Source organism: Triturus cristatus, chromosome 8 (genome assembly GCF_964204655.1).
Source record: "Triturus cristatus chromosome 8, aTriCri1.1, whole genome shotgun sequence".
NCBI lineage: Eukaryota > Metazoa > Chordata > Amphibia > Caudata > Salamandridae > Triturus > Triturus cristatus.
Genome location: NC_140591.1, coordinates 678744646 through 678888824, shown reverse-complemented (window position 1 = coordinate 678888824; position 144179 = coordinate 678744646).

The window sequence follows — 144179 nt, the reverse complement described above, 5'->3', positions numbered from 1 at the left end:
CCTTGGTTCAGAAAGAGACCTTTTTTTAAAATGGTGTAAACCCATTCAGTAGTTCCTGAGAAATTAGAAAAAGAAAACGTTTTGATATCTATGGCCATGGTGGGTTCGCGAACCCTCCCGGGCACAAGCTTCACTCTGATTGGCTGGCAACACTCCAAACCAGGAACTGTTGGCAGCCGTTTTGTGACTAGGTAGAACCGAGTCACAAGAAAACAGTGAAATAAAGTGTAAAATGAAGAAAAGGGGGCAGGGTAGAAATACCCTGACCCCATAGGTCTGCTCAGGGGGTCCCACAAAGACCCCCAGGGCCAAAAAACCTGTGTTTTTTTTAAATGGCAGAAGTCGCATTGGGGTAGCGACTCCTGCCGAGAATTTTTTTTTTTTAAATGAAGCGTGGGCTCCCGCACTTTATTTTCAAAAAGCCCCCGGGTGGGCCAGGTCCTGGGGGTACTCGACAATTAATGTGCGGGGGCCTGTGGGGGCCCCCGCAGCCCCGGGGACAGCCACCTCCCCGAGGCTTATTCCATTGTATGCGGGGGGCACTACGCCCCCTGCATCCCCAGGGACTGCCATCTCCCCGGAGCATTGTTGAAAAGAGGCGGGGGCCTCACGCCCCCCAGGCCCCAGAGACCGCCACCTCCCTGGATCTATACAGAATAAGTAGGTTGGGGGGCTACACACTGCCCTGGGGACCACTACCTTCCCGGGGCACTTAATATTTAAATACTGGGATCTGTTGCGGACCCCCAGGCACCTAGGACCACCACCTCCCTGGGGCTTTGATATGGAGGGAGGGGGGCTGCATGGCCCCTCTCCAGAAGTCCTTGATGGCCCTGGGGACCACCACCCCAGAGCGGCTCCTGCAGTGTCCCGGGGTGCCCACCCCTAGGACACTGCTGTTTGCTATGGCAAACGCTGCTTTGCTTCCTTGAAGCAAGAGCAGGAAAACCTGCTCTTGCTTCAAGGAAGCAAAGCAGGATTGCTTTTGGGCAAGGGGAGATGCATATCAGCAGCTCCCCTTGCTCAAAAGCAATGCCGGGTCCCACAGGAGGCGGGGAGCCAGCAGGTCCGTGGGGTCATTGGGGTTCCCCCCACAGTCCCCAACTGTGAGGCCATTCCCTGGGGGATGGGGTCCCCGGGGCCAAAAATAGCCTGGGAGGGGGGCCACGCAGTCCCCCTCCCTTTAAAAACAATATATATATATAGATTTGGGCATGCCCTGGGGGATTTGGTCCCCGGGGCAAATATAAATTAATGGAAGTGGATGTTTTTTTTCTCGCCAAAGTTTGGAGTCGCGACCCTAGCGCGGCCCCCTAGTGTGAACGCGATGAGTGTGCGGCGCTCAGCGCGGTCCCCTAGTGTGAACACAATGGGTTTGTGGCTCCCAGCGCAGCTCCCAGTGTGAACCAACAGGGTGCCAACAATTTGGTGAACACCTGTGTGGCAGATGCCAGCCCAAAGGGCAGGACTCGAAATTGATAGTGATTGCCCAAAACAACGAACCAGAGGAAGTTCTGTTGAGATAGCTGCATCAGAACATGGAGGTAGGCATTCATGAGCTCAATTAGGGTCAGGAACTCGCCCTTCCATAATAGGTCCTGAATCAACTGGAGAGACATCATCCTGTAAGACACATGAGGGATATACTGATTTACCCCCTTGAGCACCAGCAATAGGCAGCACTCCCATGATTCATTCTGCACGAGAAAAAGAAGGGAATAATAGCCATGGAAAATTTTCCCAGGTGGAACCAGAAGCATAGGGGATGTCTAGAGTAGTAACTGAATCCCCTGGAGTAGTGCAGCCAACTTCTCCAGAGATGCGAGGAGCAGGAGTCTTGGTAAAATGTGAGGAATGACATTGAAATGTACCCTGTATCCATCTGAGACCACTTGGACGGCCCATGAATCTGAAATGGTACGAGTCCAAATGTCATGAAAGTCCTCCAGACAACCCCCACTCGACAAAATCTGGAGCAGTCATGCCTTAGGAGGGGTGGGAGAGGAACCTGCATAGGAAGTACTTGGATTTGTCATCATTAGAGGTGCCCAGGCAACATCCCCTGTCACGAAAGGGCTGGTGTTGCAGAGCCTTACTCTCAGCGGGAAAAGCCCAACTGTAGCCAAAATATCTCCTCGTGGTGACTGAATGAACAGGAGTAACCAGTTTCCTATCCTCTGCTGACTTCTTAATCATCTCCTCCAAATCGCTGCCAAAAACCTTGTAACCTGTCTCTGGAAGTTTCAAGAGGACTGCCTTCTAAGTAGCATCCGCCTTCCAAGAATGCATCCAGATGTAGCAATGGGCCGCAATGGCAACACTCGAAGCTGCCGCAGATGCACAGAGATTCTCAAACGTGACATGTGAAGGAAACTGCACCTGATGCTCCATCAAAGCCAACAGGGCAGCGAAAATTGCACCTTCCTTCACCTTTTCTGCCGATAAATGGAAGTACTTTAGGAGGGACTGAATAACATAAGTGGAGTAGGCATTTGCACGGACAGAAAAGTTAGAGGCCACATAAACCCTTTCATGGCCCCTTCCACCTTTTTCTGTACAGCGTCAGAGGGCAAAGGCTCCTCTAACACCACCGCCCTCTTGGAGTATAACCCAGCCATAATGTTATGAATTTTCACGGAGGATGGACAGTCCTCTCCAAATATATCCGAGGGTAACATTCCAACAAGAAACATGAGAATTACTGTTTTTCAACAGTCTTCCATTCCTTTGTAAGGAGACAGTGAATGGTAGGGTGCAAGAGCAATGATTCTAGCTCAGCCCGCTGATGCTGTGAAGAAAAGTAATCCTCAGCTGGAGCCTGAGAAGAAGCAGTGAAGCCCAAATTCTCCCATACATGTTGCATGATTTCAGCCAAATCTGCGCCTTGCACAAAATGGCAATTACAGTGATTCTCATCCCCCTCCTAGGCACCTTTGCATGAAGAGGAGACTCCTCCCGGGCGTGAAACAAAGCTTCCACAGCAATTGTATTAATGCACTGGAGATCTAAGGTCACAGATGCCCCAGCAGATGGCCCAGCCACCACTGGTACATCCTCCAAATAACTCATGGGGCAGGTCTATGCACAATCAAGCAATCAGCAAGCCTGCATCTTTTCCAAATGATAGCAATCAGGGAGGCAAGCAAAAAAGGTAACCAGACCGGCACAGGAACAGATTTCCTGCAAAACCTGGCTGGAAACCATAGTCCCCATCCTCGCAGTTGCACGCTCCCCACCCACAAGAGACAGGTGGCAGCTCAGAACACAGTGGCGGTGCTATTTTGAGATCAGGCAAAAGCCACACACCTTCCAACCTCAATAAATTTGCACTGGGCCGCCTAAAAATTACTGGGCAGCCCACGGTAGCCCTAGTAACAATTAATACAAATAAAAATGCAAAATAAGTGGTAAACCTCCCTGATGTTGACACAGGTTGCCCAGCAGGTAACAGACACCTCCTGTGGTCTCACTAGCTTCCCATGTGAGTGTGACCACAAAAAACAAAACAAAAATAAAACCACTAAAGCAGGTTTACATTAATAAAAGAAATAAAAAACATAATTACCTATAACCCAGATGGCAATTGGCTGGAGGGGTGGCGTTTCGCTAAGGCGTAGGTGTCAGGCCTGCCGTGTCTCAATACGAGCCACAGCAGGAGAGTATAGGTATCTTGCAACCTTACACTAGAATGCTTCACGTTCTAGTGTTTCCGTAGTTCCGCTCTACCTCCGGGTCTCTCACCTGCTTCCTGTGGTGGCGTCCTCCTTAGCACAGCTTAGGTGCTCCAGGCAACGGCATCCCCTCGGCGCAGCTTCGGTGGCCCAGGCAATGGCATCCTCCTCGGCGTGTCTGAGGTGTCCCGGCTCTCTCCTTCTGGAATTTGTTCGGTGACCGGGTCCCTGCTTCTTTGGTGGTCTCTGCTTCCCCAGCCTTCCTTCCAGTGTTCCCTGTGTTCGCAGTGTAGAGGTGGTGGTGTAGGGATTTCCGGGGCCCCAGTTCTTTTCAGCAATGGTCGTTTAGGTTACCTCTTTGTTTTCCCATTCTCCTCATTGGTGGTGGGTTGGAAGGTTTCCTTCCTGGTTGCGTGCTAGTCTGGCAATCCTGTAAAAGAGATTAGGGGCCTCATGTAGGAAGCCAAATACCGGTCGGTAACGGCCGATTTTCGGTAATTATACCGTTACCGACCGGTATTTTGGCTTTTGAGATGTAGGGGGAGAATTTCATGATTCGGTATTTACCGAATCGGTAAAATTACCGAATCGGTAATATTACCGATTCGGTAAATTTACCGATTCGGTAAATAGCGAATCATGAAATGAGATGTAGGGGGAGTGTGTGGTGGGTGTGGGGATTCATTATTTACCACCAACTAAAGGTTGGTGGTAAATGACAAATAGGTGAAAAAAAGCATTTTTGTGCACGTTTAAGTGTGCAATGTGGCAGACATACATGCCCTTAGGGCATGTATGTGCGCCACATGTGCACACATGGCCGAATCAGGGGTGCAACAGGGTGTCAATGTGACACCCTGCCACCCTTGCATGTGCTCCCCCATTACCGAATCGGTATTTACCGATTCGGTAATGAGGCATACCTTCCCATCAATGGGAAGGTATGCCTCATTACCGAATCGGTAAATACCGATTCGGTAATTACCGAATTTTTCCGAATCGGTAATATTTACCGACTCATTACCTACATTGCATTTACCACTTCATAAATACCGAATCGGTATGATTCAATATTTATGAAGTGGTAAATGCCAGCCCACCTACATAAGGCCCTAGATCTCTTAACTTGTTGATGTTACCGCATATGTTTAGTGCTCAACAATATTGTTTTTTTTACTACTTACCAAGACTGTTTCTTCCGCTTTTTGGAGATCTGCCTAATCCTATTCATTTATGGTGTTCCTGGAAACGATAAAGAAGTTCTGTTAATTACAAAATTTCTGAAGTAAGGAATACTCAAGGTATTTTACGAGCCTATGCTAGCAGCTAGCTGGCGTTTTCTTTTCAGTTATTTTTCCCTTTTCTTTGAGAGAGCTTTTACCCTAATAAGGTGGGTGTAACTAATGTATTTGAGCTTTTATCATATTTGAGTTGGAACAGAGAACAAGTTACTAACATACATCTCCCTTTATAGTGTCACCATATGCTACTCCAATAATTGGGTCACCCTACGGAAAGAGGGAATTACCAAGGTATTTACATAGCTTTTACTTACACTGTTTATTGGAGTATCAGTAGTAGTAGCTAGCTTATTCTATTTTTATTTAAGAAAATCATAAAAACACATAAAAAATATGCCATGCAAATTACAACATTATCATCACATTTTTCATAAGCTCTTATAAAAAACATTTAGATCATTTGCTTTCACCCCATTATAAAAGCAGGATTATTAAACCATGAGGTCATCATACAATTATCGATTTTCTGGATTTTACAATACTTTAAAAAAAAAACATTGATAAAATCCCTATCATAAACTCGTTTTCTAAAAATTGCAGTGCTAAAAACGCGGGTCAACATCTTATAACACCAAGCTTCTTTAAAAGAGGTAATAACCATTTTTTCCTTTGTGTATTATAAAATTTACAGAAGAAAACTGCATGGAGTGTCGTTTGCTCTGAACTATCATCATGGGGATATAATTGCATCACCCTGGCCCAATCATTCATGTTTGGGAAACTGATTATTCAGTGTAGTATAACCAATCTAAATTTTGTCAGCAATAGTCTGTCATACGTTCCACGAACTAAAATAAGGTATGGTTGGATAATATAGGTTGTTAATATCTGTTGGATGATGCAATACTGTAGGTTTGGAAATTTCCTCTGCTAGCCTGAGCGATTCAAGTAGGGCAATACCTTTGGCTTTCAGCTCTTTTTTTGAAATGGTGCTCATTGTGCTTGGTTCATTGTAAAACTCCAGATAACCTAAGTCATACAGGAAATGCCAGACATACTTTAACTATTTCATTCTTAAAACACCAGCCATACTAAAAACATCCATTAAAATATCCCAATTTAGATTAGCTTCTAGACATAACTATATCCTATACCAGAGCATGATTGGCTCCATTTTAATTAAATCTGTAATGAAAGCGACCCCCAATTCGGATTTTCAACAGTTTGAAACAATTGAACATTACAATGTCCCCAAACTCCTGCACCATACATGGCCGTCGTGACACACTTAGACTTATAGATTTGTAATAGTAATTGCGGGGTTCTCCTACCTAATTTTTTGAGAAGTTAAATAGAGCTGCGGTAGTTTTCATAAAAGCAAGTTTTCTTGCTCGCACCGCTTGAACCCATGTAGCTTTGTGGTCAAACAAAAATTCCCAGATAACTAAAACTGTTAATAAAATCAATTTTTTGTTCATCAATATACATATCTCTACATTTATTGCTGCCTGAGCCGCACCTCATAATGAAGGTTTTTGTTGTATTCACCCTAATCCTAAATCATGCATAAAAGCTGCAAAACAATCCAAAGGTCTATGTAGACCCAATTGGGTGCAGTACATCAGGACGGTGTCATCTGCATACAATAATGCCGGTATGGCCTGACCTCTTATCGTAGGGAAATCTTGGCCGGCATTCCTCATAGCTTGACCTAGCCCATTTATAAAGAGATTAAAAAGGAAGGGAGCCAACACGCATCCTTGCCTAACCCCAGTCTAAATTTGGAATGGGGCTGTACATTCTCCAATTGGACCGTGACGAATTCTGGCCTTGGCATTCTCATAAAGTTGTTTTTAAAAGTGTATGATGGTATGATCTACCACTAAATCCTGGAACACTCTCCAAAGCCTGTCATGCCTTACACAGTCAAAGGCTGAGGTGAGGTCAACAAATGCTAAAAACAGCCTTCCTTTTTTTTTAAATAGTATATTTACCAATTAAAATGCTCAGATTTAAACTTTGTTCGGTGGTTCCAAATACCTTGCGAAATCCGAATTGCAGGTCTGAGAGTATCTTGTTCTCCTCGGCCCACTCTTGTAGTCTCTTTAATACGATACGTCCAACTATTTTTGCCAAGGAGTCTAACAAAAATATTGGGCGATAACAGGTGGGATCTTGTCTATTGCCTTTTTCAAAAATGGGCACTAAAAGAGATTTCAACCACGACTCTATAAGCTTGGAGGAGCAGCTAGCCGTGATTACTTGTGTAAGTAGCGGGCCCCATAATGCTATATTATTTTTAAATAAATCGACGGGGATCCCGTCTGGTCCAGGAGCCTTCCCTCCCTTGCTGGCCAAAATCGTCCTTTTTACTTCATCCAGAGCAACCTGGAGGTCAGTTGATTTTGTTGGATGTAGAGATGTCATTTCATCATCATCCTTCAAGTGGGTTTCCGTGACATTGGCGCAGTCAACATTATTGAATATTTTTGAGAAATGCTTCACCCATTGCACTTCCGTAATCGCAATTTCAATGGAAGGAGCATCCCATAACTCCAGGAAGGGCACCCCCACTGCCCTCCAAAAGCCCGCCCCAACCTTGGATATTGTGGTCTCCTGCAGGGTTTCCAAGAGCTCTTCTCTTCGTTTCTCTGTAAGTACTTTAGTCGCATTTTTATAATCCGTCCTTAGTGCTATTGGTTTTCTGGGTATTTTATGGGTCAGATTTTTCATGGTTGCATATGCCGGCGTGCACTTTGTATTAAAGCATCCTTTAGCCTTTCTAGATGATTTTGTCTTTTGTACCCAAAACGTTTCTTTAATGGCCCTTGTAATATGCCAAAAGGTGATTAGAACCGTTTTGTGTGTTGCATTCTCATCTAAGATGGCCACCATCGCCGAATTACTGTTTGCTGCAATCATCTTCGTGGTTTCTAGTGGATCCACCATCAACCACTTCAAGGCATAGCCATTAACTCTATTCATTTCTAAATTTTGTTGGTCGTAAATAGGTTTATGCTCATGGTTTGTTTGTTGTGTTAGTTGTGCCAGGGACATGCTCTGTGGAAATTGATCACTCAAAATAATATCATGAGTTTCAAATGACTTCACTCTAGTCGCATATCTATTTGATATGAGGATATAATCTATTATAGTAGAGCATCCTCTTCCATTAAAAGTACTTTTAAAGGGAGCAGGTTTGGTGCTTATCTCATTTGCAAAACCCAGATCGTGACCACACAACATTGCATTTAGAACTTCCCTGTACTGTAAATGTGGGATGTGGGTTTCACTTTTCCCCTCTTCATTCATAATACCACATACATCCTTACCATTAGTTGTGCACAATACTGTATGAAAATCGCCCCCCAAATTATAAACATATCCCCTATCCCTTCACTTTGAACTGTTTTTAAAATGTTATCTAGTTTTTCCAAGATGCTCCCAATCTGATCCAATTGGGCATTATTATAAACATTTACCAGAGCGACTCTATGCTTATTATCAGTATACAATAGCAACACTTCATAATGTATTTCCTCGTATTTCAATTCTATTTTTCTAACATTTATCATGTTAGATATATAGATAGCTAGACCCCCCTTTGCCCTCCCCAGTGCTTAATTTGTAAAATATTAGGTGCCGGGGCTCTGACCAGGAGACCACTGCAGCTTGCACCACCCATCACCCTTGTCATTGCTACCAAAACAACTACATACCTTCTCTCTCGCATGTAAATGCGACAGTTCGCATTATTCCAGGTCCCCACAGCTAAAGGAATGGCTGGGAAGGCAGATATTAGCAATGTTTTAATGTATATTGTTTCCTTAAACAACTGTTATACTGCTCATCTCTGAATTACATGAGCAGCGCCACCTTGTGGCAGACTGCCCTAAGTTTGGTGTTGACAATTAGGTGCCGGTGCCGAGCACCGGAAACCAATTAAGTGCCGGTGCTCATCACCGGAAAGCACCGGCTCAAATTAAGCACTGGCCCTCCTGTGTTTCGCTGCCACGGCTGCTGTGTGATAAGGTTGATATCCATTTATGTGAATAGCCACCTTTAGCCACGTCTCTTGGAAACACATAATGGAGAACTCTAAGATGAAATCACACCACAATGGATAACCCAGCTTTGTTCGTAATCCCGCTATGTTCCAATAAACCAATATTGTTACATTGTCAGCTTTTCTACATACTCCATTTGACGTAATTACATCTACAGTTTGTACAATAGGGACAGTAGATGGTATCTGTAGTATTCACATTGCCCACATAAATATGTAATTTCTGGAATGTTGCTTGTGTTCTTTTCACTTCTGTGTTCTACTCCAGACGGTTGGCAGATCCTTTCTGACATCCGACTGGAGTGGTTGTTGAAGCTGTCTTCTCCTTATGAATAAATGTACCTGCAAACCTATTTTCATCCACGCGTGATTACTTCACGTTTTGGCGATGGACGGGATTAGTGGAGAAGACAGCGCTCACTCTTGTTGAGCAATTTCAAGGTACTGTTCGTGCATGAATGCACCAGCGGGCGTATGAGACTAGAGTGCTCATGATTGCACCTGCGGGATTTTTGGTTATCAAAAAAAAAAATCGGCAGCTTTAAAAGTAAGACGTGATCGGGGATCGCTCGACATGGCGCTGATGCAGATTGAGTGCAGCTGCGTATGAGTACAGGATTAAGTGTAACTGCGGCAGTGTTGAAGATTTGGCGTTTTGATCACACCTGCGGCTGGTTTCTGGACAGCGCGGGATATATATAATTTTTTTTTACACTGATTTTGTGCATATTTGGTATTTCAACGCGACGAGGAATTAAAAAAACAATACCTTCGTTCCATTCCACATCTGTGTCTCGGCGTTCTAAACTTCCTCTTTCGTTCTACGGAGGATGATGGGAAGACTGTATTGCCTCCTGGGAGCGTGATGATGTCACACGCACCCGGCGGCCATCTAAACAACATTCCCGACTGCAAAGGTTGTTTCCCTTTTTTATTTTGATTCGTTTTTTTGGGGGGTTTTTCCAACGCAAACGTGCGAACATAGCAGCGGTGATTCGCACACCTTTTCAAGTAAGGCTAATTTACATTGGGAATTTGAACATTTTGAAAAAAAAAGAGAAATATAAAAGCATTCATCAGTTATTCAAAGAGTCTATGGTATATGTATTAATAGCACAATATCTACAACAATAATGGGGCACATGCATCAACAATGCCATTTGCGATTCCTTATTAGCGAAAAATAAGGAATCGCTAATAAGGAATAGCAAAAGGCTATGCATGTAGGAATCGCTATTCAAATAGTGATTCCTTAACTTTCCTTAATTGCTACTAGAAAATTGCGAGTAGCAATTAAGGAATGCCATCCCAATCATTCCTATGGGCCTCCAGGCCCATAGGAATGAATTGGAGATTGCATGAGCAAATAGCGAGTACCAGTAGGTTCTCGCAAATTGCTCATGCAATTTCAAGGGTGCAAGGGTGTCAAAATGACACCCTATTGCACCCCTGCAATTGATATGTGCACATATGTTGCACACACACATGCTCTAAGGGCATGTGTGTGCGCAACATGAAACTTTGAAAAATGCACAAAAGTGCATTTTTCAAACTTTTAGCAAATTACCATGCAGTTCATCTTCATGGTAATTTGCTCCCCCTATTAGCGAATTCGCTAATTTTTTAACTTTCATGCATTGCATTTAAGGAATCCCAAATTGAGATTCCTTAAATTAAGGAATCTCAATTTGGGATTCCTTAAATGCTATCGCTATTTAAGGAATCGCTATTTAAGGATTCCTTAAATAGCGATTTTTGCTTTTGGGTTGATGCACTGGGATTGGGTATTTTGAACTCAATACCGGGAGCTATTAGCGAATCGGTACTTTACCGACTGGATTTTGGCTTGATGCATGAGGCTGAATATTACTACATCATTAAAATTACCATGTCCAATATTTCAGCACCCCCACATTTTTTACCTTCTGCTGGCGAACCCAAAATGGAATGGGACTTATGGTATCCCATGTTTCTAGCATATGTGGAAGTGTTCGAGGAGGACGGCTGTTCCCCAAAAAGAAAACTTGACTTGTTAAGACATTGCTTGGGGGGTCAAGGCATTAAAGAGTTCAACAACCTACCCCCTCTGGAGTCTACGGAGGGAATAAATGTATTTGAGGTTGCTGTCAAACAAATGAGCGTTAGATTTGGGACAAAAATAAATATAGTAATGGAAAGATTCAAATTCTATTCCCGTGCTCAGAAAGAAGATGAATCTATTGAGAACTATGTATCTGCTTTACGTTCTCTAGCTGGTTCTTGCGCATTTGACACCATTAACTACGAACAAGTCCTCAGAGACCAAATAATGATGAAAACTAAGAGCAAAAAAATACAAGAAAGACTGTGGTTGGGCACTGAATCATCACTTAGTGCTGTAGTCAACATTGCAAAGGGGATTGAACAGTCAGAAAGGTTTGTCAGTGAAATTAGAGGCCAAACACAAACCCAAAATGTGAAAATACCAGACTCTGTACCAGAGGTATCATTAGTAAAGAACCAGTTCACCTCTAAAACATTACCATACGTCAATAGAAAAGACCCTGGACCGAAGGACAATAAATTTGGTAACTAGAAAAATCTTATAATTTGCTACAGATGTGGTAGCAATGATCACGTGGGAAATTACAAAGGGTGTCCTGCATGGAATAAAATTTGTGTCAAATGTAAGAAAACAGGTCACTTTGGGAAAATGTATAGATCTTCGCAAAAGGTTAATTGTGTCACATGTGAAGATGATGACATTTCCACGGAATTTAGTGAATTCAACTGTATTTCTTGTGTGTGTGAGAACAATTGCAATGGTTTTCCAATAATTGGGTCACCCTACGGAAAGAGGGAATTACCAAGGTATTTACATAGCTTTTACTTACACTGTTTATTGGAGTATCAGTAGTAGTAGCTAGCTTATTCTATTTTTATTTAAGAAAATCACAAAAGCACATAAAAAATATGCCATGCAAATTACAACATCATCATCACATTTTTCATAAGCTCTTATAAAAAACATTTAGATCATTTGCTTTCACCCCATTATAAAAGCAGGATTATTAAACCATGAGGTCATCATACAATTATCGATTTTCTGGATTTTACAATACTTTAAAAAAAAAACATTGATAAAATCCCTATCATAAACTCGTTTTCTAAAAATTGCAGTGCTAAAAACGCGGGTCAACATCTTATAACACCAAGCTTCTTTAAAAGAGGTAATAACCATTTTTTCCTTCGTGTATTATAAAATTTACAGAAGAAAACTGCATGGAGTGTCGTTTGCTCTGAACTATCATCATAGGGATATAATTGCATCACCCTGGCCCAATCATTCATGTTTGGGAAACTGATTATTCAGTGTAGTATAACCAATCTAAATTTTGTCAGCAATAGTCTGTCATAGGTTCCACGAACTAAAATAAGGTATGGTTGGATAATATAGGTTGTTAATATCTGTTGGATGATGCAATACTGTAGGTTTGGAAATTTCCTCTGCTAGCCTGAGCAATTCAAGTAGGGCAATACCTTTGGCTTTCAGCTCTTTTTTTGAAATGGTGCTCATTGTGCTTGGTTCATTGTAAAACTCCAGATAACCTAAGTCATACAGGAAATGCCAGACATACTTTAACTATTTCATTCTTAAAACACCAGCCATACTAAAAACATCCATTAAAATATCCCAATTTAGATTAGCTTCTGGACATAACTATATCCTATACCAGAGCATGATTGGCTCCATTTTAATTAGATCTGTAATGAAAGCGACCCCCAATTCGGATTTTCAACAGTTTGTAAAAATTGAACATTACAATGTCCCCAAACTCCTGCACCATACATGGCCGTCGTGACACACTTAGACTTATAGATTTGTAATAGTAATTGCGGGGCTCTCCTACCTAATTTTTTGAGAAGTTAAATAGAGCTGCGGTAGTTTTCTTAAAAGCAAGTTTTCTCGCTCGCACCGCTTGAAGTCATGTAGCTTTGTGGTCAAACAAAAATTCCCAGATAACCAAAACTGTTAATAAAATCAATTGTTTGTTCATCAATATACATATCTCTACATTTATTGCTGCCTGAGCCGCACCTCATAATGAAGGTTTTTGTTGTATTCACCCTAATCCTAAATCATGCATAAAAGCTGCAAAACAATCCAAAGGTCTATGTATACCCAATTGGGTGCAGTACATCAGGACGGTGTCATCTGCATACAATAATGCCGGTATGGCCTGACCTCTTATCGTAGGGAAATCTTGGCCGGCATTCCTCATAGCTTGACCTAGCCCATTTATAAAGAGATTAAAAAGGAAGGGAGCCAACACGCATCCTTGCCTAACCCCAGTCTAAATTTGGAATGGGGCTGTACATTCTCCAATTGGACCGTGACGAACTCTGGCCTTGGCATTCTCATAAAGTTGTTTTTAAAAGTGTATGATGGTATGATCTACCACTAAATCCTGGAACACTCTCCAAAGCCTGTAATGCCTTACACAGTCAAAGGCTGAGGTGAGGTCAACAAATGCTAAAAACAGCCTTCCTTTTTTTTTAAATAGTATATTCACCAATTAAATTGCTCAGATTTAAACTTTGTTCGGTGGTTCCAAATACCTTGCGAAATCCGAATTGCAGGTCTGAGAGTATCTTGTTCTCCTCGGCCCACTCTTGTAGTCTCTTTAATACGATACGTCCAACTATTTTTGCCAAGGAGTCTAACAAAAATATTGGGCGATAACAGGTGGGATCTTGTCTATTGCCTTTTTCAAAAATGGGCACTAAAAGAGATTCCAACCACAACTCTATAAGCTTGGAGGAGCAGCTAGCCTTGATTACTTGTGTAAGTAGCGGGCCCCATAATGCTATATTATTTTTAAATAAATCGACGGGGATCCCGTCTGGTCCAGGAGCCTTCCCTCCCTTGCTGGCCAAAATCATCCTTTTTACTTCATCCAGAGCAACCTGGAGGTCAGTTGATTTTGTTGGATGTAGAGATGTCATTTCATCATCATCCTTCAAGTGGGTTTCCGTGGCATTGGCGCAGTCAACATTATTGAATATTTTTGAGAAATGCTTCACCCATTGCACTTCCGTAATCGCAATTTCAATGGAAGGAGCATCCCATAACTCCAGGAAGGGCGCCCCCACTGCCCTCCAAAAGCCCACCCCAACCTTGGATATTGTGGTCTCCTGCAGGGTTTCCAAGAGCTCTTCTCTTCGTTTCTCTGTAAGTACTTTAGTGGCATTTTTATAATCCCTCCTTAGTGCTATTGGGTTTCTGGGTATTTTATGGGTCAGATTTTTCAAGGTTGCATATGCCGGCGTGCACTTTGTATTAAACCATCCTTTAGCCTTTCTAGATGATTTTGTCTTTTGTACCCAAAGAGTTTCTTTAATGGCCCTTGTAATATGCCAAAAGGTGATTAGAACCGTTTTGTGTGTTGCATTCTCATCTAAGATGGCCACCATCGCCGAATTACTGTTTGCTGCAATCATCTTCGTGGTTTCTAGTGGATCCACCATCAACCACTTCAAGGCATAGCCATTAACTCTATTCATTTCTCAATTTTGTTGGTCGTAAATAGGTTTATGCTCATGGTTTGTTTGTTGTGTTAGTTGTGTCAGGGACATGCTCTCTGGAAATTGATCACTCAAAATAATATCATGAGTTTCAAATGACTTCACTCTAGTCGCATATCTATTTGATATGAGGATATAATCTATTATAGTAGAGCATCCTCTTCCATTAAAAGTACTTTTAAAGGGAGCAGGTTTGGTGCTTATCTCATTTGCAAAACCCAGATCGTGACCACACAACATTGCATTTAGAACTTCCCTCTACTGTAAATGTGGGATGTGGGTTTCACTTTTCCCCTCTTCATTCATAATACCACATACATCCTTACCATTAGTTGTGCACAATACTGTATGAAAATCGCCCCCCAAATTATAAACATATCCCCTATCCCTTCGCTTTGAACTGTTTTTAAAACGTTATCTAGTTTTTTGAAGATGCTCCCAATCTGATCCAATTGGGCATTATTATAAACATTTACCAGAGCGACTCTATGCTTATTATCAGTATACAATAGCAACACTTCATAATGTATTTCCTCGTATTTCAATTCTATTTTTCTAACATTTATCATGTTAGATATATAGATAGCTAGACCCCCCTTTGCCCTCCCCAGTGCTTAATTTGTAAAATATTAGGTGCCGGGGCTCTGACCAGGAGACCTCTGCAGCTTGCACCACCCATCACCCTTGTCATTGCTGCCAAAACAACTACATACCTTCTCTCTCACATGTAAATGCGACAGTTCGCATTATTCCCCACAGCTAAAGGAATGGCTGGGAAGGCAGATATTAGCAATGTTTTAATGTATATTGTTTCCTTAAACAACTGTGATACTGCTCATCTCTAAATTACATGAGCAGCGCCACCCTTGTGGCAGACTGCCCTAAGTTTGGTGTTGACAATTAGGTGCCGGTGCCGAGCACCGGAAACCAATTAAGTGCCGGTGCTCATCACCGGAAAGCACCGGCTCAAATTAAGCACTGGCCCTCCCGTGTTTCGCTGCCACGCTGCTGTGTGATAAGGTTGATATCCATTTATGTGAATAGCCACCTTTAGCCACGTCTCTTGGAAACACATAATGGAGAACTCTAAGATGAAATCACACCACAATGGATAACCCAGCTTTGTTCGTAATCCCGCTATGTTCCAATAAACCAATATTGTTACATTGTCAGCTTTTCTACATACTCCATTTGACGTAATTACATCTACAGTTTGTACAATAGGGACAGTAGATGGTATCTGTAGTATTCACATTGCCCACATAAATATGTAATTTCTGGAATGTTGCTTGTGTTCTTTTCACTTCTGTGTTCTACTCCAGACGGTTGGCAGATCCTTTCTGACATCCGACTGGAGTGGTTGTTGAAGCTGTCTTCTCCTTATGAATAAATGTACCTGCAAACCTATTTTCATCCACGCGTGATTACTTCACGTTTTGGCGATGGACGGGATTAGTGGAGAAGACAGCGCTCACTCTTGTTGAGCAATTTCAAGGTACTGTTCGTGCATGAATGCACCAGCGGGCGTATGAGACTAGAGTGCTCATGATTGCACCTGCGGGATTTTTGGTTATCAAAAAAAAAAATCGGCAGCTTTAAAAGTAAGACGTGATCGGGGATCGCTCGACATGGCGCTGATGCAGATTGAGTGCAGCTGCGTATGAGTACAGGATTAAGTGTAACTGCGGCAGTGTTGAAGATTTGGCGTTTTGATCACACCTGCGGCTGGTTTCTGGACAGCGCGGGATATATATAATTTTTTTTTACACTGATTTTGTGCATATTTGGTATTTCAACGCGACGAGGAATTAAAAAAACAATACCTTCGTTCCATTCCACATCTGTGTCTCGGCGTTCTAAACTTCCTCTTTCGTTCTACGGAGGATGATGGGAAGACTGTATTGCCTCCTGGGAGCGTGATGATGTCACACGCACCCGGCGGCCATCTAAACAACATTCCCGACTGCAAAGGTTGTTTCCCTTTTTTATTTTGATTCGTTTTTTTGGGGGGTTTTTCCAACGCAAACGTGCGAACATAGCAGCGGTGATTCGCACACCTTTTCAAGTAAGGCTAATTTACATTGGGAATTTGAACATTTTGAAAAAAAAAGAGAAATATAAAAGCATTCATCAGTTATTCAAAGAGTCTATGGTATATGTATTAATAGCACAATATCTACAACAATAATGGGGCACATGCATCAACAATGCCATTTGCGATTCCTTATTAGCGAAAAATAAGGAATCGCTAATAAGGAATAGCAAAAGGCTATGCATGTAGGAATCGCTATTCAAATAGTGATTCCTTAACTTTCCTTAATTGCTACTAGAAAATTGCGAGTAGCAATTAAGGAATGCCATCCCAATCATTCCTATGGGCCTCCAGGCCCATAGGAATGAATTGGAGATTGCATGAGCAAATAGCGAGTACCAGTAGGTTCTCGCAAATTGCTCATGCAATTTCAAGGGTGCAAGGGTGTCAAAATGACACCCTATTGCACCCCTGCAATTGATATGTGCACATATGTTGCACACACACATGCTCTAAGGGCATGTGTGTGCGCAACATGAAACTTTGAAAAATGCACAAAAGTGCATTTTTCAAACTTTTAGCAAATTACCATGCAGTTCATCTTCATGGTAATTTGCTCCCCCTATTAGCGAATTCGCTAATTTTTTAACTTTCATGCATTGCATTTAAGGAATCCCAAATTGAGATTCCTTAAATTAAGGAATCTCAATTTGGGATTCCTTAAATGCTATCGCTATTTAAGGAATCGCTATTTAAGGATTCCTTAAATAGCGATTTTTGCTTTTGGGTTGATGCACTGGGATTGGGTATTTTGAACTCAATACCGGGAGCTATTAGCGAATCGGTACTTTACCGACTGGATTTTGGCTTGATGCATGAGGCTGAATATTACTACATCATTAAAATTACCATGTCCAATATTTCAGCACCCCCACATTTTTTACCTTCTGCTGGCGAACCCAAAATGGAATGGGACTTATGGTATCCCATGTTTCTAGCATATGTGGAAGTGTTCGAGGAGGACGGCTGTTCCCCAAAAAGAAAACTTGACTTGTTAAGACATTGCTTGGGGGGTCAAGGCATTAAAGAGTTCAACAACCTACCCCCTCTGGAGTCTACGGAGGGAATAAATGTATTTGAGGTTGCTGTCAAACAAATGAGCGTTAGATTTGGGACAAAAATAAATATAGTAATGGAAAGATTCAAATTCTATTCCCGTGCTCAGAAAGAAGATGAATCTATTGAGAACTATGTATCTGCTTTACGTTCTCTAGCTGGTTCTTGCGCATTTGACACCATTAACTACGAACAAGTCCTCAGAGACCAAATAATGATGAAAACTAAGAGCAAAAAAATACAAGAAAGACTGTGGTTGGGCACTGAATCATCACTTAGTGCTGTAGTCAACATTGCAAAGGGGATTGAACAGTCAGAAAGGTTTGTCAGTGAAATTAGAGGCCAAACACAAACCCAAAATGTGAAAATACCAGACTCTGTACCAGAGGTATCATTAGTAAAGAACCAGTTCACCTCTAAAACATTACCATACGTCAATAGAAAAGACCCTGGACCGAAGGACAATAAATTTGGTAACTAGAAAAATCTTATAATTTGCTACAGATGTGGTAGCAATGATCACGTGGGAAATTACAAAGGGTGTCCTGCATGGAATAAAATTTGTGTCAAATGTAAGAAAACAGGTCACTTTGGGAAAATGTATAGATCTTCGCAAAAGGTTAATTGTGTCACATGTGAAGATGATGACATTTCCACGGAATTTAGTGAATTCAACTGTATTTCTTGTGTGTGTGAGAACAATTGCAATGGTTTTCCAATAATTGGGTCACCCTACGGAAAGAGGGAATTACCAAGGTATTTACATAGCTTTTACTTACACTGTTTATTGGAGTATCAGTAGTAGTAGCTAGCTTATTCTATTTTTATTTAAGAAAATCACAAAAGCACATAAAAAATATGCCATGCAAATTACAACATCATCATCACATTTTTCATAAGCTCTTATAAAAAACATTTAGATCATTTGCTTTCACCCCATTATAAAAGCAGGATTATTAAACCATGAGGTCATCATACAATTATCGATTTTCTGGATTTTACAATACTTTAAAAAAAAAACATTGATAAAATCCCTATCATAAACTCGTTTTCTAAAAATTGCAGTGCTAAAAACGCGGGTCAACATCTTATAACACCAAGCTTCTTTAAAAGAGGTAATAACCATTTTTTCCTTCGTGTATTATAAAATTTACAGAAGAAAACTGCATGGAGTGTCGTTTGCTCTGAACTATCATCATAGGGATATAATTGCATCACCCTGGCCCAATCATTCATGTTTGGGAAACTGATTATTCAGTGTAGTATAACCAATCTAAATTTTGTCAGCAATAGTCTGTCATAGGTTCCACGAACTAAAATAAGGTATGGTTGGATAATATAGGTTGTTAATATCTGTTGGATGATGCAATACTGTAGGTTTGGAAATTTCCTCTGCTAGCCTGAGCAATTCAAGTAGGGCAATACCTTTGGCTTTCAGCTCTTTTTTTGAAATGGTGCTCATTGTGCTTGGTTCATTGTAAAACTCCAGATAACCTAAGTCATACAGGAAATGCCAGACATACTTTAACTATTTCATTCTTAAAACACCAGCCATACTAAAAACATCCATTAAAATATCCCAATTTAGATTAGCTTCTGGACATAACTATATCCTATACCAGAGCATGATTGGCTCCATTTTAATTAGATCTGTAATGAAAGCGACCCCCAATTCGGATTTTCAACAGTTTGTAAAAATTGAACATTACAATGTCCCCAAACTCCTGCACCATACATGGCCGTCGTGACACACTTAGACTTATAGATTTGTAATAGTAATTGCGGGGCTCTCCTACCTAATTTTTTGAGAAGTTAAATAGAGCTGCGGTAGTTTTCTTAAAAGCAAGTTTTCTCGCTCGCACCGCTTGAAGTCATGTAGCTTTGTGGTCAAACAAAAATTCCCAGATAACCAAAACTGTTAATAAAATCAATTGTTTGTTCATCAATATACATATCTCTACATTTATTGCTGCCTGAGCCGCACCTCATAATGAAGGTTTTTGTTGTATTCACCCTAATCCTAAATCATGCATAAAAGCTGCAAAACAATCCAAAGGTCTATGTATACCCAATTGGGTGCAGTACATCAGGACGGTGTCATCTGCATACAATAATGCCGGTATGGCCTGACCTCTTATCGTAGGGAAATCTTGGCCGGCATTCCTCATAGCTTGACCTAGCCCATTTATAAAGAGATTAAAAAGGAAGGGAGCCAACACGCATCCTTGCCTAACCCCAGTCTAAATTTGGAATGGGGCTGTACATTCTCCAATTGGACCGTGACGAACTCTGGCCTTGGCATTCTCATAAAGTTGTTTTTAAAAGTGTATGATGGTATGATCTACCACTAAATCCTGGAACACTCTCCAAAGCCTGTAATGCCTTACACAGTCAAAGGCTGAGGTGAGGTCAACAAATGCTAAAAACAGCCTTCCTTTTTTTTTAAATAGTATATTCACCAATTAAATTGCTCAGATTTAAACTTTGTTCGGTGGTTCCAAATACCTTGCGAAATCCGAATTGCAGGTCTGAGAGTATCTTGTTCTCCTCGGCCCACTCTTGTAGTCTCTTTAATACGATACGTCCAACTATTTTTGCCAAGGAGTCTAACAAAAATATTGGGCGATAACAGGTGGGATCTTGTCTATTGCCTTTTTCAAAAATGGGCACTAAAAGAGATTCCAACCACAACTCTATAAGCTTGGAGGAGCAGCTAGCCTTGATTACTTGTGTAAGTAGCGGGCCCCATAATGCTATATTATTTTTAAATAAATCGACGGGGATCCCGTCTGGTCCAGGAGCCTTCCCTCCCTTGCTGGCCAAAATCATCCTTTTTACTTCATCCAGAGCAACCTGGAGGTCAGTTGATTTTGTTGGATGTAGAGATGTCATTTCATCATCATCCTTCAAGTGGGTTTCCGTGGCATTGGCGCAGTCAACATTATTGAATATTTTTGAGAAATGCTTCACCCATTGCACTTCCGTAATCGCAATTTCAATGGAAGGAGCATCCCATAACTCCAGGAAGGGCGCCCCCACTGCCCTCCAAAAGCCCACCCCAACCTTGGATATTGTGGTCTCCTGCAGGGTTTCCAAGAGCTCTTCTCTTCGTTTCTCTGTAAGTACTTTAGTGGCATTTTTATAATCCCTCCTTAGTGCTATTGGGTTTCTGGGTATTTTATGGGTCAGATTTTTCAAGGTTGCATATGCCGGCGTGCACTTTGTATTAAACCATCCTTTAGCCTTTCTAGATGATTTTGTCTTTTGTACCCAAAGAGTTTCTTTAATGGCCCTTGTAATATGCCAAAAGGTGATTAGAACCGTTTTGTGTGTTGCATTCTCATCTAAGATGGCCACCATCGCCGAATTACTGTTTGCTGCAATCATCTTCGTGGTTTCTAGTGGATCCACCATCAACCACTTCAAGGCATAGCCATTAACTCTATTCATTTCTCAATTTTGTTGGTCGTAAATAGGTTTATGCTCATGGTTTGTTTGTTGTGTTAGTTGTGTCAGGGACATGCTCTCTGGAAATTGATCACTCAAAATAATATCATGAGTTTCAAATGACTTCACTCTAGTCGCATATCTATTTGATATGAGGATATAATCTATTATAGTAGAGCATCCTCTTCCATTAAAAGTACTTTTAAAGGGAGCAGGTTTGGTGCTTATCTCATTTGCAAAACCCAGATCGTGACCACACAACATTGCATTTAGAACTTCCCTCTACTGTAAATGTGGGATGTGGGTTTCACTTTTCCCCTCTTCATTCATAATACCACATACATCCTTACCATTAGTTGTGCACAATACTGTATGAAAATCGCCCCCCAAATTATAAACATATCCCCTATCCCTTCGCTTTGAACTGTTTTTAAAACGTTATCTAGTTTTTTGAAGATGCTCCCAATCTGATCCAATTGGGCATTATTATAAACATTTACCAGAGCGACTCTATGCTTATTATCAGTATACAATAGCAACACTTCATAATGTATTTCCTCGTATTTCAATTCTATTTTTCTAACATTTATCATGTTAGATATATAGATAGCTAGACCCCCCTTTGCCCTCCCCAGTGCTTAATTTGTAAAATATTAGGTGCCGGGGCTCTGACCAGGAGACCTCTGCAGCTTGCACCACCCATCACCCTTGTCATTGCTGCCAAAACAACTACATACCTTCTCTCTCACATGTAAATGCGACAGTTCGCATTATTCCCCACAGCTAAAGGAATGGCTGGGAAGGCAGATATTAGCAATGTTTTAATGTATATTGTTTCCTTAAACAACTGTGATACTGCTCATCTCTAAATTACATGAGCAGCGCCACCCTTGTGGCAGACTGCCCTAAGTTTGGTGTTGACAATTAGGTGCCGGTGCCGAGCACCGGAAACCAATTAAGTGCCGGTGCTCATCACCGGAAAGCACCGGCTCAAATTAAGCACTGGCCCTCCCGTGTTTCGCTGCCACGCTGCTGTGTGATAAGGTTGATATCCATTTATGTGAATAGCCACCTTTAGCCACGTCTCTTGGAAACACATAATGGAGAACTCTAAGATGAAATCACACCACAATGGATAACCCAGCTTTGTTTGTAATCCCGCTATGTTCCAATAAACCAATCTTGTTACATTGTCAGCTTTTCTACATACTCCATTTGACGTAATTACATCTACAGTTTGTACAACAGGGACAGTAGATGGTATCTGTAGTATTCACATTGCCCACATAAATATGTAATTTCTGGAATGTTGCTTGGGTTCTTTTCACTTCTGTGTTCTACTCCAGACGGTTGGCAGATCCTTTCTGACATCCGACTGGAGTGGTTGTTGAAGCTGTCTTCTCCTTATGAATAAATGTACCTGCAAACCTATTTTCATCCACGCGTGATTACTTCACGTTTTGGCGACGGACGGGATTAGTGGAGAAGACAGCACTCACTCTTGTTGAGCAATTTCAAGGTACTGTTCGTGCATGAATGCACCAGCGGGCGTATGAGACTAGAGTGCTCATGATTGCACCTTCGGGATTTTTGGTTATCAAAAAAAAAAAAATCAGCAGCTTTAAAAGTAAGACGTGATCGGGGATCGCCCGACATGGCGCTGATGCAGATTGAGTGCAGCTGTGTATGAGTACACGATTAAGTGTAACTGCGGCAGTGTTGAAGATTTGGCGTTTTGATCACGCCTGCGGCTGGTTTCTGGACAGCGCGGGATATATATATTTTTTTTTTACACTGATTTTGTGCATATTTGGTATTTCAACGCGACGAGGAATTAAAAAAACAATACCTTCGTTCCATTCCACATCTGTGTCTCGGCGTTCTAAACTTCCTCTTTCGTTCTACGGAGGATGATGGGAAGACTGTATTGCCTCCTGGGAGCGTGATGATGTCACACGCACCCGGCGGCCATCTAAACAACATTCCCGACTGCAAAGGTTGTTTCCCTTTTTTATTTTGATTCGTTTTTTTGGGGGGGTTTTTCAACGCAAACGTGCGAACATAGCAGCGGTGATTCACACACCTTTTCAAGTCAGGCTAATTTACATTGGGAATTTGAACATTTTGAAAAAAAAAGAGAAATATAAAAGCATTCATCAGTTATTCAAAGAGTCTATGGTATATGTATTAATAGCACAATATCTACAACAATAATATTACTACATCATTAAAATTACCATGTCCAATATTTCAGCACCCCCACATTTTTTACCTTCTGCTGGCGAACGCAAAATGGAATGGGACTTATGGTATCCCATGTTTCTAGCATATGTGGAAGTGTTAGAGGAGGACGGCTGTTCCCCAAAAAGAAAACTTGACTTGTTAAGACATTGCTTGGGGGGTTAAGGCATTAAAGAGTTTGACAACCTACCCCCTCTGGAGTCTACGGAGGGAAGAAATGTATTTGAGGTTGCTGTCAAACAAATGAGCGTTAGATTTGGGACGAAAATAAATATAGTAATGGAAAGATTCAAATTATATTCCCGTGCTCAGAAAGAAGATGAATCTATTGAGAACTATGTATCTGCTTTACGTTCTCTAGCCGGTTCTTGCGCATTTGACACCATTAACTATGAACAAGTCCTCAGAGACCAAATAATGATGAAAACTAAGAGTAAAAAAATACAAGAAAGACTGTGGTTGGGCACTGAATCATCACTCAGTGCTGTAGTCAACATTGCAAAGGGGATTGAACAGTCAGAAAGGTTTGTCAGTGAAATTAGAGGCCAAACACAAACCCAAAATGTGAAAATAACAGACTCTGTACCAGAGGTATCATTAGTAAAGAACCAGTTCACCTCTAAAACATTACCATACGTCAATAGAAAAGACCCTGGACCGAAGGACAATAAATTTGGTAACAAGAAAAATCTTATAATTTGCTACAGATGTGGTAGCTTTGATCACGTGGGAAATTACAAAGGGTGTCCTGCATGGAATAAAATTTGTGTCAAATGTAAGAAAACAGGTCACTTTGGGAAAATGTGTAGATCTTCGCAAAAGGTTAATTGTGTCACATGTGAAGATGATTAAATTTCCACGGAATTTAGTGAATTCAACTGTATTTCTTGTGTGTGTGAGAACAATTGCAATGGTTTTCCAATAATTGGGTCACCCTACGGAAAGAGGGAATTACCAAGGTATTTACATAGCTTTTACTTACACTGTTTATTGGAGTATCAGTAGTAGTAGGTAGCTTATTCTATTTTTATTTAAGAAAATCATAAAATCACATAAAAAATATGCCATGCAAATTACAACATCATCATCACATTTTTCATAAGCTCTTATAAAAAACATTTAGATCATTTGCTTTCACCCCATTATAAAAGCAGGATTATTAAACCATGAGGTCATCATACAATTAACGATTTTCTGGATTTTACAATACTTAAAAAAAAACATTGATAAAATCCCTATCATAAACTCGTTTTCTAAAAATTGCAGTGCTAAAAACGCGGGTCAACATCTTATAACACCAAGCTTCTTTAAAAGAGGTAATAACCATTTTTTCCTTTCTGTATTATAAAATTTACAGAAGAAAACTGCATGGAGTGTCGTTTGCTCTGAACTATCATCATAGGGATATAATTGCATCACCCTGGCCCAATCATTCATGTTTGGGAAACTGATTATTCAGTGTAGTATAACCTATATAAATTTTGTCAGCAATAGTCTGTCATAGGTTCCACGAACTAAAATAGGTATGGTTGGATAATATAGGTTGTTAATATCTGTTGGATGATGCAATACTGTAGGTTTGGAAATTTCCTCTGCTAGCCTGAGCGATTCAAGTAGGGCAATACCTTTGGCTTTCAGCTCTTTTTTTGAAATGGTGCTCATTGTGCTTGGTTCATTGTAAAACTCCAGATAACCTAAGTCATACAGGAAATGCCAGACATACTTTAACTATTTCATTCTTAAAACACCAGCCATACTAAAAATATCCATTAAAATATCCCAATTTAGATTAGCTTCTGGACATAACTATATCCTATACCAGAGCATGATTGGCTCCATTTTAATGAAATCTGTAATGAAAGCGACCCCAAATTCGGATTTTCAACAGTTTGTAAAAATTGAACATTACAATGTCCCCAAACTCCTGCACCATACATGGCCGTCGTGACACACTTAGACTTATAGATTTGTAATAGTAATTGCGGGGTTCTCCTACCTAATTTTTTGAGAAGTTAAATAGAGCTGCGGTAGTTTTCATAAAAACAAGTTTTCTCGCTCGCACCGCTTGAACCCATGTAGCTTTGTGGTCATACAAAAATTCCCAGATAACTAAAACTGTTAATAAAATCAATTTTTTGTTCATCAATATACATATCTCTACATTTATTGCTGCCTGAGCCGCACCTCATAATGAAGGTTTTTGTTGTATTCACCCTAATCCTAAATCATGCATAAAAGCTGCAAAACAATCCAAAGGTCTATGTAGACCCAATTGGGTGCAGTACATCAGGACGGTGTCATCTGCATACAATAATGCCGGTATGGCCTGACCTCTTATCGTAGGGAAATCTTGGCCGACATTCCTCATAGCTTGACCTAGCCCATTTATAAAGAGATTAAAAAGGAAGGGAGCCAACACGCATCCTTGCCTAACCCCAGTCTAAATTTGGAATGGGGCTGTACATTCTCCAATTGGACCATGACGAACTCTGGCCTTGGCATTCTCATAAAGTTGTTTTTAAAAGTGTATGATGGTATGATCTACCACTAAATCCTGGAACACTCTCCCAAGCCTGTCATGCCTTACACAGTCAAAGGCTGAGGTGAGGTCAACAAATGCTAAAAACAGCCTTCCTTTTTTTTTAAATAGTATATTTACCAATTAAAATGCTCAGATTTAAACTTTGTTCGGTGGTTCCAAATACCTTGCGAAATCCGAATTGCAGGTCTGAGAGTATCTTGTTCTCCTCGGCCCACTCTTGTAGTCTCTTTAATACGATACGTCCAACTATTTTTGCCACGGAGTCTAACAAAAATATTGGGCGATAACAGGTGGGATCTTGTCTATTGCCTTTTTCAAAAATGGGCACTAAAAGAGATTCCAACCACGACTCTATAAGCTTGGAGGAGCAGCTAGCTTTGATTACTTGTGTAAGTAGCGGGCCCCATAATGCTATATTATTTTTAAATAAATCGACGGGGATCCCGTCTGGTCCAGGAGCCTTCCCTCCCTTGCTGGCCAAAATCATCCTTTTTACTTCATCCAGAGCAACCTGGAGGTCAGTTGATTTTGTTGGATGTAGAGATGTCATTTCATCATCATCCTTCAAGTGGGTTTCCGTGGCATTGGCGCAGTCAACATTATTGAATATTTTTGAGAAATGCTTCACCCATTGCACTTCCGTAATCGCAATTTCAATGGAAGGAGCATCCCATAACTCCAGGAAGGGCGCCCCCACTGCCCTCCAAAAGCCCGCCCCAACCTTGGATATTGTGGTTTCCTGCAGGGTTTCCAAGAGCTCCTCTCTTCGTTTCTCTGTAAGTACTTTAGTCACATTTTTATAATCCCTCCTTAGTGCTATTGGGTTTCTGGGTATTTTATGGGTCAGATTTTTCAAGGTTGCATATGCCGGCGTGCACTTTGTATTAAACCATCCTTTAGCCTTTCTAGATGATTTTGTCTTTTGTACCCAAAGAGTTTCTTTAATGGCCCTTGTAATATGCCAAAAGGTGATTAGAACCGTTTTGTGTGTTGCATTCTCATCTAAGATGGCCACCATCGCCGAATTACTGTTTGCTGCAATCATCTTCGTGGTTTCTAGTGGATCCACCATCAACCACTTCAAGGCATAGCCATTAACTCTATTCATTTCTAAATTTTGTTGGTCGTAAATAGGTTTATGCTAATGGTTTGTTTGTTGTGTTAGTTGTGTCAGGGACATGCTCTGTGGAAATTGATCACTCAAAATAATATCATGAGTTTCAAATGACTTCACTCTAGTTGCATATCTATTTGATATGAGGATATCATCTACTGTAGTAGAGCATCCTCTTCCATTAAAAGTACTTTTAAAGGGAGCAGGTTTGGTGCTTATCTCATTTGCAAAACCCAGATCGTAACCACACAACATTGCATTTAGAACTTCCCTGTACTGTAAATGTGGGATGTGGGTTTCACTTTTCCCCTCTTCATTCATAATACCACATACATCCTTACCATTAGTTGTGCACAATACTGTATGGAAATCGCCCCCCAAATTATAAACATATCCCCTATCCCTTCACTTTGAACTGTTTTTAAAACGTTATCTAGTTTTTCCAAGATGCTCCCAATCTGATCCAATTGGGCATTATTAGAAACATTTACCAGAGCGACTCTATGCTTTTTATCAGTATACAATAGCAACACTTCATAATGTATTTCCTCGTATTTCAATTCTATTTTTCTAACATTTATCATGTTAGATATATAGATAGCTAGACCCCCCTTTGCCCTCCCCAGTGCTTAATTTGTAAAATATTAGGTGCCGGGGCTCTGACCAGGAGACCACTGCAGCTTGCACCACCCATCACCCTTGTCATTGCTATCAAAACAACTACATACCTTCTCTCTCGCATGTAAATGTGACAGTTTGCATTATTCCAGGTCCCCACAGCTAAAGGAATGGCTGGGAAGGCAGATATTAGCAATGTTTTAATGTATATTGTTTCCTTAAACAACTGTTATACTGCTCATCTCTAAATTACATGAGCAGCGCCACCTTGTGGCAGACTGCCCTAAGTTTGGTGTTGACAATTAGGTGCCGGTGCCGAGCACCGGAAACCAGTTAAGTGCCGGTGCTCATCACCGGAAAGCACCGGCTCAAATTAAGCACTGGCCCTCCCGTGTTTCGCTGCCACGGCTGCTGTGTGATAAGGTTGATATCCATTTATGTGAATAGACACCTTTAGCCACGTCTCTTGGAAACACATAATGGAGAACTCTAAGATGAAATCAAACCACAATGGATAACCCAGCTTTGTTCGTAATCCCGCTATGTTCCAATAAACCAATCTTGTTACATTGTCAGCTTTTCTACATACTCCATTTGACGTAATTACATCTACAGTTTGTACAATAGGGACAGTAGATGGTATCTGTAGTATTCACATTGCCCACATAAATATGTAATTTCTGGAATGTTGCTTGTGTTCTTTTCACTTCTGTGTTCTACTCCAGACGGTTGGCAGATCCTTTCTGACATCCGACTGGAGTGGTTGTTGAAGCTGTCTTCTCCTTATGAATAAATGTACCTGCAAACCTATTTTCATCCACGCGTGATTACTTCACGTTTTGGCGACGGACGGGATTAGTGGAGAAGACAGCGCTCACTCTTGTTGAGCAATTTCAAGGTACTGTTCGTGCATGAATGCACCAGCGGGCGTATGAGACTAGAGTGCTCATGATTGCACCTGCGGGATTTTTGGTTATCAAAAAAAAAGATCGGCAGCTTTAAAAGTAAGACGTGATCGGGGATCGCCCGACATGGCGCTGATGTAGATTGAGTGCAACTGCGTATGAGTACAGGATTAAGTGTAACTGCGGCAGTGTTGAAGATTTGGCGTTTTGATCACGCCTGCGGCTGGTTTCTGGACAGCGCGGGATATAAATATTTTTTTTTTACACTGATTTTGTGCATATTTGCTATTTAAACGCGACGAGGAATTAAAAAAACAATACCTTCGTTCCATTCCACATCTGTGTCTCGGCGTTCTAAACTTCCTCTTTCGTTCTACGGAGGATGATGGGAAGACTGTATTGCCTCCTGGGAGCGTGATGATGTCACACGCACCCGGCGGCCATCTAAACAACATTCCCGACTGCAAAGGTTGTTTCCCTTTTTTATTTTGATTCGTTTTTTGTTTGTTTTTTTTTCAACACAAACGTGCGAACATAGCAGCGGTGATTCACACACCTTTTCAAGTAAGGCTAATTTACATTGGGAATTTGAACATTTTGAAAAAAAAAAGAGAAATATAAAAGCATTCATCAGTTATTCAAAGAGTCTATGGTATATGTATTAATAGCACAATATCTACAACAATAATATTACTACATCATTAAAATTACCATATCCAATATTTCAGCACCCCCACATTTTTTACCTTCTGCTGGAGAACCCAAAATGGAATGGGACTTATGGTATCCCATGTTTCTAGCATATGTGGAAGTGTTAGAGGAGGACGGCTGTTCCCCAAAAAGAAAACTTGACTTGTTAAGACATTGCTTGGGGGGTCAAGGCATTAAAGAGTTTGACAACCTACCCCCTCTGGAGTCTACGGAGGGAATAAATGTATTTGAGGTTGCTGTCAAACAAATAAGCGTTAGATTTGGGACGAAAATAAATATAGTAATGGAAAGATTCAAATTCTATTCCCGTGCTCAGAAAGAAGATGAATCTATTGAGAACTATGTATCTGCTTTACGTTCTCTAGCCGGTTCTTGCGCATTTGACACCATTAACTACGAACAAGTCCTCAGAGACCAAATAATGATGAAAACTAAGAGTAAAAAAATACAAGAAAGACTGTGGTTGGGCACTGAATCATCACTTAGTGCTGTAGTCAACATTGCAAAGGGGATTGAACAGTCGGAAAGGTTTGTCAGTGAAATTAGAGGCCAAACACAAACTCAAAATGTGAAAATAACAAACTCTGTACCAGAGGTATCATGAGTAAAGAACCAGTTCACCTCTAAAACATTACCATAGGTCAATAGAAAAGACCCTGGACCGAAGGACAATAAATTTGGTAACAAGAAAAATCTTATAATTTGCTACAGATGTGGTAGCTTTGGTCACGTGGGAAATTACAAAGGGTGTCCTGCATGGAATAAAATTTGTGTCAAATGTAAGAAAACAGGTCACTTTGGGAAAATGTGTAGATCTTCGCAAAAGGTTAATTGTGTCACATGTGAAGATGATGAAATTTCCACGGAATTTAGTGAATTCAACTGTATTTCTTGTGTGTGTGAGAACAATTGCAATGGTTTTACCCTCGGGTATAATATCAATAGATGGTAAAGAAGTGTCAATGATGATAGACTCTTGTGCTTGGTATTCTATTATTGGGAAAAAGATTTTTGAAGAATTGTGGAAAACCAGGGAATTATTTCCTCCTGATATCAGACAGGGTAGTTACTCGGGGCACAAGATTGATTTGGAAGGATTCATTTGGGCAGTTTGGGATTTTAAAGGAAAAAAAATCAAGGGTAAAGTGTACGTAGCTACCAAGGGAGTATCCATTCTAGGATGGCCTCACCAACAAGAGTTGGGTATAGAGTTAGACCCTAATGCTTCACCACCTGTGTATAGTATTTCCATAGATAATGAAACATATGTATTGTACATAAAAAGTATGTTTCCCAGTGTATTTAATGATACCCTTGGAAAATACGTTGCTTTTAAACATAAAATAATTCTCAAAGATTCTGCTATTCCGGTTAGACATAAGGTTCGTAATGTACCTTTAGCATACCGAAACAAGTTGAAAGAAATGCTAACAGACCTAGTTGCACGGAATATTATTGAACCCATAGAATCCTCTCCATGGCTTTCTCCAGTGGTCCTTTCACTTAAGAGCAACGGGGATCTTCGTTTGTGTGTGGATCTCCGCAATCTGAATAAAGAGATCTGGATAGATAGACATCCTTTACCAAACATACACGAAATGATTTCGACCTTGTCTGGAGCCTGTGTGTTTTCCACGGTAGATTTAGCCAGTGCGTACCACCAGATAATGTTACATGAGGATTCTAAATGTTTAACAGAATTTATTACACCGGAAGGCATGTTTCATTTCTTGTGTATGCCATTTGGCTTAGCCAGTGCTGCTTCTGTCTTTCAAAGACTTATGAAAGAAGTTTTGGAAGGATGTTCTGGTGCCATTGCTTTTCAAGATGACATTCTGATTTTTGGAAAAGACTTTGAGGAGCACGATTCAAACTTAAAAACAGTTTTAGACAGTATACAAAAGAAGGGTTTAAGACTCAAATTTTCAAAATGTAAGTTTAGAAGGAATAAAGTGGAATACCTGGGACATGAAATATCCAGTGAAGGCATTAAACCAAAATTAGATCACGTAGTTAGCATTTCCAAAGCTCCTGCACCAACATCAAAAGAACAATTGTTTTCTTTTTTGGGTCTCACTGAGTTTTATAGCAAATTTGTACAAAATTATTCATCAAAGGTATTTCCTTTACGGATGTTGTTAAAAAAATGCAAAATATGTCTGGGGTGATGATCAAAAGTTAGCTTTTGAAACATTAAAAAGGGAAATAAGTACTGCCCTATTTTTTAGACCTTTTACTGTTGGGAAGGAATGCATTGTAGCAGTTGATGCTAGCAGTACTGGTTTAGGCGCGGTGCTTAGACAAAAGAATTTTGGAGAAGAGTATATAGTGTCCTACACTTCCAGATCTTTGCGTGGTGCAGAATATAATTACTCCACGATTGAGAGGGAATTATTAGCTTGCACTTGGGCTGCTCAGCATTTTAGACAATTTTTATGGGGCACAAAGTTCCAACTAAGGACAGATCACAAACCTTTAATTAACATGTTAGCAGCTGGAGGTGGCAGAACTCTTACAGCACGTTTAGCAAGATTAGCTGCCAAATTGCAAGAGTACCAATGCTGTGTTGTGTATATTCCTGGCCGTCTGAATGTACATGCCGATTGTATGTCTCGGTTACCTTTACCTAATATTCCCGATTTGGACAAGGACATGGTAGAGTGCGATGTAGCCTACACTATTGAAGATGTTAATTATGGTACTAATTCTGAAGCTATTTCGGAGGCAAGTTGGGTGAAGGCTATGTCGGAAGACAATGTTCTAAATAATGTTGTAAAATATCTGCAAAATGGTTGGCCTGAAAAAAGGAAGTTGTGCGGAGAATTAGGTTCATTTTTTAAAATCAAAGATGAACTTATGTATTTACATGGGATTGTGACAAGAGGTGACAAAATTGTTCCTCCTCAAAAAATCAGACAAAAATGTATTGACTTGTCCCATGAAGGACATATGGGCATGTCTTGCACTAAGCGTCGCTTGAGGGAATTCTATTGGTGGCCCAGTATTGATGGTATGGTAGATAAATGGGTTAGAGAATATTTACAGTGTTCTAGAAGTTACAAGTCAGTCAAACCTTTGTCAGTAGATATTTCCCCCATTGAATACTCGCAAGGACCATGGAGGAAACTGGGCATTGACATAATTGGTCCTTTGTGTCTTCCTTCGGCTAAACAGGTGATTGCTCTAGTGTTGGTAGACTATTTTTCGAAGTGGCCAGAAGTCAAGGTTGTAGACAAAATCACTTCTACTCAATTCTTAGACAACATTTTTAGTCGTGAAGGTCTACCCGCTGAGCTTGTTTCTGACAATGGTCCACAATTCATAAGTAAAGAACTTGAAATGTTTTTAACTAATCAGGGGATTGTTCATAAAAGAGTTTCAAATTATAATCCTCAGGCCAATGGTCAAGTTGAGCGCTTCAATAGAGAATCTATATAGCTTGCTGTTAAGAGTAGTATTGACTGGAGAAAAGCTTTACGTGCCACTTTACTTACATATCGTGCAGCTCCTAACTCAGTTACTGGTTGCTCCCCTTTTGAAATGTTAAGAGGTAGGAAACCAAGTTCGAGGCTTATGCCTTGGTGGTTGAAAAGAAGTAATTCTCATGATCCCATTTTGGATTTTTCACGAGTCAGAGAGCGTGTTCTGAGGTACCAAGAAAAAATGATGAAAAATAAACATAAAAGTAATTCTGTGAACTACAAGGTTAGAGTAGGAGATCTTGTGCGTGTCAAATTTGCTGGTCTTGATAGGAGATGGTCTAAATGGTCTGATCCTGTTAAGGTAACTGAAGTTTTTAGCAAAGCTGTCAGGGTGCAAGGCGGGAAAATTTGGAATTTCAGACGGGTATCTATGTACAAGACCAAAGATCTGGTAGAAAAACCTATTGTTCTTCCACAAAAAGAAAGTGAATATACTAATGGAAAAGAGGATTTTCAAAATGTTCTAGATACAATCGGTTGTTTTGATTCTAAATCTGATTCTCCCATTTCATCTTCTAATAATTTTAATACTTCTGAGTCTAGTTCTAATGATACTAATATGGAATCAACCTTAGCTTCGGATGCCAGCATGGAATTAGCTACTGTTCCTATTGTGAAACAAAATGTTGTTCCTGTAGAATGTATACCTGTTCAGGACAAAGAGTTGGTTGTTCCAAGGAAGAGTTCTCGCATAAGGAGACTCCCTGTGAAAATGAACGATTTTGTAAGATACTAATTACTTTATTTAAGAGTTTATCTTGTGATTTCTTTATTATTATTATTATTATTATTATTTTTTATTTTATTTTTCTTCAAAAGGGGGAAGGTGTGTAGTATTTACATTGCCCACATAAATATGTCATTTCTGGAATGTTGCTTGTGTTCTTTTCACTTCTGTGTTCTACTCCAGACGGTTGGCAGATCCTTTCTGACATCCGACTGGAGTGGGTGTTGAAGCTGTCTTCTCCTTATGAATAAATGTACCTGCAAACCTATTTTCATCCACGCGTGATTACTTCAGTATCTGTGACTGACTTATTCCTGGATTCGGTACACTGACCTCTACCATTTGACTGGTTATGGGGAACACCTTGGTCATCTTGGGTAATGCTGGAAATTCGACCACTATGGGCAGTAATTGCTGGGAGCTATTTAACTCTATATAGTGTTTAGAAAGGCAATTGGTATTTAATTTAGTCTGCTTATATTTAGCTTCAACCTTCTTATTTCCGTAATGTGGTGTTATCTCCTTTTCCAGTCAATCTAACTCTTCTAAATTATTCAGACTTTGGAATCGATTTGGTATTTGAACATTGTACCTAGGGTAGCTCTCACCTACATAATTCCTGTCCTATTTATATTTCCCAGTAAGTTTGGGGGTTTGTAGAAGTGACCTAATGGCACAACATTAACGTTTTGGAGACTAATAAAAATCACCCCTTAATCGCTCTAAAAGGGTTCTCACCAAATAAGGGGAACCAAAAGTCAAGACCACGCAGTCCCCTGCAAGGGCTTTGTGGGTTTTACCTACACAAGCCGTTCTCCTGACCATTTTGAATTCAGAGAAAAGAGCCCAATTTAATCCAGTCCTGGTACTCAACCAGTGTAGGGATTTGTTTCTTAGTGCCAAACAGGATTCGTTTTCATAGGTAGTGAGCTGCCGGACATTTGCCAAAATTACAGTATAGTGAGTTGCTTCAGGAGGGAGGTCTAAGGCTGAAACAGTGGATTCAATGTTGGTTTTTGGGATGCATGTGATATTAGAATTATGTTGGCTACTATGTGGGGGATATCACTTACTTCCCTTCCCTGATAGTTTCCCTGTGCTTCCCTCCATACACTTTAATTTTGATAAGGTTTTGCAATACAAAACCTGGTTTTCGCCCCCTTTATTCCTGTCTGGTTAGCCTGATTTATTTGTTTTAATTCTCCTTGCTCCCCCTCCCTTATGGTTTGCATATTTACTGCTTCCAATGGCATCGCATTTAATACTCTAGTCGTCCTACATCTTATGGAGTCCCTGCTTTCACTCTTGTCATTATTACTGTGTGCAATGTTGTTCCCGAGGAGTTTCTCCAAGGCTACCTCTATACTCATCCATCTTACGTAGTGACTCTTTAAGAGTGCTCTCTAACTCTCCAATTTGGTTAGAAACTATTCTTAAATCATCCCTTGAGCAATCCCTTGAGCAATACGGCTCCTTCAATGTTGGTTGTCTCACACTCTAACCTACTTGTGTTGAGTTTAATGCCTTTTTTTTGCTTTTTTACCCTTTTTTGCTGTTTAATGCTCAGAGTTTTTTGACATAGAAAATCCCCTTGTGATTGAGCCCTATATTCATCCTCCGGTTTTCTTGGACACTTTAACGGGGGTTGGGATTTACTATCCTCTTCACTAATCCACAAATGACCTGAAACATTTTGTACACAACCATTTTTAAGGAAAACACTTTCAGTTCCCTTTAATGTTTGTGTTCTCTCAGCTGAGGTTTTCTCAGCATTTAAGATTTCTCCTCTAGCTTCGGCATTTACAGTCTCCTCAACAGGGCATATTTGTTTTTTGATTGCCCCCATCGCATCAGTCAGATAATTCAGTAGAGATGAGCGTGAACTTGTAACCTTCTTAATCTCCGCCTTCCTAGAAGGTCCTTTGCTGGATTCTGCCTTTCTTTTCCCCATTTTAAAGTTTATTAAGAGTACAGTAGAGGTACAGTCCAGTGTTCATTGTGAGCTGTTATGTCTACTGATGTGCTGAGAAAATGCAAGGAGCTAGTAAGCAAAGCAGCGTAGATCAGTCAGAAAATTATCTGTTCAAACTTGACGAAAGTTGTGAGATACCCGCTATAAATGGATGCTACAAGTACTCATCAAAACAGCAGACATCTGCTCACCGAGAACCAAGGGGGGGGGGGGCAGCCTGACCTCCTCCGGTCTATGACGGGCTAAGGCGGGCCTGTCTTGGCCCGGTCTTCAGCTGGGCCGTGCCCAGGCACGCCCCGTGATGCGGGACACCTCCGGGTCTGTTAAAGCACTCCTGTGCTGGTTCACCGGCCTCCTGGCTGGGTCATGGGCTCGTGGTGAAAGTGCCAAGTGCTGTGCTGCTGGATGAGGGTCTGGTAAAGCACTCCAGCCCTGGTTCACCCACCGCCTGGCTGGATCAAGGGCTCGTGGTGAAAGTGCCAATTGCTGTGCTGCTGGATGAGGGTCCCACGCTGCGGGACGCCTCCGGGTCTGTTAAAGCGCTCCCACGCTGGTTTACCCGCCTCCTGGCTGGGTCCAGGGCTCGTGGTGAAAGTGTACAGAAAATTAATTACAAAGCTGTTCCTTTACAAAGGGGATGAGACAAACCATGTAGTGTGCAAAGGATTTTGATTGTTGGACCACCCAGACCTGGTAGAGCGGGGTAGGTGAACTGGAGACACGGACTGATTTATTTGTTTTAATTCTCCTTGCTCCCCCTCCCTTATGGTTTGCATATTTACTGCTTCCAATGGCATCGCATTTAATACTCTAGTCGTCCTAGATCTAATGGAGTCCCTGCTTTCACTCTTGTCATTATTACTGTGTGCAATGTTGTTCCCGAGGAGTTTCTCCAAGGCTACCTCTATACTCATCCATCTTACGTAGTGACTCTTTAAGAGTGCTCTCTAACTCTCCAATTTGGTTAGAAACTATTCTTAAATCATCCCTTGAGCAATCCCTTGAGCAATACGGCTCCTTCAATGTTGGTTGTCTCACACTCTAACCTACTTGTGTTGAGTTTAATGCCTTTTTTTTGCTTTTTTACCCTTTTTTGCTGTTTAATGCTCAGAGTTTTTTGACATAGAAAATCCCCTTGTGATTGAGCCCTATTTTCATCCTCCGGTTTTCTTGGACACTTTAACGGGGGTTGGGATTCACTATCCTCTTCACTAATCCACAAATGACCTGAAACATTTTGTACACAACCATTTTTAAGGAAAACACTTTCAGTTCCCTTTAATGTTTGTGTTCTCTCAGTTGAGGTTTTCTCAGCATTTAAGCTTCCTCCTCTAGCTTCGGCATTTACAGTCTCCTCAACAGGGCATATTTGTTTTTTGATTGCCCCCATCGCATCAGTCAGATAATTCAGTAGAGATGAGCGTGAACTTGTAACCCTCTTAATCTCCGCCTTCCTAGAAGGTCCTTTGCTGGATTCTGCCTTTCTTTTCCCCATTTTAAAGTTTATTAAGAGTACAGTAGAGGTACAGTCCAGTGTTCATTGTGAGCTGTTATGTCTACTGATGTGCTGAGAAAATGCAAGGAGCTAGTAAGCAAAGCAGCGTAGATCAGTCAGAAAATTATCTGTTCAAACTTGACGAAAGTTGTGAGATACCCGCTATAAATGGATGCTACAAGTACTCATCAAAACAGCAGACATCTGCTCACCGAGAACCAAGGGGGGGGGGGGGCAGCCTGACCTCCTCCGGCCTATGACGGGCTAAGGCGGGCCTGTCTTGGCCCGGTCTTCAGCTGGGCCGCGCCCAGGCACGCCCCGTGATGCGGGACACCTCCGGGTCTGTTAAAGCACTCCTGTGCTGGTTCACCGGCCTCCTGGCTGGATCAAGGGCTCGTGGTGAAAGTGCCAAGTGCTGTGCTGCTGGATGAGGGTCTGGTAAAGCACTCCAGCCCTGGTTCACCCACCGCCTGGCTGGATCAAGGGCTCGTGGTGAAAGTGCCAATTGCTGTGCTGCTGGATGAGGGTCCCACGCTGCGGGACGCCTCCGGGTCTGTTAAAGCGCTCCCACGCTGGTTTACCCGCCTCCTGGCTGGGTCCAGGGCTCGTGGTGAAAGTGTACAGAAAATTAATTACAAAGCTGTTCCTTTACAAAGGGGATGAGACAAACCATGTAGTGTGCAAAGGATTTTGATTGTTGGACCACTCAGACCTGGTAGAGCGGGGTAGGTGAACTGGAGACACAGACTCGGCGTGTCTAACGCAAGGAACTCCTTGCGTAGCCTACCAGGAACTGCAGAGGATTATCCTATGGAAATCTTAGGGTAGACCGAGCTGCATGTAAACTACTGGTTAAATATTAATATTGAGAATGCTCACTGTCATTTAGGATTATCAGTGTAAATTCACATGTAGATAGAACAACTCTTGGTCCTGAAGAATCGCCAGAGAATTTCTCTATTTGAGCGAGAAACATGTCGACCCCAATGAGGCAGTGTATATAACCTAGTTCATTATTCTAAGTTACCAACACTCCACCTCACAGTTTTAATTAGGCAAGGAGGCTTCCTAAATAAATGTTTTGAGACAAGCACTCCGAACCCTATTTTAATTATTGTCTTTCATCTACATTACAAAAAAACTAGCCCCACACTCCCACCTCACCCAACGGCTGTACCGGATAAAAAGATCTCCACAAGAGTGCTCCCTAAAAAGAGCCCGTCGGGTATTGCACCAGCCGACTCGACGCAGGAGCAGCCCGATGATGACACGATACATCCTGAAGGGTACGTGATTCACGACATCCTGATGGTTGTGTGAGGGACACAATATCCAACAATCAAAATCCTTTGCACACTACATGGTTTGTCTCATCCCCTTTGTAAAGTAACAGCTTTGTAATTAATTTTCTGTACACTTTAGGGCATACTTAGCTGGACCTCCTTTAAAAAGCCCGTTACGCCCCCCCCTTTCGTTCTTGATATATTCTCGTGGTGAAAGTGCCATGTGCTGTGCTACTGGATGAGGGTCCCCACTGTTTGTTGTATTCACTGAAGATTAGTTTTGCATATATCTTACCCTTGACCTTGCTGTCTTCTTTAGGAACACTCCTGCCTTTCTGAATCACCACCATTTGACGAGGAAAACAGCGTTGGACCTGTTCTTTCTATCATATTCCATTTCCACTCTTCCCCCCAATCTACCATTGTTGCTGTGACAACATTGGGCACAATAGGCGGTTAGGGGAACTTGGGATCTTCTCTTTTTGCTTGCTGTTTCCGCAGAAAACTTGGTAAGAGCTTGACAGGAGGATCGCGCCCCACTGTTTTAAAGGAATGGAAAGTAAAAATAAAATGCTAATAACAGCAGTCCGTTATTATTATTATTTTTTACGATTGCAGTTGCACTGCAGAGCAGCCCCGTTGAAAGGACGTGGTGGGCCCGGCCTCCCCTAACATCGAGGCTGGAGGAGGAGTTGTGGCTGCACCTAAAGTGCGCATGAAGGTTTGGCTGGCTGTCTCGGCCAGCCAAACCGTCATGCGCACTGTACATGTTCTCCACAAGCTGCATTAAACAATCTTAGTGGAGAACAAACCCAGCCTCCAAGACCCTGTCTGAGTTCCGAACCACGGCACTCAGACCAATCACAATGCTGCTTAAGGCAGCATTGTGATTGTTCATCGGATTCTGGAAGGCTGGGTGCTTCCTTCTGACGGAGCGGCTGCAACGGCGACCATGACTTCCAGGTAAGTTTTCTTTTCTATTTTCTTATTTATTAATTTTATTCCCCCCCCCTACGCTCCCCAGCACGCTCCCTGCCCCTCACCCCCCACGCCTTTTTGGTAGCAGCCGCTATTGATTGGCTGTAGAAAAAACAGGAAGTCCTTCCCATGAATAGAGGTAATGGTACTTCTAAGGATGGAGGCTATCTTGGATTGAGAAAGACAATTACGTTTTATAGTTAGGTTCTGTATGAACGGAAACAAACGCATAAAGAAGGACTGGAAGAAGTAGATGGAAGAGGAGGTAACGCGTTTTGTGAATTTGTGGCCTTGACACAGCAACGTTACCTCTATTTATATATATGCCTGACTAACAGTGATGAGGTCAAATATTTAAAACAACAATTATTGGCACTTTGAAATATGCCTATATCTCTTGTGTAGCAGGTTCTACAAATGGGTATATAGCACAAGTAGTGATCTTTGTTTTTTAGAAATAGACAATTATATTGCAGAAATATAGGCTCTACTGCTTTTTTCATCTGTTCGTAGTTCTCACCGGGTTAACCTGTACCAATGGTTATATTAACAGCATTAGGGAAAACAGTGATTATCATACGTTTTTAAAATCTGTACTTTTGCTCACCAGTATTTGAATTTAATGTATAATTAGTTCTTTACATTTAGCGTTTTAATAAAGGTACATAGTAGTGTTAGCAATACAGTATTCCCACATATGTCGCTGGAAGCATACCTATCCACATGCTGACCAAGCAGCACCCCTAAAATTAGGTACTGTTTCAGTTACTCATTAACCATTCCACCCATATGATATTATTTTGTACAAATAGCCTCCCCTACCCCTGCTCTCTTCCATTTGTTACCCAGATAGCTTGTAATTGCTCCGGTATCTGCACTTTTGTTCTAGAGCCTGTAACTAACAAATATTTAGGAGTGAAATTTCATGGCGGTAAAATGATTGCCACATGATGAATAACTAAAAAGGGCGGGGCAAAAGGCGGTTGTCACAGACTGTCATGCACTGCACATGTTCTCCGTGGTTCTGCTAAACCTATGGCTCGTGCATGTGTAGACAAAGCACATGAACAAAAAGAAAACCCTGAAAAACCACACCATGAACATGATCCCCACCAACAAAAAAGGCTTTGACGAGATGAGCAATTCATGCTGCTTAAATTAGCTATCTGTTTACATTGGATACTTATGAAAGGGCCAGTCGGCAACTCTAATAATGTAATTATATACTTGTGTAGAAGCAGATCATCAATTAAAACATTGTCTAAAATTTCAGACCTTAAATAGATGCATAATTAGTATTTCTGAGAATACAAATTCAACAACCATGGTTACAACAAGACAAGAGCCATATTCGTCATTATTTATAATGAGACCACATTTTCTATATCCATATGTAATTAATCATTTCGTGGGGATGCTCTAATTAACAGAATGAGGTCCACACGATGGATCAAAGTACATCCGACCTTTCAAAAAGAGACAGGTCACACACACCATTGAGTCATCCGCCATAGGCAAGTCCTGAAGTGATCATATTTAAGGAAAAGTATATGCTATATTACTAGTGGCACTTCACACTAATTATTGTAAGTTTGTAAATATTTTGAGTTCATCAGTAAAAGCTAATAGAATGTGCGCGAAAGCTAGCTTCCCAAGACCTTGCTAAATCATGAAGACGTAGCAAAAGCATTTATAAACAAGTCAAGTCAAGGACAGGGTGGGCCCGGCCTCCCCTGACGTCGAGGCCGGAGGAGGAGTTGTGGCTGCACCTAAAGTGCACATGAAGGTTTGGCTGGCTGTCTCGGCCAGCCAAACCATCATGCGCACTGTACATGTTCTCCACAAGCTGCATTAAACAATCTTAGTGGAGAACAAACCCAGCCTCCAAGGCCCTGTCTGAGCTCCGAACCACGGCGCTCAGACCAATCAAAATGCTGCTTAAGGCAGCATTGTGATTGTTCAGGGGATTCTGGAAGGCTGGGTGCTTCCTTCTGACGGAGCGGCTGCAACGGCGACCATGACTTCCAGGTAAATTTTCTTTTCTTTTTTCTTATTTATTAATTTTAGTTCCCCCCCTACGCTCCCCAGCACGCTCCCTGCCCCTCACCCCCCACGCCTTTTTGGTAGCAGCCGCTACTGATTGGCTGTAGAAAAAACAGGAAGTCCTTCCCATGAATAGAGGTAATGGTACTTCTAAGGATGGAGGCTATCTTGGATTGAGAAAGACAATTACATTTTATAGTTAGGTTCTGTATGAACGGAAACAAACACATAAAGAAGGACTGGAAGAAGTAGATGGAAGAGGAGGTAACGCGTTTTGTGAATTTGTGGCCTTGACACAGCAGCGTTACCTCTATTTATATATATGCCTGACTAACAGTGATGAGGTCAAATATTTAAAACAACAATTATTGGCACTTTAAAATATGCCTATATCTCTTGTGTAGCAGGTTCTACAAATGGGTATATAGCACAAGTAGTGACCTTTGTTTTTTAGAAATAGACAATTATATTGCAGAAATATAGGCTCTACTGCTTTTTTCATCTGTTCGTAGTTCTCACCGGGTTAACCTGTACCAATGGTTATATTAACAGCATTAGGGAAAACAGTGATTATCATACGTTTTTAAAATCTGTACTTTTGCTCACCAGTATTTGAATTTAATGTATAATTAGTTCTTTACATTTAGCGTTTTAATAAAGGTACATAGTAGTGTTAGCAATACAGTATTCCCACATATGTCGCTGGAAGCATACCTATCCACATGCTGACCAAGCAGCACCCCTAAAATTAAGTACTATTTCAGTTACTCATTAACCATTCCACCCATATGATATTATTTTGTACAAAGAGCCCCCCCTACCCCTGCTCTCTTCCATTTGTTACCCAGATAGCTTGTAATTGCTCCGGTATCTGCACTTTTGTTCTAGAGCCTGTAACTAACAAATATTTAGGAGTGAAATTTAATGGCGGTAAAATGATTGCCACATGATGAATAACTAAAAAGGGCAGGGCATAAGGCGGTTGTCACAGACTGTCATGCACTGCACATGTTCTCCTTGGTTCTGCTAAACCTATGGCTCGTGCTTGTGTAGACAAAGCACATGAACAAAAAGAAAACCCTGAAAAACCACACCATGAACATGATCCCCACCAACAAAAAAGGCTTTGACGAGATGAGCAATTCATGCTGCTTAAATTAGCTATCTGTTTACATTGGATACTTATGAAAGGGCCAGTCGGCAACTCTAATAATGTAATTATATACTTGTGTAGAAGCAGATCATCAATTAAAACATTGTCTAAAATTTCAGACCTTAAATAGATGCATAATTAGTATTTCTGAGAATACAAATTCAACAACCATGGTTACAACAAGACAAGAGCCATATTCGTCATTATTTATAATGAGACCACATTTTCTATATCCATATGTAATTAATCATTTCGTGGGGATGCTCTAATTAACAGAATGAGGTCCACACGATGGATCAAAGTACATCCGACCTTTCAAAAAGAGACAGGTCACACACACCATTGAGTCATCCGCCATAGGCAAGTCCTGAAGTGATCATATTTAAGGAAAAGTATATGCTATATTACTAGTGGCACTTCACACTAATTATTGTAAGTTTGTAAATATTTTGAGTTCATCAGTAAAAGCTAATAGAATGTGCGCGAAAGCTAGCTTCCCAAGACCTTGCTAAATCATGAAGACGTAGCAAAAGCATTTATAAACAAGTCAAGTCAAGGACAGGGTGGGCCCGGCCTCCCCTGACGTCGAGGCCGGAGGAGGAGTTGTGGCTGCACCTAAAGTGCACATGAAGGTTTGGCTGGCTGTCTCGGCCAGCCAAACCATCATGCGCACTGTACATGTTCTCCACAAGCTGCATTAAACAATCTTAGTGGAGAACAAACCCAGCCTCCAAGGCCCTGTCTGAGCTCCGAACCACGGCGCTCAGACCAATCAAAATGCTGCTTAAGGCAGCATTGTGATTGTTCAGGGGATTCTGGAAGGCTGGGTGCTTCCTTCTGACGGAGCGGCTGCAACGGCGACCATGACTTCCAGGTAAATTTTCTTTTCTTTTTTCTTATTTATTAATTTTAGTTCCCCCCCTACGCTCCCCAGCACGCTCCCTGCCCCTCACCCCCCACGCCTTTTTGGTAGCAGCCGCTACTGATTGGCTGTAGAAAAAACAGGAAGTCCTTCCCATGAATAGAGGTAATGGTACTTCTAAGGATGGAGGCTATCTTGGATTGAGAAAGACAATTACATTTTATAGTTAGGTTCTGTATGAACGGAAACAAACACATAAAGAAGGACTGGAAGAAGTAGATGGAAGAGGAGGTAACGCGTTTTGTGAATTTGTGGCCTTGACACAGCAGCGTTACCTCTATTTATATATATGCCTGACTAACAGTGATGAGGTCAAATATTTAAAACAACAATTATTGGCACTTTAAAATATGCCTATATCTCTTGTGTAGCAGGTTCTACAAATGGGTATATAGCACAAGTAGTGACCTTTGTTTTTTAGAAATAGACAATTATATTGCAGAAATATAGGCTCTACTGCTTTTTTCATCTGTTCGTAGTTCTCACCGGGTTAACCTGTACCAATGGTTATATTAACAGCATTAGGGAAAACAGTGATTATCATACGTTTTTAAAATCTGTACTTTTGCTCACCAGTATTTGAATTTAATGTATAATTAGTTCTTTACATTTAGCGTTTTAATAAAGGTACATAGTAGTGTTAGCAATACAGTATTCCCACATATGTCGCTGGAAGCATACCTATCCACATGCTGACCAAGCAGCACCCCTAAAATTAAGTACTATTTCAGTTACTCATTAACCATTCCACCCATATGATATTATTTTGTACAAAGAGCCTCCCCTACCCCTGCTCTCTTCCATTTGTTACCCAGATAGCTTGTAATTGCTCCGGTATCTGCACTTTTGTTCTAGAGCCTGTAACTAACAAATATTTAGGAGTGAAATTTAATGGCGGTAAAATGATTGCCACATGATGAATAACTAAAAAGGGCAGGGCATAAGGCGGTTGTCACAGACTGTCATGCACTGCACATGTTCTCCTTGGTTCTGCTAAACCTATGGCTCGTGCATGTGTAGACAAAGCACATGAACAAAAAGAAAACCCTGAAAAACCACACCATGAACATGATCCCCACCAACAAAAAAGGCTTTGACGAGATGAGCAATTCATGCTGCTTAAATTAGCTATCTGTTTACATTGGATACTTATGAAAGGGCCAGTCGGCAACTCTAATAATGTAATTATATACTTGTGTAGAAGCAGATCATCAATTAAAACATTGTCTAAAATTTCAGACCTTAAATAGATGCATAATTAGTATTTCTGAGAATACAAATTCAACAACCATGGTTACAACAAGACAAGAGCCATATTCGTCATTATTTATAATGAGACCACATTTTCTATATCCATATGTAATTAATCATTTCGTGGGGATGCTCTAATTAACAGAATGAGGTCCACACGATGGATCAAAGTACATCCGACCTTTCAAAAAGAGACAGGTCACACACACCATTGAGTCATCCGCCATAGGCAAGTCCTGAAGTGATCATATTTAAGGAAAAGTATATGCTATATTACTAGTGGCACTTCACACTAATTATTGTAAGTTTGTAAATATTTTGAGTTCATCAGTAAAAGCTAATAGAATGTGCGCGAAAGCTAGCTTCCCAAGACCTTGCTAAATCATGAAGACGTAGCAAAAGCATTTATAAACAAGTCAAGTCAAGGACAGGGTGGGCCCGGCCTCCCCTGACGTCGAGGCCGGAGGAGGAGTTGTGGCTGCACCTAAAGTGCACATGAAGGTTTGGCTGGCTGTCTCGGCCAGCCAAACCATCATGCGCACTGTACATGTTCTCCACAAGCTGCATTAAACAATCTTAGTGGAGAACAAACCCAGCCTCCAAGGCCCTGTCTGAGCTCCGAACCACGGCGCTCAGACCAATCAAAATGCTGCTTAAGGGAGCATTGTGATTGTTCAGGGGATTCTGGAAGGCTGGGTGCTTCCTTCTGACGGAGCGGCTGCAACGGCGACCATGACTTCCAGGTAAATTTTCTTTTCTTTTTTCTTATTTATTAATTTTAGTTCCCCCCCTACGCTCCCCAGCACGCTCCCTGCCCCTCACCCCCCACGCCTTTTTGGTAGCAGCCGCTACTGATTGGCTGTAGAAAAAACAGGAAGTCCTTCCCATGAATAGAGGTAATGGTACTTCTAAGGATGGAGGCTATCTTGGATTGAGAAAGACAATTACATTTTATAGTTTTTTATAGTTAGGTTCTGTATGAACGGAAACAAACACATAAAGAAGGACTGGAAGAAGTAGATGGAAGAGGAGGTAACGCGTTTTGTGAATTTGTGGCCTTGACACAGCAGCGTTACCTCTATTTATATATATGCCTGACTAACAGTGATGAGGTCAAATATTTAAAACAACAATTATTGGCACTTTAAAATATGCCTATATCTCTTGTGTAGCAGGTTCTACAAATGGGTATATAGCACAAGTAGTGACCTTTGTTTTTTAGAAATAGACAATTATATTGCAGAAATATAGGCTCTACTGCTTTTTTCATCTGTTCGTAGTTCTCACCGGGTTAACCTGTACCAATGGTTATATTAACAGCATTAGGGAAAACAGTGATTATCATACGTTTTTAAAATCTGTACTTTTGCTCACCAGTATTTGAATTTAATGTATAATTAGTTCTTTACATTTAGCGTTTTAATAAAGGTACATAGTAGTGTTAGCAATACAGTATTCCCACATATGTCGCTGGAAGCATACCTATCCACATGCTGACCAAGCAGCACCCCTAAAATTAAGTACTATTTCAGTTACTCATTAACCATTCCACCCATATGATATTATTTTGTACAAAGAGCCTCCCCTACCCCTGCTCTCTTCCATTTGTTACCCAGATAGCTTGTAATTGCTCCGGTATCTGCACTTTTGTTCTAGAGCCTGTAACTAACAAATATTTAGGAGTGAAATTTAATGGCGGTAAAATGATTGCCACATGATGAATAACTAAAAAGGGCGGGGCATAAGGCGGTTGTCACAGACTGTCATGCACTGCACATGTTCTCCTTGGTTCTGCTAAACCTATGGCTCGTGCATGTGTAGACAAAGCACATGAACAAAAAGAAAACCCTGAAAAACCACACCATGAACATGATCCCCACCAACAAAAAAAGGCTTTGACGAGATGAGCAATTCATGCTGCTTAAATTAGCTATCTGTTTACATTGGATATTTATGAAAGGGCCAGTCGGCAACTCTAATAATGTAATTATATACTTGTGTAGAAGCAGATCATCAATTAAAACATTGTCTAAAATTTCAGACCTTAAATAGATGCATAATTAGTATTTCTGAGAATACAAATTCAACAACCATGGTTACAACAAGACAAGAGCAATATTCGTCATTATTTATAATGAGACCACATTTTCTATATCCATATGTAATTAATAATTTCGTGGGGATGCTCTAATTAACAGAATGAGGTCCACACGATGGATCAAAGTACATCCGACCTTTCGAAAAGAGACAGGTCACACACATCATTGAGTCATCCGCCATAAGCAAGTCCTGAAGTGATCAAATTTAAGGAAAAGTATATGCTATATTACTAGTGGCACTTCACACTAATTATTGTAAGTTTGTAAATATTTTGAGTTCATCAGTAAAAGCTAATAGAATGTGCGCAAAAGCTAGCTTCCCAAGACCTTGCTAAATCATGGAGACGTAGCAAAAGCATTTATAAACAAGTCAAGTCAAGGACAGGGTGGGCCCGGCCTCCCCTGACGTCGAGGCCGGAGGAGGAGTTGTGGCTGCACCTAAAGTGCGCATGAAGGTTTGGCTGGCTGTCTCGGCCAGCCAAACCGTCATGCGCACTGTACATGTTCTCCACAAGCTGCATTAAACAATCTTAGTGGAGAACAAACCCAGCCTCCAAGGCCCTGTCTGAGCTCCGAACCACGGCGCTCAGACCAATCACAATGCTGCTTAAGGCAGCATTGTGATTGTTCAGGGGATTCTGGAAGGCTGGGTGCTTCCTTCTGACGGAGCGGCTGCAACGGCGACCATGACTTCCAGGTAAGTTTTCTTTTCTTTTTTCTTATTTATTAATTTTAGTTCCCCCCCCCTACGCTCCCCAGCACGCTCCCTGCCCCTCACCCCCCACGCCTTTTTGGTAGCAGCCGCTACTGATTGGCTGTAGAAAAAACAGGAAGTCCTTCCCATGAATAGAGGTAATGGTACTTCTAAGGATGGAGGCTATCTTGGATTGAGAAAGACAATTACGTTTTATAGTTAGGTTCTGTATGAACGGAAACAAACGCATAAAGAAGGACTGGAAGAAGTAGATGGAAGAGGAGGTAACGCGTTTTGTGAATTTGTGGCCTTGACACAGCAACGTTACCTCTATTTATATATATGCCTGACTAACAGTGATGAGGTCAAATATTTAAAACAACAATTATTGGCACTTTAAAATATGCCTATATCTCTTGTGTAGCAGGTTCTACAAATGGGTATATAGCACAAGTAGTGACCTTTGTTTTTTAGAAATAGACAATTATATTGCAGAAATATAGGCTCTACTGCTTTTTTCATCTGTTCGTAGTTCTCACCGGGTTAACCTGTACCAATGGTTATATTAACAGCATTAGGGAAAACAGTGATTATCATACATTTTTAAAATCTGTACTTTTGCTCACCAGTATTTGAATTCAATGTATAATTAGTTCTTTACATTTAGCGTTTTAATAAAGGTACATAGTAGTGTTAGCAATACAGTATTCCCACATATGTCGCTGGAAGCATACCTATCCACATGCTGACCAAGCAGCACCCCTAAAATTAAGTACTATTTCAGTTACTCATTAACCATTCCACCCATATGATATTATTTTGTACAAAGAGCCTCCCCTACCCCAGCTCTCTTCCATTTGTTACCCAGATAGCTTGTAATTGCTCCGGTATCTGCCCTTTTGTTCTAGAGCCTGTAACTAACAAGTATTTAGGAGTGAAATTTCATGGCGGTAAAATGATTGCCACATGATGAATAACTAAAAAGGGCGGGGCATAAGGCGGTTGTCACAGACTGTCATGCAGTGCATATGTGTCCGTGGTTCTGCTAAACCTATGGCTCGTGCATCTGTAGACAAAGCACATGAACAAAAAGAAAACCCTGAAAAACCACACCATAAACATGATCCCCACCAACAAAAAACGAGATGAGCAATTCATGCTGCTTAAATTAGCTATCTGTTTACATTGGATACTTATGAAAGGGCCAGTCGGCAACTCTAATAATGTAATTATATACTTGTGTAGAAGCAGATCATCAATTAAAACATTGTCTAAAATTTCAGACCTTAAATAGATGCATAATTAGTATTTCTGAGAATACAAATTCAACAACCATGGTTACAACAAGACAAGAGCCATACTCGTCATTATTTATAATGAGACCACATTTTCTATATCCATATGTAATTAATCATTTCGTGAGGGTGCTCTAATTAACAGAATGAGGTCCATACGATGGATCAAAGTACATCCGACCTTTCAAAAAGAGACAGGTCACACACATCATTGAGTCATCCGCCATAGGCAAGTCCGGAAGTGATCATATTTAAGGAAAAGTATATGCTATATTACTAGTGGCACTTCACACTAATTATTGTAAGTTTGTAAATATTTTGAGTTCATCAGTAAAAGCTAATAGAATGTGCTTTCCAAGACCTTGCTAAATCATGGAGACGTAGCAAAAGCATTTTTATAAACAAGTCAAGTCATTATTTTTTTGGCCATTCAATGATCATAAAAGATACAATACAGTACAATCTTACATAAAGGAACAAAATACATAGCAGCATATACAAACATATACATTAAAAAAAATAATAAATGCTTGCTGATTAAATAAAGAAAGAAGATAAAGAAAGTGACTGAAAAAAATCATATGACATTCTGTGCTCTCAGATATATGGCACGTTGCATAAAGGTTGCAACTGAAACGCATACATTCGGTGTTGTCAATGATGGCAGAAACACGATGGCAATCCTGCATTGCCTAAAAATCGCTAGTTTGAAAAAAAAGGTAAAATGAGACTCTACCTAAGTACAAAATAAAACTTAAAGAATAATATAAAGTGCAACGTGCTTTGTGCAGAGCTAGCATTAAATGGACAAGGTGGTAAACTACTAAAATATGTAACTTGAGCCAGGTAGGCCACGAGAAAATATACAGTCCTTAGCCTCAATCTAGTTAATAGGAACCTGTAATATGGAACACTGACCCTTAACTAAATAGGGCTCAATGCTGGGCTGGTACAAATCATAGAGTGAGATAGAACAGCAGGCTTCCCACATTTTTTAAATGACCTTCCATTGGAGCATTTGGTCAAAAGCATTTTCCTCTAGGATTTGGAAAAGGCAACCAAGCACCTGGATTTTTAAATAGACCAAGTAAGTTCAGTTTAATGCAAGTATAGTATGTGTATGCAAACTATGGTATTTTTAAACCTTGGTTAGGCTTAAGACAATCAGCAAGGACTGTCCGGTTGAACGAAGTCTCCTCCTTAGTCTAAATCCTCAGCCATAATAACAACAGCTGAACCTTCACAAGGTAATTTATATAGCCCGGCTCTACTTCAGTATGACAAATGTCAGTACAGGTACTTTTCGGTATGGCCAGAAGTCTTTTAATAAAGCCATTCTCAACCTTCCCCAGCCCTGGTTGATCACTGTTTCCCATAGACCAGCCCCATATTTGGAATTTGATCAGCATATAGCGTTATAGATTGTCGTCAATTCTCTGAAAGGATTATTGTCTATCCTGGTCACAAAACTAAGCACCGCCTCAGAGCTTCTTTCTAGTGCAGCTATTCTAGCAGTTTTCAGAGGATCCCAGGTAAGTATATCTTTGACCAAGATTCCCAAAATCAGAGGTGATGGATCCGTTCTGACTTTCATATTATTCACTGTAAAGGCTATATCTTTCTTTTTATTTGACACATAGGCCATCCCATGTGCTTTTTCTCAATCGCAGTTCTAGCTAATAGCAGTGTGTCATCAGCACATATCAGTGAAGGAACACTGTGATTTCCTTTCCTGGGACAATCAACATTAATATCTATTCATAAACATGAATACATCATATAAAAGAACACACACCTCTCTGACAGCATAAAGTTTTTGAATAGACTGAAAAAGTAGACCCTTTTTTACAATTTCCTCATTAAATCCATAGGAAGACACTGCAGGAAGAGTTAATAATCATGGTGAGCATCTATCAATAAGTTAACCAGAATTACAAGTTATTTCCTCTGGAATGGGTTTTAACATATAAAACCTGGACTACTCTGTACAATTTCTCATTTCCCCCCTTCCATGGTAAATAATAAACCCAAATGTACATACATTTATCACCTGATTGGAGCTGGTGTGGGCATACATTTATCACCTGTTTGTAGTTGGTGGGGGCATACATTTATCACCTGCTTGGCCCTGGCAGGAGCTTCTCATTCTGTCCTGGTGAGTGCAGGACTGCAGAGTTTCTTTAACTTTAGCTGCGGGGAACCTTCATGGCTCCTTAAACCTCTCAGAATCCTGTGCCTCTCAATAATTAGCCAAAGTTAGAGAAAACTTGCAGTTGCACCCCCCAACCCCACCCAAACACACACTTCAAAGGATACCATTCCAGGCAACTCATAATGAGGGGCATAATGGAGCAAAGGTCAGTAAGAATTAGAATCCTGACCTCAGACAGTTCACTGAGTCACACCTCATATCCCTGCCTTCCAGGAGCTTTTGGCTATCTTGTTAACTGTTGCAGTTTAGTAGATCTTGGACTGCAAGGCTTATAACTGTTGAACGACCAGCAATCATACTACAAATGTTGCTCTTCACTCCACTAGTGCATGTCTCATCGGAACACTTTTTGGGTAACAGCTCCACCCATCCCAGTCGTTATAAGGGAGTTATACTTCAGTAGCGACAGTCATGTTAAAAGAACCCAAGGAGCGATCTCAAAAACAAGAACTAAAATTAAATATTCAAAATTATGTTAGTTTCCAATGCCATGTTGCCACTATTTCGACCGCTCAGTGAATTGTTTCTTGCACCGACTTTCTTCTGAATGATACTAACCCATAAGAAAATGTCCATGTCTGATATTTACCCCATGATGATTACATTATCTCTGATACCATTATCTGCTCCTCACAACCAAGTTCTAAAACAAAACACATTTGATATTAATCGCAAAATGTCAATAAATTCTTGACATCTTCCTTCCAAACATACTGTAATGATGTAGTTGATAAACAATTCACTATTGGCATTTTGTTTGCTATGAAACCTATTAATAATCTTAGTTTTTGTTTACTATGTAGATAGGTCAAAGCTTTCTACAGAAGCATGACATTGCATATTATAAATGAACTAGTAATTTTAAACCCAACAATTTGTTGGTCTACCAAACTAGCTCGCAGCCCAGTGGCATAGCATTAGCTCCCACATCCCCTGCGGTGTGGGAGGGGCCCCTGAGCTACTAGGGGCTCCCTCCAGCGCTGGGCAAGCGTGACAGGCCTCTGACCAGAGATCTCCTTACTGGGTCCAGATCGTGGAGGACCCCACAAGGTTCAAGTTTTGAAATGCAAAGATAGGCATTGTGGTCTATTGTCCCTTGCAAGACAATGTCACTGTCTTTCTAGCAAATCTGAGGTAGTAGCAATTTTTGACCTGCTAAATCAATATTCATTAGGCAAATTGTTCTGCTACCTTGTTTTAAGGCCAACCTACTAGTACATAGGTTGGTTCAAAAAAATAAAACATCGATTTCAAAATGTCGGGGATCAATTTCATACAACTTTGTGCAACCAGTTTGCACAATTATCTAGCCATGCATGTGTGTCCAATTCTGTTTCCCATATTTTTAGTTCTGGTTATAAAATGTGATTTCAATGTTGACACAATTACATCTGATCCCAATGAACAGGCAGCCTCATTGGGATTTCCAGTACAAGAGCACTGTCGTTTAATTGTCACCATTCAAAACATAACTCCTCCATAGAACTGCAATTGACTTGTAATCTACAAGCCATATTTCTTTCCAGTACAATTATGAGACTTTCAGTAGATGACATCGCCCTCCAAATACCAGGTTTAAATTCTGACAGCCACTGATAATTATATAGGAAAGAGGGATCAATATTAGACATCACTCATTAAACCTCCCCTGTCAAAAAGAGAGGGGATAAATGAAACCATTAGCTCTGTATTATATGAAGCAATGGGTATACAATTGTATCACCCTGGTCACTACCTCTGATTCCACAGATTCCACAGTGTCCACAGTGTCAGGGTTCACTCAAATACGAGCCCAAATGCAAAACACACTAAGCTTTCACTGACTGCCCTTTGTCTATTCTCTCATTGCATGAAAGAGTTCCCTTGTGTATCTCAGTTATCCCAACTTGAAATTTCTTCTATGTTCTCGGTCTCATCTGTGTGCCACAAATGTTTTGCACCACCATCAAGCATGCTAATCCTTGAATGTCTTCTGTATTTCTTAAATCAGTGTCCTTATTCTGCCACCTCTTCATTTGTGCTGCCTCGGCCAATTGCCCTACCTAGGTGCCGAAGTTACTGTGCTCATCTACTATTTGCAATATTCTATACATGTAAGCATTGATCACCTGATCTACCTTTCTGCCGTGTTCCTTTACCACAAGTACCCCTTTCTATCCTTTAGGTTCTGATTCCAAGATTGGGACAAATTCAAATTCATTTAGAACAGTGTTTCCGGCTGAATAAGGGCTTATAATTATGCATGAACATCATATCCCGAATTTCACCCGCTAATTCCACCCCTGAGCCTCAGTGACCTCAGGCTGCTCCTCACCCTATTTTGTCAATTATCACTAATGTAATGTTCTCACTCGCTTCACCACTCATTTTGCTGAACCCCTGCTTACCCTACCATTTGCTATCAGGAGTCCCTTTCTATGTTCCCCAAAAGCCACATTCCCATACCCCAGAATTCCCCAAGTTTCACTAATTAAATTTCTCCTATCAACAATGCACCCTCTCCGTGACTTCTTTCAGTCAGAGTCCAATTCTCAACCCTTTGTGTTCCCCAGTTATTCCTAATGCTATTCTCCCCTTCATGCCAAAGCCAAAATTGCCTTGTTGAACCTCTGAAAGATTTAAACTCCTGGCATCAATTTCTCCCTCAAAGGGCCCTCAGATTCTTCTCCCTAGGTGACTTCAGTTTGCTGAATGTATCCCTTTCCCTGTACTCCAGCTGACCATACAATGTGTCCAACCAATAGTAGACATCCTCTAAGTGCCTCTATAGTATATTTGTCTTATGCTAATAATAACCTATCTTTGTGCCCAAACACCTACCTGCTATTTTCAAGTGTCTGCACATGCTTACTTTTCTTGTTTCTGAAATCATCTCTCCATACCCAAAGCCTCAAAATTCCTTTCTTTGAGTGTCTTTCGGTGTCCCCTTCTTGTGAGCTGCAATACCTCCTCTTCACGCCCACAGGGTTTGTCAACCCCTTTATCACAATGCATTGTTGGCTATGCTCAGCCCAACATTTTACTAGGGCTATACCCCCTAAACTACTTGCTCAAGGAACCCCCCCTCATTCTGTGCATTGGATGACTCTAGTCTGTGTCCTTATTGCAATTAGTCCAGGGTATGCTCACCACCACCATCTCAATGTATCCCAAATGTTTACTCTTGATGCCCTTAAGCAAGCTGCTCAAATCGGAAGCCTAAAGGCAATAACTGTTCCTGTTCTCCTGATTCTGATACTGCTCCTCATGGTAACAAAGTGTATATATGTCCTAAACATGTCTTCTCTATACTCTCAAGTGCTGACAACTCCATAGTTGCCCCCTCTTGCTGCCTTATGACTAATCTTTCCTAGTCACCCCTTACTCGGTGGTTAAATCACCCTATACTCAAGTTTCTTTTAAGCGCCCCTAAAGATCCCTGTCTCTGTGCCCAAGGCCCTATCTGCATAACCATACTATCAACCTCTCTGTGTGCCCCAGGTGAGTTGTCTTTGTGTTCCAGATGCCTCTTTTGCATGCCCCCACCAGCAGAGTATTTCAAGGACCCTTTGCCAATAGAGCTCTGCTTTTATTTCCCATCACAATAGAAGTCCCTCAGTATACACATGCTACCTCTTTTTTACCTTCCAGTAACTTACTATTTGCCCTTCAGCCCATCTTCTTCGTCTGTCTAAATCTGGCCAATGTGCTGCTTCAAATGTTTGATCCCGACACAGTCTTTACTTTCTTGTGTCCGAAGCTGCTCCAGTACCCTGTTTCTCTCGCCTGAATTTGGTCCAGTTTTCTGCATCTTCTGCCTGCAATTGGTGCAATCTCCTCTATTTCAAGTCTAATCCTGGTCCTGTCTCCTAAGTGTCTGTTTCATTCATAAAAATACTCCTGCTTCTCCCATTTGAACCTGGTATCTCTAGTTTAAGCTTGATCCAGTCTTCGTCTCTACAGCAGGTCTAGTCTCCTAGGGGCCGATTCACAGAACTAATCTGAGATAAAATCCTAAACTTACTACTTTTGGTATCAACAGAAGGCATTTAGAAGTAGTAAAGTTAGGACTCCTAACTTTACTTCTACTAAATGCCTTTTGTGACTACCGAAAGTCGTAAATTTAGGATTTTGTCTCAGTTTAGTAGTAGTAAATTTAGGAGTCCTAACTTTACTACTACTAAATGCCTTCTGTGAATACCAAAAGTAGTAAGTTTAGGATTTTCTCTCAGATTAGTTATGTGAATCGGCCCCAAACTTCTCATGTCTGAAAAATGGTGTAGGTTTTTCCTTCTCTTATCTAAACATACTCCAGTCTACTGTTTCTAATGTCATGCTATACTTCTTTCTCTTGCACGAATAATGGACTGGGAGCTGTGCTAATCCCTTTAAAGTACTTTTGGCACTGTTTGCCAGAGCGGTGTCTCATTAAAGCATTCTAAAAGGCAATTTCAATTTGGACACATAGAACCCATTTGGTCCTACAAGAATGACAGACAGGGAAGGCTTAAGGCTTACATGTTTATTTTCAGATGATAAGTCTTGTGGAAATCGAGTAATGTCACCAAAATCAAATAATCAATGAATCAGAGTTCAAAGCTCAGTTCAGATATAGAATCAATCAAAGAAATCAGTAAAGTTCAGGTCAGCAAAATATGAAGTATAAAATTGAAGACAATCCAGTATGGGTTCACCTGCTAAAGTCCATAAGAAAGAGGTCAAACACATCCTAAAAGAGCAATTTTTATAAGCTTTTGAACAATGGATATCATTCAGTCAATACAGTTGTGCACAATTCCCACAAAGTAGACTGATCAGAATTTACTAGAGCGAAACAGCTGAAAGTTAATACATTTTGAAAGTCTCTCACAATTCTATAGCATGAAGATTCTCATAAACTCCACCTGTGTTATGACAAATATTATTACATTCATGTACGATTCTGCTAAGACAGTTCGGTAAGACTTTGGACATGTGAAGGTCAATGTTTTTGCTTGTGAAAACATGTTCAAGCATTTTTGTTGTGAGACATGAAAATTCAAGCTTATCTACGTGGCGCAAAACCCGGCAGAAAACATCAAAAACAAAATGGAGTATGAGACCTAAAATGTTTGTTTGCTAGGGTTCAACTTTCATTAGTGTAGGAAGCTGGCTCTGTCTATACTATACCAAAGTAAGGTATTGTGTGCACAGAGTCTAGTTGATACCCAAAGACTTACAGAGGTAAAAGTAGATAATACCTTACTCTCTATTTGTAGTAGTGTGGGCGAGCAGTAAGGCTTTATCGGAGGGTAGTGTTAAGCATTTATTGTACACACTCAGAGGAAAACAGTCATTGCAATCCTATGGAGAAAAACTAGGTTATCGGTTTGCAGGCAAGTCAATGTTTTTTAGGGTCGAGTTTCTAGGGTTAGAATAAGGGTTCCACCAGGGTCAAGGAGGTACTCCAAAAGCACCCTCAGCGACACCAGGGCAGCCAGGTGCAGAGTGCTGAGGCCCAATGTTAGCCTATGGGACTAGGGGACCGTCAGTAGACAGCTGCTCTCGGGCAAGCCACAGGGCTGGGGAAGCAAGGCTTTTAGGGTCAAGCTCAGGGCAATGGGCGATCCGTGGTAGTGCACAAGGTGCACCCACAGCAGCACAGGGGCTGCCGGGTGCAGACTGTGGATTTGGCATTGGCCACCCCTATTTTTTCAATGGGAGTTGTTGTTTTGGCTTTTGGCTGCAGGCTTGGTCCAGGAAGACTTCAATAAGGAATCAACAGCTGGGCAGGTATGTTCGAGGGCCTGGGATGCAGGTGCACCTCAGGCCCTCTTCTCCAGGGCAAAAAGCGGCTGGTGGCAGGGATGCCTTTTGAGGTCGGATTTCACCTTACCAGGCCACTCGCTGTTAGGTGGGGTCTCTGTGCAGAGGCTGCAGGCGATGTTGGGGAATCCTTGAGGGGTCAACCGACGGTGGAATCAGACCCTGGAGCACTGAGGGACCTCGCTGGAACTAGTGGACCATTCGGACTCGGGCCATGTGCGATGGGTGCAGTGGTGGTTCCAGGCGTTCATCAGGATTGGAGTCTTTCTTAGAGATTCTTTTGAACAGAGCTTCTGTTCACAGGAGATCCAGTCTTTGTTGAAAGCAGTCAGTCCTCCCAGGTGTTCTGGAGGTCACTAGCTACAGAACAAGGTAACTTTTAGCGCAGAATCTCTGGAAACTGCAGACAGGCCGGTAGGGCTGGGGCCAAATCAATTCTTCTCTGCAGTCTCCTTTGCTGTGCAGCTTATTTCGTCCTTCTTCATAGGTTGCAGGAATCTGCCTTCTAAGTTCAGGGCTGCACCCTAAATACTATATTTAGGGGCGTTTTAGGGGTCTCGCAATAGTAGCCAATGGGCTACTGACCTAAGGATGACTACACCCTTGGTGTGCTCACACCATGTGGGGGAGTGGGCACAATCCTTTATCCTGATTGAAGAGTGCCTGCCATCTGCAAGATGGTGGGCACTGAAGAGTGGGCTTCACCTTGACTCCCCACCTGAGGGGTGGGGTTGTCAGAGGTCAGCACACCTTCTGACCTGCCCTACATTTTCCCAACTATCCTTTGCCAAAAAGGGGGTGAGACAGAGAGGGGGCCTACTCCTGATAGCAGGAGAGACTGGGGTCATGTTACAAAGGTGGCAAGACCTTTAAAGCTTCACTGCCACAGATGGCTCTTCTTGATGTGGGGGCGGTGTGAACACCTCCGCCCAGGAAAGGCTTTGTTTCTGGGATCAGGGAGCAAATAATCCCACCCCAGGGGTCCAGAAACATGTCTCGTAGTGGCAGGCTAGTGTTTACCAGTCAGGGAACACAACAGAGTCTGGTCGGTTTTCAGGGGTATCACTAAGATGCCCTCTGAGTGCATTGTGTTCTAAATCTCACACTGACATCAGTGTGGGTTTATTATGCTGAGATGTTTGCTACCAAAGAGTGCATTGTGTAATAAATCTCACACTGACATCAGTGTGGGTTTATTATGCTGAGAAGTTTGCTACCAAAATTCCCAGAATTCAGTAAAGCCATCATGGTGCTGTGGCATAAGTAATGACAAACTCCCTTACCCTATACTCTTTTATGGTTTTACTGCACTGACAATGTCTAAGAATGGACTTAGACACTGTGCGGGTACAGTGATCATGCAACAATACCCTCACCAGTGGTATAGTGCACCCAGCTAGAAGGGTTTCTTACCTATACACCAGGAAGTGTAGACACGTATGTGTGCCATGCCGACTCTTCACTTTTCTCTGCACCAAAACACGCAGCCTGAAATGGCAGTGCATGTGTGTCACGGTAAAAGACCTATAAGGGTGGCACAATATGCGCAGCAGCACTTAGAAGCCTTCCCTGGTCGCAGTGCCCTTGGTGCCCTTGGTACCTTTTACAAGGGACTTCCATGCGGCCAGAGATGTGCCAATTGGGGGTACAAAGGTACAGTTTTGAGAAAGAACACAGGCCCTGGGAATCTGATTGGCAGGAACCTAGAGCACATAAAGTCAAAGTGCATCAGAAATCTGGAAAAAAGTGGGGGGTTACTGAAACAGAAACCCCCTTTCCTACAATTAGTGTGCTGCAATTTTCAAATCTAACAACCCCTTCTGATGATTCACTAGAATCATCATATCTGGAGCTTCTTAACAGAACATGCCCAAAACCGAAATCATTAGCCTTGGATTCTTGCCCCTGGGTTCCTCCAATTCCTCAATAAAGTTATAGATTTCCCTTTGCAACTCTTCAAATTCGAAAGCATTCCATTTCCTTTTTCTTACTCTCATTGCTGACAAATTCCTATCTCCACCGTTTGTCCCACCCCTTGATGAAATATATCCAAAGCCTTTAATAAAGAGAAAATGCACACTACTGCAATTAAGATTATTAGAATGGGCAATAGTATGAGCTTGATGTTTTCTATTTTGGCAACCCCTCTTTTACTGGATCTAGGAAGATTTTCCCTCCCATGCTCCAGTTTCCTTTAACTCCTTATAATCATGGGTGATGTTAGAATATTAAACTAAAAATGATTAAACTGGTTATTAACTTTGTGGATATAAATGCAACATTGTCATAAATGAAGCATGAGCCTCACTCAGCTCTCTTTTGCTAGTAACATGTCTAATGCAAGTTATTTTGTACTATCATACCTCCATAGCAACTCATTTTGTGTTAATGACTGTTAGAGCAGCTGCATTTTCAGTGCTAAGTCTATCTACTAAGGTAGACAATTTTCTCATCTTCATATCGTTTAAAGCTGTTCCAGCAGAAAACATTAAAGCACTAACTATATCTCCAAAACCTGTTCAAAGCTATGCCTACTTCTCCTCTAACAAGTATTGTCATCTTTTTTTAAATCATCTGTATGGTATAGCCTTGAAAAGACAAATGCTGCATAACTCGTCCCATCCCAATTAAATAGTAAGTGAAAATATGGAGATTCACCACAAACACAATATATATTTCCCTTGTGCTAACTTTCTGTCCTGTAAATGCTTGTCCCTCATCAGATAATTGTGGTAACCATCACTCTAACCTACCATTATTGCAGTTTTGTTCCATTCTCTCAGACAGATGATACATTGTTCCCTCTCTTTGCCACATCCAAATTTAATCTTGGATGAGTTTCTGTCTCTTCAGCTTTTTCTTTCCCCTGACTTGACTTAACGTGTGTTCTTGCATCTGAAATATCCTTTTCCTTCCTTATCATTCAAGTAACTGTGTCTGCAAAAGTCCTTTCAGCAAGGTTCATTTTACACATAAGTTAACATGAACTTTTAGTAATAGAATTAGGTTTATAATAAGGCCAGAAATATTCCACCATATATTCCATTTTATTCACCCTTCCAATTCTTTTGAAAATTCAGAAATAGCTTTAGTCACCCAGATGTACAGATTTGAAGTATTTGTGATAGGTACTTTCTCTACAGGAGATTAGTAGTCAAAATATAAAAGGTTTTTGTTGTCTTGGTGATAAAGCAGTTTCCAAAACACTATACAGTAGAACAGGTAGTACTAGGAAAGATGAGAATAAGTAGATCCCTCAGCTCCAGAGGCAGGCAACTTAGAGCAAACATTACAGTTGTCTACCTTCATCCATTGTATGTGCTCTGCTAATATTTGATTGTAAACATGGTAACGAAAGATTCTTTCAGATATAGCTTTAGGTGAGGCATATCCATCCAGAAGGTAGAAGTCTAGCACCAAGCCAACTAAAGGAATTACTGCGGCAATCAACAAGAATTCTAAGACAATTTTATAGAACACTAATGGCTGAATTCCATGTCAACCACTTTACAGCTCAATGGAGGAAAAAAGAAAGCCTGCACTGGAGTCTTGTTGATGTTCAGTACCAGTTCATTTCTTTGTTTCGCGAGTTCTGTCCACACTCTACCTATCTTGATATTTAAAGAGACCACTGCCTTCTTCAACTTGATACCTGTATGCTCTAGAGTCCTTTAACCGTTGGCCTAAAGTACATCAGTAAACATTTGTCCTCCCTTTAGTGAGGATTTGCAGCTTCTAAAAGATGTTTGAAAAAATTATTTCACCTTTTCTATAGTCTCTGCATTCAATAGGGGTTGATCAATGTCACTCTAATTGTCTTCTAAGTCAGTGTCACCTCTCACAAAATAAGTCCATTCCGGACTTTATTGCTCAGTTTTGGTAACTTCCCTCTGCAGTTTTGGAGCTCCTTTAGGCCTGACAATTTTCCCCTGCCTTCACCCCACGGGGGGTGGTTCTGCAAAGAACGTGGGTACCTCGTTCAATGAACAATTGTGCTTTGGCCCTCAAATCAAAAAATTATCAGAAACATGCTTTGGTATCCTGAAGGCACTGAAAATATTCTTACTGCTGCTCCCCATTTCATCAAGGAAAACTGTCACCAAACCTTGATCACCCTGGTCTGCCTGGTTACCACTTAAAAAAACTTCAGGTTATTCAGAATGCTGCAGCCAGACTACTATTGAACCCCCATTAAGAGGGTAAGCATTAGGCAACACCTTGGTTGCCGGTGAAAGAGAGGGTGAAGTTTAAATCTCTGGTAATTGTTCACTCTGCTCTCTATGGTCATGGTATGACCTATCTGAGATCAAGATTCAGGTTTTATGTCAGATCTCACTAGCATCCATCACACAACCTGCCCTTTCCAATTTTTCTTTCTCAATCTTTTGACCCTTGTTTTGTAGCTCTCGGTGCTCATTAAAGTTTTGAACAGTGATCAATAACATATTTGGAACCTTTTCATTTTCGTCATTCCATGGTTTATCCAAGTAAAATTTGCTCGAGACAATAGCACAGTAGCTGGTAATCTTGTATGTACATTAATTTCCAGTGGTGACAACATCATCATCATTCTTGTGGAGAACAGATTTCATCATTTATTTTGTGTGAGAGAATCAGAAGAGGCCGAGGAACCTCTCTGTGTCAAAGTCAAAGGTAATGTTTATTTAGACTTTCGGTCCTTAAACATAAAATAAAGAGAACATTTCTGATTTCCATAATACAATGTCATTAATCATTTCTATACAATAAAATTACAGTAAGGTAATAAATAGTTATTTCATTTCCTAATTTAATTCTTGTTATCCTAAAATGAAAATCATAAAATCCCAGTTTTATATACACTAAAAACGTTTTTAACCTCAAGCATAAATCTCCCCAGTGCACATGCTATGTTCAAATAAGTGATTTCCTTTAGCAATTCTTCTGCCTGTGCATGGTTCTTTATACCATATTTTACAAATATTGGTCGTAAAAAATATTTCCGTGTATCAAGGACCTTAAGACAATTAAATAAAATGTGCAAAATATTGCATTTCGTGCCTAAGTTGTAGGTGCAATTTTCTTCGGTATCCATCATAGCCTCTTTTATCTCGTCATTCATATAGCAAGGGTTAATTCCTATTCATAATCTTAAAACTTCATTTCTAAAGTAGTGGTTGGGTAGGATATCTCTATAGGGGAACTGCTGATCAGATTTCCATGATTTAATCACAAAATCCACAGATGTTTCCCCCTCCAGGTACTAGCAATCCTGATCTCGAGACACTTCCTTCCCCAAAACCCTCAATTCTCATGTTGCAACATCAGTTTGTAAGTCCTGAGGGTTCAGTTTAACTCCTAGTTCCCTGCATACTGTCTCCAACATGTTCCTAATCCCTGATGACCATTTCAAATCACTCTGCAAAATTCTGCTATTTTTTGCACCTCCCCATTTTCCAGGCATTGCCAACATCTTATTAATGCCATACATGCCATTACCTCCCAAGATACCATGCCTGTTTTTATTCTTACTGCCTGTATCATAGATGTTCTAGGTAGGGATAGTAATTTTTTTAATACATTTTCCCTCTTCAATATCCCACCTAATGTTGTCACTCATATACAATATTTCGGCTCCATATTGGAACTGAGGCGGTATCATAGCCATATAAGGCCTGCGCTCGTATTCTTAATGTATTCAGATGAGTTTCCCATTTTAGGGATCTTTTAAACCATATCCCTAAATATTTATACTCATTCACTTCATCCCCTTTGGTGGAGCCCAGAAACCAACTGAATTTCTTTCTTTTCTCACCAAAGCACAAGACCTTGGATTTGTCTAAGTTTAAAACAAGTTTTTCTCATTGCAATATTCATTGAACACAATTAGCTTCCTCTGCAGACCTATCTCTGTTTGATCTAAAATTACCAGGCCGTCTACGTAGAGTAGGCAAGCAATGGGTTTCCCATCTAATTTATGGCTAGCACCCTGTACCTTCTTTAACCCCTTCTATGCTGCGCAGATTCCGCCGCTGTGCTGACGGAATCTTGCGCGGGCGTGGTCATGACGGAACGGTTCCGTCATGAGCACAGCTCAACCGTGGCTCATGACGGAACCGTTCCGTCATGAGCACCGAAGGGGTTAATATAACTGGTAAATGGGCTGTAAACAAAGAGAAGAGCAAGGGGGCCAAGACACACCCTTGTCTTAACCTGTTTAAATTGGTATTTTCTTTGATAGTGTCCCATCTGTGTTCAGGATAACCTGTGCCCAATTGTTCCTATGGAGCTCTTGTATAATGACCAAAATGTCCTTAGGGATGTCAATGTTTATCAACATCTCCCAAAACCGGTTCTGGTCAACCAGATCAAAAGCTGCCTGAAAATTGATGAAGCAGCTGAACAGTGTACTCCCCTGCTCCACCAACGTTCGCATGATGCACCAAAGGGAGAAACAGTGGTCTATTGTAGAATGCCCCTTCTTGAAACTCCCCTGTTCTGGGGGTATCACTTGGTTAACCTCTGCCCAATATTTCAGTTTTTCTGAGATTACTTTAGAAAATACCTTCTCTCCCATATCAAAAAGGTTAATTAACCTATAGTTTTTGGGGATCTTTACATCTCCTCATTTATGGATGAGTCTAATGATCACTCCTTCCCAAGTCTGGGGCAATTTCCCTGAATCCAGAATGGCAGAAAACATTTGTGTAACGTTTTGCCCACCAGTCTGATTGGGTCTTTTTAATTACTGCCAGGAGAGTATCAGGGCCAGATGCTCTAGTCAATGTTAAATTTGCTATAATGGGTTTAACATTACTTTCTGAGACAACCTGGTATACTCCCCCACCACTGGCCATGTTGCATGTTCTGTAGTTACTTGCCATTCTCCTATGCTATATGTTTCACCCAATAATCGTTTCCAATCATCTTCGATCACTACACAATTCATAATTGCCTGTGTCTTACCAGATCTCTCCTCTTTCCAAAACGTTCTTACATCCTTAGTTTCTATTGCCTCTAAAAGGTTCCACCAGCATTTCTCTTTAAATGTTCTTTTATGATCTCTTATGACCTTTTTATATGTTTTCTTTAATTTATGTAGGCTAGTCACCATATCTGTATCATATTTGTATCATACTTCAGTTTCAATCTTATATTTACTTTTGATTTCCTACATTCCTCACTAAACCATTTTTTTCTCTTTATGTCCTTTCTTATACCTATCTAACAGTTTTCCCCTTTTAACTTAACTCTTAGACCTTGGACATTGTGGATAATATAATTTTCTAACCAACCTATGTTATCAATCCATGGAATGTCATCTAATATTTGATACTGCTGAAATGACCTCAATTTCTCCAGGCCCTCCTCAGTCATACGAGTAGTCAAACTTTTGGTATACTCCATTTGGAGCGGGATAATTGTATCTCTTGGTCTTTTATTTCCTTCAACTATCTTAGAGCTAAGTGGAAAGTGATCACTTCCTTCAACCCATATCACCTCAAAATCTCTTAACAGTACAAAACTCCATTCATGGATAAAAATGTAATCTATTGGGCACAGTTAGTTGCTTATCTTAAATGTGCGGCTAGCTGGCCGATCTGACTCCATCCTTCTGTTAGCACAGACTAGGCACATTGAGCCCATAAAATTACATAAGGCGTATCTCATGCAGTAAATCCCCCCCTCTAGGCAAACTGGTGACATTCCATTGTAGGCCATCAATATCTCATTATATCCTAGATCAACTCTACAGGGGTCTAATTTGTGATTAGAGTCACCTGAGTACGAAAACCAAGTCCTTCTGATAGGCATCTGTGATCTCCTCAATATCCTCTTTAAACCTGCTCAGATCTGCTTTATATTCCTCATATCCGCCTCCCTGTATATAAACATTTATGAGGATTATACCATCAAAATCGGGACTAGGGTCTAGAAGGTGCACCCTCCCAGCCACCAACCATTTGTGTTTGACTTTCAGAGGGACCACTTGTTTGGCTATTTTAGTTAATATCATATTTTTTTGTCTGCCCGCCGGACTGCCAAACTGGCTTCTACTAGCTGGTGAATTCAATTGTACGTACCCTTCCTGCAAAGGGGTTTCGTCGCACAGCCACGTTTCTTGTAGGCATACAATTTCAAAACATTTGATTGTTTTTTAAACTCATCTATGTTAGATAATCTATTTTACCCATTAATATTCCAAGTAAGTACGCCCAGGCTGTGCGATGACACTGCCTCCTAATCGATTTCACCTAACCAGCTGTTTCCGTCATTCTCCAATGATGTTAAAGGCCTATATCTATTTATTAATTTTACTCCTTCTCGGTGCGCCTCCATTTCCTCAGTATGCAGCATAATTTTTAGATCTTTCTTATTTCCATATGTTTTCTCAATCAATCTAATCTGCCTCGTTCTCCGGAACCTCTCTGTGACCATAGCTGTCCAAAGTACTGCACCACAGAAAAGCAATACTGCATGTCACTGTAAGTGGTAACACTTAACCCACCAGGCAAACAACATGCCCTTGTTAATGTTATTACCTCAACTACCTGTCTAGAAGTTACACAACACAAGTAGAATGCTTCCACAACACCATTTGTGGTGAAAACAGCATAAGCTGCTCTTAAGATATTGCATCTCTTTCTCAAAAAAGAGCCATTTACAAACAGTGTTTGATCAGACTCTTTGAGTGGTATATCCAGAATGTCTTGTTTCTCCTTTGTGCACACCTCATTCAAATCAACACAACTATGGTCAAACTCAACTTCTTCAGAAAGGCCAGCAGGAGTAGCACATTGGAATGTCTTGATGACACATAATATGCTGCTAAAATCACCTGTTCATATTGGTAAGGTCAATGCTCATCATGGGTTGAGTTTTAGTGAGGGTTAAGAGGTACAAAAATGAATACAAACCTTCACCACTAGGGCAAAGTTGAGAATCCACTTGTGACAGCAACCGTACATTTCCAAAAACATTCTCACCTCCCTCTGTGTGGAAAGGCACTTCATCTTCCAGACTAAAGATATTTGCTCATGCTACACTCTCCTTTCTCAATTTGGTGCTGTCAGTGGATTTCTTGTTGACAGTGCTGCAATTTGTCAGGGATACCTTGTACCCATTCATGGCAAGGTGATTGAGCAGTACAATTGTGTTCTGTCTACAGGCTTCCTTGGTCACAGATGCCCAGAGCAGATCATCAGTGTTCTGCACCAATGTCGAAGCTGAAATGAAACTGTAAGATCTCTAGCTCTTTCTAATAACGGGCTTTTGGTATACACCTGAGGATCTTAACGCCACACTGGAGTTTTATCTAAGAATCTGAATACAAAAATGTATTAGATGTCCAAATGTAGAGTAATGGGAAAGAATGCTTGACACAAATCAATGACTGTGGGAAGGAATTACAGCAGGACCACTGGACAGCATTGATCAACAATTCAATAATTGTTTCTCAGGTCTTGCACTTTTCATTTAATTTCTGAATGTTCATTATCGAAGAGTTACACAGACTTCCAAAGACTTCTTTCAGAATGCCCAGCTCTGTTATACATTCTATAATGTGCATTAAACTAACTATTGCTTTTGGTGAAAGCTTGTACTGAGGCAGTGATTTGTAAGGGTTTTGTGTTTTTAATCAGCCAAATATATTTACATGTAAAATGCCACACTTCGTCCTTCACTATTTCCTTTAAATCACAGGGTAAATCTTGCTTCCTGAAGATTGGGTAAACCTTGAATGCTGATCTGTGGGACTCTAGTTTGAATTCCCCTTCATCTGCCTAAATCTCCATATTCACACATTAAAGTGTGCAGTGTGCAGTGGATTACGTAATGGAGCTTACAGCACCAATGCATTCCCAGAAGGTTCACAGAACTTGAATCACATATCACAAACTGATGATAGTATCCAATCTAACCTATTCTCACTGGAACTGGGGTTGAGACTTTGTTTATGTACTGCTTGTTTGTGATGACCAAACGTTGGTTCTCTTTTCCGAAAGGGGAAGGTATGGGACCTCGACCATGCTAATGGTCGAGTAGGTAGCTTCAGTATCAATTAGGAAGGATACAGGGTGGCTATTCATCTCACCATCTACATAATTGACACTATGGTCTACCTCTAGAAGTGCATCAAACAAACAATCCTCCTTCCCCCAAAGCACTGTCACTGTGACTGATTGTGGCTTTTGAATATACCATGAGGGCATGGGAAGTACGATCGTTAATCAGGAATAGATTTTTCTGAACCCTAGGAGAGGGCATCAAAGTATTCTCTCTTCCAGTGGCCAACCTTATTGCAGATGGGGTAATGGGTTACCTTTCTCAAAGCACTAATTTTCATATCACCAATGGATCCTCCTCCTCTCTCCTGCAGGACAGCATTGCCCCCTTGTTTGTACTGAATAGCACTCCTTGCATGCTGGCATTCACACTAAGTGCTAGTTAAGCCCTGAATCTATTATCACTGAACCTCTTGGACCCCCATTCTGAGCCAACATTGTCTACACTATCATATAATTCTGCTTCAATTTCCTCCTCTTTACATCTTGTGTATCACTGCATTTTTTTCCACATTGAAGGGTCTCATCAAGAGACTTTGCCCACAAATCACATTCTGCTGTATCTGGGTGCTAATATCCCGGAACACACCAAGAGCAAAGGTCTAGACAAAACCATTCAAATTCCACAAAGTTTGGTCTTCAATTCCATACTTTTCCCCTTAAACTTGCATTAATCTCCCAAAGAAAGTGTCTACCAAATCTTTGGTTCCTGTGTCGTTCTAAAACGTTTTGACAAATTTAATTGCTCTATGGCATCCAAGTTTTTAAACGCCCTATTAAATCATCATATTTACCCTTGACCAATGAAGTTAGTATTCTCTATCCTCTTAGGCTAAAGGGTAGGCCAATCAGCACCTCTATTACACTCATCCCATAGATCTCTGGAATCACCATATGAAAGAACATGTCTAGATGCTTTCACAAAACTTTCAAGATTGTCACAGTTATAGCCACCTGGGTGTACCATTTGTTTGGGTTCGCTTTCAACTTCGGAAGATGGTTCATCAAATGGAAAAGGTATTCTTGAGTCCACAAACATGACATGTTCTTCTTGCAAGAAACTGGGTTATTAGTTGAGAAGGGTGGAAATCCCAGTCAAATAATAAACACAATCCTTGTCATGGTGAACCATGAAATTCAATAAATGCACCTGTATTTAACCCTCTGGTAGCTTGGCACAAAAGCAGTCAGGCTTAATATAGAGCCAATGTGTAAAGTATTTATGCAGCAGTCAAACAGTAATAATGTAAAGCACAACACAAGTAACATCAAAAAATCCATTTAGAAAAACAGTATATATATATTTTTATAAAATGACAACAGGAATATTTTCAGCAGAACCGGAGTTACAAATTATTAAATATCTAGGTGACAATAATGCCAAAATGTGGCACTCGCAGGTATGTGGTTGCGCTGCACCTTGTCCAAGACACATATTCCGGCTGACCACAATGGAGCACCGTCCCGATACATGGACCAAGCTTGCTGTGGTGAGGAGTTTACCTTTTCAAAGTCCATATCCAAGCAGAAAGCTTAGCTGAAGTTTTTCATTGGCAGGGGTCACGATTAGTCCATTGGCGTGAGGAGCAGGTAACCACTGGATCTTCATGTTGGTGGCTCACACAGGAGGCAGCTATTTGATGTGAAGAGCAGGTAAGCTCTGCAGATTCTCCTTGGGAGATGAGGCTGCATGTTGTTGACACCGGTGGTCATAGCTGGCACAAACAGCACAACATTGCTTTAGCTACACACTGGCAGGCTTTGTATCTTATCATTTCTTGATGGGAAAAGTGCAATTGCTGTCATGAGGAGCCCAAAACGTCTGGATTTTCACTATGTTTACTTGTTTGAAATATACTCTGATGTCAGCTAACGGTTCAGGATATTGAGGGCACCTCTTTGGTATCATGACACACTCCAGCAGAGGCCAGCTGCAGGCCTCAGGCAGGTCCAGTTGTTCCTGGTCAACTGGGCATTCATTAGGAATGCCTCTGGAATCTAATTTTGCCCCCTGGGTGTAAGTTCTGGGGATCTTGGGTTCAAGGCAGGCAGGTTTAGTCTTCCTTCTTCAGACAGCAGGTCAGTCCTTCTTCCAAATCTTCCACAGGTCAAGGAGTGTTCTGATGAGAGGTACTGAGAGTGCTATTTTATACCCAGTGCCAGCCTATGGGTGGGGGATGGCCCTTTTCTTAACCTCCCTCCTTTCTTGGGTTTGGTCCCTGTCTGTCTAGAGGAGCAAAGCCATGTAGGCTTATGTGCAAGCTGTCTTTATTTGTCAGAGTCAGTGTAGGCAGCTCTTAGACATCAGGAAGAAGTAGGGCATAGCTCTGCAGGTACCCTTTGAAGCCCAGGAAGGGCTGAGTACCACCCTAGGACATCCTGCTAAGGAGAGGAACATTTCTTGAAGGAATATACCACAGGAGAGCCATTCAAAGTCATGTGGCCCTGGAAACTGGCAGAAAGGCAAATTTGATATAGGCTGAAAAATGTCAACTTTGAAAAAGTATTAACTTAAAATCCTATGTTACCATTAAATAAGATTTTAAATTACAATTCAAATGAATGAAATAAGCTTTTCTCTATCTGTTCCCATACAGAAGATACCTCTTATTAAGTTTAGTAAGATAAACCAGTTTTACAGTACAAGAGGAATTGCTTTTCTACTATGAAAAATGACACAGGAGTTTTTCACTGTCAGGACATGTAAAACTAAAACATGCATATCCTACTTTTTAAATTTCATGCACCCTGCCCTATTGTCATGTGGTCACAATTAAGCCAGAGTTGGTTCACCACCATTATACATGCTCAAATTTGCATTCTTTTCTTAAACACTGACATTTGACACACATTTGCTTGCATGCTTGTTCAAGTTGGTATTGTCAGAAATGGATTTGCTTACATTTACACTTTTTCGTAGGCATAATATAGAGTGCCTTGAGTATTCTGAATAAGGGCTAAGTTCACTACGCAAAATGTTATTTGTTATTGTCCGCTCATTGACTGAGTTATCACGAAAAGATGAAAAATAGTGGCCTGACTGGGGCTTCGGAATTATTACAATAGTGCAGTATGTATATAAACAGCAATACTCCTTTTTAGGAGAGAGGAGCAATATGCTGACACTGCTAAGATCACCCCATACCAGAATTTCAGCTCAGCTGATTCCTGTTTAGCTCCTGCTAGGGATGATGCCCAGCTCTCCACCACCATGGGCTCCCTGATGACAAATCCCACTGGTAATGGGGGAGTTAGATCACACTACAGGGATTCTAGTAGGTTCATGCACCCTAGACACCCTAGGAAAGGTAGCGCTAGGTAGGAGCTCAGAATATAACAGTACTCATATGCAAGCATATATCCTATGTAACAGCACAATAGTTGAATTGTTTATTTTCTTTAACATTTTAGTAATGCTCATTACACCATTCTCTTTTCTTCTATTTATAGTTTCATCACACATATTTTACACAAGAACCATAATGCTTCAATAAATATTAAAATGCTACATTGTGTAATTCTTTTGGGTCTCTTTTGGTATGCATGAGTTACCAAATGAAAGAGTTCTAGATCTGCTTCCAGGGTTGTCATGTTCTGAGGTTGCACATTCCACCTGTTACCTTGTTAGGTTAGGGGTACAGGTGGTGCACTGTAGGCTAGCAGGACTGAGAACAACATGTCCTAATTATGTGCGTACAATCAGTCTTGCACAATATTGATGTTTATGTTGCCTAACTAATGCACAGTTTTACGAAGAAAGTATGAACCGTACAACACTATTGACCTTTCAGTGCATTCCTTAGAGGTGACTAAAAAGTAGTAAAAAGGATGGTTTAGGCATGGAAAAATATTTATTTTCCAGGTTGAAATTGCAGATTAAAATTGCACTACAGGCTGCAGTGACAGGTCTGAGACAAGTTTTACAAAACTACTTTAGTGCCGACCACTATGAGTGCTGTCGCCCACTTGTAGCATTTAATTTAAAGGCCCTATGTACAAGTAGGTGTGTGCCCTTTTTAAGGGAGATCGCAATTACTTTTACCACTTCTTCATATGGGTAAAGTGCACAGAGGTCTCCCGAACTACAAGTCTCAATAAGCACCACTTTGCTTTTTGTTCACTCTCGCACAAGCACACACCTAATGCCTTTCCCTGTTGATACTCACAAGAACTGCTTCAGCAGCCCCAGGACAACTATAATTCTCTTTCATTACTGATGGACTGGAAGCACTGTTAATCCCTTAACAGAAATTGGTGCTCATTGCTTGGCCTGTGTCACATTAAAACATTCTAAATTACAATTTCAATATGGACACATAGACCCCATTTGGTCCTACAAGAACGACAGACAGGGAAGGCTCAAACTTTGAGGGTTATTTTCAGATAATAAGTCATTAAAAAAATCATGAAATATAGTAAAAAAAAAAAAAAAATTAGAGTGCAAGGCGCAGTTAAGATACAGAATCAATCAAGCAACTCCGTAAAGTTCAGGTCTATAAAATACAAAGTATAACATTTTAAAGCAAACCTGCATGGATTTGCCTTCCATAGTGCATAAGAAAGAGGCCCATTAAACATGAAAAATACTTTTCTAGAGTTCTGAACAATGTATTTTATACTTTGAATACAGTTGAACACAATTCCCACTAAACAGACCAATCAGAATTTACTACATCGAAACAGGTGGAGGTAAAAACATTTCACAAGTCTCTCACAATTCTACAACATGGAACTTCTGGCAACACCACCTACACTATAGCAAATATTGCTCCATTTATATCAAATTATGCTAAGACGGCTAGGTGAGACATTGGACATGCATAGTTCTACTGAAATACCATTTCAATATTTTATGAAGACTGACATTTTTGAGAAAATGCGGCAAGTATTATTTCATTGAGGCACGAAAATACAAGTTTATCCACGTGGTGCAAAACAAATGTAGCAAAAGTCACAAACAAAATGGAGTGTGAAGTCTAAACTTTCTGTGAGTTTGACTTTCATTGGTATAATGCACTTATGTTCCGAAAAACAAATCTGGCACTTGTAATTGCTGAATATAATCCAGACTCCTGCTTCAACTGTCTCAATTGTCTACAATCACTTGAATCTGTGACTTCTGTATCACCCCCAAGGGTTCCATTCTCAATGTACCCTCACTCTGTGCCCAACTAAGTCTCCTCATATCAATAAGCCAGTTGCTTGCATTACCTGTCCCCGTGTCTGCCCCCTCATCACCCAAGAGACGCTCTCTTAGTGCCCTCACCCACCACGCAAATGATCTTTTATAGGTGCCCTCTCTATCACCTATCACTCTGTGCAGGGCCGGCTCTAGGGCGGTGCGACCGGTGCCACCGCACCGAGTGCTGGCTTCCTGGGGGTGCCGGGTTTGCAAGCTTATTATGTTTATAAAGCCCCTGCTCTCGCATTCCTTTCCACCGGCAATTACCAGGCCTCACAAAAATGTCTAGCTAACTTCTGTGATTAATGTTCTTCCTGGAGAGAGATTGGAGTTTTGTATAGTTGATATTTTGACTTATGTGAAGGTAGTGCAGAGGGTTAATATGCCTGCTGCAAACAATGTGTACAATGTAGATTACAGAGTGCATATAATGTAAATAGATCAGCAGGTTACTGTTATTAAAAGAGACATCCTTGTATTACTTGCAATTTATAACTTAAAGGCCTAATATAGAACAGTGAGGTATTAACTTTCATCATAGCCCTGCATACTGATAGAGCTAGATTTCATCAAAATTATGCATTGCTCTGTTTTGTGTTTCAGACAGACTGCATTTAAAATAGCACGCAGATTTTGGTGCAAGTGAAAACACATGGCACATGAAACATGAAATGAGGCCTAGTCAAATGCTTTTTAAAGTGGCACTTTTGGTGCATGCAAAGTGAAATACATGAAATGGGGCTTGGTCAAAATGCTTTCAGTCTGAAATGCTTGTGCTGAATTAACATGTGTTTTTGCAGTGTAGAGAAACTTGTGATTGCCGTTTCTTTTTTTTGCTTTGAAGATAAGCATGGAATGTGTTCTCTCCTCCCAGCTTCCTTTCCCTGTAAGCTACACCCCCTGTTCCTGTCTCAAGAAACTTTGGCTTAGTTGCATATTTAGACAATAAATATTCAGTTCATAACACATCTTTCTTATAATGTGTATTAATTAATCAACCATGCACCAACACTACACGTGGGGCGAAAGCATTTTGCATGAAAAGCTATCTAAAACATTAGGGCATGTTGCTATGAGTATGTATTAACGGTTTGCGCTTTGAAAATTTGCACTTGTGCATGTTTATGCTACGTTTTACATTGCACATTTTTGCAAGTTGTGCACAAATGATAGAAAAGCTGCTTTAAACTAATAGCTTTTTCTAGGTAATAACTAATACAGGGTACTAGTATGGGGGAGGTAAACATAATGGGTTTTATTTCATAAATTAATACTCTCTTGTGTTTGTTTTGTTTTTGGGCCTACCATAAAATAGCTGCCTGGGATTCCAGCATGGCTGAAAATTGTGCTGAATGTGAGACGCATGCGGAGAACCAGCTACATGAACTGCAAAGTGCCTCAAGTGAAGACACATGGGTCAAGGCCACAGTGAACTGTACATTCTTGTCATCGTGCCAATGTATCAGTGTTTGTGGGAAAGTGTCATTCCTGCGCGCGATGTGAAAGCAAGGAGGAAATGGACTGATACATTTTTTCCTATTAAATGTTGCCATATTTTTATATTTATTGATAGTGAAACATATGACTGTATTAAGCATTGAGTTGGATTTGCAATGAGAACAGGATGGTGAGACCCTCATGTCATCTATGCTAACCAATCACAGTGCGAGTTGCTACTGAAACTGCAACATTATTAGTGTAGTCAGTCAAGAATTAGAGTATGAATAATGACCCCTTAGGGGGCGTGTCAGCCTTAGAGCTTTAGAAGTCTTAGAGGGAGTAGAGGAGAAGAAGCAGATCTGACACAGACATCATATGGGTTAGGTACGTGAATGTCGCAGGTGCAGCCTGGGAGGAGATTGCGTCCGAGGAGAGACAGAGGGAGGTGGGGGTCTTGCTCATATTATTTTCAGAGAGTCCTTGCACGTCATATTTTTGGCAAGGCAGATCACATTCCTCTGTGGTCTTGTGAAGGGAGGGCAGCCTTTCTATGTGAGAGACAGATGAACAGACCAGGGCAGAGTGAACAGCTGATGTAACAGGTTTATATTTAGATGCTAAAACTCTAAGTTTATGCTTTCACTAATTAACTAGTTTTGAAAAGATTTATTTGTCTTTTGCATTTATTTCTCTTTATGGGAGATTTTTGCCAATTATTAATTATTGATTAGCCTTGAAAAACTCACTCTTGAATTATATTTTCCTGAACTCTTTAAAGAATTCTGAATGACATTTGATGCCTCATTCCCTTCCTTTATGGAATGCCTTGTATTCAGTTTGTCATACGTTCTGTATTAATTCTATTTTTCCTATTTTCAATTCTGTAACCTGTTTGATATTTGACTAATGAATAAAGGGTCAGAGAACTTTAACTTTTAACTACAAAATAAAACCCTTTAAAAATACTCACAATTATCTTCATTGGCTTAAATATTAATTACATTTTGATTTTTCATGTTTATGTAAAGTCTCCTGGAAGTGATACACTGTGGAAAAGGTCCATCACCTTTACAGCGGTAAACTAGAGGTAAATGAGGTTTTGCATTGAGAAATTACTGTGAAATTACCACTGGATCAATACACACTGCAAAGTATTCATGAAAGCATATATTAATGTTGCAAAAAGGGTTAATTTGGGTAGAAATCGATTCTTATTATTAAATTAAACTCCCAACTATGCTGTTTCTTTTTCAACTCTGAGTTTGTGCTTCTCCACACCAAGCACTCCTAAACTATACGCCCTACCAGTATGGATGACATGTGAATCCAACACTTTTAGTCCTTTGCTTATGTAACATTTCCTATAAGCTGATTTACAAAGGTATGTTTGATTGTCTCTGTGTAATGTGTTTGTGATGCAAAGTGCTCTGACATCCTTTACTGGTATAAGTGGCGCTATATAACTAATTCAATGCATTAGAGAGAGAGTGGCTATGGAGCCTTGGTCACTGTTAAAGGGTGCTAGCGAGAGAATCCGTGGTGGGGGTGGTCAATGGGTGTGCCAACTAACATTGTCACACTGGGCGTAAACCTGACTCTGTGCTCCCTGCTTCTGCTTGTCTACTGACGGGTTGTCCATAATGGAATCCAAAACAAGCACTATCCACCTTGAAATGAAGATCAAAACAAGCACATGTTAGTTTACAAGCTCAAAACAAGTCCAGCCCTCCAACATCAAGAACATCTTTAAAATCATTACACTTGGCAGATACAACTTTTCTGAGTGTATACAGACATCCACAAGCACCTAGGGGCTTATTTACAAGCACCTTCCGTCACTTTTCCCATGTTAAAAATTACGTAAAAGTGGCGCAAGGGGCATGAAAATAAACCCCCTAGACTGCAGCACAAAATATGTGAATGACACAGAAGTTCGTTCTCGGGCTCCTGGAACAGCAATTTGCAGCTATTTACTTCTGCATTTCTGTTTTTTTCTTTTAATACGGTTATAAATGCATTCATCCCGAATTGATATACTTGTGCTCTTATCTATAAATACATTCGATACATGCCCTTATTTTTAGTAGAAACCTTTGCATATGTACTTCCTTTCAAACATTTCACATCATTTCCTGAGACCCATTCAAAGATGGCCCCTTGCCATTGCCACGTGACCCTTTTTGCTTTGGTGATGGTCATAGCGAAAGCTCGTCCGGGTAAATCAAGATCTCCTTCACATTTGATCAGCGCCCATATAAATATTCACTCTTAGAAACTGACAAAATACAAATGATGCACATGAACGGGAAGGGCCCCTATTAACGTAATGTCTTCTGTACACAATTATAATGGTAAGGACAACACATGGGAAGATATATTTGAAAAACCCTAAATCGCCAAAGCAATAATCCATTAGGGTTTATTATGTAGATAAAACAAAACCCAATAGTTACAGCAATTCATTGACAATGAAAACATTCTGAAGTATGAAGGGGGGTTATTCAAACAATGTTTACATCTTCCTGTAATTCTAAGTTTCTTTGTGATAATAACTGCATGGAAAAAAGTCCTGTTATTTTCCACTCTCTATGAGCTCAGTTTGCATGTCTTTTGTTTTTGCTTAAAAATGCATTTTCTGGCCTTCACATATAAGAGATGAATCATTGATAATTGCTTTGAAGCCACATGCCAGTCGTCCTGGAAATGTGTTGGAAGTAACAAACATCACTGGAAAATGTAAGCAAATTGCCTAATGTGTAAGGCCTTCAATTAGCATTCCAAGTTTAAGCCTTTCAGAATATTTTGAAATAAATCCCCTGATATTTATGGTCTCTAATCTTTTTCAAAGCAGAGAAGTTCTTAAAGAATGGAACGAACAATGGAGATTTTAGACTCTAGTTAGTTTAAGCGGATTGAATTACATTATCTCGCGAAAGGATTGACAGATAAAGTGTGCCCATGTACCTTTCTTTTTATGTATGTTATTTATGTATGTTAAATCTATAATCACGAGATAGATCAGTAATAAACCTTTGACCATTGTAACTAAGCTGCAATGTTCTTTTGTTGGATTATGTTCATGGCAGGGCTCAATCGTGCTTCTCTAGTATTCAACTGTGATTAATTTGATACATTTACAGAATTCATTTTGCATGTTTTACAATCACATTTATCCTGACTCATGGCTGCTTGAATTTTTGAAGTGCAAAGCAAGGGATCAGGGTAACATGGAGCAGAAGTGCCCAACTTGATTTGCAGACGTCGGGGATGTTCTTCTAAGTTGTCTAAACGTGTGGAAAAGACTGTCTTTCATTACTTTCTTGGGATTACAGGCACAGCAATATATGAAACATGGCAGTTACAGAACTGAGCATCATTTTGGAGCAGGTTGTATGCAGAAGGGGAAATGGAAGTCATGGATGATCATCAATGATTGGGACCACTATTGGACAGAATATTAATACAACAGAGAAAATTATTTATTACAAGGAGAAGAGATACTTCTGCATTTGATTTTCAAACGTAACAGGTCCACAAAAGAGCTGAAAGTAGAAAATTATATTTAATTCATTCAGGACTGTTGAGAAGGCAAGAAGGAAGAGTTCTTGAAAACTTTTTTGCACATTCGCCAATGCAGCTGACAGTCCGTTAGTCACATAAAAGGATATTATGTTTCAGTAATGTGCGGATGTGTGCTTTAATTGGACATCAATGTACCTGAGCGGCAGCGTGCAGTTCAAGAAAGGCGCTAAAATGGCTCAAAGTTGTGCCATGAGTTTGTTCAGTGGCTTAGCTAGACTTACTAAGTTTGCTGCCCGGTGAAGGTAAGAGCGTGGGGGAGTGATGGAATACTTGTTCTGGTGGGCTGGGGGGTGGCAGGCAACTGATGACTTGTTCCGGAGGGAGGGGGTGGCAGCTGACAGACTACTTGTTCTCAGGCATGGTTGGAATGGTGGTAGTCACCAGACACAACTTTCTCACCTCTGCCACCCCAAAAAGAGTACCCCCGCACCTGCTAGCTACGCCACTGATTGTCTTCAGGCCAAATGTCATCATTTTTCCAAACTGATGTCCTTTAGTGAGGAGGACGGTCTCTAGATCTCCTAATCTTAAGAAGTTTAGTTTCTGAGATGGAAAAAAACAGTTGTCTTGTTGTGATAGTGCTCTTGCCAAAGTAATAGGTAGCCATAGGGTTTAAATCTTCATCGGTAATATCAGACTTTCCAACTAAAACCAGTTTGTTTACCTAGGCAACTTCAGGGTCCCAAAGATCCTTATCACCTTTCGAGTCCCCCAGGGTTCCATAATATCTTTTGTCATCTTCAACCTCTACATTGAGCTGCTTGGTGCTCTACTCACAGATAACAATGTCAAGATTCACCAATATGCAGATGATATACAACTTTACTTGAAAGTCTTCCCTGCGTCAGATATCGAATTCCTCAACTACTGTCTATACATCAACCAGAACAGTGTTCACTGCCTACCTGAAGTTTAAAGATTTCAAGACAGAATTTATGTTATCTGCTAAGAAAAACAAACAAGAAACAATAAAAAACTGGCTCAATGACATCAACCTTAACAGCTTTGGAACCCAAAGGACTAGTCACTTGGATTCATCCCTTGACAACAACTAAAGTAAATGAAGCTGTTTCCTCCCAGGAGAGAATTCAGGACTGCTATACAAGCCCACATACCCTCACATTTGAATGGTTACAATGCCATGACCATGGCCTCCCAGACTCCACAAGGGTATCTTATACATTTTAGTATGTCTCATTCGGGTTCTGAAGAAATATGATCACCTGACCCCACTCTGATGGAACTCCATTAACTCCCCTTGCTTGCTGGCTTGCAACATATTCAAAGTCATCTGCCTCATTTACAAAACCATCATGACCATCACTCCTGTTTATATCATGGGCAAGCTAGCAATTTATGGTGGTTTTCGCCACATCCAAAGCCATGGCACCATTGTACTAGAGAATAAGAAGTGTACAAAAGTAAAAACAAAACTGCAGGATTTTCCATCTATGCAGCCAGGATCTGTGATAATATCCCGGTATCCAACAGGACTGCCCCAAAGCTGCTTCAATTTAGACTCACCTAATTTAAGAACAGTACATCACAATGCTTTAACCATTCACAACCCAGCTACCATTCCTATTGATGTTATGCTTCTCTTTGACCCTGTTCAGTGATCTGCTGCTTTTGCTTAGTTTCATGCTACAGAAACACCATATATTTATAGATACATTCATACATACATAAAGACATACACGCATTAGATTGGTGACTATGGATGGGCCTAATGGTTGCAGGCCATCTATCAGTTTTTTGATAATATGGAATTGTTCTTTAGAAAAGCTCTGGATGCTGAGTTGTTTAGTTTGCTGAGAGTAAAACCCACTCATAGCCCAAGTCGTATTCCTGACACTATGTTAGATGATCAAATAAGAGACAAGATGGCAGTGGTAATAGCAACGATGCTAGCACCTCTGCTATGTTTACAAGTGTAATATCAGGACAAATATAGTGTGCTCAAATGAATAGACCCTATGCCATCAAAGTAGTGTACCCTAATATACGGAGACAATACTCCATATATATACAGAAAGTTTCGAACAATTCAGAGCAAAGCAACAAAGTAGTTTTGATCCGTCACTATTGTGGATCAATTTTAATTTGAAAAACACTCCAAAAGCGCACAAGTTTAAAAAAAAATCCACATGTATACGTCTTCCTACGGATGTCGCAACTGAACCTATTGTTTGACTCACTCAAGAATCTTAATCTCGCAGGGGCTTTTTACCATTTATTCCCCCCATATATTAAGGGGCCTCTGGAGGTCATCTCGCCCAGACCAAATTAGGGTCAAAATGTTCTCAAGCCTTGAAAAAGTTGTCAACTAAACAAAACACGTGTCGGCTGTGTGCGCCTTCTACATATCTACGTGTCAACGGATCATCAGGCTTTAAGTTACTGCATACATGTGGATTCTAGTTGAAACCTTTGCGCTTTTGGAGTGTTTTTCAAATTAAAATTGATCCACAATAGTGACGGATCAAAACTACTTTGTTGTTGTGCTCTGAAATGTTTAAAACTATGTTAGATGATATTATGCATTTCTATCTGGCCCCTTTACAAGTATCTATCCCAAGTCCCAAAAAGACTGCAGTTCGATTTTAAAGCATTTACTTTTTCCAGTTTTGATTTACCTGAATAATTAAAGGAGACATTTTTCCTATGAACGAAATGCTAATTTTTGCAAAAGACTGTTTTAGAGACAACAGTATTTGTGATACAGAGCTGTTTTCAGTATGAATACATTTAGAAACAAAGCTGATTGTTTGTGAAAGTTTGTAGAGGATGAGGAGCTGGGGTTTTCAGAATCGAAAGACTGTGACTATTTTTACAAGCATCTATATTCACCCATTGAATGGATACCATATTAACAATATCTTTTTTTCACTGTTTATAAAAATGTCTCCATTAGGCAATGCACCATGAGCAGCAGTAGAGAGGTTCAAAGGATTGGTGCACATCATGTAACTCTGGGACAATTTATACTTAGAATGTTAAAGTTCAGAAAGCAATTGTGCATGCACTTGAGAGGAATCGATGGTGATGCAGATCAGGTGGCCGATAGTAAACGGTAATTCAACCAGGATGCATTGAGGAAAATAGGTCACAATCACAATGTTAAATATGACTCAGATTTAACACTGCATTATTACATCGATTACCAATCAATCAAGCTTTATTCGACAATTGAGTCATAAAAGCACATTACAATCATGGTATAAAACAGTTAATAAATTATCTAAAAAATTTAAAATTACAATTAAATCTCTAAACAACCATCGAATACAGTACTTAAGAAGCAATAAGCCAATCTAAAACAAATTCATTTTAATTTTATGACAACTTGGCACAATTCACGCGGCATACTATTTTGATTACCAGCCGAGGTTAACTACATCTGATAAATGCTACTGAATATGAGTATATTAAGAGCGGTTTGCTTCATAACTCAGGGCTTTTAACCGAATGCACCAAGCCCACCCCAAAAACTTGGCCACAGCTATACAAATCGGGGGAGCAGAATCTGTGCACAAGATACGCAGAGCTATAGCGTAACTCCTAATGCCCAAGAGTCTACAAATGGGCTTTATCCAGATTTTTCGAGGTACTACATACATGGGACAAAAAAATAGTACATGTCCTACTGTTTTACATACATCTACACATCTATAGCACTTATCGTTATTACTGTGTCGACCCCCCCATCTGGAGGTAAATTCAGCAACGGGTAGAGTACCCACCCTTAATTGGAAATACAATTTACGATCGAAGGTTTTTTCAATTATATCTCAATACCTCTCTAAAGATGGACAAACTTTTAGGTCGAGGAAACGACATGTTAGATGGGTGGAAAGGCCTTGTGTAGTTTCTACCTTGAATACCCATTCCCAATATATTATTTTCAACTTTTCCTTTGTAGGGAAAACCACATTTGATGGGTCATTCCAAAGATCGACCAGGCCTATGTTACCAAGAAGGGATTTGATCCCCCGCAACCAATGTATTTTGTGAAACAAATCAGATTTTATAACATCCATGAAGCCACTCCTATAGTGGTTAAGTTCTCCTGTGCACCAGAGCCGACGCCAATAAAGTATTGGGCGAAGCTTCACAAGATATTCGAGTGGCTTTTTGCCAAGATCCAATAATAGGGGTTGCAACGGCGTGCTTGAAGGAAGATTTGTAATTTTGCGTAAAAAGGCATTCTCAAGCACTATCAGGCTGCTCAAATTTCCGAATCCCCAGAGCTCAGCCCCATATAAGCATGAGCTCAAAACCTTCATCCCATAAACTTCTAATACTGGGGAGATCGGTTTTGTAAAAGAGGTTTTAAATCTGGAGAGGAGAGCACCTGATTTTTGTTTGTGTATTAATGCGGCACGATCTAATTGGCAGCCCCAGCGCATATCTTTCTGTAATGTAATACCCAAATATGTAAATGACGTGACCTGCTCGAGGGGTAAGTTATTCAAGTAAATCCTCCCCTTATATGATTTATATTCGTTAAAGGACATGAACTTAGTTTTTTCGGTATTAACTTCCAGACCCCTTGCTTTGCAGAACTCTTCAAAACACCCAAGTGCCTTTTGTAAACCGCTTGGGGTCTTGGAGATAATCAGCGTGTCATCCGCGAACATGAGGATAGGGACACGTGACCCTGCCAATACCGGTGCGTCGGTGGGGGTCAGCGAGAGGAAGTCGGCCACCCCGTTGACAAAGAGCGAGAACAGGGTCGGCGCCAAGACGCATCCCTGCCGCACGCCCCTGCCAATATCTTTTTTTCACTGTTTATAAAAATGTCTCCATTAGGCAATGCACCATGAGCAGCAGTAGAGAGGTTCCAAGGATTGGTGCACATCATGTAACTCTGGGACAATTTATACTTAGAATGTTAAAGTTCAGAAAGCAATTGTGCATGCACATGAGAGGAATCGATGGTGATGCAGATCAGGTGGCCGATAGTAAACGGTAATTCAACCAGGATGCATTGAGGAAAATAGGTCACAATCACAATGTTAAATATGACTCAGATTTAACACTGCATTATTACACATATTCACACATGAAGTATGGCTAGTGAGTTGGCTTCACTGTGTACAGAGGTGGACAAGGTATTGTGCATTTCAACACAGGGCACAAATTATAACTCTAAACTATAACTATAAAAGCAAAACGTCTAATGTTGGTGTAGTTTAAGTTGGTTTGGTATGCAAAAACTTAATATAGTTTTCTCCCACCTGCTTATATTCTTCTTCACCTTTGTTTTTTCCTTGAATGTCATTTTTTTTAAAAAAACAAATATGTTTCAGATCATAGACTGAAATGTTGTTGAGTGGAGTATCAGTGTGTTCAATTTTGTTGAGTGCAGCGTCATTGAATGAAGTGTCATGGAGTAGAGTGTCATACAGTGCCATAGAGTGGAGAGGAGTATTATAGAGTGAAGCAGCAAAGAGTGGGGTAGAATGGAGTAGATTGTTGTAGAGTGGAATGCCATCGAGTAGAATGGAGGAGAGTGTTGTAGAGTATGGTTGAGTGTCTTAAAGTGGCCTGTCGTAGAGTGAAGTACAATAGATTAGAGTGGCATAGAGTTGAGGGGTATACAGTTGACTAGAGTGTTCTAGAGTACAGTGTCATAGAGTGGAGTGGTGTGTCGCAGAGTGCAGTACAGTGGTAATAAAATGGAGTGAAGTTTCATAGAGTGGAGTATCATAGAGAGGGGTGTTGTTAGTGCAGTGTCATGAACTGGAATGTTGTGTAGTGGAGTTTCATTGAGATTGAGTGTCATTGCATAGAGTGTGGTAGAGTGGCATAGAGTGGAGAAGAAGGTGGTTGAGTGGAGTGTCATATAGTCTAGTACAGTAGAGTAGAGTATCGTAGAGTTGAGTGCTGTCAAGTGGAGTGTCATATAGTGAGTGTAGGAGAGTGTCGTACAGTATAGTGTAAGTGTGGAAGAGAGTGTTGTACAGTGTAGTGTAGTAGAGTGGAGTGGCACTGAGTGACATGTTGCACAGTGGAGTGTGATAACGTCTCGTAGAGTGGCATAGAGTGGAGTAGAGTGGAGGGGCATACAGTGGAGTAAAGTATTTGAGAGGGGAGTGTTATATAGTGGAGTGGAGTCCTGTAGGGAGGAGTTTCAGAGTGGAGTAGAGTCTTGTAGAGAGGAGTGGCATAGGGCCCAGCAGAGTGGAGTAGAGTGTTGTGCAGTGTCATAGAGCAGAGTGTCGACACACGTTGTCCCTCTGCCCTGTCCCAGTTACACAGCACAATGTCTAATCCCTCACATTACATCTCACAAACACAACATTGTGAATTATGCATAGAGAGATTGCAGAATAGACAAAGGCTTCATGTATGCGCCATTCACCCCCTTATAGGGTAGTAAGCCGACTGCACATACACCTATATCATGTAATTAAAAGATGCCGCCGACAATAATAATTACTTGGAATGTCAGGGGTATGCATATACCAGTGCGCCGGTATAACACCTATGCGTACTTCAAGAGACATGCAGCCCATAAAGCATTTTTACAGGAAACACATATATCGCAACCCGAGATACACAGACTACAGCGAAAGTGGAGAGGACAGATATTTACCACAGGATACTCCTCATACGCGAGAGGAGCACTAGTGTCGGTAAGACCAGGCACACAATATGTGTCAGAAATGGAAATAGATTCTCATGTCCAATTTGCATTGACGAAAGGCAGGGTGAATGGCAGGCAGATAGTGCTGGGATCCATATGCCCCAAGCACCGACCAGGCTCCATTCTGGCACGCACTATCAGCAAAGCTGTCCCGATGGTGCAATATCACTTGGTTATTGGGTGGGGACTACAACACGGTATTAGACACAAATCTGGACAGATCCTTCTCGCCACTGCAACAGACAACTGCTGCATCCAACGTTAAAGGCTTGAGTGAGTGGTTGCATAGATGGGGACTTGTAGATCTATGGAGGACGTTAAACCCTCACACTCACATAGCCTGAATGTGCGCATAGACAGGTTCATAGGGAGCATGACGCTGTTTCGGACTGTACCATTGCGGACTACCTTGGCTGCCCATATTCTGACCACAATCCACATATGTTACAGTTAGTTGGTGACGATTTGATGCATATCACTAAAATATGGAGACTGCAGACAGCGGCGCTGGAGGACCCCGCTTTAGAGATTCGGTGGGCATGACCATAACAACATATTTTTACACAAATGAAGGATCAGTGACAGACCATGGGGTATTATGGGATGCATGCGAAGAGGTGATAATGGGACAGTGCCTGAGTCTGACCTGGAGCATACGTCGGCAGCTGGATCGTGAAGCTAAACAAATTAACAACGCCCTTCTCAAAATTGAAACAGACTTAGCAGAGAGCGCTGGCCCGCAGCAAGCTCTTGACGACCAGTGGCAAAAACATGCCAAGGTAATGGAGAGACTGCGCTGTCTGAATTATGCGGTGCACTTAGCCCATACTCACACCTCAGCTGATAAAGCCGGACGGCTGCTGGCGTGACTCATCCATCAGGACCGTGTGCAACAACTGATGCTGCACTTGAGGTCCAGAACCGGTCAATTACTAACGCAACATACATAATGAATTAGCCACCCACTATACCGCCATATATAAACCAGTGGTGCAGGCGATTCAGGAGGAACTGGAAGCATATCTGTCCCAGCTACCCATACCGAAGGTGGCTGACTCTCAGCGGGCTGCTTAAAAAGAGCCAATGACACTATTAGAGGAGCAGCTAGCGATTCGGGCACTGGCAACGGGCAAGGCATCAGGCCCAGAGTGGCTGCCCGCAGAATTTTACAAGGCCTCTATCCTACCTCGGTCGGTACGCAAGTCCCTTCTTAACTCTTAAAAATACTTACATTCACTTGATGATGTAATCAGTGATGGAATTTGAGATGTCATCAGTGATGTCTCTGACCATGTCATGATTGATATAATATGTGAGGTCATAAGCAGTTAACGGTGGGGGCCTACATTATAGTTAGCTCAGGTAAGCATAACTGCTGAATTTCAATGGCTTTGCATGAGAGAAATCTTAGCCTAACTATATGTCCCTGTAACCTTTAAGTAGTATAAGTAGAGAATTACAGGACCAAAGGAGGCACATTGCTGGGAAAGCACACATGCAACCAAGGCTCAGAAATGGAGGGGCTCGGATCTAGAAGCATCAATATTTTTTTTTCAAAAGACATAAGACAAAAGACATAAGACTGGGGAAGGCTTCAGAATCATAGGCCACTAAATAAATGAGACACTGAACTTGCATAAATTATATGATGATTAAGAAAGTGCAGAGAGTCGCTGGTACATTACATTGTTGGTCATTTGAATTTCAAGTTTGGGATCATGTGAGCCTGATTATGTCCCTGGATATAATTTCAGGGTCCTGTTTCCAAATACTTGTCAAGGTCTGTATACACTGGTGGCTAGGGAAGATAGTGTACACCTGTCGCTGCATAACTGATTGTTCCAGTTGATCTCCAGTAGGTGCTCCAATGTTAACAGAGAATAATTGAATTAGCTTGTACCTCTCAAGACTAGTTGATCCATCAAAGAGCAGAGGTTCCAACTGGTAGAGCAAATCCAGTCTGAAGGCAACAGCAATAGCATAACCTTTGCCTCCAATGAGTGGCATAAAGATGGTTCAACAAGATGAAATACAAAGCCATGGGATTTCCATTTGTAATGAATTACCATCCTACTAATTTGTTTGGGGACTGCGCTATATGGCTGTGTGGTCCATTATTTTTGCATCTCTGCCATTGCTAAATGCTGGCATCTAAAGATTATGAATGTACTCTAGTTGTAGAGAGTGGCAAAGTGATGACAGTCACTCTGTTCATCATCAGATGTTTTCATAACATTGTGGCGCACAGAGAAAAACATAGCAGATGTTTGTCAAGATTGGTAGAAATTGTTCACTTAGGTTAGGTGTAATGAAATACATACATTTCGGTCTCTTACATGGACAACGTGTTGAGCAGGAAAACAATGGTAAAGTTAAAAGGTAAAATTAATTTTCAGCTTCAGCATCCCAGATCTGGTCTTAGGTCAAAATAAAACTATTGTACCAATCATTTGTACTCATCAGATGGGGTGAGAGCTCAAGGTGTTTTCTTGCACTAAAACATTTTCATGAGCCCCAAATACTTTTATAACCCTAGGAAGAATGTTTACCTCAAGGGTGGTCCTCTTGGAAGATCAGGACATTGCCAACTTTCTATTGTTCCTGTATAAAGGAATTTAAAGGTTGAATGCACTCCTGTCGTTTTGACTAGTTATACTTTCAATTGCATGCGTTTTGACTCCCCAGTTGCTTGGATCAGATTTTCATGGAATGTTTGCAGATAACTGTGTGAGTCACTCCTGGCAACTGAGCTTGTGGGATCTTTCTCCAGTGATTTTACAACTGAGCAGTCTGTGTAAGGTTACTGAGGATACAGCAGTCATTTTCTCAGTGCCCTCTTTATCAGCGAGACACTCATTGTTGAAGGGACTGGGCTTCAACAAGTAAAGGCAGTGAGGGTTCTGGTGTGTATTCAGACAGCCCCAGTCCCTGCATGATAACTGGCTCAGGTATCTGATTGAAATTAATTAATCCAGATTTAAAGCTAACTTTCTACAGGATGCCTTGAACATGGTTTGGTTAAGACCTTCAGCGAGTATTACTTTCATTGAGGTTCTGGATTTTTTACATGTGTTTGGGCATTGGCCATTCTTAGACAACTGGTACTGTGGTTTTTTTGCACCACTGTGGTTTTCTGGGACCACTTATTAAATATCTTTCTGAGTTTGATATCTCTGTGGTAAGAGGGAAGCGTAGGAAGATATTAAGGTTCACAGGACTCTTTCCAAATACAGCCCATAATAAAAACCCTTGAGTACTGTGCCCTGGAATGACTAGGGCTTACTATCCTCTCTGTAAGAGTGGAGGCCTTGAGTGATAATGCTGTTCATAATGAAATTTTTTTAAAAAGAACTTTGTACACTCATCCACACACTGTGGCATGATTAGTCATAGGGCTCTGCTCCTTATCAAGGACAAGTGATCAAGATTGGCTCACTATGAGTTATTCATGGTTTTTAAAAGGTGAAGTGAGCTGACTGTCTTACAGGAATCTGGCTAGCCTGAAAGAGCAATTGCCATGTTATATTTTAGGCTAACAGTTAAAACTGTGAATATAAGGTGGTATATGAGGTGGTATATAGAATCACATCTCCTTATAGAACACAATTTAGTGGATAAGTCGGTCTTGTAGAAAATGAATGTGGTTAGTGCTATAACTTGATATCTGTACACCCTACTATCAAAGTGTCAATGGCATTGGATCAACGAGCCACTGCACAGTAATGTTACACAAGAAATATCATAGCACTCATAACGCAGTTCGATGAACAATCTATTAGTCCATCAACTAAGGATTCCGGTGAGTTCAATACAATTTAGTTTATTGTATACAAAATAAGATCTTCAACAAAACAAGGTAAGTGATGTCAGAAAGCACAGCCAACACGTGTTTCATCACACAAGTGACTTCTTCAAGGCTGCAAAACTTCACAGTGAAAACAAAAAATCAAAAACCATGTATTCTAAATCCTAGTACATTTACCAATATCAAGAAGTGGTAAAAACCTTAGAGAAAGGCAACACGACTACAGATATGTCCCGATTCTAGTAAATGAAAGCGCATTGGAAGATGATCATCCAAATGTGTCCTGGTGATAGACCAAAGATAATAGAAGAGGAAGATGAAAGACAAGAATAGATACATTTAAGTGCTGCTTGGCACTATAAACAGAAATGGCAACCTGTCACAGAGAGGTAATTCATGGATTCTGTAAACATGAACTTATGACGAATGCCTATCATCAAAGTATAGTGAATACTGAAATAAATGTACACAAACCTCTCACTATGATCCAAATCACGGAAAGTAAAAAAGGTCAGCCAGTCTATTAATTCACTGTTCCAATTGGTCTCTCAGAAGATGGAGGTTTCCAAGAAAATATAAGTGGACTGATAGTAACCAACATTTTACACGTTTTAATAAACTAAATTATATTCTAAGATGAGGTTGAGTGAAGCTTACGCTGGTAAAGAACAGCGACCAGTCGATGGTTATCTTTTTATAAGGATATGTCAATGACCATCTGTCTCCAATGATAGTACAAATATTTTGCAGTATAAACAGGTAGGATGCTGAAATAGGTAAGTTGAGTAAATAGAAACATACCGATAAACTCCATGTAAAATCCATACATGTGCAAAAAACTCCATGTGGAACGGATGAACCCACCGAATAATGTGTAATGGTAAGTATTAGCAGAATTTTATTGAGATCTCCCTAACACAAGTTTAAACATCACAAGCGTTGTTAGATTAGAACACACCTATGTCAATGCTGATATGTTTCTGCTAGTCACCTTTCCGCTAAGGTTCAAGGGCATTCAGCAGGACTAAGCCTCCTAAGAAGGAGAGCTCTATTCTATCCCCTATAAAGTTAGAATGTCTTTGTGGGTATGTTGTGTAGGGAAGAAGAAACAGTAGTGGTGCACCTGTTGGCAGTAAAATGTAGTCATAGTTGTTATTGCTGAAAGATTAAAAAGAAGTACAGAGAAATCAAGTGCTGTGCCTAGAAAGAAGCACACCATGGGAGATATGTACAAGGAAGTGGCGGAGCATGCCGTTGGCCCCCTTGGATAACGACATGCTCCGCCACTTCAGAAACGCAAGGCTGCACTATATTTACAAGAATGTGGTGCAGTCTTGCATTTCCCTCTGTGATGGCGCTAAGTTTAGCAACTTAGCGTCAATGCAGGCACCCTTGCACCAGAGTGGAAGTGTGTCTGCATGCAGGGGAGGATTGTTCATGTGTAGGAAGGTGTCCCTTCCTGCACATAAACAATCCTAAAATGTCATTCTGTCACTTTCATGTGTGCTGTTTCATGTAGCACACATGAAAGTGACAAAATGGCATTTTGTTTTAAAGGTTTGTTTATGTACAGAAAGGGAGACCTTCCTGTACATAAACAAACCATGGCTTTTAGCTTTTTCCATGTGTACTGCACAAGGCAGCACTAATGGAAAAAGCAAAAACAAGGAGAAATAATGCGTTTCTCCTCGTTTCGCCAACCTAAGATCAGGGTTTTCCTGGTCTTAATTTTGGCACTACCCTTGTACATAGGGGGCAGCGTCAAATACAATGGGTGTTGAGGTGGAACACCCACCACAACACCCACTGCACGTCCTTTTCACGCTAACCGTAGCGTGAAAGGGGGCCTTAGGTACAAGGCAGCGTTGAGCCACTTTAAGTGGCTCAACGCTGCCTTGTACATAAGGCGCAGCCCCTATTGCCACCACAACGTAAGTAAAAGTGACGTTGTGGTGGCGATAGGGGCTTGTACATCTGCCACCTATTGTCATGTTTCCATCTCTGTCATTAAGTACAGACTCTATTGAAAGATAATAGAACGTCTAAGGGTCTAGCATCAAAGTCCCACAGGCACCCTACACATTGAGCATTGGTTGTATATCAGAATACATCATGAAGAGGAAACCAAATTTGTAGTTCTACACCCGGCATTACCAATACAGAGTATTCCGAAATTTTAGGAAGCACAATTACTGTTGTATTATCAGGGGCTATCTGATAAATGAGGAATAACTCTGGGAATCAGTGGTTTCCACAGTATTCCTCCATCCTTTATCACATTGGGACTCATGTACCAATACATTTCACCAGGTTTTTCCTGCTGAAATGTGAGTTGGTAAATACTCACAAGTGTCTGTTTCCAAAACATCTACAACTTGTAACCTGACTGGGGAAGTCATTTCTGTTATTGGTAAAATCAGAAATCACAAGACTCCGAATTCAAGGCCTTACTGGAGGAGGCAGAATGATGCTTGGCTGGTGTTACTCAGGTTCCATCAATTCCAACATCAGGCCTAGCAACTTAGCTAGTAGTATGTGAATTATTGATATTCCTATATATGTCAGAAGGCTGGGGATTGATGGACAAATGAATTCTAGTTGGGTTACAAACAGGGCCATTATGAAATTATTTACTTAAATATGGATTCTCTGCACTTGTCATATTATCCATCATCATCTGTAAAGTTTGCAGATGTTAACAAAAACATTGGGTCATATTCTCAAGAAGCTATCACCGAGTTATCGGCACTTTATCGCAGGCAAAGTCGCGATAAAATTACCGCCCCATTAACAAGCTGGTGCAAACAGCCACTGTCACCAGATTTCCGGCAATAGAATCCTTAAAAAACATCGCCACAGATGACCACGGCAACTATCGCTAATGAGATGCAGAGTAGGCGCTCCCGAGCAAAAAGCTGCAGCAACACCACTCCACAACATTCTCAACGACCAACCACATCGGCGATAAGACCACAAAACATGCAAAAAGGTGCGTTAGCAGCAGGAATCTAACAACTGCTATGACCTGGTGCAAAGTCGGACGACAACCGGCAACAGAAAAGGGAGCCCAGACCACAGCCACACCTGAAGACCAACAGACGCCATGGAGCCACTGATCATGCAGCTCAGAGCCCCAACAGGGCCACAACACCCACCGCCACAACTCCCAGGACCGCCACCCCCCTTGATCCCTACCCAGACCATCACAGAGGTAGTGCGGACAAAGACAGCGGGCCCCCAGGAAACCCACCAGCCTCACAGACCTAACACCAGACAATGTCATTGCCCACTACAGGCTCAAAAGGACAACCATCCTAAGCATCCTGACCATCATCTCCCAAAAGGCTGACGGCACCAACACAGCAGACAACCAACATCCCACACCAGACAAAGCTGCTGGCTGTACTGCACCTGTTGGCCTCTGGTACCTCCCAACCAACAACCGCCAGGGTTGGAGGAGTCTCACAGCCAGCCAAATCCAAGTCCATCACACCTGTCCTGGATGCCATCATCAGCCAGGTTCCCCAGTACCTATACGTCCACCACAATGCGCAGGAACAGCCGGAGACCAAGCAAGGACTATACGCCATAGCTGGCTGCACGCACGTGTTGGGGGCAATCAACAGCACACATGTCCTACTTGTGCCCCCTTGTGACACAGCACACAATTACCTCAACAGAAAGGACACGCCTCCCATCAATGTGCAGGCAACATTCGAACACTGTGGAATCGCCACCAACATCGTTGCCAATTACCCAGGCAGTGTGCATGATACCTTCATCTTCCGACAGTCCTACATCAACCAGCGCTGTCAGGATGGCACCACTGGAAATGCACAGCCCGTTGGCAAGTACCAAATGAACACCCCACACATCTCAACTCCACAACCATGCAACCAACAACTCTGGCAATGCACACGTCACAAAATCACAGACAACATGGAAAACAACATACCCACCCACCAGATACGACAGCACAACTTACTGTGGTAACCTGGGCTAGCCATGTACATGATCGATCAATGTCATGGCACCTCAGCCACACAATAGCAGAATGTGGGGAGAGTTGGGAACCAGGCATGCGTGAAGGAGGCAAGTGACCAATGAATGTGAAAGTACACAATGCCAAGTGTGGAGGAGATGTGCTGGATAGACTGCAGTATGCAGAACACACCCAAATCCATGTCGGCATACACCGCTGGTGTATGGGGTGTAGTGGACAGTGGATGCAACCATATCACCCCAGCCAGTGGGGAAGATCACGGAAATGTAGCCTGTTACATCCTCCCCTGTAAGTATGAGCGGAGTGGGCTGGCCCAGCGTACGCCAGGCCAGCGTAGGGGTGTGAATAAAAAGCACAAAGCCCTGTCCATGGTTCTCTTCCTAAATGCCCAATGGCTCTGCCAGGGCAGCGCCTCTCACCCCGCCACGAGGCCGACACGTCGTCGTGAGCGTAGTTGCCTGCGATCCTGTGTGCCTGCTGTACCCCAGGCCTCTGGACCCCAAACCCGTCAGGCCCGCCCCTGCACAGCCAGGCCACACTGCTCACCTGCCGACACCGGCGTGTGTCAAAGAGGGCCCAGCACATGCCGGCACAAGCTCCAAGGCCCTTGATCTTGGCAGCCTCCTCAGACCATCACTGTCTCCGCGAGACACAGGCCCGCTTTACTCCGTTCTCGTTGACGTACTCTACCGCTGCATCCAGCCTACACTACGGTCAAGTAGGTCACACATTTGGAACTGAGTCTTGATTATGCAATGGCAGAGTACACAATTTATGGCTGAGTCATATCTGTTTACTCCCTTCTATGTTGGGCCACCAACTCTGTGCATAGCATTCCAATGACAGCTGTCTGTGGTCCCTTGCTGACTACTGCCTTTAGCCTACACTGAGTCCGAGTAGGTCACACACTTGGAACTGAGTCTTGATTCATGTATGCCAGAGTGCATATCATTGCACGCAGGGAGAGGTGTAAGAGGAAGACGCAGTTCAGTCCAGTGGAGAAAAGGATCATCGTAACGGAGTTGAGCGAACACTGCCGGCAACTGCTCTGGTGTCACTAACTCTGTGCATCGCGGGCCAACTACACATGCCTGTCTGCCCCTGCTTACATCTGCCTTGGGCCTACACTGCGGTGAAGTGGATCACACATATGGAACTGTGTCTTGATTTCATGATGTCCGAGGCCATACATACATGGCAGCCTTACTTCACTGTACACCCTTCAATCAGGTGGCAGCAACTCTGTGCAGAGCATCGCAACGACATGTGGCTGTGGGCTCAAGCGGACCGCTGCCTCCGGCCTACACTGTGGTCGAGTAGGTCACACATTGGGAACTCGGTCTTGATTTATGCATGGCAGATTGTATATCATTGCACTGGCCTCATCGCATATTGCATCCTCTTTCAGCTCCTGTGCCACTAAGTCCGCCCCCAACATCCATGGACACTTTCTGGTTGAACTTTGGTGGTGACTGAGTCTATGAACTGGGGTTGTCTTCATCATCATGTCGGTGATACAGACTTTGTGCCAAAAATGAGGCTGTTGCATTCCACTCCTCCATTTGCTGCTTCCTGCTGGCTTCTGCCATCATGCCCTGGAGGACACCTTCCACTGTCCCCCTCAAGAATCTGCCACATCCACCTTGGACATCGACAAGGACCCGCTCAGCACTTCATGTGCCCCTATCTCACTGCACCACAAGTCACCATCCCGTGGCGGTGTGCCTGTGCCGGCCGCAGTGCATCCGGGGCCAATGACTCTGTGCAGCTCAAGTCAGGGACCCTGTCTGGTGAGATATTGGATGGCCTCTGAGATGGTGGCCTTGGGTCATCCACGCCATGTGCCTGTGGCCCTGCGCTGTCCGCAGCCTTCAGCCTCAACTGCGGTCCACCAGGGCTCACATATTAATTCGAGTCCTGACCAGCCCGGACGTCGCATCACCGCAGGAGGCACACACCACCACCGCCAGAACCACCTCCAGGCAATGACTGCCAGAGACGAAAGTGTCTTACCGCCAGACTATCAGAGTTAGCCACACCTGTCGTGGATGCCATCGTCTGCCTGATACCCTGCTCAGCAGTCCAGGTGCCACTGACTCAGAGCACCACGACTCATGGACCATTTCAGATTGAGTTGTTGGCTGTCGAGAGTAAATGCAGCAATGTCACCTCAGGCAGTGTGGGAGACCTGGGACGATGATGAGGAAGATGATGCAGGTGTAACACACACCACTGCAGCTGCGTCAGGTAATTTCCAAAGAGACACAATCCTAGAAAATTTCTTCACATGAGCAAGCTCAGCTCTAGTGCCCCAACATCAGTGCACTGCATCTCACGGACACTTCTGTTTGCATGTTGGGTGACCTCTGTACTTGCTCCGGCTACCACCATGATGCTCCGTAGTTGTCTCTGTAATGCTGGTGTTTGCTGTTTCCATTTTCATAGTGTTTACTGTTCAAGTTGTTGCCAGCACCAGCAACTCTGTGCAGGCTGGCTTACACCCACCCCACACACATCCAGCTCAGGCATCACTGTACATGTGCCCGTAGCCAGTTCCACTAATTATCTCAGTGTGTCTGTGTGGTCATGATTTATGCATGAGGGTCCCTGAGCCTACAACATTACATTGTGCTGTGTACAGCGGATGCAACCATGTCACTGCTGGCAGTGGGTAAGACCTTGGACAGGCAGCTTTGTCATCACCCGCGCAATACGTGGGAGGAGCGGACTGGGCCATCATACGGGGGTACAGTGTGGGGGTGTGAATGATGATTCCTGGGCTCTGGGCGAGGTTCATTGCAGGAAGTATGCATGTGTCTCTGTCAAGGTGTGGGTCTCCTTTGTGGGGTTTAGGTGGTCCCTGGTGGGACTTGAACACCCACGTGTGTGATCTAGTTTGGCTTCCATGTGCTCTGACCCCACCTGCACCTGTTCGGCCACCTACTTTTGGCATTCTGACACCTGGCATTGGAATGCGATGTGTGCCGAGGTGTAGTGTTGGGAGCCAACCGTGGAGGCGGGTGCTTCCTGCTGTGTGGTCTGTGCAGGGGCTGGTGTCTCCTCTATGTAGCTTGGCTGCACTGCTCCTGGGAGTGGATTGCCTAGATGTCCATGGGCTGTTGTAGGGTGTCGGCGTCGAAGGTGTGGTGGTCCTCTCCAGCATCACTGATGAGTAGTCTGGTCTGCTCTGCTGGAGGTGTAGTTTGTTCCTCTGCAATGTGATGGGAAGATGCATGTTGACATTATGTTGACATGTGTGTTGGCGCATTGTTCTCGTTTACATGCAGATTGTATGACTGTTTGGGAGGTGCCGTATATTTGATGCGGGACAGTGGTCATTTGGAGTACATGACGGATGTGTGGTTTTATGCGTACATTTCCATCTCACAGTTTCCTGCTATGTTAGATGTGATTGGCCTGTTTCTGAGTATGGGCGGACCCAGTTGTGTCCTCTGTTCTGCAGTGTTGGTGTTGCACTTTGTACCACATTGTCATCGGATGTGCTTTTCTTGCTATGTGTGTGTGCTGCAGTGTGCCACAGGGATCACGGACATGATCCAGGGTCATTGTGGTTGTGCAGTGTGCTACACATTGTCGTGCATGTGTGTCATTGTGCCCATCTCCCCCCGTATCCCAGTCCCTGGTCGTTACTCAAACAGTTGATGTTGTGTCAGTTCCTATCGGGCTGTGTCCGGACTCCCAACTCCTTGCGATGTCTCCACCCTGATGACTGTGTCCTCCATTTCCTCCTGCTTCTCCTGTGGCGCAGGACTCCCATCTCCTTTCGCCTTTGCTGCCTTCCTGATGGCAGCGGGTTTGTGCTTGGTTTGGCTTTTCACATCGTGCCAGCGCATCTTGTCCTCCTCCATGGACCTCCTCGACACTCCGACTGCATTCACGTTTGTCATATTGACGTTCAGTGGATGGTGGTGTTCTGTCACCTCTGTGAAGCTGATCTGGTTTTCCTGCGGACTGCACCCCGTCTGCCTCTTCCTCTTCTCCTTGGCCTTCCCTGACCACGAGGTTCCTTGCTGGTGGTCTGTGGGGCTTGTGGGGTTTGTGTTGGCCTTTGCACTCGGTCCGGGAGCATCCATGGTGCTACGCAGTTTCTTTTTCTCTCCCTTTTTTTCTTTTGTTGCTTTTATGGTGCATTTTCCTGCATAGCGCGTGGGAATTGCGGGCCTGTCACTGGTTATCACTAATTTTTGCCGCATCGCGTTGTGTTTAACGCGGTCATTTAACGCGTTATTGTGTGACTATCGCATGGTGCCACCAGGTTGAGAATACTACGTTAACACGGTGTTGTTTTCTCACGATAGACTGCGATGTGCAAAGCTGTGTTAAGCTAAATTTGCGATGGTTATCACATGTTCTTGAGAAAATCCCCCATTGTTTTTAGCTCACACTATGAAAAAAACTATCAGATGAGTTGCCGTGTAGGGGCATCCTTTTTTTGTGCGCAGAGGCGAGTCACCTTTCAGTTGCTGATTGCTGTATTTATATATTGAGCTAATATCAATGAAGGGAAACATTTGCCCATGCAGTGCCAACGTGTAAAAATGGGAAAATATTGAACCAGTATTGCTTCAAACGGTGCTGTATTACTCCACATAATTTTCCTTTTCTTGCCACATTATTTAGTCAACCTCACCACATAGTTCGGTCCTCTTTTGTCGCATTATTCCAGTGGCCCTGGTTGTAGCATATTTCTTCGGTTTGGAAACATATCTGCTTGGGTCTTACAAATGAGAGGGATACACTGATCAAAGAAAGACAAGCTGCCTTAGTATATTCTCAGAGTGAGGAGTGGAAAGAGATGGCTGTCGATATGCTGTCTCTCCCTTCCCTTCTTGTTCCCTCCTTTCGTTGATCCCCCACGTGCTCTGGAAGGTGCTCTGGAATTGTCACAGATTGTGGTACATAAATTCAAAGTTGAAGCAAAATATCTACCCTGAGCACTATTTTTCATTTTCATAGTGTGTTCTCATCTTTTATTACAGGTTGCTTTGCTCCAGGTGTCAACGAGTTTTCAACTATTTAAGGAAAATTGCTACTCTTCTAAATTTCCATTTACTGACTTTTATCTCAGCACGATCATTTGAAAACATTTCATAACACGGCCATAAAAGATTTTACCACGGGTTTATTTTAATGTTATTAGAGACTGCAACTCTGTTTTTCTGGCCTTTAAAGCTTATTTGTACTTGTAAGAACTGTTATTATTGTGCATGTTTGCTTTTAATGCGTTCTTGGCGCTGCGTCGCAGTTGTCTGCTCTTTACAAAGTCCCTGTTGAACTTTTGACTTTGAACAGTCATTACATCTGCTTCCATTGCTGTGGACCGCGGAATCCAACACTGGCACGGTCTGGCCTCCCTATGAACAACCCAGCCTGAGAAAATAGGACGTCAACATACAAAGGGAATAGCTGGATCATTTAATACATGTGATGTATGCTCTTCGTATTTTAAATGTACTCAGAACTATGATAGGTGCTTTATTCTAATTAATTCAGAGGAAAGCTTTAGTCAGATAATTATTTATGAATGTTTTAATTTATAACTTGACATATATAACATGGTGTTAAAAAATAATGATTGGTCAAATAAGTCTTGGCCCAGATTTACAAATAAATCATGCAACCCTGCGCAGTCGGCGAAGGTGCTGCTTTGCATTGCGTGAACAGGAGAGTAGTACAGCACCATATCTACACAGATGTCTCACTGTTCCGTTCTCTCCCCGCATAGGTGAACTTTATGCTGCCATGCACCAACGCAGACACCCTTGCACCATGGTGCAAGGGTATCTGTTTTGTGGTCAACATAGATGTTGTGCAGAATCGAGTTCCTTCCTGCACAACAACTATGATGAAAGGCAAGTTCCTCTTTTTAGGTCGAGCCTAGAGTCAGAGTGCATGTGCTGCTCTGTGAATCATGCTGTATTCCGTAGGAGGAGTTTTGCCACGCCCACCACTTCTTTTTTTTTAAGTGCAAAAGTAAGTTTATTGAGGAAATTATAAGTCAGTACAAAAGACAATATGACAATAGATAGTCACGTGAATCAAATTTAAACTGAAGATAGTTGGATGTGTAGATCAATTCAACATACTTAAAAGAAAAAAAAAACATTTACATAGATATGCAGATCAATCAATGTAAGCAAAAGAAGATTACAAATCATATAAAAAATCGTAATAAAAAATTCAAAATGATCGTATTCATGTAATTACAACGTACGGAAAGTCATGGAGGTTTAAAAACTTCTTGTTGTACAGGAGTCAGTGTGGAGGAGCGTCTAGCACTAGTATCAATGAATAATGTGATAGGTAACCATAAATTCAAGCGTTTCGCTGCTATATGAGTAGGGGTGGGCGGAATTTGCGTCGTCGCGCTGCGCAAAGCTCTCCGAAATGGTAAAAAATCTCCGCGAGCATGCAGAGTTCCGCGGACAAGCGGAATTGCTTGTTCTGCACATTCGCAATGCTTTTTTCCTCTTCGCGAATGCTGTTTGCATGCTCGGGGGGAAATATCTCGTGAACACGCATTTTGAAAGCGCGAACAAGCAAAAAATTCAGCGACATCGCGTATCGCGGAATTTTTGGCAATTCCGCGTTCTCCGTGGAACGCAAAATTACCCAAGTTCCGCAAATTCCGCGAGCGGAACGGAATTTACTGCCCAGGCCTACATATGAGTAGGATACACAAGATTTATATCTAATCTGTGTAACATACAGCATACCACCAAGCTTGATAAGATAATTTGGTAAAATCTTTCCAATTTTTGGTTATTTGCTGAAAGGCAACTGCCAATAATAATACTATTATCTTTGTGTTAGAATTGCAATCTGTCCAAATTGAAGACAAGCTTGCTAAAACACATGAGAAACAGAGAAAGGACATTTGGAATACAAAATTAAGTTGATTTGATACCACACATTTTCTCAAAAATGATAAACAAGTGGGCATGTACACAGTAGATGGTGCAGATCTGCATGTGGGGAGGAACATGTCCAGCAAGCATCTGAGAGATCAACGTGTCTTTTATTTAGAGTAACCGGGGTTAGCAAAAGTCTCTTATATATAAAAAAGTGTCTGTGTAGTATTTGCTGCCCTAAAAGATTTCCTGATTTTAGTCCATATTTTGTTCCATGTGTCCGTAGACCAATTGACTTCCAGATCTTGTTCCCAAGAGAGTTCTACCTTAGTTTGTCCTCGTATATTACACGAGGTCTGTAAATAATTATAAATAACATAGGCCCTCAGGTTGATATGTAGAAGAGAATGTAATTTGTCAACTGAGGGAGATGTAGGATTAATGAGAGGGTTTGGAGGTATGTGTTGGGCATGAGCGGTCAGAATAGCTTGTTTCAGGAGGAAATATTTAGATTGGAAAGATGTGGGTAGGTCAAAAAGTCCACTGGCTTTTGAGAAAGACATAATCTGATCCTGTGTATATAATTGTGTATCTAAATTAAACCTCTTTGTCTCCAGGATTTCCAGTAAAAAGGCTTCCCACGTATCAATATCATAGTATTATGCCATATTGTGGATCTGATGAAAGAAGTCCAATTTATAGGGTCCAATGAAGAGTTGGGTTTCAAAATTTTAGATGTGTGTTTAATAATGAGAGTCTATAGGGATTGTGGTTTGCGGGAGAAAGAGAGATATTCTTGAAATGAGAATGGCGAGAGAAAAGAAAGTTCAAGTTTAGCTCAAAGAAGACCATCCCCGGAAGGGTTAGAGAGCCATCTTGATGCTTGATGAACCCAAAAAGATTTTTGATATATAGGAATGTCTGGGAAGTTAACACCACCTTCTGACTTAGGACAAATCAATGTTGATAGAGACATGCATGACTTTTTGTTGCTCCATAAAAAAGAGGACAATGAAGAAATAATTTTGTTGAAAAATTTTAAGTGGATGGATACTGGGATATTGGAGATCGTGTAAAGAGCAATAGGGGATAGCATCATCTTTATGGTGTCTAAACGGCCCCACCAGGATAAGTATAAAGGGTGCCACTTAGTGGTTAAAGAGGATATTCTCTGTGTACAGTTGTCCATACTACGTGAAATTGTACCTGAGATAGAAGGTGTGAAATGTAAGCCTAAATATTTAATATGCTGAGGGCTCCATGCGAAATTTGAGATTGCGAAATAGTCTTTAAAAGTATATTTTGTTAGAGGTAATATTTCGCACTTTTCTTTATTCTATTTATATCCGGAGACAGCTGAAAGGGAGTCCACTTCGTATAAGAATGCGGGGAGAGAAGACTGGGGTTGTGAAATAAATAAAAATACATCATCAGCGTATGCTGCCAATTTAATTTGAGTATCTTTAAAATCAAATCCATTGATGTCCTTGTTTTGACGGATTTGTGAAGGCTAAATTAAAAAGAAACGGGGGTAGTTGACAGCCTTGCCGAACACCTCTAGCCAGACCAAAATAAGAAGATGTAATACCATTTGCACATACTGCCGCTCTTGCTTTTGAATATAAAATTGATATTAAGGAGATACTTTTATGCCCAAATCAGAACCATTTAAGAGTTTGAAAGAGGTACAGCCACTCCACTCTATCGAACACTTTTTTCTGCGTCCAACGCTAATGCTGCTAGAGAGTATGGAATATGGGAGGATTTAGTTAGAATGGCAATAAATAAATGAGTGTTGTCTGTGATAAGGCGACATTTACCAAATCCAGATCGTTCCATTCCCAGTAAATCAGTTAAATGGGATTCCAAACGTATGGCCAGAACCTTTGAAACATTTTTGTAATTGACAACTAAAGATTTGGGTTGAAAGTTTTTGCAGTGCCTTAAATCTTTCCCTTCCTTGGGAATAAGACAGATAGGGCGTCTGAAAAAAATCCTGAGTCACCTGAGTTTAAAAATGAATTTAGTAAGTTATGTAATTTGGGGAGTAGTAAATGTGCAAAATGTATAGAAAACACGATAGTAAAGCCATCCGGTCCTGGGGCTTTATCTTTTTTAAGTGTCTGTAATGCGGTAAAAAGTTCCTCTTGTGATAGGTCAGTTTCAAGGATAGTAAGATCTGGTTGAGTAGCAGATGGCCGCTGGATACCAGACAGAAACTGGGATATGTTATGTTCTGTGGTAGGAATTTCTGATGTGTATGGTGTCTTGTAAAATTGAAGAAATTTGTTTCAAGTTTCATCATCCTTAAATTTCAGTGTTTGTTGCTCATCCATAATGGACTCTATACTAAGTTTGTTATGCTTACCTTTCAACTCATTAGCTAGTACTTTTCCAGCTTTATTCTGGCACCCGTAAAATTTAGGAATAATAAGAATGCTCCAGGATCTTTAGCCTGGCTAAGAGGCTTTTGGTGAGTTCTTGCGATTTTTTACGTTTTTTGGAGACATAACCAAAAATAAAATCTCTAGCTGTTGGTTAAAAATCATCCCGCACCACATGAAAAGGTAAAGTATCGGTCTGATTAAACAAAAAATATTCATTAAAAAAGGAGACAAAAGAGGAGGTGAATGCTGGATCTAAAAGGAGACCATCATTAAAATACCATTTACGGGGATTATGAGGTTTCTGTAAAATATAAAGCCTAATGGTGAGAGGAGCATGCCAGATATTAGAATTGATCCAATATCTGTTGCTGATGATGATTGGGATATATTGTGTGATATGAAAATCTATTCGTGATTGGGTATGTTGAACCAGAGAGTTATAAGTGTATTCCTTAGTAGTAGGATTACAAAGTCTCCAAGCATCTATAAGCATATATTGCTTAATAGTTTGTATGAAAAGCTTATGAGCTTTATGGGGGACACAGGAGACCATTGAATTACGATCTAAAAAAGGGGCAAAAACTTGATTACAATTTCCTGTGAGGATGAAATTATCATCAATACAATTCGCGAATTGTTGAGCTTAGGATATCTAAAAAGAGGAGTCCCCAGAGGTAGGAGTATATAGATTTAGTAAAGAGACCGGTGCATTACCAATCAATAGTTTAGTAAACAGCCATCTACCCTCTTCAACAGAACATTGTGAATGTAATGTGACAGAAAGCGATTTACGACATAGGATTAGGACCCCATTGCATTTGTCCCCCCCTGGTGAATAGAATACCTCCCCAACCCAACCTCTCTTTAATTTTGTTGACTCCTCTGCCGTTAAATGAGATTCTTGTAAACAAGCTATGCCCGCCCCCCATTTAGCTACATGAGTCAACACCCTTTGCCTTTTAATAGACAAATGCACACCTCTGACATTCCAAGAGACAAGAATTAAGGACATAGGAAAATTGAGAAAATGAGTGAAAGACACCAATCGATGTAAAAATTCAAACAACAAGGAGCATACCGAAAAACAAACCAACTATGGGCAAAATAGATCAAGCATGTTAGGAAGAGAAAGATAGAGAAATAAAGATGTAAGTTTATATGTGACATGTGAGATATAAGGAAGCAAAAGACGTGTGTATGACTGAAAAAAAAACAAGGTGAGAATAAATAAGGAAGATATAAGGGGAAGAGTAGGAAAAACACAGGAAAGAGAATAGGTAAAGTGCAATAGTGTAATAAATTAAATTAGAAAAAAGGACAAGAGAGAAGTGGAAAAGAGTGAGATTAGTGTTAGAAATAGTAGGAGAAAGACAACCATACCTAGGAGGAATCCAAAACGTATATAGGGTGAGAGGGGATGAGGCCACATGGAACGATGACACGTCCAGAGTCCACAAGGTGAGGCGGGGAAGACTTCAGGATGAACGACAACAAGACAGATGAGTCAGACAATACGAAGAAGGAACCTGAGAAGAGAAAAAATTGGTTAGAGTTGTCAAGGCATGTTTGAAACGAAAGCGATTTTTCGTAACTTTAGAAATTGGCAATATGAAGTTACGATGTTGAAAAGGAAAATCAGGTAAGACAAACAAGCCAGTATCTAAACTGGTAAACATTTTATCAACTTTACAAGAGATTCAACATTTTAAATACATAAGGTTTTAACCCATAAATAACCCAAGAAAAGATTTATCTGAAGCGTGTATTAGAAATGTCCATCTTTTCCGGGCATTGCAAGTTGAGGAAACTTTTGAGCTTGACTGGATCTTCGTAGTGATGGTGATGCTATTGAAGGTCACTTTGAACAGGCATGGATGGAATAAGCCAATCCTTGCACCGATAGAGCGTAGAGCGGGGCTCATGGGCAAAAATTATTTGCGTCACTCAGTTGCAGGCTTCGCATTTTCTTGTGAGAAAAAGAGCTGATTACCTGATGATGAGATTCGCTTCATGGACCTAACTGCTGACAGTATCTTGAGAAGATCAGTGTATTCAAGGAAATAAAGTATGACTCCTCTTGGTTTTCTCATACTGGAGGACGTCGAATGAAGAGTGCCAAATCTGTGAGCACGTTGAATGTTCAGGGTAGTATTCTCCAGCAAATTTAGCACCGACGGTAAGAAAGTTTTGAAGTAAGTTATAGGATCAGGGCCTTCTGAGCCCTCCGGTAAGCCCTCTGTGCGAAGATTATTCCGTCTATTTCTGCTTTCAATGTTTTCAATCTGTTTCTGTAGAGATGTGACCTGAGATTGAACGACCTTGACTTGAATGCTGACTGAACCCAGGGATTCCGTGTTGTGCTCAACCTTAGTGATTCTCTCTTCCATCTTTGCCCATCCATCTGTTAAGACTTGTAATTTGGAATTTGTCTCTTCTACAAACGGACGCAGTGCTTGACTTTTCTCCAGGAGAAGTTCCATTGAGACTGACAGGGGTTGCTTTGGCTGAGAAGGAGGGTCTTTTTTCAACTGTTTGGTTGATGCTTTGTTGACTGTAGAAGAAGCATTTATATTGGAAGCAGAAGCACGTTTGGGAGAAGAATTCAAAGAGTCATCCATTGTAGCAAGGTGAGCGTAGAGATTTGAACGAGCAGCAAGAGAGCGGCTCGTGGAAACCAACAATGACCTTGCTGTCTTCATTCTGCCCATATGAGGGGTTGCCTGAACTAATATCTCTTCAGAACATCAAACATTTGAGTGGCCTCGTTAGCACTAGTAATAACGATTGCCGCAGTTACAGCTAGTAAAATGCCAGCTAGATGAAATGTGTTACTGAGTCACAACCTATAGAAAATGTCATATAAATTCCAGATATTTGTCATAAATATTCTTAATGAATAGGTAATAAAAGTAATTGTTACAGACACAGGAGCATCAGCGTAGTCGGCTAATGAGTGATGCAGGTATTAGACAGACCTAAGACAATGGGGTTATTTAGTTGGTAGCCTGCACCACCTCAAAAGGTAAATAAAGAGGCCAGAAGTTCCTCTGACATAAGCGAAGAAGCAATCAATGCCCCATTGACCAAAACCTGTTTAGAGTCACTGACTCAAGTAAAGGTGTGCAAAATAAAGAGCTTGGTCTAGACATACAAATGTCATTTGGGTCGGCATAACATCACAGGAAAAACCTGTAAGAGAAATGTAGGAGGTGACAAAATGGCCACTAGAATCAAACTGAAGGGGTCAGAAGCTCTAACTCATTTTCTTAGTATTAAGCTGCCATACTGATGTACCTTAGCTTCAACTTTGCTTCAGGTTGCTTATTAAGAGAAGAAAAGAGCTTTGTGGAAAATGAAGAACCTGAAGAAGAATGATTTTGCTGGGAGAGTAGCTGCTCTCAGCCCATAAGCCTTTTCAAAATGGCGGGCACCATACCGCTCTGAGGAGGAAAGTAAAGGAGACAGGTGGATAAGAGCGCCTACCGTGCAGTGAAACTCCTCGGTCATTAACCTCCAGGGTTCCGACGACCGCACGCTCATTTTCATAGTTCCCCTCTTCAAGGAAGCGCCACAAAATCCCTCGTCTTCGCCCCCGTCACCGGCGAGTCAGCGGAGCGCCGCAATCTTCCTTGGGCGCTAGCCACGCCCCCATGCCCACCACTTCTAATTGGTTCCTTCCTGTGCCTTTGCAACTGCTTTACGTTTGTGTGGTGAATGGTGCCATTTTCCCCTCCTTTGGGTGTGTTTGTCTCTTACATGGGTCATGTCACTTCAGGTCATTTTGTTCCTGTGGCACGCTCTTTTTTAACACATGTTTTATGCAGGAACACTAGTACTCGTGTTTTCAGTCACTATGCGCTTGTGTTTTGTTTAAAACAATTTTGGGCTCTGGAACACTAGCTCTTGTAATTACCTTCCCCTCCCTGTAATCATTTACATGCTCTCCCCAGTCTGTCTGCATGCTAGAGGAAACTAATTTATGCTGTTTATAGTGGCCCTAGACCTAAGCAGCTTCCTGTGGATATTACGGACACGCTCCTTCCATTGACCACTTCGTAGTCGATTTAAAGGGATGTTCAAAACTTCTCAGCATCTTTGTCTCTTTGACAAACAACTTCCTAAATATCATTTTAGAGGCAACCAAAAAGGTAAAACTAATAACACATTTTTACACATAATGTATTTTTTTAGGTCAGTTGTGAAGCACAGTTGTGAAGACTTAGAAAAGCAGGGACTGCTCCTTTAAATGTGGTACTGCAGCTGCTGCTGACAGGCAGAAAGGAGGGGGAAGGAACACTCCACAGTGAACACTGCCGGGTTGAATAAATCAGTTGTTTATTCTCAAGCTGTGTGCTGGTGTAGGACCCTGCACTTCAAAGCCCTGTCCCAGGCAGAGGTCAGGCACAGGGGCGTCCGCTCGCAGTGCCATTGCCCTGCACACCTCCCTATTCTACTCTGTCAGCACAGGCTTCAAACGTTTACCAGCCTGCCTTTTCACACCCATCTCCATCACCTGCAGGGGCAGGAGGGTGGTTGGGATCCAGGTGGCTGCGTTAGAAGGCACTACACTCCTGCCATTGATCTTGCAGGAAAATACAGAATTATTTTATGTATCAGTGGTGGTGTAAGAAAGGTGGATGAGGTGGTATCTCAATGAGGTGACCTTGGCATCACTAACCAGCAATAGCCAAACTAATTTTTTTTCTGGCTGCAGTGAATGGATTTGTTTCTGCATTCGCCTGCTTTGGATTAGAAAAAAAGTTGGAAAACGGGGCGTAATGCTTTGCAAAAAAAATAAAAAATCATCCGTCCCTGCATTGGGAATGCACAGAATGAGGAATAGTTGTACTAACCAACACAGCCAGGGCCTGGTTGTTGTTGTTAACTTACTTGTAATTATGGTAAGTTAGTTACAATGGCCGGCCCTGATGATGCTCTTTAAATTAACTTTCTCAGAGGGGGAGTTTGTGCATGATTTCGGCCTTCCACCGGGACCTTGAAGGCAGACGTGACACCTTATACTTCCCTGCAAGGGAAGTTGCTCTGAAGGAACTTTGATGGTCCCAGCAATATGTTTACTTTAATGCAGTTTGCATTAAACTAAACACAAAGTCATTTCCATCACAATGCTTAAAATAGCAACTCTGCTTTTTAGAGGTTTTTTTTCCACCCATGTAGCAATGAATCAGCCTAATTTCTGTCCTGTGGGCGATATTACCAGGTTTCACTTACCACACTGGAATTTTGTCCCCCTCTATTGGTAACCCTGCCATGCACCAGCCTCGGTGTCAGTTCCCATAGAAAACTGCGGGCTCATTGCGCTTAATTATTTATTCTTTTTTCTATAAATTACTTCTTACTAGTCATTGGGCCATATGTGCTTCATCTCTGCTGTGGTTTACTCATTCTTCAGAAATAAATCTACCTAATGAATTGAAATTAGACATCACACATTTTCTGTGCTAGAAACAAACAGATCAATATTGAAAAGGAATGGAAAAATAATTGTATTTCATAGGTAATGCTTTCTATTGTGAGGCTGATACAGCTCAGTTCCTAAGCCAAGTCAAGACTGCCCGATGGCCTGGAGTGGACATGCTTTTTAATTAGCAGCATATATTTATCAAACGGCTATTACAATCCAGCATTTTACAAGGCAAAAGCGCGTTTGTTTGTTCACTGCTTGTTAGCACAATTATGCTGGAACTTGGTTGTATTAATCTATTCCTGTAAATATGAATGAGCAGGTGCAATTTGACCTGTGCCCATGATGTTTGAGTGTGTAGTCATTGTATAGCTCTTCAATCCCTGGCAACACAGCACCCAGGATAATGTGATGCACAGTTAAAGGCTTAAAAGGTTCCAAAGGTAAGACCTATTGGTTATGCCAATGCTTGTTATATGTGCTGAAGAATTAAGCACACATGAAAAGAAGAATAACGAGGAGAAATACAAATATTTCTCCTCGTTATATCAGCCTCAGGGAGGCGCTGGATTTCAACTCAAATCCATTTCTACAAGTCTTTTTAGATATGCATTTGCATCAAAATCCATGGATGGATGCACAAGAACACAGAAGCACCAACCATGGAACACCACCTTAGTGCAAAGTAACTCAAGGCTGCAAATTGCTTTGTATTGCTTTGCGTTACAATTCAATGCAAACCTGATTTGCTGTGGATTGTAAATACCAAGCCAACACTTTGCATCGAGTCTGTGTAAAATGTAGCACAAACCTGCCAATCTTCTAAGAGTTGTGCAAGAAGACAATTGATGGACAGAATGCTAAACACTGTCAACTATACACCCCAATATAGAGATATGGGCCTAAATCCATATTTTTCTGCTCCCCATGCTCCCCATGCCATTCTGGTTTAATTCCAGACATATGAAAATAAGTTTTAATGCTGCTCCCCATGAGGACAGTCCAGCCGGAACTGCCAGGCCAGGTTCTTACATGGAAGACCAGGCTTGGCAGTTCGGGCTGGACTGTTCTCATGAGGAACAGGGTCAGGACTGATTTGCATATGGCTGGGTCTGAACTCATATACACCTCACCTTACGTTTGTTCTAACAATAGCTCCCATAATATAGAAAATTCAAACATCTCTCAGCACATGTATAAGAGTGCAGTTCATAGTAAGATAGATATTTTTGTCCATGTTTCAAATTTCCGGCAAAGCAAAATAAATGCTCACCATCATTTCTCTTGGCATCTACATGCCTGCCATTTGTCAGAAATATTGACCCCTTACCAAGGTAAATCCAGGAAAAAAACGTAGGTTTCACTATTTTCGCTAACACCTATCATGAATTTCACATTGACACTTCAAAATCCATGACATGTTAAAAGTAAATGTAGGTATGGCATATGCATCTGATCTCATATGCCTCACAAAACCACTTGTAGTGGATAATACAGTGTGAATATGAAAAAGTGGATATTATGCCTGCCAAAACATGAGGACATAACTCAAGGCTATAAATAAGTAAGAATTGCGGTGTCATCACATAAGGAGGACTAAAGCACATAGCACACATTTTAAAGTCTTAAATCTCCTAGGTCATCTCACACATTGAATAATATGATAATGGAACCCTACTTTTGAATGTGTATAAAACATATATGTTTGAGCATTGCAATGTTTGTACACCATAAGAAAATACAAATTAGGCAGAAAATAAAATGTTGTTACAAAATGAGTGTCCTCTCTTAGAGAATACAAAGACAAACAAAATCGAAGGATAAATGATAAAAAGAGTACACAATAGTCTCAGACCAAACTCTGGCCACATCTTCCCATATAGGAGCCTTGCCTCCAGACTCACTGACACACTAAAGACCTCCTGTAAAAGGGCCATATGTTCCTCCAAGAACAGGATGAAATCCAATCATCTCTGGTTACCAATCAGAGGGAGGGGTGTTTTTTTTTCTTCAAAGGCTTGGCAGTAGTAGGGGGGTTAGGGAATGAGTAGGACGGTTGGACGGGGTGTGTGTGGAAGGTGTGTGGATAGTAGAGGGTGTACAAGCAGTTGCTGTGGTAGTGGGTTGGTAGGGTTGTTGAGTGGGTGAGTGTGTGCCTGAAGTGCTATTACAAGGTGTGGTTGTGCGCCTGGGTGTGTTTGGTGTTGTTTGCTACAGTGTATGTGAACTTTGTAATTGTGATGAATGTCTTGGTGTAGTGGATGTGGGTGTTTTGGGGGGTGCATGTTTGTCTGATGCTGTTTGCTTGTCTGTAGGTTTGTCATTTTGTGGTGCATGTGTTGCTGATGTTGGATGCGTGTCTCTGGGTTTGTGTTTGGGGGTGTTAGCCAGGAAAACCCTGCTTTAGGGAAGTGAGCACAAGTATTTTAGCACTGGTTAGCCATGGTTAAATGCATGGAGTCCTAAGGCCAACAAAATCGACTTTAAGTATCAAAAAAGAGGTAAGTAGGCTAAAGGTTTGGGGTTGGATCACCCTAAGTGTGACAGGTCCAGCATTTCTCATATATTAAGGAAACATACTTTGGGCCACTATGTCAACAGTAAGCTCATACTAAAGTGTTGGAACATATCTGTAGTGATGGACTAACAACTTGTAAAGGTACCTTTGTTTATAGAATGTGGCTTGCACACACCATTTATAAAAATTATGTGGACAAAGGAAGAAGATAGGGATAGCATACATTGCAACTGTGTCTCCAATCAAAATCAAGTGTGCAATCTCCAAAGTCTCTATCATAACCTCAGTAATCATTTTGCTAACAGCAATCCATGTAGGAAAATGGTGGTATGCTGTTTCTGTTAAATATGCCCTCATGCAAGATATGTAGTTACAATACTCATATTTATTATGTGGAGCCAGCCGCGGTCCAGGCAGGTAACAGCGATGGGGCAGTGGGGCCGTGGAAAGGAAGATTGCAAGGGACGATGCTGAGGAAAATTAAATAAATAATTAATTTTCCCTCGGCATCGGCCCTCGGAATCCCCCCTTAGACAGCTCTACTGCCCCACCACTGTTACCTGCACAGACTGCGGCTGTGTGGAGCTAAGACCATTGCACTGATCTATATGTCAGCTGTTGTATGCCACAAGGTAATTGCTGAACATTTTTAAATACTGAGGTGATAAATAGCATAACATGGAAAGGAATCACATATATATGGTGATATTATTCCTATGTTGTTTGATACACACCCTATTCTCTATTTTGTATATTTTTCTCCTGTGTAACCAAGCGACCACTGACTGAGGTTCTTCTTTTGCAAATGAATGATTTCAGGAAAATAGCTACTTATGCTCAACATACTCACGTAAGATACAATTACTGCTGCATGAATATTTGATACCTCTTTGTTGCAAGTCCCGAACATATGCGCCTATGTATGTATTTTTCTACTTCCAGAAAAAGTCAAGTCAGGTAACAGGCCATACACTGAACATCCTAAATACCCTCTTGTTGCTGCTCTCTATGGCCTTCAGCCCCCCATTAAGGAGTAGACAGGCTACCTGCAGTTTGTGAGCCATTGGGGGGTCAAGGTGCTCCACACCTGCTTCCTCTGCCTCTACAACTTGCCGAGCTGGCCCTTTGCCACCATCTTGGTCGAGCACTGAAGGTCCTCCCAATGCTTACAACTGTGCAGGCTTCGGCGCCTATAGACTCCCAAGGTCCACACTTTAGCAGCCATGGTTCTCCACAAATCCTTCTTCATATTGAGGCTGAGCTAAAAAATTGAACATATAAAATAATATAACAAATTGTCACATATATCAGCAGTGAGACATTTCAAATATCTAAAACTCATAAGGTAATGATGTTATTATTTATGTGAATAATTTTTTTCGATTCTCCAAACATATGGATTGTACATGCTGTCCAACGTGATTTACAGTGCGCATTTGTTGTGATACACGCATATTTATATGTAAACTATGGGGCATATGTACAAGGAGTTAACGCCACAGAAGCGGTAAGGCAGCTTTTTTTATTGCCGTATTTACAAGTTGCCGCTAACCGCAATTAGCAGCAGTTTTCCGGTGTAAACATACATTTTTAGGATCGCCAATTCTGTTAGCGAGACTTAACGAAAATGAGATGCGAGGTAGGCATTCCCGTGCAAAAACTGCTACTAACCTCCCTTTGCGACATTTGAAAGGAATTCCTTGTATGGTGAAAAACTGCCTCTAACTCCAGCTAGTGGCAGTTTTTTAAGACCAGAAAATAGCTGGTCTTAAAAATGGTGCAAACACTTGGGGCCTCATTTCAGGTTTTGGTGCTGGACAGCGCTGCAAGGAATGTTGCTGCGCTTCCCTGCGACAAAACTACAGGACAGAAATGGGCACCATCAATAAGATAGAGCACATTCCTGGGCCTCATTCGTGAAAAGTGTTGCATCGCTGCGACAAAACAGCATTGCAACACTTTTCACTACACCCTTCTTGGGACACCATGGATGCACTGTATTCACTGTACAGCGCTCCATATCGCAATTAATGACAGATACGTCTGGAATCCTGATGTATCTGTCAGCGCTAAAGTCATGCATTGCTGCAGTTGTGTCACAAGCATAACGCAACTCCAGCAATGCATGGGGCCAGCCTATCCCTGTGGCACTGCATCACCCTTACTCCTACCATGAGGCAGGCGTAACATACTGATGCAGTGGCATCCTACAATTGTTGCAGTGAAATCTGATGGATTTCTCTGCACCACTCTTATGAGGATTTGTTGTGTGGGAACGCCCACCCTGCCTACATCAAACCTGATGCAGGTATAATGTGGCAAAGGGCTTTATAAGGTCATGCATATGTCTAGATGCATCACTTTGCAAATATGGCACACTGTGGTGCAAGAATCACGCTGCAAGTACGTCAAGAAAATGACACACCGGCATGGTGAAACTGTCAGATGGGGCTCATGAATAAGCCCCCCTGTCTTTTTCCCCTACTTTGGCGGATAATGGCTGCCATGCACCAACACAGGCACCCTTGTGCCATGGTGTAAGGGTGACTGTGTTGCGGAGTTGATTGATGTTGTGGCTCCATCTCTTCTCGAGACGTATGCTTGTGGGGCTGGACTAGTGGAGGGCGGAAGTAAACCAGTTGGCCTTCTTGGAGTGTTGTTTGCCTGGTCTTTTCTTGAGGGGTGCCAGGGTGTCAGCACAGTTGGAAATCCATCAATGGAGATTGGGCGCTGCAGTGTTGGCATCTGTAAGCGTTGGTGGAATGGTGGTGCTGAGAGAGTTGATGGGAATTTCTTCGGTGGACTTGAACCAGCTGCGACAGGGGGGCAATGATGGCATTGGTGTACGGTGGGAGTGGTTGAGGTGTGATGTAAACAATGATGGTCAGTACAGAAGAGTCCTGTGGTGTGGCTGTATTTGAAGTTCCCGCTGGTGGAGAAGACGGCCTCGAGCGTGTGTCAGGCTAAATGAGTTGGTGCTGTGACTAGCTGCTTGAGTCCAATGTTGGCGAGGTTCCCCAGGAGGGGGGTGGTGTTCTGGTCACTGGGGTTGTCCATGTGGAACTTGAGGTCTACGAGTAGGATTTAGTCGGTGGATGGGAGAGCCTGGGGTGCTATGAGGTCTAAAGTGGCATTGGTGAATGGGTGTTCATGGCCCAGGGGGCCTGTAGATGAGGGTGCCATGGAGGCTGGTGTTGGGGTTGGTCCTGATCTGGAAGTGGAGGTGTTCCAAGGTCACCGTCGGGTCACTGGAGTGCGTGGCCAGGCGGATTGTGCTTTTTAAGACAATGGCAATGCCTCCTCCTGGGCGCCCTGGGTGGTCTGTGTGGGGGAATTTGTAGCCGTCGTGGATAGAGATGGCACTGTCTGGCCCAAAGCAGAGGTTGGTCAAGGTTTCCTTCGAAGAAGGCGATGTCTGAAGAGGTGGCATCGAGGATGTCCCATATTTTTGTTGCGTGTTTGTGGCGGGACTGCACGTTGAGGAGGATGCCGTTGAGCCGGTCGGCTGCGCTGTTGGTTGGCTGGGAGGCAGAAGGTGCATTTGCAGTTTTGACAGGTGCAGGGTGCAAGAAAATTCTACAGTGTTGCTAGATGGCAGGTGTTGTGTCGCCCAGGGTTGATGGTGAGGAGGGGGCTGGTGTCGTAGCAGTGGAGTATCCTATAGGAAAGGTCCTTGGTGCTGGGCGCAGTCTAGGGGCAGATGAGCTTGCCTTTAGTTAGCCTTTGGCACACCACTGGTATGCCTATTGCTCATGGCCGCACATCAGCCGGCATTAAGTAGTGCTGCAGGGGGGGCTGAACAGCTGGGAGGCAGGAAACATGTGAAAGGACACTGGAGGGGGCAGGGACATGGGGGGAGCGGGGGTTGTAAAACATTTTTTTTTTATTTTTATCTCGAGGCTGGGTCCTGCGTCTTCTGTGCTCCTGCTCTTGTGAGTCTGCTTCCTGGGACAGGAAGCAGACAGCCAGTCTCCCTCCCCTAAGCCAATCACAATGCTGCAATGCGGCGTTGTGATTGTTCTTGAGTGCCGTGACAAGGCGTTCAGCCAGGGGCTGGAGGGGTGGGCATCTACTCCATGCAGGCTGTAATGCAGCATGCATTGCACACAGGGAAGTGCGTACGACTGCTTTGGGAGGCCTGAGAGGGCCAACCAAACAGTAATTGTGCACTTGAGTGGACATACCACTCTGCCCCTGCCCTGCTCCGTGAGTAGAGAAGCCCCACCCTCCCTCTTTCCCGCAAAAGAAACATAGCATGAGTACATCAGAAAGTTATCATCATGTTATGTTTCCTCTTCTTGCACTGCTTGAAAGCAGTGGGGTGACGCTCTTCCACCATAGTGGATGAGCCGCCACTCGGGGTGAGTCACCCATAGGTTCTAGGCCAGTGCCCGATTTGACCCCCGGGCCTCCTCTGCTACACGTCTCACCTTTTCCTCACCTGGACATTGACACATGGCACAATCCACTGGGCTGTTTCCAAATCTGTGGCTCAGCCAGCAGGATCCGCAGCCTGGTGGGATTTCACAAGCCAGGGTACAGCAGTCGCCGCCAAGTCTGCTGGGGAACCTCCCGATGCAGGTGATGCAACAGGGGCGAGGAGTTACAGCGCTCCTGCTACACAAGTTCGATGGAGCTCAGGGGTCTCACCCTCCACAGGGTCCAACCAGCGCAAATTCCTCTGGCCTGTGATGCAGAGAGGCGTGGCCCAACATTGGTAATCTCCTCCGTGCACCCCGGTGTAGTGGTGGAGCGTGGTATGCGATGCAGCGCTCAGGAGCATCTGGCGGTCTTCTCACACAGGTCAGCAGCATTTCTCCATGCGACCTGGTAGACGTCACCACCAGGTAAGGGTGGTCGCCGATGCCTTAATGTCTACCACCACAGCTCAGCAACTCCACAGAACCTCCGCATCCCACTCCGGGTCCCAGACACAGGCCGAGTGAGGCCTCCGTGCCCCAGGGACTGTCTATGTGTTTAAGGTTTTGGATGCCATGGTGTTGCAAGGAGTAGCAATGATAAGTGATGCCTCACTGGCTTTGCCCAGCAATGTGCCACTTTTTATGATAGTAGCCCTGAACTTCCTCTTCCCCTGGCACTCTGGCTGGTCATACTGGCTGTTGGAGGGCTTGGGGGGTTGTTGATCTGTTCTGCACTTGGCCCTGGCTTCTCCATTCTGCATTCCATTGGTTGTGTTTCCTATTTTTCATTGGAGGTGGACTTATAGGCTATTTTTGCCTCACGTTGGGCTGACTAACGTGAGTTTTTTTGCCGCTAATGGGCCTTTCATCAGTTTTTGCCCGCTAACATCAGGATTTGTATCACCTTCTTGCTAGTGCTAGCAGCAGTTTACACTGCGGCTACCTGAAACTATCGCCATTTAGCGACTTATTTTAAAAACATCGCTGACTGTTTTGGGGGATCAACCTCATTAAGAAAACTGATGCTAACTTGCCTTAGCATAAGTTAGCAGCAGTTCTTACACATATACCCCTATGTTTATTAAAGAATGGCTAACATTCTTTTTGCACTAATGACATAATTCATGATCAATGTTCCAAAGTATTTTGACCAATTGTATTATTCTTTCACGCAATGAAGCAAGAAAACTTGCGCTCAACTTTTTGAAAGGCAGAGGGTACAAATGTGCTGCAGTATGAGCACACTTAGAAAGAGGAAACAACAAAGAGAAATAAATATATTTCCCCTTGTTGCACCCCTGGTGGAAAGGCATACAATACTGATGCATTCCCAGGTCTACCAGTGTTGGTATATCTGGGAATGCCTCAGAATACATGGGTGCATGCATGGGAACACCCACGCTGCACACCTGTAGCGCTCTCACCATGTAGATTATTGGAAGGCAGCGATTTGCGCTTCCTTGCATTACTGCAGATTTACCAAGCCACGCAGGGCCATGCAAGGTGCCCTTGTTGGGCTTGGTATAGGTCATCTTGTTTTTTGAGTTGCCCTTGTGTTGCCTTGCAAGGGTGACACAAAACTTTGAAAAATATGCCTCTTTTTGTCAATACAGGCATTGTATAAAAGTGCATAATGCATTAGGAAACATAGTTCACCCAGAAAGTTCCTGCCCATCTGAAAGACTTACATGCAGTTCACCATCCTCTATGATAACACATTTCCATATAGGTAAACATGAGAAAAATTGTGCTGGAAACTGGTCTTCTTTGCAGATGCCCCCTACATTTTGCCCCTATTAGAACTGCTAGATGCTGGGTTTTGACTGTGATAGTGCCCCAGTGCCAAAAATTAACCGTGAATTGGTACACTCAATTATCAGGGCACATATGAATCCTTGTAAGCCCCTAGTATATGGTACCAGCGGTACCTGGCAAGGGTGATAAGAGGGGTCACCAGGGCTGCAGCACTTTTTTGTATCACCCTGTGTGACCCTAGTAAAAGTACAACAGCAGGACTGTCATTGCAGTCCTGCACAAGCAGCCTGTCTGCTCAAGAAGAGCTCTGCACACACCATGTGGCGCAGAGCCAAACTATTTGCCTTAATATAAGTAAGTCACCCTGAAGGTATGGTACATTATGTTAAGGGTGTGAATATATATGTTTACCCATATATATCCCCACCAAAACCCTTAAAAGCCCGGATTTACATTAAGTGAAAGACGGTCCATATAATAACATGGGCTGGCTACCGAACAAACCCGAGATACAGCTCCAATATGGTACCACCGTACCTTTTCACCCCATATTCTCTGAGCGGCCATGCACAGGGTTCCCACCCTGAGTGGGTGCCTCCCTAGGTAACAGTCAGTAACCCAGTGCCTTGGCGGGCTTCCTAGAGCCGTTTGCCAACAAGTCAAGAGTCTGACCTCCTGTTCTGTTGTGCTGACACTTCCCTAGGATGGAGACAAATGCCTGTACAGGATGGAGGTCACATCTCCTCCATCCCAGTATGGCTAGTGTTTACAGTAATGAAGGCGGTGAGTCAGAAAGGCTTCACCTGCCTTGAAATGCATTTAACTCATCCCCCAGTGGAGGACACAGCCTTTCCCGTGCCGAAGGCAGATTAGCATGCAGGCAGGTGGGAACAGTAGCCCGTCAGGAGGTGTACACCTCTAAAAGGCTAGCCACACCCTTAGGATGGGATAGGGGGTATGTACAGCTAAGGAAGGGTTTTGCCATTTTTTAAAATCCTGAAAGTTGACAGTTTTGTGTAGGAAGGTGATATACACCCACAGGATGTTGTCACCTCAGGGACAGATTAGCCACAGGGACAGATGGTCTATTGGTTCATGTCCCTGACACCTCTAACCCACCTAAATCTAGGATTTAAGGGGCACCCTTGACACCAAAACCTCAGTTCTGCACAAGAATGAAAGAAGGACTCCAAGAAGCAAGTAATCACCAACAAGAGGACTCAGACTCTGCCGCAAAGCCGAGAAGGGATAGTTAAGTCCCTTTTGCACCATATACTGGAATTGCGTGAACAACTTGGGTCCATGGGTGAAACACGACTCTCTCTGCAAGAGGGGCTCTTCTGTATGCTAGAAATCAAGTCAGACTCCTCTGAAATGGTCAGACCAGTCCCCTGAAAACTGCAGGTAAATTGACATGCTGTTCCAGAAGAATTTCCATCGGCTGAGCTTTCCTAGAGATAGCCTGAAAAAGTGATGCAGTGAATGCTTGGAGTTGTAGTTGGGCTCGCACCAAGATTTGAGCAGCTATTGCACTCCCTTGGACATCCAGTTGCCAGAGTAATTTTGGATTGCCTTTGCCACAACCAAGGCGTGTTCGTCCCTAGTCCAGTAACTGATCCCTTAAGGGACATCTACAGTAAGAGAGCACTTCACAGCACCTGCGACCGATATCTGCAACAACCCCACGCCTTTGTCTCTGTCATTCAAACCCCAAGTGACTGATTCTCAAATGCTGGATTTTTGACAGCTCCGGTGGCTCCTGTTCAAAGTGATTGACAGCTCGAAGCAACCTCTGCACCCAGACTCATGGAGCAACGTAAAAGTGAACTGGCCATTGAACCCTGGTCCTGAGACCCCAAATACCTCTACCCTGCAAGGGTGAGAATTAATTCACTGAGAAGTGACAGTTTATCATGAGAGTGCAGTTTTCTACTTACTGCAATATAGAAGGGCCCAGATTAAAGCCCATTGACAGTTCAGAAGTTACCTCTGCACCCGGAGTCCCTGAACAGAGTACAAGTAATCTGGCTGTAAAAACTGGTCCTGGGCCCACAAATACCTCTTCTTTGAGGGAGTAGAAGTAACTCGACCCCTAGGAAACCGTTTGTCAAAAGCAGCATTTCCCAATGACAACTATGTTAAATGTCTGAAGTATTTAATGCATTTATTTTCTAATGCTTTGAAAATCCATAACTATGGTTTTATGTATGACAAAAAGTGTGTTTTGGTGTCTATGGGGCCGATTCACGAAGGTAACTTGAGACTAAAGTCTAACTTTATGACTTTTGGTATTTACAGAAATCATTTACGACTTTTGGTATTCACAGAGGTCATATACAAGTTGCACCTTTACGTCTGTAGTCGGGCCGGAATCTCGGCACCCCCACCATACTCTCCGCAACTTGACTGTACTCTCCGGCTCAGCCCGTACTCTCCAGCTCAAGCCGTAACCTCCTACTTGGGCTGGATAAACTGTAATCAATGGGCTGGAATGCAATTTTTACATAAAAAAACATTAGGAATGTGTGATAAATGGTAGAGGAGGTCATGAAAAACTGTTTGGGCAGGGAAAAGGGTGTGGCCAGACACTACATCATAACCCAGAAAGGTTTGCTCCTTTGTATCATGGTACAATTCGCTCTCCCCTCAGTGTTGTCTGTAGTGTCAACACTACAGTCAACACTAAGGGCTCTCCCCTTAGTGTTGACTGTAGTGTTGATATCACAGTCAATATTGAGGAGAGCACAAATTGTGCACTGCATGTACCAAGATGCAAAGGAGAAAACTACATGCCCATTGTTAGAATATCTGTGTGTGATAGTAAGATTTTGGTGTTAAATATTAGAGTTTGTAAAATCATTAGGCTTAGAGACAAACTCCTATTTTTGACCAGGACTTTGTTTTACATGTAAAATAGTTCAATATACATAGTTAAGTGATTTCACTTTGTATTTGTTTAAAAATTCCCTGTACACTTCTAAATGTTTCCACAGATTCACAACAACACATGTGAATTAGTGGCATGTTTCTTTTTGACAACATCACAAGTATCTGTCATGCCCAATCAGGGATATGGAGAGCTTTACACTTTTTAAAGCTCTTTCTGAACCAGAATTTGCATTTTTTGTAATATGATGTACATCATACAGGTAAATCTTTGTCCTTTTACAATGCATGAAACCAAAATTGTATAGCAAATGAAATACTTGTACATGCTTGTAAAGTTATGGGCACTGGTAGCCATCCAGTTGTCAGACCTCAAAAATTATGAGTGACACCACAGAGAAAAGTTACCCACCAGAATGTTTCTATGTGTTGCAGAATATGCATTATTTCGAGATATAAACTTTTAGTTTCATATGTTCTGAGCCAAGGTGTGGCTATGATGATAGTGAGACATGACATGAAAGTATGGAAACTCTAACAATGCTTTACAGGAGTTGTAGTAATTTGATACTAAGCGTGAAGCTGCTGTTGACTCAGGCAGCAATGGATGACACCATGGGGCTTATTTACAACCCCTTTGGCCACTGCTTCATCACTTTTTGTGGTGCACCGGTGGCGCATTTTGCTGGCCCACATTTACAAGGAAACGAAAAGCCACCCTGCGTGGCTTATCCGGTCCTTGTAAATACGGCCCCTTTACACGCAGCACTATGAATGAAAGGGGCATTCCATGGGGTTGCTGTGGATGTTCCCACGCAACACCCATGGAACCTGACACATTCCCAGAAATCGTAAACCTGGGAATGCATCAGAATGTTGCGCCTCCCCAGGGGAGATGTAGGGATGCGCAAAAAGGAGAGATGTTTTCATTTCTTCTTGTTTTTCCTCTTTCTATGCATGCTGCATTCTGCAGCATACACAGAAAGAGGAAATCACCGCTCGCCATTGTTTTTGTGCAGGAAGGTTCCTGCACAAAAACAATCTCCCTGCAAAGCAGACAACCCTGCACCATGGTGCAAAAGTACCGGCTCAGGCACATGGCATCCGAATGTGCGCCAGTGCAGGGGAGCACAGGGATCCGTTATATTGCTGTATATATGACACATCCCTGTGCTTTATAAGTGATTCAGTGCAGTGCAGCAAAATGGCTTGCGGCACATGCTGAGTCACTTTGTTGTAAACAAGCCCCCATATTTTTTTGCATATTACCTATGTGATAAATTGAGAGTACACCTGCAGACTGCTACGGCAGGGTCACATTATGTTTGAAGGTACACTAAAATATGTGTGAGAAATAGTGCTTCTGACACACTACTAGCTTTCTATGTGTAGGCCTTTGGTACATCGAGTACATTTTTTCAGAGTACATAACTGATACTTGTTTGTTCAAATTGTATCATAGGTACTGTTACGTTCATACTAGACAAATACACAAGCACTCTAGATGCTTTGTTTAATCAGTAGTGCATGTGACTGAGGAATGCACTCTCTTGCTCTTTATAGAGTCCATTAGAACAAGGGGAGCAGACAATGGTGCCAGCCGCTTACAATTTCCTCAATAATACTGGGAAACAGAGGATTCCTCTACTTGTTAATTTCTTTTAAGCAACACTTTGGAATATATTGTGGTTCCGCTAATTCGAGTAAAGTGAGTGAGTGGATAGAGGATACTACTTATTTCACTGATAAGCAAGTTAGAATGTGTGTCACTGAGAGGGATTCCTGATTGATATATAATGTTGTCCTCTAGGGAGTTCTAGGGCACCTGGAGGGAAATGTGATGATCCGGTTGAGGTACAGCTAAAAATATGTTGCTTGTAGTACTCCACAGTTCAGTTATAGAAGTAAGTGATTCCAGGAGCGGTTCAGTTCAGACACTAAGAGAAGTAATGGTCACACCATTGAGGGGAGATTTATGGCATTGAAGGCTGCATGTTATATATTTTAGTGACTCCTGACACAGTAGGATTGTGATTCGGAGGATCCAGCTCTGGATGTAATCTATATTGAAGAAACTGGATGCAAGTTAAATAAGTAAACACTAGTTTGGCGTACAGGCAGGACTGATAACCGCTTGAACCCCTGATGGAATTGTGGGAGCTGGGATCATTTTTAATAAGGTATGATATAATGATTTTGTGAGTGTGTATTCAAAGTATGAAAACTTTAGGTATGTGAATAACTGAGGGTATAGGTTTGATGATAGTGAATATTATAGCCTTGTTGGCATGTGAAACAAGGTATAGTTGAATGGAAACATGCTAAAAAAACTCTTCTAGTACAGGATGACATTATTTTGGTGGAGGGTACATTGCTATGAGTACCATCATGGGTATCGGATGTCCACTGAAATTTTTGATTATAAGATATGAAATATATTTGATGAAAGTTTTCAATAACATCTGTTTTGGTGCTTTGAAATTAAAAACTATATTAAATAGTGCTAGAATAAGTATTGGTATTGGTGAAGTAATTATGTTTCTCTGTCTCCTATAGTTTTTGTTTTAAAATATGTCTTGATGAGGTTGTGTGAACCATATCTGCTTACACAAAAATGCCGCAGTGACAGATTTTTTAATGAATGTATTGTTGCATTTTAGTAAATGATTTATGTATTTGAATACTGTATGAATTTAGAAGATAGTTTTATTAATTTAATGTGTTTTTAACATATGTAAGTGGTGTATTTTTTACCTATAAATAATACATAATATTTTCTTTGACCAATATAGAGACAGAGAACTGATTTCATAATGTTGTTGCATGTTCAATATGACTACAAATGTGGGCATGTACTCATCCACTGATGAATGGTGTATGAGCAAGTGAAGCACAGAAGGGAAATAGATTTTTTCTTACTAACTGTTTTCTAAATATGGCTTGCAATTTTATTATTTATTTTCTAAAATATTTTTTTTTCTTCAACATCATCATATAAATAGACTACAAATGTAATTCATGAGGAGATTCAGCCGACAAAAGTAATACATACAATACAATATTATATAGTGGAACCTTGGGAGTTTGGATGCCATCGCTTTAAAAGCAACAATTGATATCATACGGCATACTTAATGTGATTGTAATAATCAGCTGTGACCTATCACCCGATCTTTTTTCCAGCTATAAATCGGGGTCCAGATACATTTGACTAATTTCCTAGCCCTCCGACTCTTCCTTTCACACACCCCCTTTTCAAGATTACACACAGACAGCAGCCTCCAAAGCCATTGCTGAAACGTTGGGGCAAGTGGATCCAATCAAGCCGGGGATATACAGATTCTAACCACTGCCATAGCAACAAATAGAAAGTATTGATGTGCCCCGGGTGTTACATCACTTCTGACCCCAAAAACATTAATTTTGGAGTTAAGGTTGCTTTTATTTTCAGGGATTGATCTAAAAACATTTCTATATCCCTCTTCAGAGTTTCTAGGAGGGGGCATGTTGAGAACATATGTATTTGATCTGCATCTGTACTACGACAGTTGACCCCCGCTTGACCCCCCATCATAGCCATGGTATAATATAGTGAGAAAACTTTTTGTAGTGTTGTGATTGTAATCTGGCAGAGCACAAGATAGTCTTCCCTAATTCCAAGGAGTTTAAGAAGCTGCCACGATTTGTGCCCAGCTTTTTTTTCCTTTACTCTGCCTGCTTCTCAAGATTGTCCTACTTCAGTTGGGTCAACCCCCCATATATATGACTGATAGTACACCCCTCGTCATCCCTAACCATCTCCATGTTAGGATCTTTGCTGAATCCCTTAGTTCCCCCTTTCTTCTTTGCTAGAAATCTCTGTATTTGCAAATACTTAAAAAGTCTTTCCTATCTACCCCAAAGTTAGCCGGAACATCATTAACTGACTGAGCTCCATCCGCATCCATAAGGTCCCCAATCCTTCGAATTCTCACACACTCCCAGCGTGACATAACCGTATCATGAAACATTTCGGGAAGTGCCGGGTTACTGAAAAGCGAAGTGTAAAAAATGTATCCTATCAAATCCTATTTTCCTCTTAAAAGACACCCATTTCTGAAATGCGGCTGATAAAGTTTTGAATCTAGCTTTCTTCTAATAGCTAAGTTCATTATATTTCAGGAACAAATTTTGAACCTCGTCTCCTAATAATAACTCATAGTCATCTGGTGACCCCATCCTGCTCCAGCGATCTGCTGAGTTCCCACCCACCAGACCATGCATATATTGTACAGCTGTGGCTCAGTAATACAGTCTGAGATCTGGCACTGCCCATCCCCCTCTCTCTTGTGAGTGTCATAAACTTCAATGCTCTCCTTGTCTTCCCGGAAGCCCAGATAAACCTGTTAAACATATTTTCCAACCACTTAAACTAATGCTTTTCAAATTCCAGGGGTATATCCATAAACAGGTAATGATTATATTAAAACAGCCGACAATAGATAGATGAAGGTTATTCATCCTATCAAAATATTTCTTGCCTTTCTAAATGACTGAGGCTAAGTTTAGCGCCACAACTTGCTCCAGCACTGAAGGGATATTTATCCCTAAATATGTAGCTGTCTGTGCCACCCGGGCATCCTTCAGGTCTACCAAGCTATTTATACCTATCTGCATTTTCTGCTGATTGAGTGAGTATCTTGAGATCATCCCAAATAGCCAGGCCTCCTCCTCTATATCTGCAAGCGCTGGTTGGGCGTCAGATGTTACTAGAGCCAGATCATCAGCATAAACCAGGATTTTGGTTTCGCACCCTTGGAAACACACTTGTCTAATATTCCTATTACCATAGATCTTCCAGATCAAGGGATCTAAATAGCATGCGAAGAGAAGAAGGGAGCAAGGACAGCCTTGTCTTGTCCCACTTGTAATCAAGAGTGGTTCTGTATGTCCCCCATTTAGGTGGAGCTAGACAGCTGGGGCCAGACACATGACCCATATTGCGTCAATAAAACCCTTTCCAATACCGAACCACTTAAGGGTGGCCCAGAGATAGTCCCAGGAGACCCTATCAAATGCCTTCTCAGCATCAAGCAATATCAGTGCCATAGGGTCTCCCGAGGATGTTGCTACATCAAACAGTGTTACCACCCTTTGTATGTGATCGGTGGTGCCTCTGCCTGGTATGAAGCAATGCTGCTGAGGGGATATCACTTTACCGATAATAAGGCTTAGCCGTGAGGCTAATACCTTTGAAAGTATCTTTGCATCGTTATTCATAAGTGTTATGGGTCTATAAGAGCCAGCTTCGGTTGGGGGCATCCCCTTCTTTAAAAAAAATAATCATGGTGGCCCAAGTCGATGACTCTGGGGCGGAAACCCCTGTTTGAGCATGACTAAATGTTTTCACAAGGTCTGGCCTTAAGATAGTAAGAAAGATCTAATAAAATTCCAGAGGAGTCTGGTCGGGTCCCACAGCCTTTCTGAACCAAAGATCACTGAGTGGGCTGTATATTTCTTCTTTTGTGAATGGAGCATCTAAGAATTTCCGGTCTTCTGGGGAAAACCGCTCTGGTTGTGTACAGCTTAGATACTCAGCAATTTAGCTGTCCGTGGTTTGCTGATTGTCACGGTATAGGTTCTCATAATTCTTGCAGAATTCCTCTAGTATTCCTGTGGGACCATTTACTAAGTTGTCCCTCTCGTTTTCTATCTCAAGGCTCTCACCCCTGACTGTTTTCTGTCTAGATCGTACTGCCAGCATCTGTCCAACCAGTTCATTGAGCTCAAGACTATCCTGTTGTCATGCAAGATACTAAGTTTAAGCAGTATATTCTCTGTGGATTCCGCCGAAGCTATAACACTGACAAGTTCCTACTCAACATCTGACAGTGCTTTATATATAACCTTAAGGTGCTGGGTGTCCTTCTTCTTACACTGCAGACTATAGCTGAGTGTCTCCCCCATTACACATCCCTCACCATACCACAACCTGTGATGTTTCTATTATCTCCCAAAACTCCCCAATCCATTTATTCACATGTGTAAAATAGCTTTGATCCTGCAGCAAGCCCCTTTCAAATGTTTAGGTGGATTCTACTCTTTCCACCCCCGTAAAGATTACTTCCAACACCAAAGGCTTGTGATCTGACATAACTAGGGGATATTTTTCTATACTACACATCAGGACATCAGGACCAGCTGCTGGGAAACAAACAAATTGTCAAGCCTTGCTATGGATTTATGAGGGGCTGAAAAATAGGTGCTACCAGGGTCGAGAGGCTTTAAATATTGCCACACAGCGATTAACCTGTTGTCTTTTGTAAGGAATGTGAGAGCTCTAAACACGTTATATTTCCAACCAACATAGTTACCGGAGTTACTGCCTCAGAGCCCACCCATACCAGTGATATTCAAATCCCCACAAAGTATGATCGGGGTTGTCCGCAGCGCTAACTCAGTGTTGAGAAATTCCAAAACATCAGAATTATCTCTGGTAGACCCATAAACAGAACAGATGGTAAAAACATGTTTATAAGAGCAGTATTCAACTAGCGCCCAGCGCCCATATTTGTCCATCACACGTCTTTTGAAAATTATATCTCTCATCCGGGATCAGATGGCCACCCCTCTGGTTCTGGTTCTGTTGGAGGGAGGACCACCGGGGAGTCGGGGAGACTACTCCGAGGCACCTTCCTACCGCAAAGTTACAGCCGAGCGCCGCCGAGAAGCCTCCTGGGAGAGGTCCTTCTCCTGTGATCGTACTAGGCCCAGTAACACCACTATACAGGACTCCGTATCAGTTGCTTATCTTGGTACTTTATCAAGGGTAGCACATTCAATATTTACAGGGGGATCGAGTGATCCAGAAGAGTCTCAATGTCTTTGTGGGGGTAGGGTAGCGGGACAGTCTTAGTACCAGCCTGGTACGGGGAGGTTCTGCGCCAGACCTTGCGGGCTGGTCTCAAAACAGCTCGGCCGGGGGGAGCCGCGACGGTGTCTGCAGGGCTCGGTGGTAGTTCCGCTTGGGTCGAGCCGCGACACAGTCAGCAGGGCTCCGGTGGTAGGTCCGCTTCGGTCGAGCCGCGACGAGGTCAGCTGGGCTCTGATGGTAAGTTCAACAAGGTCGGGCCGCGACAGCGTCAGCAGGGCCCCAAAGGTTCGTGAAGGTCTTTTAAGCACGATGGAGCCGCGACGTCGTCAGCAGGGCTCAGAGTGTGGTTTCAGGATGAGTCTTTCTCCATAGGGTCAGCCGCGATCCGATCAGCAGGGCTCTTGACTCCGGGATACAACTGTTGTCTTGTTGCCGGGTCGCCCCAGATATAGGTCTGGAGCCCTTTGATGTCCGGACCCTTGCACCGGGGGGAGCAGAGAGGCTGGGTAGGGAGCAGCCAGACGCCCAGCAGGAGAGGCGCCAGGCCCCAGAGAGCTGTGGGGCGATCGCACCTAGGTGTGGAAGGACGGTTGGGGGTCCCATTGATACTGCCCTCCGCCGGGAGTGGGAAGGGCTCACGTGGTATCCCCCGGGCCAGGGGTTGGTGCCTCGATGTCGGGCCTCGCTGGGACCAAGGCCGGGTGGAGCGGGGTCACGTAGGTGGTTACGTAGAGTCACGTATAATCCAAAATGGAGGAGCCCCGAGGTGCATGGGACCTCGTGCGGATTAGCGAGGGGGAACAGGACCACGCCACGAGGCCGGCTCCAACACGCGTCCCCCCCAGCTGAAGGCAGGGAGAGTCACCCATCTCCTTGGGGGTTCTCCTCGCCGAGGCGGAAGAATTGGGACAGGCCGTCAGCATTGGCGTGGTCGTTGCCGGGCCGGTGCTCCACGGTGAAGTCCATCCCTTGCAGCGAGATGGACCATCGCAACAACTTGGGGTTCTCGCCCCGCATTTGCATTAGCCACCGCAAGGGCCGGTGGTCAGTTTGGACTCTGAAGTGGGTGCCGAAAAGGTAGGGCCGGAGCTTTTTGAGAGCCCATACCACAGCGAAGGCTTCCCGCTCGATGGTGCTCCACCTCTGTTCTCGTGGCAGCAGTCGGCGGCTGATAAAGGCCACAGGTCGGTCGAGGCCCTCGGCGTCCATCTGGGAGAGGACCGCCCCGACCCCGTACTCCGAGGCATCAGTCTGAACCACAAATTCCTTGCTGTAGTCAGGGGCCTGTAGCACAGGGGCAGCACACATGGCCGCCTTGAGGGCTTCGAAAGCGGTCTGACAGCGGGGCATCCAGTGCACCGCCTTGGGCTGTTTCTTGGAAGTGAGCTCCGTGAGGGGCCCCACAATGCTGCCATAATCCTTAATAAATCGCCGGTAGTAGCCTGTGAGGCCTAAGAAGGCCCGGACAGCGGTTTGGGTTGCGGGGGGCTCCCACGCCTGGATGGCATTGACCTTTAACTGGAGGGGCGCCACCTGGCCACTCCCCACCTGGTGACCCAGATAGGTCACAGATCCTTGACCGATCTGGCATTTGCTGGCCTTAAGCCTTAATTGTGAGCCCGGCCCTTTGGAGAGCGGCCAGGACTTCTCCGAGGTGTCCTAGGTGCACGGCCCAGTGGTTGCTGAAGACGGCAATGTCGTCGAGGTAGACCTTGTTCACCAGCCTCTGGAAGGTCGCTGGGGCGTTCTTCATACCGAAGGGCATCACCCGAAAGTGGTAGTGCCCATCGGGGGTGGAAAAGGCGGATCGTTCCTGGGCGCCGGCAGTGAGCTTGATCTGCCAGTACCCAGCGGTGAGATCAAAGGTGCTTAGGTAGCGGGCGGCCCCTAAGCGATCGATCAGCTCGTCAGCCCATGGCAGGGGGTGGGCATCGGTCTTGGTGACTGCGTTCAGGCCCCGGTAGTCTACGCAAAATCTGAGTTCCAGGGGGGTGCAAGGGGGCGGCGGCCTTCGGCACCAAGACCACCGGGCTGGCCCACGGGCTGTCTGATGGCTCGATGACTCCGAGGGCGAGCATCTTGGAGACCTCGGTCTGTATGCAGGCTCGGACTCGGTCGGGTACTCTGTAGGCGCGGTGCCGCACAGGGGGGCTGTCCCTGGTGTCCACGTCGTGGACGCACCAGGGGGTCACTCCGGGCGTGAGAGAGAAGAGGGCAGCAAAGGGTTGCAGCAGCTTCCGTCAGTCATGTCGCTGTTCTGGGGTCAGGGTGGCGGAGAGGTGGACGCCCTCCAAGGAGCCGTCTTGGCCCGAGGACCCCAGGAGGTCTGGTAGGGGCTCGGAGTCGCTTTCGCCCCCATCGTCGGTAGCCAGCAGTAGGCTTAGTTCAGTTCGGGCAAAGTGGGGCTTGAGCCGGTTGACGTGTAGGACCCGGAGGGGGTTCCTCGGGGACTCCATGTCGACCAGGTAGGTGACGGGGCTCTTCCTCTCAACCACCTTGAAGGGCCCGGTCCACTTGTCCTGCAGGGCGCAGGGGTCCACGGGTGACATGACCCAGACTTGCTGGCCCGGCTCGAACTCGATGGTCGAGGCATTTTCGTCATACCAGCGTTTCATGTCTTCTTGGCTGGCTTCGAGGTTGGCTCCTGCCAGGGCCCGGAACTTCCGAGTCTGGTTCCGCAGGGTCAGGAGGTACCGGTAGACGTCGGGGGGGCATTTTGGACGTTCGCCTCCCAGCCCTCCTTGACCAGGCTGAGGGGCCCTCGGACGGGGTGTCCATACAACAGTTCGAAGGGGCTGAAGCCCAGGGATTTCTGTGGTACCTCTCGATAGGCAAACAGGAGGCAGGGCAGCAGGACGTCCCACCTCCTCCTCAGGGGCTCTTCCAGGCCCTTGATCATCCCCTTCAGGGTTCTGTTGAACCGCTCGACCAGTCCGTTCCCCTGGGGGTGGTAAGGGGTGGTGAATTTGTAGGTGACCCCACATTGTTGCCAGAGGGATCTCATGTACTTCGAAATAAAGTTTGTACCCCTGTCGCTCACCACTTCTCGGGGGAACCCCACCCTGGAGAAGATGCCCATCAGGGCCCGGCCCACCACTGGAGCTGTCACAGTGTGAAGTGGGATGGCCTCGGGGTATCGGGTGGCGTGGTCGACCAGTACCAGGATGAAGCGGTGTCCCAGGGCGGTTCGGGGGTCGAGGGGCCCCACGATGTCGATCCCTACTCGTTCGAACGGGGTGTGGACGGCTGGAAATGGTTGGAGGGGGGCCTTAACTCGACCCCCAGTCTTTCCGCTAGCCTGGCAGGTCCGGCAGGACCGGCAGTGATGGTCCACGTCTCTCCGCATTTGGGGCCAATAGAAATGGGTCACTAGGCGGCTGTAAGTTTTGTCTCGCCCGAGGTGTCCGGCGAGGGGCACGTCATGCGCCAGGTTCAGGAGGAACTCTCGGAATCGGAGGGGAACCACCAACACCCCGGCCGGCTCCCAGTTCGGCAACTTTCTGCTCGCTATACAATAAGTCATTGTCCCAATAGATCCAGTGGGTTCCCGTGGGGTCCCCCGAGGCCTGGGCGGCCGCTTGCTGTCGGGCCCCCTCGAGGGACGGGCAGGCCTTCTGCTCTTGCTGGAATTGTTCGCGTGTGGGGCCCCCGTCGTGGCGCCACTGGGCCAGCTCGGGGATCTCGCTGAGGGAGGCGGCCTCATCGGGAGAAAGTTCGGATGGCCCGGCCTCGTCATCAGGTTCCTCCGTGCCGGAGGAGGGTGGTAGTTCTGGGCCCGTAGGCTTGTCGGGGGCCGCGGCAGCGTCAGTTTGGGCGGTCATTGACCGGGTGGTGGCGCAGGCCCACTCGGACAGCCCTAGCATCCCCAGATGCTCTCGGCGCTTCACCTGGGCCCAGGGGGAGCTCTCTAGGTCATTCCCCAGGAGGCAGTCCACTGGGGCGTCATCGCGGACAGTTACTTTGAGGATGCCTGACACTCCTCCCCACTCGAAGGGGATCCTGGCCATCCGGCACATGCTTTCGGTGTTGTCCGCGGTCCGGACAGGGCATAGGACATGCGGCAGGATTTGTTCGGGGGTCACCAGGTAGCAGCAGACAGCGGTCACACTGGCCCCAGTGTCCCGGAGGGCTTCGGCCCGTCGTCCATTGATGGTGACCCACTGCTGGTACTTCTGGGTGTTGCTTGGGATGGCAGCTCGGGGCACCATTTCTCGGGAGCCCAGGCATACGAGTGACATGGCAGAGGGTTCCCACTCGGGGGACCCGTCCTTGCGGTTTTCCTCCTCTTCCTCTCCTTCCCCCAGGGCTGCGGCGGCTATTTGTCGGGGAGGGGGCCCAGCGGTCCCGCTCCGTCGGTTCACGGGGCAGGCCGGGTCGCTCGCATAGTGGCCGGTCTGTTGGCAGCCGAAGCAGGTCACTGTTGGTCAGGGTCCAGGCCTGGCGATGGGGGTCCCCCTTCGGACCAGGGTCGGGGACGTGTGGCTTGGCATCGGGGCGGGCTTCTGGGCGGCCCGGTCGGGAATTCTCGACTGTGGTGGGACCCCCCTCCTCCGCCCCGCTGGCGAGGGGGTCCCGTGGTACTCCGTTGTTAGTCCCCCACGGGGTTCCGGGTGACCCGGGTGTTGACCCATCGGTCGGCTTCGGCGGCGAGCTTCCGGGGCTCGGTCAGCTTACTGTCCAGGAGGTGTTGCCTTAGTTCCACAAAGCAGTTGTTGGCGAGGTGCTCCCAGACAATGAGGTCGAACAGTTCGTTGTACAAGGTGACCTTGCTCCCTTTTATCCACCCTTCAAAGGCCCGGCTGAAGAAGTCCACGTATTCGACCCATGTGGTACCGGGGAGCTTCTTACAGTCCCGGAAGCGCTGCCGGTACATCTCAGCTGACAGTCCGTAGCGTGTGAGTAGGGCTTCTTTCATGTGGTCGTATGATGTCATCACCGCATCGGGAAGTTGCAGCAGGGGTATCCCGGCCCTCGCTGAGGAACCTCCCCCATAGGCCGGCACCCCAATCCTTCCGGGGTACCCGATGGGAGGTCATGGCTACCTCGTAGGCTCGGAACCACTGCTGGATGTCGTCGTTTTTGTAGTATTCCTTGACGACATCCTTGGGGATATGAACCTTTGGCTCGGTTAGTGGCAGAGTGTCCCGGGCCCCGGGGGTGCTGGTCTCCCCCGTTTTGGATTTCAGTTCGAGTTCCTTGAGGCCCCTCTCGTGCTCGAGGGTTAGCCGTTTCTCTTCTAGTTCTCGCTGCCGTTTCTTTTCTTCGATTTCCTCCTGCAGCCGTAGTTGCTCCAAGGCTAGTTTCTTCTCCGCCAGCAGGAGTTCACCGTCCAGCCGGAGTCGTGCGAGGTCCATTTCGTGTGTCCGGGCCCTCTCCCGTTCTTGCATCTCCTCGTGGGACAGGCCGGCTTCCGGGATGCTTCGTTCCCCATCGGTCGGGGTTATGGTCGGTGGCAGGTTTCCGCCCCGGGCCGAGGTTCCTTCGGCTCGGGGTGGAGTGGTCTCGGATTCTGCCCAGGTTTTCAGGGCTTTCTGCATTTCTTCCTTGGTGCCCAATCATGTGGTTGGGATCCCTTTGTCCTTGCAGAATTGTTTCAGTTCTTTGTGGGTGTATTCTTCCAGTTTTTGCAGCTGGAAGGTTGCGGCGACGGTTGCTTCTTGGCCGTTCATGGTTCCCTTCTTTCCGTCTGATTAGGTAGTGGTTGCGTTACTTGCCTGTACGATTGCGTCTGGCTCGGATCCCGTCGCTGGCCACCAAATGTTGGAGGGAGGACCACCGGGGAGTCGGGGAGACTACTCCGGGGCACCTTCCTACCGCAAAGTTACAGCCGAGCGCCGCCGAGAAGCCTCCTGGGAGAGGTCCTTCTCCTGTGATCGTACTAGGCCCAGTAACACCACTACACAGGACTCCGTATCAGTTGCTTATCTTGGTACTTTATCAAGGGTAGCACATTCAATATTTACAGGGGGATCGAGTGATCCAGAAGAGTCTCAATGTCTTTGTGGGGGTAGGGTAGCGGGACAGTCTTAGTACCAGCCTGGTACGGGGAGGTTCTGCGCCAGACCTTGCGGGCTGGTCTCAAAGCAGCTCGGCCGGGGGGAGCCGCGACGGTGTCTGCAGGGCTCGGGTGGTAGTTCCGCTTGGGTCGAGCCGCGACACAGTCAGCAGGGCTCCGGTGGTAGGTCCGCTTCGGTCGAGCCGCGATGAGGTCAGCTGGGCTCTGATGGTAAGTTCAACAAGGTCGGGCCGCGACAGCGTCAGCAGGGCCCCAAAGGTTCGTGAAGGTCTTTTAAGCACGATGGAGCCGCGACGTCGTCAGCAGGGCTCAGAGTGTGGTTTCAGGATGAGTCTTTCTCCATAGGGTCAGCCGCGATCCGATCAGCAGGGCTCTTGACTCCGGGATACAACTGTTGTCTTGTTGCCGGGTCGCCCCAGATATAGGTCTGGAGCCCTTTGATGTCCGGACCCTTGCGCCCGGGGGGGCGGAGAGGCCGGGTAGGAAGCGGCCAGACGCCCAGCAGGAGAGGCGCCAGGCCCCAGAGAGCTGTGGGGTGATCGCACCTAGGTGTGGAAGGACGGTTGGGGGTCCCATCGATACTGCCCTCCGCCGGGAGTGGGAAGGGCTCACGTGGTATCCCCCGGGCCAGGGATTGGCGCCTCGATGTCGGGCCTCGCTGGGACCGAGGCCGGGTGGAGCGGGGTCACGTAGGTGGTTACGTAGAGTCACGTATAATCCAAAATGGAGGAGCCCCGAGGTGCATGGGACCTCGTGCGGCTTAGCGAGGGGGAACAGGACCACGCCACGAGGCCGGCTCCAACACGTTCCTTGTGTGGTATTAGCAATAATATTATACCCAAGTTGATCCATTAGCTTCCTCCTAGCACCCTCTATATGGGTCTCTTCTAAACATGAAATATCGGTGCTAAGTACTTTTAAATCTATTGCTACTTTCCGTCGTTTTACATGATCATATAGACCATGTATATTCAGCATTGTGATTTGGATTCATCTATAACAGTATGATTTTATGATGATGCGGATCCCACTGACTTTACTTTCTGACCCAGCTCTCGTTTGCATCAGCCACTTCCTCATCCTTCCTTCCGATTTCTTAGATCTCCTAATGTACCATGATATTACTCCCCTCTCTGTGATCCCCCGTTTCCTGTGACCATGACCTCCCCCATTGCCTCCTACTCACACATTCTCACCCCCTTAGCCCCTTATCTCCCCTCCGCACCTCATCCCGCCACCCCCACCTTGCCCTGGATGAAAACAGACTAAGAAGGTCTGGGTGATGTAGTCTGTGCTTGGATCCTTCCCTACCTCTCAGGGCCCTGTGACTGCAATTACCCCTGGGGTTAAAAAGATCCTACCCCCATCAAAATTACTGGCCTATGGCAAACCACATCTATTTTGCAAACCACACAAAAAAAGGAAAAAAGAAAAATGCTTTTGCTCAGCCATGCTACACCATTTCCTCCATATATTCTTTAGCTTTTATCTCTGAGGTAAAAACTCTAGTTTGGCTTTAATAAATTATTTTCAGGTGAGCAGGATTCAGTAGATACGCTTCCACCCCTCGTTCCTGACACTGTTGTATCAACTGTCTCAGCCTCCATCATCTCTCAACAGTAGCGTGGCAGAAGTCCGGCCTTGTAAAAAAAGACTGACCATCAGTTCTTTAAGCATCTGGATGTACCATAGCAAACACACCTTCGCGAAGCAAAAAATTCACCAATTAAATGATTACTGCTCTGGGCTTCTGTGCTTTTCCAGTAAGTGACTAGTAAGGTTTCTTCAACAGAAGAGGAAATCGGTGCACTTGCTGGATTTCCAGCTCCCAGTTGCATTGTTAGAGCTGAGGAAAGACCCCCTTCATCAAATTCAACATATCGCCCCGAATATCTTTTCCTTCAACCCCATCATCAATGCCTGGGACTCTAAGGTTACTTTCTGTTTTCTAAATCTTCACTTTTCCATTGAATATCAGTACTTTGTATGCCTTGTGCTTCTGTATGTTTTTAAGTCGTGGTAACATTATTTTCCAGAACATCTGTTCTTTCTTCTATCGATACAAGCCTCTCATTAAACTCAGCGCATGCTTTAGCCACTTTCCTTACTGCCCCTTGTAGTTTTTTCGTGGCCTGGCTGTTTTTTTTTGCCATCAGCTCAATTCTCTTTCTGGTGTTGTTTTATAGTCTCAAATATACATTTTAGGGAAGGTTCCCCATGTTGAGCATCCATAGCATGGATATGAGTACCTTCTTGCGAATCGAGATTTTACGCATGGCTGAACAATCCCACTTTAAAGTGGCACCTTACCAATGCCTTTATAGCTCATTGGAGGCATGTCCTTGCCATGTGGCATCTTTGTTCTGTCTGGATTGCCTTTTATTTTTATCGTGGTGCCAAGGCCATCATACTGGCTACCTAGATAAGATGCTCTCAACCTCAGAGTCACTGAAACTAATGTCTGAACCATACGTAATAGAAAGAAGATCTTATCCTCAAGCTCCTGGGAGCCCTCCAGCCCTTTAGACCCCTTAGCCCCTTCAAATAGAACACTGGTCTCCGTATTGCTCCTCAAAGGGGGTTGTGATGGTTGAGATACTTGCTTACTTTCTTCAATGTCTATCATCTGGCCATTTGGTTCCTTCATGGGGTGTCCCCAGGGGGCAGTGGCATGTTCGATCTTGTCATTGTACTCCTGTTCTGCCCCTTGGGTGGATTCATCCGCAAATTCTTCCCACCTCCTCAGAGGTCCCCATTGACCATCTGTTGATTTACATGGGAGACCATCTACTCCTCCTTTCGCCCTGACAATGTTGCAGTCATTGGCCAAAGACACATCCCCATCAGCATCCCAATCATCTTTTCTCCAAGTTACTTCTGACACTGCCAGCTGAGAGTTTCCTGCAGTTGCCACAACAGCTGTTGTTACTGCCGGAAAAACTTCTGTTATGCTCTGCTGTTGTTGTGGTTGTGGCTGTAGTTGTGGCTGCTTACACAGACGCCATCTTGCCCATAGTTTGCAATTTTAAGTGATTTAGAATTTTGTAATCATTTTTAATAATGATTTATCTTGTTGTAGCGGGTTGTTGGGTTTGTAGGGGAATAGGGTGGGAAGTTAATTAAGTAATTATTCATTAAGAATTATTTAATGGATTATATTTAACTATATACTTGTTCTTTGTTGTAAAATGTATGTAATACTGAGTTACGTTTTGTTATATGATATTTGTGGTCTGTTAGACTTGAAGGGGTATACGGTGGGAAGTTAATTAAGTGATAGTTAAGTATTAATTGTTAATTAATTATTTAATAGTTTTTTAATTTTGTAATTCGTGGTATATTCATTATTATGGCATATTTACCTATTCAGTTTTATTTTAGGTGCAGGCTGCTAGGCTTGTAGGGGTAGCGGATGCAAAGTGAATTATTTAATAATTGAATAACAATTATTTAATAGTTGATACGTTTTTTTAATAAATAGTAATAATGTAAATAGATTGGTTTTACTTTTTAAATACATATAGGTGTTATGCTAATTAATTGTATGCTGTTCATCATATCTGAGTTGAGATTTACACCTAATTGTCAACTTACTTATCACCAACCACTCACATAAGGGGGTAGCACATCCTATACCTGAATTTATAAGTCATACAATACTACAAGTAATTTTTTTAATGTTGGGGAAGATTTAACTACAGGAAAGTGTAGGAAAATGTAATACAGTTTGGGGATGTTGGCTGCACATTGGATGTCGGGTACAGTGATTAGCTACCTACTGAGGAAAAACTGCATGTTTCCACATACCAGAGGTTCCAAAAGGGTACTTCTTTGAAGTGCCTTTGATGAACTCACAACTGTAAATCGTGCACGTCATGATCTGTGCAAAATCTCTGTTTTGTCCGTCTTGAATAATAAAAGAATCCCACACAAGGCACGCAGCTGTGTGGTTCGTGGCTCATTCTTATACTTCTCTTTGTGGGACTGTTCTTCTCTGGCTTCTCCTGGTGATGACATTATAGTTCAATCCAAAATGTCTTTGGAAAAAAACATTAAAAATACACCAGAGCCTGCAGAGGGTGTGAGTACTCTCAAGTGCCACTCCCTAATTCTTACAGTAAGAGGGTGGGTGGGATCTTCTTGGGAATGCAAAATAATCATAACATAATCCAATGGGATGGTGTTTCTCTGTTTGACATAGGTCCCATTTTCAGGTACCATGACACCTATACATGCAGAAATTTCACTAACTCCTTCAAGCCACTGTTCTTATTTGAGCCTGAGAGGAAACCTCTAGGCTCAAACTTTAAATAAATCTTCTTATTCACAGTGAAACCAATTGTGAGATCCCTCATACAATTCCTGCAGGATGCCCTCATTGGGTCTAAAGGTCCTGTAGCACTATGGTGGTATCTATAGGAGATATACAAAATGGAAGCAGTCACTTGATTGGCCATTCAGGAAACATTACTCGAAAAGCCCATACCCTTTAGAAACTATCTCAAATTATTTTGTTAACCACCCTCACTTGAGTGGTGTTTAAGAGAGAAAATTTGCATTAAATACAATCTGAAGTTGTCATGGCCTCAGGCAAAACTGGAGAACAGCAAACACCAGGTGCAACATCCACCATGCCTATGCAAGGTACACCTTCGAAAGATGATGATTTCAGTGTTCTTTCAAGTACTTATGCAGCACCACATGGAGCAAGGTGAAAGAATTACTGCTGTGGCAGGTTTGTGACTTTCCAGCTGGCGCAAAAAAAATTAGTGCACAGGAGGCGACGTGCATTTTGTGCCAGAAGGTGCTCCACCGAGAGAAGACTGGTCAGTATGCATCGAAACAGCATGGTGAGTGCAGAGGTACAAAAGTAGAAAGCAGTAGAAAGAAACCCAACTCAAAGAAAATGCTGCATCACAAAGAGGGTGAATATAATGACAAGATGCATAATTTTGGGGTACACTGCAGATGCTGTCATAAAGTTGTGGCCTATAGTGAAGTTAACTGAAGAATATTTATAAGAACAATGGAACAGAATCTGCAAACAGACAGAACATAAACACTTTAGTTTCACTTTACTTGATTGTCCTTTTGTTAACTTTAGTACATCATCACTGAGACCACTCAGTTTACCTAGATTAGACATAAGAATCAATTTCTTTTCACTTTGCTGATGAAATAAAATCTGGAAATACTGTTGGCGAAAGCCAGAAAAAGGACCAAATCCTATTTAAATCTGTGGGAAATACGAGGACTCACAGAGGCCTACCCTCGTGGACTGGAGAAAGGTGCACTGACTAAGGTAATGTAGAATAGTGTCACAATTGGAACCCCCTAATTAAGTATTTATGGTCTGACATGTCACATGATGGGCACCATTACAATTTTATATTGTGTGGGTTATCAGCTGGGTACATGCAGCTAGTCGCTGGGATCAGTTTGAAATTTACTCTTAGATAATGGCATGCCAATGCAATAGCTATGCTCCACCATCTGACTCAACATGAACCATGCTTACCTTTACTATCCAATGTTGTCATTATCCTTTTGTATTCTACAGGACTTCTCTTCAGCAAGGGACCTATATGTCACTCCTTCTGAGCAGTTTAGCCCTGCACCAAAGATGGGCAATGCCAGAAGAACACAGATGCGCCGTCCATTTGTGAACACTATAATTTTTCAGTTTAAAAAAAAATATTTTTAAAGCTGTTCGAGTCCTCCATACAATGCATTTGTCAAGCATAGGCAATGAATACCTAACTTGTGAGTCAGTGAACTGCTAAAGAAGCTATTTGAATTTGCTAATTGGACTGTTGTCTTCCTTTAATGACATGCAAGGTGATCATGGGCTTGGTGGATGCAGATCTCGCTTCTGGGATTTTTCATTTGGTACCGCTGAAAGTTATCATGCCAGCCTCCTTTCATTAAAAACATAACAAAAGTTACTGCACAACCTCAGGGTAATTAACCCTATCAAACCATCATCATCATTATGTTTATTTCTGAAAATACAAATTACCATGAAACATACCATAAATACATTGATTAAAATTAATATAACATAGTTAAAATATAAACACTAAAACAATTCATTAGATCAATCAAAATGAAACAGGTACAACGTCCTCAATAAACTTCCACCTGTGCTAAGCATTATTCAAACGATTTGCTCAATGTAGAAACAATATAATCAGTCGTATTAGATTTGAGGATATATGGGGCAAACAAATTCCCAATTTTGATGTTGGCAAATGGAGTAATCTCTGTTGGCCCAGCGGAGGACTTTTACCTCCTCCAGGCTAAGACTACACTGCCTGCCACATTTATAAATGAACACCAAGCTGGCATCCTTTATAAAGCATTGGAATAAACCACTGTCAATGCATTTTGCTGGCACCAAACAGTTCAAATTTTTTAATTAAAAATAAAAAAATCCCAATACTGAATTTTCTTTTTGAAAATAAAAAATTAAATGCTCCCCTCACCATGGTGGTTTGCTCCCATGGTGAGAGGAGTATTTAGCAGATTTCAATGTCCCTTACCACCAGGTTTTTTCTGGCGTTGACCGGCAGTGAAAACGAAATTCCCCCCATCTAAACCGGTTGATTAGAATGACAGGTCAGCTTCTGACTGCCCTTACTCTGCAGGGCCGTCAGAGGGAAGCAATCACGGCAGAGATGGAGTAGTCTACCCCATACCCTCCCGCATATAAATTTGGAATTCTTGGTGGTAAAGATACTCTGACACAGTTGTGACAAAGTATCCTTATCACCGAGAATTACATTGGGCCCTAAATTTTGCCTAACGTGTAGTAAATACTGCTCACACATAGTTACTTCTTATAAGCTTTTTATTCAAATGAAGGCCCCAGAAGTATGCAGAGAGCAGTAACAAGCTCCTATCTCCAGCTCCATACAACTGTTTCTGACCTACAATCTAACATGGCATCACGATACCCTGTAGGGCAAGTTATGACACATGCAGTTAAGGATGGGCACAGGGACAATATGATTGCAATTGCAAGTCTTATCATATACACCACGACATAAAGCCCATGTTGTTACATACTGGGCATATCCATATATGCCTCATATATTGATAAGATGAGCAGAAAAACATAAAATGTTCATCCATTTCTGGTGCTACACCACTCATTGGGCATATAGTGGAATTCCCATTGTCCTGTCCCATTTGCAGGTGAAGCTATTCACAGGTAAGGCCCTCAATCTAATTAGGATTTCTGATCGCCGCTGCAGTGGTCAGGAGAACACCGCCAAGCTAGCAGCATCCCGACCTTTGTATTACATTTACCCTTCCGGCTGGTGCCACGGCGGCAACATGCTTCAGTTTCTAGTGAACCTGCAGCACATGCCGCTGCTGTGGTATTGCCACTTGCACATTAGTGCACCCTGTACCATGTACCATGTTGTGCTGGGCACACAGTGCACACATGACAGTGCAATAAGAGCAGGACACAGCATGTGCCCCTATGCACTGTGCCAAATGGGCAAAATCTCCCTGGGTCTCTGTTTGGGAACCATTCCCTGCCTTTCTGCCAACCTTTTCATGGCAGGGTCGCCATAAAGGCAGGTTGTGATTGTGATGGTGGTGCCAGCATTGGCACCACCTACCATGCCGCTGCTTTCAGCACCGCCACCGTGGTGGTGGTCCAACTCCCATGGTCATAATCGGGCTGTCGGACTGCCAAGCAGGCGGAGTTGGACCTCCAGCACAAGTATGGCAGTCTTCGGACCGCGGTCCTTGTATTCAGGTCTTAAATCTGATATAAGTTTCTTGCAAAAGATGGAAAAGTTATTTAAAACAACACTCAAATTTAGGAAAAGCCTTGATATCAAAAAATTTGTTTAGCAGCCCACAATTATTTGAAGATAATTGCCAGCTCTTAAAAACATTCATCCCATCCCATCACTAGATTTTAGTTGAGCAACATTAGATCTATTGATAAGGCTGCAGTTTTCCCATAAATCTTTTAGCCTAGTTTACAGAGCCAGGTTTGAATATGTTTTAGCAATGGGGTATTGCAAGCTTGGTCCTAGGATAAAGGCTCCCTAAGGCTAATTCTGTAAAATTCAGGGGCATATTCTCAAGGAGCTATCGCTGAGTTAATGGCACTTTAGCGCACCCAAAGTCACGATAAATCTTTCACCCCATTCACAAGTCAGTGCAAACTGCCGATACCACCAGTTTTCCTGCGATAGCATCCTCAAAAATATTGCCACGTAGGCCCTTGGCAACTATCGCAAATGAGATGCAGAGTAGGCATTCTCAAGCAAAAAGCCGCAACAACACCACTCCACAACATTCACAACGACCAGCCAGATCGGCGATAAGATCACAAAACATGCGATAAGGTGCTATAGCAGCAAGAAATTAACACCTGCTCCGACCTGGTGCAAAGTCGGGCGACAACCGGCAACATAAAAGGGAGCCCCGACCACAGCCACACCTGAAGAACAACAGACGCCAAGGACCCACTGATCATGCAGCTCGGAGCCCCAACAGGGCCACAACACCCCCGCCACCACACACAGGACCACCACCCCTTCGGACCAACAATGAGGCAGCGCGGACAAAGACAGCGGACCCCCAGGAAATGCATCAGCCTCACAGACCCAACACCTGACAATGACATTGTTCACTACAGGCTCAAAAGGACAACCATCCTACGCATCCCGGCCAATCATTGCCCAACAGGCTGTTGGCACCAACACAGCGGACAACCAACATCCCACCCCACAAAAAACTGCTGGCTGTGCTGCACCTGTTGGCCACTAGTACCTCACAACCAACACCCGCCAGAGTCAGAGGAGTCTCACAGCCAGCCACATCCAAGTCCCTCACACCTTTCCTGGATGCCATCATCAGCCTGGTACCCCAGTACCTATACGTCCACCACAATGCGCATGAACCGCTGGAGACCAAGCAAGGACCGTACGCCATAGCTGGATGTAAGCACGTGTTGGGGCAATCAACGGCACACATGTCCTACTTTTGCCCCCTGCCGACACAGCACACAAGTACTGCAACAGAAAGCACTCGCCTCCCATCAATGTGCAGGCAACATCTGAACACCGTTGAATCGCCACCAACATCGTCGCCAACTACCCAGGCAGTGTGCATGAGACCTACATCTTCCAACAGTCCTACATCAACCAGCGCTTCCAGAATGGCACCAATGGAAATGCACAGCCCATTGGCAAGTACCAAATAAACACCCCACACACCTCAACTCCACAACCTTGCAACTCACAACTCTGGCAATGCACACTTCACAAATTCACATGCAACATGCCAAACAAGATGCCCACCCACCAGACACAACAGCACAACTCACCATGATTACCTGGGCTAGCTGTGAACATGAGTCATCAACGTCATGGCACCCCAGCCACACAATAGCGGAATGTGGGGAGAGGTGCGAACCAGGCATGTGTGAAGGAGGCAAGTGACCCATGAATGGGAAAGTACATAATGCCAAGTGTGGTGGAGATGTGCTGGACAGACTGCAGTATGCAGAACACACCCATATCCATGGCGACATACACCGCTGGTGTATGAAGTGTAGTGGACCGTGGATGCAACCATGTCACCCCAGCCAGTGGGGGAGTTTGTGAAAATGTAGCCTGTTACATCCCCCCATAAGTGTGTTCATAGTGGGCTGGCCCCACGTATGCCAGGCCAGCGTAGTGGTGTGAATAAAAAAAGCACGTAGCCCTGGGTGTGGTTCTCTTCTGGAATGCCCAACATCTCTGCCAGGGCGGCGCCTCTCACCCCACCACAAGGTCGACGCCTTCGTCGTGAGCAGAGTTGCCTGCGCTCATGCTGTACCCCCGGCCGCTGGACCTCGAACCCGTCAGGACTGCTCCTACGCAGCCAGGGCACACTGCTCACCTGCCGACACCGGCATGTGTCAAAGAGGGCCCACCAGGTGCCGGCACAAGCTCCAATCTCGAGGCCCGCAACCTTGGCAGCCTCAGACCACCACGGCCTCCGCCACACAGGCTCGCTTTACTCCTTTCTCGTTGATGTACTCTATTACTGCCTCCGGCCTACACTATGGTCAAGTAGGTCACACATTTGGAACTGAGTCTTGATTATGCAATGGCAGAGTACACACGTCATGGCTGAGTCATATCTGTGTTCTCCCTTCTATGTGGGGCCACCAACTCTGTGCATAGCATTCGAACGACAGCTGTCTGTGGTCCCTTGCAGACTACTGCCTTCGGCCTGAGTCCGAGTAAGTCACATTTGCCTGAAACCCTGGTCAGCACTCGAGGTGCCACTGACTCATAGCACCATGACTCATGGACCATTTCTGATTGGGTTGTGTGCTGTGGGGAGTTCACTCAGCAATGTCACCTCAGGCAGTGTGGGGGACCTCGGATGAGTAAAGGAATATGATGCATGTGTAACACACCCCACTGCAGTTGCATCAGGTATTTACCGAAGGGACACAATCCTAGACATTTTCTTCACATGAGCGAGCTCAGCTCTAGTGCCCCAACATCGGTGCACTGCAACTCACGGGCACATCTGTTTGCATGTTTGTTGACCTCTGTACTTGCTCCGGCTACCAACATGATGCTCCGCAGTAGTCTCTGTAATGCTGGTGTTTACTGTTTTCGTTTCCATAGTGTTCACTTTTCAAGTTGTTGCCAGCACCAGCAACTCAGTGCGGGCTGGCTTACACTCACCCCACACACATCCAGCACAGGTGTCACTGTACATGTGTCCCTGCCAATAAAGGAGCCGGGTGCTCATTCCACAAACTATCTCAGTGTGTCCGTGATGTATGCATGTAGGCCTACAACATTACATTGTGCTGTGTACAGCGTGCACAACGATGTTACCTTTGGCAGTGGGTAAGACCTTGGAAATACAACTTCGTCGTCAACCGCTCAATGTGTGGGAGGAGTGGACTGGGCCGTCGTGCGGAGGTCCAGCGTGGGGGTGTGTATGATGATTCCTGGGCTCTGGGCGTGGTTAATTGCAGGAAGTATGCATGTGTCTCTGTCGAGGTGTGGGTCTCATTTGTGGGGTGTAGGTGGTCCCTGGTGGGACTTGAACACACACGTGTGTGATCTCGTTCGGCTTCCATGTGCTCTGACCCCACCCGCAACTGTTGGGCCACCTCCTTTTGGCATTCCGACAAAATAACGATGGATTAAACTAACCCCGGGCGTAGTACTCCGCTTCACCCACGGAGTGTACGTAGTGCTGCCTGCTTCGCGGTTTACAAAGTAGGCGTAGCAGGCAGCGCTACGCACACGCCAGGGCGAAGCAGACCTGCCTGCTGCCCGCCGCCCGCCTCCCGCCTCCCGCCTCCCGCCCGCCCTCCTTTTCAAATAGGGTAAACTTTGACAAAAAAATAAAATAAAATGCCTTACCTGCAGCGCGGCATCCCGGGGCTCCCTCTTCCTTGTTGATGAAAACTTCTTTTCGCGAGAAATACGCATGCGCGGGCATCCGCTCATTCGCATTTGTGAAAAGAAGTTTTCAACGAGGAAGAGGGAGCCCCGGGACGCCGCGCTGCAGGTAAGGCATTTTATTTTATTTTTTTATCATAGTTTATCTTATTTTAAAAGGAGGGCGGGAGGCGGGCGGCACGTAGGGGGGCTACGCGGAACGCGCGAGTGTGCGTAGATTTTGCCACACTACACGATGCTCCACGTAGCCCCACTATGCCCACTACGCCCAGGGTTAGATTAAACCCAGATCTGTGACTGGGGGTGAATGTTTTGCCAATGTGCAACATTCCGTCCATCATCTTGTGTGTTTTGCTGTTTGCCCTATGTGGGAAGGGTATGCCCAGTCATGGGTCCTGTGCTCACTACGCCACTGGAGTCAAGCTATCCTGGCTGAAGAGGGGTGAAACCCCGAAACCGGTCCTAGGATGCTTGATTCTGGTCCAGGGAAGACATGGCTTGGCAGTTCGGGCTGGACTGTTCCCATGAGGCACAGGGTCAAGACTGATTTGCAGATGGCCATGTCTGAGCTGGGGTGGCGTGGTGAGCAAAATAACGATGGATTAAACCCAGATTTGTGACTGGGGGTGAATGTTTTGCCAATGTGCAACATTCCGTCCATCATCTTGTGTGTTTTGCGTGGGAATTGCATGCCTGTCGCTGGTTGTCGCTGATTTTTGTATCGCGGTCGGCCTCATCGCTACTTTTTTTGCGTTGGTGTTTTGCATTTTTGCAGCATCACGTTGTGTTTAACGCGGTTATTTGACGCGTTATAAGACTATGACTATCACATGGTGCCGCCAGGTTGAGAATGCTACGTTGACACAGCATTGTTTTCCTGCGATAGACTGTGATATGCACTAAGCTAAATTTTGCGATGGCTATCACACGTTCTTGAGAATATCTGTCTCGGCTTCTTGTGTATGTCAAATCCTGACGCCGTAAAGCACTGGTTTCACTGTGACTAGGTGGGTAATTCTCTTTAAATCTATATCTATAAAAAGAGATAGGAGCAGGTTCCTGTCAGGCAAATTAATTACGGATCTTACCAATCTGTTTTATGCTTGAGCTAAATTCTTTGTGTTATGTGAACCCAATAACTTAGCCCCATGCATTGCTGCATTTTGCACTATCATCCTATATACCTGTAGCACAGGAGTTACCATTATTAACCTTGTAGGTTTCTATACACGCAATATTGCTAAAGCTTTAAGCTGGATAATCAAACTGCGCTTCTCTATTTGAAGACCCCAAGAAAATTATCAACCATCTTGATTCCCAGATACTCAAAGTTGATACACTCAAGAACTTCATCTCCCACAGTCAGTCTGGTCTAACGGTCATTATGGGCTTTCAGCACCATGTATTTGGTTTTCTTGGTGTTTAACTCAGGACTCCTATGTTTGCAGAACTCTATGAATCTATTAAGTAGTATTTATAGGGCCGTGGATGTATTTGATGAGAGCAGAGAGTCATCAGCAAATTAGAGGATTTGATGGCATCTAATGTCGGAATCATTCTTGCAGTCCAGCAAATAGGCAATTACATCATTCACGTACAGAAAGAACAATGTTTGCACTAGTGAGCAGCCTTGGAGTACTCCTCTTTTTATGGGGCTATGCTCAGTCATTTCCCTCTTCACCCCCTAGCATACCTGGACATAAGTATCTTCATGCAGTCTACTCAATATTGACACTATATTTTCAGGGTCTTGAGATCAACAAAGGCCACATCTAACTTTTCTTCGCAAATGGGCACAAACTTATAATAAATTAAGGTAAAGCGAAATATTTTATCTACTGTGCTGATCATTGTGTTAATCCTTCTTGGAGAGAGAACAGGATCTGATGTACTTCCATCCATTTCTACATCTTCTCAATAACATGTCTAGCAAAGATCTTTTGCAGATTATCTATCTGACTAGGATCATCCCCATTCACCTTTGTGTAAATGCCTTCAAGGAGCCCCCTTCAGGTATTGGGAATAGTAGCTCCAAAAGTTATAGCACTAGATAGGTTCTACACATTATTCATCAGTAAGTATCTTATCTGGCACAGGATCCTTCCCTTCATTCAGCATTTCGATCGCCTTCAGGGCATCAGAGAGTGAGAACATCGAAAATTCACAGTACTCAGCTTAACAACAGAGTGCTGCTGGACTATAGTCAGGTTTTGATTTTCTGTCTGAGATG